The sequence below is a fragment of the Pomacea canaliculata genome, linkage group LG13, assembly GCF_003073045.1.
Source record: "Pomacea canaliculata isolate SZHN2017 linkage group LG13, ASM307304v1, whole genome shotgun sequence".
Taxonomy (NCBI): domain Eukaryota; kingdom Metazoa; phylum Mollusca; class Gastropoda; order Architaenioglossa; family Ampullariidae; genus Pomacea; species Pomacea canaliculata.
The window spans coordinates 15,444,659-15,566,254 of NC_037602.1; the positions used below are offsets into that span (position 1 = coordinate 15,444,659).

Sequence of the window (121,596 nt, forward strand, 5' to 3'; positions counted from 1 at the left end):
CCTGGAAATTCATCTCCCTGTGTGGCACAACAGTTGAATGACATGGTCGCTCATCCCGATCATCAATCTCTCAAACGTAGTTTGTAAAAGTGTTAGTCTGATTCAGAGAGAACACATAGTCTCTACTTGAGAAAACAACCCACTTCGTCAGCTTGAGTTCACAGTTCAAGAAATTTCTAATGCACTCACACTTATCCCAGACCAAATAAGCCTCACACCTTTTCTCTTAGATGGTGGACGAAAGATTTTTGCTAAGATTCAAGGCTTTGAGTTTATTTCTTGAACCTGGTAACCCAGGGGACATCAATCTTAAAGAAAGTTGGGGCTTGGTAGAATGCCTTGTTCCCCGGTCGGCGCTTGTGGTGGACTGTCTGGCCATCATCTCGTGTCGCCGTCCTCTGCGCACCGTGTCCAGCCATCGAGACCGCGGAGACGTAGCACCGGCCGCAAATAGTCCCAATGTCGATCACACCGAGGGTAGGAGATGCCGGTCGTCACACGGAAATGGCTTTCAAGACCCTCGTGAAGGTCCTCGGGTCTGCCAGGGCACATCCTGCACGCACAGTCTCTCCCTCACACACACACACTCGGAACGCTAATCGTGAAATATTGCGCGTGCAGACTGCACTGCACGTGACTCAGCACGTGACTTGCGACTTCGTCTTTGATGATGGGGGAGTAGGATTTACGGCAAAGGGGGAAATGGGAAGTACATGTCGTCAACCAGGCGAATGAAATCTTGGTCTGGATGTGTTTAACAAGACCACAATAAACATCCCAGGCGGACACGTCTATATCGATCTTAACGGCCCTACCGCGGCGTGCGCTGAACTCTCAGAATCTGTAGACATTCCACCTTTGCCATCGTTTTACTTGACCGCATTTTTATGTCTCGCGGCCCTGTTTGATTTGTCTTTACCGCTCGAAAGGTAAACTGATAGGCGATCCGGACTGGTATTCACGGAGATCGGCAATTTACCCGCGGATAAAAAGCTAATAAAAGCCTTGCGGTAGAAAATCAGCTTTGTACATAAAAACAGAACCGCTTGACCACCTACGGGTGGGTGTGGCCTGGCGAACCCCAGTTTGCAGGCTGCCCAGCAAGGAGCTGATTAATGGTCCCATCCACAAGATGAAAGAATCAAGAATCAAACACGGTGCCAGCGCCTAGTTGAGTGGCAAGGGAAGTAATAAGTCTATCGGGTTAATTTAGAGTCAGGAGTAGGAGTCGACCGAAAGGAAAGGAACCACCGAAATTTCAGTATTCATAGCCGTTAATTAACGACGGTCAGAGATCTCTCGGATGACTAAATTGAGCCCATGATACTGCTGTCTTGCGAACCAAACGGTTAGCACGTGGAACCACCATGAGTAAGGAACGCATCGTGTCCCCTTTAAACATGTTAAAGGCGGGGTCGGCGATTTTCTAGTAGCGAGAGAAAGAGGAGTGTTTTGAAACGGGAGGTCAGAGGTACGGAGGAGACATCAAGCAATTATTGGGTTATTACTCTATTGATAAATACATGGCAAAGTTAAACCATGAATAGTTGGATATAGTCATGGACCTAGAACTGAACATATATATCGTACACAAGAAAAGTTGTCGTCATTTTAACATTTTCAATAAACTCATTTTCACTCAATCCACAAAAGAAATAACAAATTCCCAACACAATGGTTCAAGTAAACTGGAGTGAGAACTAAATATATTAGTCCACTAGTCACGTGTTGACTACACGGCTGTGCTGCGAGGCATCATGTTATCTGAAAGATTTCATCTCCTTTTTTAGTTTCAATGTCTTCGGCTTGATGAGTTCAGTTGGTGCTTTTAAATTTTTTACTTTGTGTTTGTTCAGTAAAACACAAGACTTCAAATATACTGGTCGCAAGGGTGAATCTTTACTTTCTGAATTCTTCCATTTCTTGAGGTTCTTCTTGGATGGCATTTCTGTTGCTTGTTCTTGTACCTGCTGAGGTTGTTTGTTCTTCTGCAGGAACCCGCCATCGCTCTGTTGCTCATCTGATTGGCTGGCATCTCTCATTCAGTTTGACTGTTGTGGCATCTGTGCTTCAACTGGAGGCTGCTCAGAGAGTGTGTGTGGAAGATGAAACTTCTGGACATCAACCAACTGATGTCTTCCGGAAAACACTTCAACAAAAATAACAGCTATGATGGCAAAGGTGGGTCTAGGAATTCTCAAAAAATATAAAAAAGAAAAAGTGAGAGAAAATGAAAGCAAGATGGTTTTTGTAATCGATAAAGTATTTCGAAAATGTAAAAGCCTGATAAAATAAAAGTAGCGAGAGCAGGTGTGATGCCAAAAAAAGGTGCCAACGGACTTCTGGAGTGTGGTCCAGCACATCCATCTTGTATTAAATGAACCTTTGGTCTGATGTGTTAGCTTTTGGTTATAACTCTTAGCAACAGTGTATCAGCCTACTCATAACAAACCCTTTGGAAATTTTATTATTTTACTGTGAATATACAGTGATTAATACAATCTCGACATTATTAGAAAGAGAAAAGGAAAGAGAAGAGAGAGAGAGAGAAACAAATGGGAATCTGAATTGACGGAAATAAAACAACAGGATGCAGCTAGTGAATGTTGCTAGATTATTCAACGGAAAATAAAACCTCGAATCACAGCAGCAGGACATTACGAGGACCTCTAAAGTTCCAGATTTGAAAGATGTGAAAAGCATGCGAGTGTAGAGATCCCGCCTGACGGTACGGCATACAAGCACTCTCTTCTGGTAGGGCTCTTCGGCCTAAAAAAGGAAGTGTAAAGGACATTGGCTGGAGGAAACCTGGAATTTATGGGCTGTCCTGGCGCCCTAGTGGATGCACCAAAGTTGATCATCACATGGAAAAAATAAAAGGCCAGATTTGTGTGACAACAAAGAAATAGAGATATCTGCCGCATAAAGAGAACCGAAAATATCTTCTGCCCACAGTAAAATGAGACCACTGGCGCTGGACAGTCCAAGAGAGGGTGTAAAAAGGTGTAAAGAGCTCTGAATGGAAAATCCTTGAAGCTGGCCATTAGTTAAAAAAAAATTCTAAATTAATGCTAATATTAATTAGCTAACAGCAGCAATTTCTCAGCATTGAGCGCAAACGTGAATGTTGTCAACAAATTATTGGAACTCTTGGTGGAGGATCACGGAGGATCCAAGAGTTTTTCTGTATCCCATAGCAACACTGTATGATACTTAAAACAAAGCCTCACGACTATTGAAGATGTGCTGCAACATACTAGATGGAATAGGGTTGGGCCTCTTATTGATAAATCTTTTTTCTACACCGACAAAAGCTGATAAAAAATATTTTAACTTGACACTACTGCCCACGTTTTTGCATGGTATAGTTATCATGACTACCATTGTCCATAATAATTGGCATATCATTCGGCTTTTAGTTCTATAATTCATTCAACATACAATAGACGAGACTAAATGTGTAAATTTATTTTGTCTGTGGTTCCCAACCATGAGAATATGTCAACACTGCTAACAATTTAAGAAGTCCAAAATTGTCATGCGAAATAGTAGCTCGGTATGGAAATGTTCCATGGAAACGTGTCGTGTGAAAATTGTATCAGTCTTCTCTTGTCTTAAATGTGTCAAGAGCGGCAATTTTCTAATGTCACGTGACACGGAAAACCATCTGTTAACATTTCATGTAAATATACTGTCACATGTGTCACAGATGTCACAGCTGTCCTAAGAAAGCTGCTCACCAAATAGGTCACAAGAAACAGGTCGCGAGAAAATATTCACCAAAGGTGTCCCGCGAGACAATCTTTTAATGCCCGGCGTCTCGGAAAAACAGGGTGTCCATGTTTTGCCACAGAGAAGTGTGTTTGATTTACTTGAAATGCTGTCTGTTGCTGTGTTGATTGGAGTGGTTCACAAACTCCACCATGTAAACACGATCGGTCACGTGCCTCATGAAAACATCCTCCAGCGGCCTTGAGGTTTGTTTGTGTCTCTCACCCCCACAACCTCCATCACGAGTATCCATGACGACACACTGAGCTGTAATTACAGATGTTTGCTTATTTTTCAAACGGCCGAAGAAGCTTTTTTTTTAATTTCATCGTAAAGAGAGTGACTAAGCAGCGCCAAACAGTCGGGACATATTATTATGAATAATAATAGTAAGAAGAAATTATCTGAATTATTGAATTGGTGCTGTAACTGAATTTCTAACTGAATTTCCCGAGCTCAAGCTTTGCACGAATGACTTCCGCTAACCTACAGTCAACCACACAACAAAGAAACATAAGCAGTAGAAGCGGATGACACCATGGCAAACATCAACAAAATATTGATGAAGATGAACGACTGAGAAAGCGGAAAAGCTCGCTTCATCATGAAAACAAATACTTCTTAAAGAGGTGGGTTTGGTGCAGGGACTTCAAAGCTTCGAAAGTAAACACAGTTTTGGAGAGGAAGGGGGAGAGTAGGAGAGTTCTCTCCCCTATCTCTGGATGAGAAATTATGCCCCTTTGGCCTGCAGGCGGTCAATCCTTTCAAATGACCTTTTACACTCATGGGGGAGCTAGAGGCGGGTTCGTGTGTTGATGACCTATGCTGGTCAACAGAAGGGCCTTCAAAGATTGTAATTGGACTAAAGCTTGCATGTTTGCTGTGAACTACTGCTCTGGAGATACAGTCTGGAGACTGCTCGTCTGCTTCCAGAAAAATGTCAATTACTAATTCTACAGACATAAACAATCGTGACATTCGTAGCTCCTACAAAGGAAAAAGGCGCGGTAACTAGTGATTTTATTTCTTTCAGTGTACAGAGCAACAGGAAATAACAACAAAAATATAATGCACTTTAGGGAGGGATTTTGAGCTGGATTGTCCTTCTTTGTTAGTGTCTAGAAGAAGAGCTGAAACAGCAGCTGACAACTAGAAAGAAAGACAATCTAGTTACAAATTTATGATCATAAAAACATTAGTATAGAGATGTGCTATCTTAACAGAACAAAAATAGTATATGTGAACACCTTTTCCCGGGCAAATAATAATAACAACAACAACAATAATAACAAAAACGCAATTGCAGCCTAGATAGTGAGCTCAATGTACTTAAAAGAGCATCAAAAGAAACAAATAGAGTAGCACAGTCACAAACCAGTAAAAAAAAAATAAAAGAGAGAGAGACGGACGTAGAGGCAGATAAAGATGGTTGGAGAAGGCGGATCACCAGCTACTGGTTGCATTTGCTTAGAAAGTCGGTCTCGATGCCAGGCTTGAAACTTTGAAGGCGGTCACTGTATAAAGCGATTTATTCATCCGGCAGAAATTAGTTAAGGGCAGCCGGGTTGATTAGTGATTGCGGGGTTGGATAGGATCCTTCTTTCCCTCCATGTTGCCTAGCACCAGCGTCCAGACTCCTGCCTCGAATGTAAATTCCTTTCCACGCACCTTTATCTTTTTAGACATCATTCGAAGCATCCTGACAAAAATGTCACTGCCGGAAGAACCGGAATTGTAGGACGGAGATTTTCTTTTTCCCAGTTAAATGTTTTTCTTAAGAAGTCCGTTGTTATTCATATCCAGGCCCCTGTCCCTCCAAAAAAAAAAATCATAATGCCTCATAGCCTGTGTAAACACAGACTCATCCATGAGCAGCCCACAATAAACTATTTTAATATGTATAGAGGTGACTAAGTGGATGGAACCCTCCTGAAAAAGGAATCCATTTCGCCTGAGCAGCCATTGGCTAAAACTAAATTCTCGGCTTCCTGATTCCACAGGGTAAAAGGATAGAAACCCTTTGGCCATAACTACACCCTTGACAACTTCTCCATTGCTAGAAACGAGTTTATTGTAGATATCTGGTCATATTCCTAATTTAATTCGTTTTTAAAATAATATGAGGAGTTATTAAGCTGCACAGTGAGTTATCTTTTGTTAGTAAAAGCTTCTGTCTGAAAACAGCATGTATAGGATTCACAGCACAGCCTGCGAATACGAACCAAATAAGAAAATGTGATGTGATGTATGCCACAGGCACCCCTTGAGAAAATTGAGAATGCCACATACTGACGTGGCTTTGGAATTGTAAATGTTTAAAAAGCTACCCCGGTCTACTTAGGCAGGAAATCATTTACATTTATACTTTGTAAGCGATTGGATTAATCTTTGTCGTCAACATCATCATTCGTCATCGTCGATATAATTAATGCCTCAATCAATCAGTTTTTTTTAATTATTATTATTATTATTATTATTATTATTAGTAGTAGTAGTATTATATTATTATTATTAACCAATCATCATACGTCCTCATCATTGTCTCCTAATTGTTGCTGCACATATAGCAGAACATTTTTACACCATTGCAAAACAAGTTTGAGTTTCTCTATTTTGCAATATTATTTTAGATGTCTCATTCAGTGCTGTTTGTGAATGATTTTAATTGAGTATTATGAGAAGGGGTCATGTACACACTTAGGTAGAATGCCGTTAGCCCATCGACTGTCCACCCATCCCTGGGGCTGGAAAGGAGACAATTTGTTTTCAAATCCTCAAATTTCGTCGTCAGTAAAAGCATGGCGACATCAAGGAACTTTGTTTTGCATCCTTGAGAGGTGCGAGACAAGTAGAGTAGGTGAAATAGATATTCAGTCTGGTGTCGTATTAGTGAACAACAAGTTCATCTATATCTCCGGGGTTGCAATACCTACAGGACCAGCCATAGCTGGGGACCTCCTACACCTCCTTTTCCAATAACAGGACCACGTGTAGCTATCTGTGAATAACCTTACATCTGCTTCGTAATTATCGCCCCTTGTAGTGCGCGGAAGATGTCGCCTTCATTTACACAAGAGCTCACTCGTCGTAAGCACGTCTGCTGAGACCTCTTGTGGACTGCTCCACATCGCTTGGGCCTTGACACGAGGAGACCCGGATAGACCGCCGTTAATGTGTGGGGCAAGAAGATGTAAATGAGGAAATCTGTAGGAGTTGTCATTGCAGGATTACGAAATGGAGGGTCTACGGTAGGCAGGAGGGACAGGATAGGAAGGAAAATATCTTCTCTAGATCCTTATTGACAAAACGATACACCTACATCCCATGACACACCATGGTTAACAAATGCCGACAGCAATGAAGTACCAACATCTCATGGCATCTTAACAACTTGTGATACACGGATGTCAACCTCAGAGATGGCCACCAAGGATGATTATCTCACTCACAAAAGTAATCCGAAACAAACTCTTTTATCCACTCAGTCTTGGAATATCACTCTTGTTCTCTCGTTGTTGTCAGTTCCAATGGAAGGTTTGTCTACTTCAGTACACAGTCCTCCACTACCGTACATTGTCCATTAAATAAACAAAGCAAGACCACTGGTCCTTGCAATAAAATCCAACGAAAGGACACCGCCACATATATAAAACTCCTCACTCGCCCCCTCACACCGGGCTTTCGCTGAATTAACTTTTCTTTTCGAAAGAGCTCTGTCACAAAACCATAAAACTTCACAAAGTAAGCTTTCGTTGAATTAACAAAATGTTCTCTTCTTCTCGACTTTCTTTAATGCTCTCTTCCATCGAAAAGCAGAACCACAATGTTATTCATTCGTTATTTACAGATGGTTTTCGAACGAGTCTTTTTTTTTTTACACCCTCACAAAGACATATTCGTCTGACTCTCCTCCAACCCCTCCCTCCTCGCCTACACACGTACATTCCAATACAATTACTGCTATAAATATTACTATTAATACAGGTAATATTAGTACAATAGGTAGTATCCAATGATACCCAACCGTCCCCAACAACTGATGAATCGTGATACACCCTATGCCTCATGTCATGAATCTCCAGCAGGTCTATAATGAACCAGGTAAGGTTTTAATAAACGATTGTAAGAAAGAAAGAGAGAACAAAAGATGAAAGGAGGTAGTGATATGTGATGGATTCATTTTAAAATTGGTAGAAAATAGTGTATTTTGTGATTTAGTTCCGCGAGCGGCAAAGATTGGTTAAAGGAGGAAACTAAAAAGAAGCCCTTGATATTATGCACACTTCCCTTTTCTATCTTTCCGTTTCTTTACATTTTCGATTGATCCTGTCTTTTACTTGATAATTGTCATCGATCGATCTTAGATGTGTAAAGGGGTGTTAAGAATTTTAAAATGCGGATTTTGAGACTGCGACGCCAACTTCTATTGTGGCAACGAAAGGAAAGAATGAAAATGAAAAACAGCCTCGTGACATTTGGTGTCAAATTGTTTTTCCCTGCTGCCTGCTGCGGGACATTGCATAATGCGGTGTAATTCTCTCCGGTCCACTCCAGCTCCACAAAGACTAAATCAGAGTTAAGTTGAATGGGAGGTAGGTGAGGTAGGGGGGGGGGATGTTTTATTCCGAGCCAGCAACTAAGGCAAAGCAGCTAGCCTTGTAAACACATGCCAATGTGAGGTCTTAAGTCCAGCTCCACGTTAAGACCAAACATTCCTGTTGACTGCTGTGCATGCATGATGTGGGAAAGTAGGTGGAAGTCACTGGTCTTGAGTGACAAATCTTCTGTTTATACCAATCTTACCAAAGTGGGCTTTCACCTAACACCGGCGATTTCAGACTTATTTGAAAGTTCAAGACCTCCCATGCAACCACTCCTGTCTCTGCTGTGTACTCAACTACTGTAGTGTCTTTGTTCATGGCGGTAGTATACCGAGGAAAATGCAGGATACATACAGTCAAAGGTTTGCCATTTGTTGGCTGCTTGCTCACATTTATCTTTGCTTTTCTTTTTGGCTTACAATCAAGGACAAGCAGATGCGGTAGGGCAGTGATGTAGCCAAAGACACAAAAGAGGTCACGAGGTCAGGAGTTTATTTCTTAGCAAGATATTTAAATTCATTTAATGCGACACAATTTAAGGACAGCCCGTCTGACATCCTCTGTGTACAACATGCGAAGCTCAGTAAAGTACAAAATAGAAGGCAGACTATCGTTTTAGAAGATAAAGGTAAACAATAAAACACAAGAATAGAAAGTCATAAAAAAGTAAATGGACAGATAAGGATCTTGGCTTCAGGAACCACACTGCGAAGACTGCGAGACGGTCGTTTAAAGAGTCCTTAAACTAAAATGTCTTGAGTCGTTTCCAATTCCGTCAGTCTTTTTTACTTTTAGCCTTCAACATTTTTCCGAAGTAGGTGAGTCTCCTAAAGTCACAAACAGTGGTGTAGAACAGTGGGTCACAAGATGTAGTTTAAAAAAAAACAACCTAAAAAATAGTTTCTTATGCTAGTTACTTTAACAGATTGAGTTCTCTGAGAACTGACTCCAATACTCTAGAAAAACTTACTGACCTATTTCCACTTTTATTTGGGGTGGGGTGGGTGGGTGGAGTTGTTTTGTTATGACGTGTTGTTTTTTTGGGTTTTTTTGATGGGTTTTTTGGTGGACGGTTTGGTTGTTTTTTGTTTGTTTGGTTTTTTTTCTTGTTTGGATTTTTCGCTTTTTAATACAATGTGATCAATGCCGATTACAAGAGTGGAATTATTTTTGACTGGACTGACCACAGTAATAACTAACCCTCTTTAGTTCTCAACATGCATGCATACACCCATACCCACAGAACTAAAATCAAAACATTTTTCTTCTAGAAGGAACAGAGATACGCAAAATTACAGCCAATGGGAAAGCTGAGTATGGTAATCAGACTTCTTTAAACATTTTTGACATCACAGCTTCGCTGTCTTACTACTGGTTAGTCACGCTGATATATATATATAATATAGATATAAAGTTGCATGTGTGTATCTAGAGAATACAAAGAAGGCTTAATAACTCAGATCGTGGGAAATAGCCTTAATTTCCTAGGTCTGTACTTCTCTCAGACGCTTCTGTATTGGAGAGGTAAGCTACAGCCTGACAGTATTGTTTTCATATTTTTGTCCGGTTCGCGGGAAGAGGTCAAGGCCTCCCGTTAAAAACGTGCGTGTTGATCTCCGAGGCATCTAAGTCTTCCGTTTTTCTTCTCGGGTGACACTAAGCCGTGAGTAAGCGTTCTGTTTACAAGGTATGTGTGTAAGTTAGGCCCGTTGGGGTTAGCCGAGGCTTGTAGAGTATTTACTGTGTAATACTAACGAGCATTCGTCTGCAGGACGTCTAATTCTACACATTCAGAAAGTGGTGAACCCCTGAGACTGTGTACTAAGGCCTCAAGCCCTAAGAATACCTGCTTAGCTATCGTCATTTTTATTTGAGGTGTATTGGGTAGTATAGTCCACGGATTTTAGCCATTGAATAATACTGTTATAGGGCGAGCTATGACCTATTGAGACAGAAATAACAGAAATGACATAATTTCTGACCGATGGGAACAGTTGCTTTCCTTTTCCAAACCAATTTTCTGTCTTGTCGAACATTCACGGAACTCGAGTTGCGAGTTACTGCTATCCGCAGGAGGTTCGACTTCCCAATCAGGCCTAGAAGGATATTTTTGCCCTCGTTAGACAGTCCTCTTAAAGGTCGCCACTGACAAACTTGTAGGTCACCATCACAGCTCACCTTCCACTCCTATCTTGGTATTAGCTGTGAGGAGGTCATCCTGTGTCCACGGTCAAGGCTTTGACCTGGTTACAACTCCATTGCTCCCCCCTGTGACGGCCAACGACGTGTGCGACACGGAGAATGGGAATGAGTGCGTGGTTGCATGAGTGGTTGGAAGTTTCTGGAAGAACGAATGAGCACTATATATATTCTGTAAGCGGGTGGCCAGTCGTTCACTTCCCGAAAAAACAAGTGTTTCGCAAATTTGCTCATTTATTGACAACGAAGACAGGACAGTTTCGAGGATCTGTGGATCACAACATTCCTCTTTCTAAAGACATGGCCACCATGCAGAAACCCTGTCCATTGCCTTTTGCTCCACAGCAGAGTTGTAAAGGGGGTAGATCGATGTTTAATAATGGAGAAACATGTACTCCTTGTGAAGAAGGGTGAATTGTCGAGCTTTACATCAAATAACTAGATATGATGCGAAAACTTTCCCTAATTCAGAGGATGTGTATGCTAAGTTCACTCTGATGGATCTCGCCATAGGGTAGTTGGCAAATCGCTGTTTAAAAAAAAAATACCAGGCGAAAACATCATTCCAAACCACACGTAGGTTATTCTAATGGACCAAAATGCCAGTTGGGTTTGTTACAGCCCCGGAGACCTTTGCCAGAACCACGAGACTTTTCGTCTGGAGCGATTTGCCACTCTTCAATCTTTGATGACCTGTTAATAGCTTCTAACAGCTGGGAGGAACACCTTGTTTATTTGGAGGGTGTTCTAGCCATCCTTGAGGAATTCTTGACATCCACATATGTGTGTGTGTGCAAGTGTGCGTGTGCTGACTGTACCACTACACGTAAGGTTTTGACCCTTCACTCTTTCTGCTTCATCACCACTATTTATTTCTACAAATATCACACCGAAAACGTCCTTTCTTTACCTTCTTTTTTTTCTGTCACCCTTCCTTTTTTAATTCTTTTTTGAGTACTGAACTATGAAGCTATACTCATAACTTAGGCACTTAAAATATTTTTGTTAAAATGTATGTTTGAAATCTCTACTTTATTATATATATCTGACCTTTGCCTTTCAACGATTCTTATAGCTCTCCCACTGACGTGTATAGGGTGGACTGCTGTCTGGGCGAGCCTAAACAATGAATGTGGACTAAACCGGAAGCTTTGTATACACCAGCCTCGTTTTAGTAGTTAATTGGGGAAAAAATCGTCTTCAAGCAGTCCAGTAATACAAGTTCGTGGCTCTCCTCTTCTCTCTCATTTGAGTATTGTTGATATCCCCCTCACCAAAGATGAGTCAGGTTCTCTCTCTTCAACCTGCTTTGAAACTAATCCCAGAGAAGTCAAACCTACACTATTCATATCCCTCCATGAAAGGAAAAAAGTCTAGCTGGGATAAGTTTCAGATGTGCGTAGATGAGCTGCAGATGAGAATTTCTTTTTTGTATACTTGCCTGTGGTTATTCTAATTAAGTGATAGTTTGTAAGTAAACTTACATACAGTTTTGAGTTTTGCCTATCGATAAAGACTGATTGCAGTGCAAAGGCCAAGGTGAATATTCCAAACCTCCATCATGTTTATTTGACAGCCTCTTGCCCACTGGCCTTGTCACAGACCTCGCCATTACTTTATGATGGCTTTCTTCGCTGCTCGCTGATCGTTACAGCAAAGTCAATCATGGCCAAGAGCCGCTCATAAACGCCCGAGATTCGCGGAATATTCAGTTGTCACGAAGTTTCTAGAACACGAGAACACACTTTTTTTTTCTTTTGAAGCCGCAGGCGAAGACAATGATGGCTCGTGCTGAAAGTCCTGCTTGGAAGGCCATTTCCCCAAACTTGCAATGTCTTTACGACCAGCTTCGTTTTACGATGAAATGTTTTCTTTCATAATCCGCTCGCTCCTCTATTCCTCATTTTCGAAATATTTGTTCGTGTTTGTCACGATATCGTTCGCTTTGCTGTTCCGTGTGTTTGTTCCTTGTACAGTTGACTGTCGGTGTTCGTGTAGTCCTTCGTGCTGAAGGTATTCACCCACTTCATTTTTTCGCATCCACATGGGATAAATTATTCATCATCATCATCATCATCATCGTCATCGTCATCACCATTATTATTTGTCGAGGTGATGTGATATTTGTGTCATGACCTGAACATAATTTAGTCGCTTCAGTTTCCCTCAGACAATTTTTCCTCCTTTTGTTAAGGATACAATTGATCCTCCCTCGCCGTCAGCATGCTGGGGATTACAAGACTATCTGTGTAATGGCGGCATTTCATGGTCAAGCTATTGTAAGTGAACCTTCATTCACTGCCCCACTCCCAGTGTGCATACTTCTTGAAGTCTGTTTTTTTTCTTTTTTTTGTTTGTTGTTGTTGTTTGTTTGTTTGTTTGTTTGTTTGTTTGTTTGTTTGCTTGGTTGGTTGGTTGGTTGGTTGGTTAGTAGTGAATAAGAGAAGTCGTGATTAAGAAGTAATATAATAATACATGCTGTCACAAATGAACGGTCACACCACGGGTGACTTCGCAAAGCAACCTTGTTAAACTCAGAATGTATGTCTGTGTGTTTGCTTTATAATTGCGTGCAGGGACTGATATAATAACGGAAAGGTTTCCCCACAATCATTTTCAACATTTAATTATTGTTGTTCTGGTGATTATGGCGCTCGGATTGGTTCTCCTCTGAAGTCTTACAATTATTGCCAAGAATGAGTTGTTTATCATATTTACCTTGATCAGATCTGCAAGTGAGCTTCCAATGATGTTATCTTGGTGGGAGCTTTTTTGCTTTTGTTTTGTTTGGTTTTTGTGTGTGTGTTTGTTTTGTTTTGTTTTGTTTTTTGTTTGTTTTTTTTTGTTTTTTTGTTTGTTTTTTTTTTTGTTTTTTTGGCTTTTTTTCTTGTCCCTGGTGCGGTTAATCATAAATCTCCTCTACGACACTCCCACAGGCTTCAGGAAGGAAGGGGAGGTCACTTAGCGAAAACATGGAAGACACCGCCGACGTGAGGCAGGAAATGGAATGAAATACTTGCCAGGAGGAGTGGGAGGGCGGAACTCTACGATCCGGAGATCGTTTTATGGTCAGTGTCTTAATCGTTTCATCGTGAACAGCAGCTAATGAGACTCAGCCATGCTCTTGTTATTTAAAAGCAATCATCGCTCACACACCGGAAATGGCATCAAACCCGATGGATTGGTGTCCCATGGAAATAAAACTATGACTATTAAATGACTACAGTATTGAATAGTGTGGAAATAAAAAAAAACTATCATTACTAAGTACTATAGCACCGAGTGACTACATTGCTAAAGCACTACTACAATATGAATTACTGATTAAAAATATACTTAATGCGTAAAGTACGGAATTATTCTCAATTATTGTACAATTACTGAACGGTACTGTAACATTAAACTACTTCAAGCAAGTTGAGGCAGCAATTGAGGTTAAGGTTTATTGAGACTGATGTTGGCATTTTATTGTTTGGGGGTTTTTTTCCTTGCTTTTTTTGTGTCCTGAAGGTCGGATAGTGTTTTTCGGTGTCCGGGTTCTTTTTAAAAGCTTATAACGGTTTTCAGACAGTTAAATGACGGAGCAGTTAAAGTAGATCGAGCTTCGCTAGCGTGCCAGAAATGTAGGAGGTTGTGTCTTTTTTTTTCCCTTCTTGTCAGAGTTGAATATTGTGGAAAGAGTAGACCGCATGCGTGAGATTTACAGCATGTTATAACATTTAATATGTAACAACGGTTAACAATGGACATTTCGTTTACACGTGTGTGTGTGTGTTCGACGCGCAAAGGTTTTTTTTGTTCATCCTCCAAGTGCCTTGAAGACCATTAGCGCAATGTGTTTATGTCCACACAGAAGCTTGTAACTTGAGCGACCGAGCGAGAAATAGAGAAGAAAGAGAAGGAAGAGCCTTGCAGAGAGTTTATTCTGAACACGAAGATAAAAATTTGTCCCAGTTCTTCCAGCAGAGTAAATGTGTCCAACTATAGATGTTATCCTCCAGGGCTGTAGTTATGAATGGAGAGTAAGTCCCAGGACAAAATAAGGAGCTCAAAGAAAAGCTTCTGCTTCGATCCTTCTTTTTTTTTTTTGTTTCCTGTTCCCTTTTCACATAAACTCTTAGAAAACAGGTTTTGTGACAGATGCTCAGATTGTATTAGTCTCAAATGAATAGATGATTAAAGTAGGATTGTTTTATTTTTTTGTTTGTAAGTTTGTCTCTGTGGCTACAATACGATACCTGGATCCCACTAACACTGCGCCATGTTTCCTTACCACCATCTTATAACTACGACTCCAGGGATAAAGCAACATCTGCGGGGTCTGGACACAATTTTATAACTTGGGAAACAAGATGCTTGTCGTTGAGCATCCGATGTTGCCCCCAGGTCAACGGACTTACCCTTACTTCGTAACTATGGCCTCTGGCATGAGCTCTTCTCTACATCCCATCGCTACACAACGTGTACTTCAAACACTTAATTGCATCTCACGGCCACAACAGCCTGAGGTAACAACTACAAACTGAGTTCTTCAATTCCAGCTCTTGGACTTCCGTGCAAATCTTCTTCTTCAAAAACAAACAAAAAACAAACAAAAAAAACATTTTCGACAACGTTACAAAAGGTAGTCAGAAGTGCAATCAGTTTTAAAGGCTAACCCGAGTAAAAAAAAATTAGTTTTAAAATACATTGCATGACAAGTTTCTACTGCCTACAATCTAACCGGAAGACTCTTTTTTTTTCTTTACTAAGATAAGAGCCTTTAAGCCTGCTAACACTATCTGGGTTTCTGGAAAAAGTTCCAGATCTTCTTTCTCATGACGCCGCTGAAGTAGGTTTGAGATACTTCAACCTCTCATTAGTATCTTTTTTTCAACCTCTCGCTTTTCATTAACCGTGGTCTCCCCTGACGTCAGCAGTTTGAAATTTAAACTTTTACTTGAATTTTACTAATTTCTTGTAAAAACACGGCAGTGTCAAGACAATGAAAAGGTAATGACAATATTATCTTGCAATCAACTTTGGGATGAATTTCACATGAGGATTGGTTGGCCTTTAAAGCCCTCGACCACAGCTGGCGAGGGCTTCAGAAAACAGCTTCGTGTCGGTGGTTGGCAACATTGTGCAGGCCAGCACAGCAGCAAGCAGATGCCAGCGGTGAGGGAACCACTTCTGCGTTCTTGGAGTGGAAGTAAACACACGAGCTTGTCAGATCTCCCTGCGATTAGACAGAAGCCAGAGGACGGACCCTCATCAAGACATCCCCAGTGACAGTGATGCGTGCATTGCCAGGCTGCCTGACCTCATTGTGGCCATCACAGCTCATTTGCACCTAGTGATTAGCTGATCGTCATCAGACAGCTGCAAGATTAATCGACAAACTTGTTCATGAACTGCAGGATCCCCAATCCATCTCTCTCTCTCACTCACACATACACACACGAACCCGCACCCGTCCATCGGTGTAAATGCAGCAGGCCGCTGACAACGGTTTGCCGTAGAGTCCTGAAGCAGTGAAAGGGTCAGTCCATTCTTTTTTGCTTGCCAGACCCTTTTTTATTTTTTATTTTATTTTTTTTATTTATTATTATTTTATTGACATCTCGAGTTCTATTCAATTTACCCTGAAAGACGGTCCTAAACAGTTTTGTGCACAACCCTAACCCCTAAGATGTGAAGCGCGAAGAGGTTGGCCGCGTAAAGGAACTTCTTCTGAGTTTAACTGGCTGGAGGGGATTGCACTCTGGGGTGTTGTTACTCATCCATGGATCTTTAGGTGTCCCCTACTGACTTATGATAGTTTTGTACCTGTTGCCTCTTTTCTAGATTGTTCTTCAGTTCTTGTGCAGCGTCATTTCTTCCAATATACATTTTCATCCTCTGCATCCTGTTCTTCATTTCGACATGTTGTTTTGTAATTTTGACATCGCGGGATTATTTTTTGACTGTAAGAGAACAAAATATAGCTCCTCGTAGTATTGTGTGTTTTATTTTTGTAATCTCTGTAAAACACATTGAGCCTACTCATAGGGAAACTGTTATAAGGTCTACTAATGTACACAAATATCGTTAGCTGATTGAAAAGTGTTTTAGAAATATCATCATCATCATCATCATCATCAACAACAACATCATCACCACAAAATAGCCAAGCTACTCACTCGTCTTCAGCTCCGCTCCTTCTTTTTCCTGTTTCCTGTTCCTTTTTTCACATAAACTCTTAGAAAACAGGTTTTGTGACAGATGCTCCGAGATTGTATTAGTTTCAAATGAATAGCTGATTAAATTAGGATTGTTTTATTTTTATTTTTTTTTTTGTAAGTTTGTCTCTATAGATGTTCATCTTGGCCATCATTCAGAAAGATAATGAGGTGACATAAATTGGCTTGTTTGTTTTTCTTCCTATAGGCTTTTTTTTTAATTTCACTTGTTTTGCTGTCTTCTCTCATACCAGATGTCTTTTGCTTGGCTTTGAAGCCTAGTATGGTGACAGGCAAGTTTCCTCATTTAATCTACTTTTGGTTGCATCTTTCTCATCGCCTTTTTTTTCTGCTTGCGTCTAAACTTCATGTGCTAACCAAACTGCACATTTCTTTTACAGGTGGTGGTTTCTTATTGCCAGAGAATTTTCTTGCTTTAATCAGGTTGTTTTTAAAATTTTGAAGAACATTCTAAGTAAGTTGTCTTCAACGATCTTCGACATTTTTACTTCTAAACAACGCGATTGAAGCTTACATTTTGTTTGGAGAAGCTTGGATCGCTCCCTCCCTCACGGCCAACCCAGATCACAGAACACACTGGAACTTTCTAACCTCGCTTTGTCGATTGATCAGTCCTCTTGAATTTCCTCTTTCATCTGTCAGGTAAATATACAAGATTCCTTCACTTCGAATCATCCTTTAAAGACGACTTGAATTCTATGTACCCATAGTCTTGAACTCATCTTTCTCCTGAGTTCTGCTGTGAGTCTCTGTCTTTACTGTACTCTTCCCATGCTAACCCTTCCTTTGCAAACAAAAGAAAATGAATGAAAACCTAGCCTTTAATATGGTTAAATTCCTGGGAAGGAAAATGCAACTACTGCTAGTCACGAACAAATCAAATTTAGTTTATGTTCATGCCGGATCTTCATCGGCGGTGCGGAGGAGAGAAGGCCACCCGGAGATGGACGAAAAGAATAACTACCTTCACACAGGAACAGATTAGCTGCGACCTGCATGCGCAAACTCTTTCCTATTTTCTTTCACACACACACACACACATGGAATGTATGCCAAGCTGCTTAGTGACCGTTCGATCTCTGAACCTAATCAGATTTATATATCATGAAGGTAGATGAAGACAGAATGTTTCCAGGTCTACAGTAAGTCAAAGTAGTTCGAAACATGTTACTTTCCCCTCTAACGGACAATGCCCCTGGAATTAATCAATGTCAATTAAGCAATCAATCTGCCGGTGTCAACAGCACCAGGCTGATTCCATGGTAGTTGTCTCCATCCCGTCCTGCGTCCTGTCAAAGACCGTTGGAAGACCAAGCAAGCCATCAGACTGCCGGGGTCCCTGTAGGTCATCTGCTGAAAACCAGGCTCTGCCCACGCAACGAGGCAGAAGACAAGATGGAATTTTTTTTAATGTGCTCCGGATTCTTGGGTTGCGATCGTTGAGGAGGAATACGATAGGTCACATTTCTCGGTTTCTGCATCTTTCTTCTCTCTTTCTCTCTCTCTCTCTTGTGTGTGCAAATGTCTCTCTTTTAATCTCCCTTACTCCCCGAGCCTCACCGCCAGGATTATGTATACTTTGTCTCCACTCATTTCTCTCTCTACATATTCCTATCGACAGAATCAAGCCCACGCCAATATTCTAAACTCTTGATCATGTTTTTTTGTGCTTCCTTAGAGGACACGGAAATGCTTTAAATGCAACTGTACGTAGCCCTTCAAAAGCTTCTTTATTTGAGAAAAATCAATCGCAACCTTCAAAAACTGCATCATGTCCCACAGCATCATCAGGTCACACTGTAACTGGTTTCATCAAGCTAACAACAACAGCTACAGATATGATCATGGAGGTCAAAGGTCACTTTGAAGTCTATGGTTTCCAGTGGCCCTTTCATGCCCTGTGCAAGCCTGCGTGAAGACTGAGATTAGATATATTACAATGTTTGTTTGTTTGTTTGTTTGTTTGTTTGTTTGTTTGTTTGTTTGTTTGTTTGTTTGTTTGTTTGTTTCTTACGCCGTACCAGCAACTAAGGCTATATCACGGCGAGTACAAAGATTACAATGTAATGTCACCCATGATCACGACTTTTGATTCCTGTTTGAGGAGTTTTATTTATTTCTTTTTACCAGTTCGTTGCTTTTCTGAAACAAAAATAACTAAATATCCCTCGGGACATTTACAGCATTCTCAGACATGATTATGACTCCTGAAATAAAAGTACTGTCTTGAGACAATATATCTGTGTTTGGTGAAGTGAACATTAAGCAGAGTCAGCAAAGAGTCTGACTGCTGTCTGAACAAAAATATATCACATTCCCCCTCGAGCCACAGGCTTTTCCGACGATCAACAAGCCCTCGTCAACTAACCAATGAAAAGAAAAAAAAAATGAAAGAGAGTACAGGCCCAGTACACTGAGGTCAATATGTCATGCAATAACGGTATAAATATACAAAAGAACAATAGAAGTATAGGTTATATGATGCTGTTGACAATTGGGAGAAAGGGGCGACATTTCCCCCAGAAAAGGGATTCGTGTCAACAGGCTTGCGATGTAAGTAAGAATACAAAACTCCCCTGAGAAAGAAGAAACAGCTGTCTATGTCTGGCTGATTTATACTGTTTTGGTGTCTGGGTGAGCGGCAACCATTGGCGTGGTCGCCATCCTCCCTCGAGCAAAATGCTGGATGTGACAGAAAATCTCCCCTTAAGAAATGCTTGCAGGAGTCAGCAAGAACAGGGGCAGGGAAATATATACTTATGAAGCCTATTCTAGGGCCTTGGTGAAATTTCTCAAATTAAATTATGCTCAAAGCTTAATGGGAATGTGAGATTGGTCATGGCGACGAGTTTCTGTAATTATGTCCCATGAGTTTTTTCTGAGGAAATTTAGACAAAGGTTCACTTTCACTTGCATATTCTAGTATTATTTTTTGCTTCTAGGTAAGTCCCTGAGACTTTCTTGAAGGATTTTGGTAAGTATAGCGCACACACACTCTTCTTCTCTCTCACACACACACAAAACAAAGAGAGAAAAAAAAAAAAAACGAAGGCAGTTTCCATCCAAATTTTAAATTAAAAGTCTAGTGGGGTAGGTTATGCAATATTCGACTATTTCAATACCGAGTTGGTGTGTGTGTAATATATTTTGTGTATAAAAGTACAACAGGATTTTGTCTTTTCATCCTTTCTCTGTATTTCAAGATATCGCCTTGGAAGTAAACGTGGTCTAATCGCTGCTGTCCAGATAAATAGGAAAAAAGGAAACTAATTTTACTCAACCCTTCCCCCCGTATCAGTCTTCAAGCATGCAATGGTCACGACAAACTGCATCAGGAAAAGCCTATTTCCCCTCTAAAGTGGACTGATAGCATCACCGCTTCCCTGGGAAACGAGGATGAAAGAAGAAGAAGGAGAGTCTGCTATCCACTCGTTACTTGCACACCCGACAGGTTTTGCTGGGTGGAGGCAAATTGACTTGCTCAATAAACGACGGTTTCTATTTGCCTGGCCTCCTCCAGATACCGAAGACCTCGGGCTGTATTGAGGTCCGCATCCTGCAAATCCTGGGCATCCCCCCAAGAGGTGGCCAGCTTAAAGGGCGGCAGTTCACCTCGAGGTGTTAATTCGCTGGAGGGCGAAAGAGAAGAAACTCACATTAACGCTGCTGAGCCGAGAACAAAGTGAGGTGAATGAGTCCTGTCGCCAAAATGTCACTCCTGCCCGAACAATGCAATTTGTCAGAAAGGACCCTGTTTTATCGGTGTTGAAGGGTAGACTTTTTTTTTTTTTATTCTTTTCTTTCGTTTCTTCCTGGTTTCACTTCGGAAGGTGAAACTACTCACCGTAGTGTTTACAGAGCAGAGCCTGACACCATGGGTGGGCCTCCACGAACCTGAGCAAGTCCAGAGTTTGAAAATGTGTGATGATGACGAGCTTTGTGTTTATTCCAATGTGTTCCTTTCGTAAAATGTTTTCGTTGCATTTTTTAACCTACACCAGACCCACCCAGGGGTGACTGTCAACCGAGGGAGGGCTGGGTAGCTCAAACCCACCCGTGGAGCCCTAGAGTTTCTTCCCTGGTCGGGCGTACGAGTACTCTAACATCCTGTCGATGTTTCGACTAATGTCCAGGCCAAAGAGCTTGGAAGTGTCTGCAGCATTGGCGATTCTAAAGAAATATGTGCTGTGGAGTATTAGTGTAATTGCTAGTGTGACAGCGCACCTGCCTAGCAGTGATTGGGTGGAGGAAAGCTGAGATTTGTGAGAGTATTTGTGTTCTTGTAACCTGACCAGAACCAGCTTAACAAAACAGAACAGAAGAAAACAAAAAAAGTAGACAGGGGGAGCTTTAGTAAAAGACGAGAAGCCCGAGGTCGTTGTTTTGTGTTGTTGAAAAAACGCGTGTGGACGTCGTGTGCGTGTTGTTATGGGAGAGTAGCGTCCATGACAATGTCTGGCACTCTTTCGAAAGAGAAAACAAACAAGATGACTCTATTGGTGACGTAGGAGGTACCATTTGACAAGAAAGGCATCTCTGTCATACCATCTTTTCCAGTCCCTCGCTGTAATCGGGTTAGAAACTGTATTGCATGATCTCCAGGTCCACACGTCAGCAATTTTAACATGTTTTCAACTTATCCACAAGGCGGCTTGGTCAACGAGGTGGGTGGTTGACAGGAAAAAGTAAATCACATAAATACGAGCGTATGTAAGCATGTATGAACAAAGATCCCACCCACACACATTCAGACACGCCCACGTTCACATGCACTCTCAAACATAAGCATGTGTAGGTTTTCACACCACCAGCAACCACCACCATAAACATAAAAATCTTACCCAGCATATATTTTTAGAAGTTCCTATTATCAACTGAAATCAGGTAAGGCAGTAAACAACTAGTGAGCTTCAAAGCTTTCTGCGAGGCATAGATACCTCACAAGTGCACAGCGTCCATCACCTGATAAGATCATCAGAGACTTATCTTACAAAAAATCCTGCATCGACTCTTCATTACTTCATCTGAAATGATCTACGAGCCATCTCCATCAACTCCACAAAACAAAAACTCTTTTTTCAAAAAAATAAAAAAATCAAGTCAAATTTGCATTGTCTGTCTCATCAAGACTTAGACAGCTAAGCTTGATAAGCTCAACATTCCAAAAAATAAGACATTGTTGTTTTTAAGCCCCGCACGTGGAAAACAAATTACTTCTGTGTCGGGTCACCTATAAACCTGGGTAATGGGTCCTGCTGCAAACTGAATAAGTTTTTCGGTGTCTGACGCAGAAGCAAGTCATCTTTGTCGAAGACAATACCCTGAAGATGGACTAGTCACTTCGAGTAAGACATGGCGGAGTATTGATGCCGAAGAGGAAAGAGCCTTGGCACTAATCTGAGGCCTGCTGGTAATCTTCGGCTATATTTATCCCTTTGTGACAGACCGCTGCTCAGCTTCTCGTGTAAACAGTTGTTTTCTGCGCTCTGCCTTGTTTTCTTTTATTTTCTCCGGCTGGAAAACATGCAGACTGCACAAACCAAACATGACAGCTAGTAATTCCTTGTTTAAAAAAATCGGTCGCATGTTAAATGTGGGAAGAGGAACAGAAAGGAGTGAAAAGGGAAAGTGCCGGTTTTTGTCCTTATGGGTTGGTGTCGGGGGTAGAAATGGATGGCTAGGAGGCAAGAGAAAAGAGGATCTTCTCAACCTTCTCTGGCCCACTTTACTGGCAATAACAGAAGAGCGAGCGCCCAGTCCCTAAGGGCGATGGGTCCAGAAACTGAGACAAACAAGATGAAGACCACGATGCTCCTAATTAAAAGATGACAGCACAAAACGACAGTATCGGGGGTTTTTTTTTTTTTTTTCGTCCCCTCTGCTGATTCCGGACTAAATGTAGATTGAAGTTAACTAAGATAGTCCCTGACTATATGTAGGAAAGTTAATCTTTTTTTTTTAGTAAGGGCGGTACACAGTCCATCTTCCTCTCTGCCTTAAGTTTCCTAGCTCTCCGCGCAGTCAGGCACCCACTGCACAGTCAACTAGTGATTAGAAACTTGGAAAGTACTCTTCGTCACATGGGTTTCGAACCGGCTAGCATGCGAGATTTGGATTCCATCTACTAGGTTATTCACTCCATTTTCCAGACAAAGCACGGCGCTGTTCTGATTGTCTCGGTGTCTTAACCAAAGCAGTCATCTTTGTCACAGACAGTATACCCAAGAGTTTACTGGTCGCTTTCAGTAAGACATGACTGGCTATCGAGGAGGAAAGAGCTGAAGTCTGCCTGTCGATCTGTTGGCATTCCTGTAAGGTCTGCCAGCATCAACTCCATGTCTGCCGAGCATGGCTTCCTCCGCCAACCAAACCCATGATGCCTTTCCTGCACCAGACTTTTAGTCTGATCTGTCTATTTGAATGTTTAATAATATAAGCAAAGGTGTACACTCACTCAGACATTTCTATTACAGTCTTTTTTTCAAAGGCTACATTCCACAATGTAAGGTAAATCTCTTGCTGAAAACAATTATCAAAGAAAAAAACCTGATCCCCTTATTATCTTTTTAGATCATCTCATTTTTTTTTATCTGGTCTGTGGGGCATTTCCTCTGTCACGCAAAAATTATTTTTTTAATGGATGTGATGAGGTGTTTTTTGAAGTGTTAGGAGTTCCTGGTTGTCATTTAAAATAAATATTACTTAAAAGGATTTACTTTTTAACATTTTATCATAGAGAAAGAAAACATTAAGTCAGTTCCTTCTTGACCATCAAAGCGACATAATTTATAATTTTACTTTTCAAACGGTCTCATTTTCTGACACTTTTTCATCTTCTGATCTTACACTGATTCCCCTTGTGCTTGAAAAAAAAATTAGTTTTAGTTTTGATCATTCAGTTCTGGACAGACGATCCATCGTGCACCCTCATGACCCGGAAGACAGAAACTTAATGTGTGTATTTCAACCATTTTTATAGACTTTTCTGAGAAGTAAAGCGAAATGTGATCTGCAGAAGAAAAATATCCTTCTAATGTATCTAATGTATTTTCTGTGAATATCTATTTTCGACCTTTTTTAAAAGTGAGACAAGAGAAGTGAAAATATCAAACTGCACTGGTCACAGCGACTCAACAACTCGGTCAGCACGTTCAGATTGAAAACATTTTGTTTACGAAGTGAAAATTAATCCCATGGTACGTGACAACAACATATTAAATAATAAAGTCCGAAAAAAGTTTATGACATGGACATTTTCAGAACTCATGAGGTTTAAATGCTTAAAGGAACTAACAAGCGCAAATGTAAAGAAGTCGATTTTGTTTTTTTGTTGGTTTTTTTTTTTTTGGGGGGTAGAAACGGAATTAATAATAAATAAAATGTGCTAATAACAAGCTCTGCGCTTCTAATTTTTTTTTTTTTTTTTTTTTTGATGATTCAGCCTTCACGAAAAAGGACAATCAGAGAGCAACAACTTCCTTCACAAAAGGGATAAAAGAAAAAAATTCTTGATGAATTTGCGATTATTGTTTTGACCTCTCTCTCTTACTTTCTTTTTTGTTTCGCTCTCATTTTAATTCTTCGCTATCTCCTCTTCTTTTCTTCCTCCCAGTCCTTATATTTGTGTGACCTTCACAGCACAGGTGATAAGAAAGTTGGGGAATCAATCGAGGGACACAAATGTTAATCGTCTAGAAACTAGTGAAAACTTTTGTTTGCATGCTGTGTGTACTACTCTATAGTAACGAAAGGCTGCATACTGTGCATACTACTATATCATAATGAAATGTTGCATACTGTACATACTACTAAATAGTAATGAAATGCTGCATACTGTGCATACTACTATATAGTAATGAAATGCTGCATACTGTGCATACTACTATATATAATGAAATGCTGCATACTATGCATACTACTATATATAATGAAATGCTGCATACTGTGCATACTACTATATAGTAATGAAATGCTGCATACTGTGCATACTACTATATATAATGAAATGCTGCATACTGTGCATACTACTATATAGTAATGAAATGCTGCATACTGTGCATACTACTATATATAATGAAATGCTGCATACTGTGCATACTACTATATAGTAATGAAATGCTGCATACTGGTGAAGTGTTGTGTGGCCATCTGGTTCAGAAAAGGACAAGGTGTAATCAGCAAAGCGTGGTATGGAACTCAGGCTGCCGGGCTGCCAAGCTGTCAGACTGTCAGACTGTCAGACTGTCAGACTGTCAGACTGTCAGACAGTAAGTGTCAGAATGTCAGAGCGTCAGACAGTCGACTTTCACATCGCTGCAGGTAGTAGATGCCGACTGTCGATATCCGACTGTTTTCTGTGGTGATGGTCACAAGTATGGAGGTGGAAGAAGGAGGGAGGAGGAGGGGCTTGAGGAAGTGAGCAGCAAGGGAACCCGGATGTATGTCAGGAGAGAGTGTCAGTCTGACGTCAGCAGCCTCGCTCGGCACGTGAAGAGTGTACGAGGTGTCGTGACATCCTCTCATTCCTTCAGGTTTGACAAAAGAGGAATAAATACAATCGCACGAGTGGGTAGCTGATAACGTTGATGAATTATTTTGTTTGTGTGTGTGCGTGCGCGAGTGCGCGCGTGCTCGTGATAGAAAGGGTAGATCCTTGATCCTTTTAAAGTTTCTGAAGTTATTTCCTATGTGTAGGAGGACAGAGAGAGAGAATAAATAATAAAAAACTATTCTTCTCACGTTCCAACTAATTAGATATCTAACACCAAACTTGAATCAGAGGCCAAGTAAGATGATAGAGGTCATACTGGTTTATTTGCCTCCGGGTTGGCAAGTTTGCGTCTGCGCACTTCGAGGCATAATCCAGTGTTGTAAAGCAGGAGATTCCTGTTTTCATCTACAGACAAAAATCCTTTTTTTTTATTTATTTATTTATTTTTTTGTGTGTTAGCTAATGAGGAGGAAAGTGAGAAAGCGAAGACAAAATAAAGAGCATCCCTGATGATGCTGCACGGGAAATTTGAGGAGTCGCTTTAAGAACATACAATCATCTAGTAACGCCGATCTGAAAAAAACTTATAAACAACCAAGAAAAAGTGTGCTTTGCTTTACGAAAGATTGCATTCATAAACATATCAACGATTTCAGCTCATTTCTAACGGTGGAACTTCAAACCTAAGGAAAAATGATAAAGGCAAATTTATTTTCAGGTATCAGAAATATTTATCACCATACAGATGGTTAACAATCTTTTGTTTCACCCGAGACTGCTCGATCCTCAGGTCAAAGTGAAAGTGAATAACTTGCGGCAAGTGGTAATTAGAACGTGACAGCTCGCCACGCGCTCGTGACGGAATAATCCTCTACACGAGGGTGCAAGTCTTCATTCTGTCTTCAGCACCTTTTTCATCTTGCAGCAGCATCTTGTGAGCTGCAAGTTTTGTTAATGTCCTCGCGGCAATTTCGTTGATCATCTGACACTCAGACTTTTATACCTGCACGCGCTACTGATAGGCATTTGTTTGGTAAGTGCAATCATAAACACATCTCGGAGCATCAATGACGTGAAATTTAAAGATTTCAAAAGACAAAAATTTTATTTTCAAATATAGTCAAGGAAAAATACAGCTTTAATTGATTGCCATTATAATATGTGTTAACATATGATGGCAACATTTCAGATAAAAGATAAAGTTTACAACACTGTAAAGCATTGGAGTGTAACGAGAGGTCGCTCCGCCAGGTACTAGAATTAGTCTCCAAGATATCCACCCTCAAAATATCTGGGAACCTTCGTATTGGGAGACGTGCCTCCGTTACAGACTAGAAGGAAAGAAAGAAAGAAAAATAGAAAGAATAAGGAAAGACAAGTGACTGGTCAACCTCCCCTTGCCGGACATAAGCCACGTGGCTTTCCTTCATAAGACAGAGAGCGGAAAGATAAGGGCGAGAAGGTAGCAGTGGATAAATAACACAAGAAAAAAATTTATAACTCGCCAATTCTTTTTCATTCTTCTTTCGACATCCATTGTTTGTTACAAACTTATAAATGTTAATTCAGAGTAAACAATATTAAGTCTGTGCTTATTGTTAAAAAGAATTTGTTTTTACTGCATAAATACGATTTAGTTTGGGTTTTGTTTTACAGACAGCAACTAGAATTTGGACAAGTAGAAGAGCAGGTGAAACGGAAGAAACCTTGAATGAGGAAGATGACTAAGAACAGCTCACTGCTTCGAATAAAGATCTTTCTTATGGGAATGAACTCATAAATTTGAAAAAGAAAAAAAAAGGATGCAGAAATAGTCTATGAGCGGTGAGGCAACAGCTGAGTAAGTGAAGAGATCTTTTTCTTTTTAATGAAGATATTGTTCTAATATACTATACAAAATAATGTGCTTGAAAAACCAATGAGTAATGAAGCAAAAGAAATATTAAGAAAGAGTTTTCTTTTTTTTTTTTAGAATGAACTAAAGAACTTAAAAGCACATCTGAAAAGATTAAAATTTTAAAACACCTTGTTTACCTTCCTGAAAATTACTGAGAAAGTTTCTATATAAGGAAATAATTACTGCGAGATATTTACTTCAACATCGAGATAAGAAAACAAAAATATATAAACTACTCCACTTTCATTATCTATTTATTTTTAAATTTTCAGATGGCTCAGCAGTATTTCTTCAAAGCCTGAGATGTCAAAGCAGATATTGAAGATGATTCAAAAAAATGCTTGGCATAGCTAAAGGATTTCTTGTGGGCCAAGTCCAGTTTTAGACTACTTTTTGACAAATAAACTACTCCAGGACCACTTGGAGATGTTCTTGTCGGCGGATGTATGGAACAACAATCTGTCTTCACTGCAGTGATGTCTTCACAGCACTACTGTAAAATGCTGGTGTTTCTGCAGCCTGCACACCAAGTGCTAATTGTGTTTAATTATTATTAAGAGAAGGGATTCTAGCATTTCGTTCGAAGTTCTAAATTTTGTACCTCCTCTCACGAACGATGCCCAGTAATAAATTAATCCTTGAGAAAACAATTATTATTCGAGAAAGGGGAGGCGAATGTAATCGCCACCAGACACGCAGAAGCTCCGAAAATTACGATCAAAATGAGTGAGAAGAAAGAGAAAAAGAAATAAAGAGAGAGAAAAAAAGGAAAGAAACCAAAGACTGACAAATTTATGGGAAACCCTTTTTTATTGGAAAATCGCTACACAAATCACCATCACGATTTGAAAGGAGGAGTTCATGGCCTACAGATGAACTATTACCTTGGAACATCGGGTTACATAAGATATACGACTATATTTATCTCAGGAGACAATTATTAGAAGATCTATAGGGAAGCAAGGATTATAATCACACAGCACAACAAAAACAACAACCAACAGGACCATAACACATTGATACCCGGTCCACCATACGGACCCTCATACAATCAAGATTCTTTGCACATGTCTATGGTCTATATTCTCACATAAGAACACAGAAGTCACACGGCCAAAACAGCGGACAACCTCAGTCTGTTGGTCCTGAAATGAAGTGCACAGAATCGGCGGCCCAAGAGAATTAACGGAACTCTCCCAACAGGACACGCCCATCATTAAAAAGAATTTTAGCCAATTATAAAAATGTCTGCCAGTTACAGAGAGTCTGAAGGACGGTCGCTGCTGTCACAATAACTTTGAAGCAGGAAGGAAGGGCGTTGGTGGATGGGGTAGGCGCTGGTCGGGATGGACCCCTGGGACCATATGCCGGTCCTCACCTTTTCTCTTCTTTCCTTAGTCGGAAGAAGTTCCGCATTTATGTATGAATGGCTGCAGCTGAGTTCGGGGACAATACTGAATTAATTTTGCTACACATTTCTTTTTGGTTAGGGTTTTATGTCGTTGAATATGACTCCTACCGACCTCATCTAGCAAAAAGCTTTGTTAAAATCAAACAGAAGCGAACACAGAATTTTAAGAGACCTTATAAATAAACATAAAAATATAATTTGTTCAAACTTGTTTAGTAAACACAGCCGAAAACCAGTCGCTCATGAATACGGGCCCCTGCCGGCACAGAAAACCTAACAGTCTTTTCAATTTTGTAGGCTTCGTGCGACTAAGATTGTGGTTTCCACTGCGAATGTAGTTGAGGCGCCATTGCTGACCTTGCCGACATCGAGATGAGAAGATATAATCTTGTCTGCTGGAATTGAACCCCGGAGCTGGATTTAAAAGAGATGATTCTGATTGTAACTGGCGTCTGTCTCCAAAGGACCAGTTTTCCGTCAATCAGACTACATCCACCTCATGGCGGCGATCCAGTTAACGGCAGACTTTGGTCGAAGAGAAAATTTTTAATGGCGTCTCCAGTAGACGATGATACCGGAATTTTGGTAGTTAGGAACATGGGGGTGAACGCTTATCAAAACCAGAAGGCAAAGAATGAGAGTGATTTTTGGAAACATGGACTTGTGTGCACCTGGCTACAGTTACAAACATTTACCACAGATACGGTGCTTGGAACTTTGCCACTTCCATTGTAATCTAGGGAAAAATGATTGTCGCAGGTACAGGTTTGTTTTTATGTCAAGAACTAAAAGACGATGTACTAATGGTTCAAAAAAAAAAAAGCAATAACGGCAAATGGCTTTCCGTAAATTTTGTTTTCGTTTGAAATTTTTATTTACATTTTTCCTATGCCGAATTTTCTTCTGAAAGATGTCTTAGATAAAAGACCGTAGACGAGTAGGAAATGTTTAAGTTAAATGAGAGATAGTGGGGGTCAACATTAACGCTTGTCATACATATATTATATATTAGTATATACATCCAAATGAAAGTACACATCCACGCAACACTCATCTGAAGTCTGTAGTTTCTCTTTGTCTGCACGTACGTTGCCAACTTCCTTCCTCTTGCTTTCATCCTTTTCTTTTCGTTCATTTAACATTTCATCTCATTTTTATTTCCCCTCGTCCCCCTTTCCCTTCTTTCTTCTTTTCCCTTTCACCTCCTGCGCGTCCCTTTCCCTCGTTTCCCCTTCCATTCCCTTCGTTCTTTTACATCTTTTTTTCTTCTTTCCCTAATTTTTTCTTCGTGCCTTTCTTTCTTTTTCATTTCTCTTCCTTTTTATTTTCAGCAAACCTGTTATCTTGATGAAATGTCTTTATAAAAACTCTGATTCTAATGCATGAAAAATACGTAATGTTGTTTCTGCTTGGACTATTTTTTCTGCTTCTTAATCGCATTCTCCAAACAAGTCTGAGGTTCGTTCCCGTTCTTAAGACATTTACAAAGAAGATAAAAAAAACCTCTGAGTTTTATACAGTAGCACTCCAAACCTAATTTTATATTTGAAATCAAAGAAGCAAAGGCTGGTCGTAAGAAAGGTAGATGCCTAGAAAAAAACACCCAGAACAATCGGGGGGAAGTCATTCGGGGCTCAATGTGATTTTTTTTTTTTTTTTTTTTTTTTTGTATGAAGAGTGCTGTCGGAAGAGAAAATGCAGATCTGTTCTCACTTGAGAAAGGCACCAAAAGCCCCGGCGTCGTCTCATGTAAACTTCTATCACTTGTGACAGACTAACCTATACATCTGTGTAGCGATTCCTAAAAAATTCTCGTGGTTGGCTTTTCTTCCCTACATTTCCTCTGTATAATTACACGCAACTGTACTGCTCCGTTCTACTGAGTCGCACTCAAATACAAACCTGCATCAGCGATGCCAAGGGCTGGATGGTAACAAACAAACTTAAACTCAATGATGATAAAACGGAAGCCCTCCTATGCTTGAGAAGAAGAAATCAACCTTCACTCGTTTGTCCACCAAGTCACATCAAAGTGGGCGAAGCCAACATCACCTGCGTCTTCGCTCAGGAATCTGGGATTGTCACTGCAGACATGATAAACAAGTTACAGCTGTCTGTCAGTCTGCCTGTTTAAACTACCTATGATCAGCTCAATCCGCCAAATTCTCTCTACACGCGCTGCCAATACTACTTTCTGTGCATTTGTGCTTTCTCAGCTTGATTACTGCAACTGTGCTGGCTGCCCTGCATACCTTCTTCACAAATGGCAGAAAGTGATGCATAATATGTTGCTAAATACAAACGCACAATATATATGATATACGTCACACCTCCTCCACATTATTTCAGGTCATGAGTCCGTGTGACACCTGCTCAAATCTGGCTTCCCTCGTTTTTTCGTTAAAAAAGGAGTTAATTTATATCCATTGCAAAAACAGCTAGGTCGTGCATTGTGGAATGAGTGGCTATCCCTATCCTGATGCATCGTTGATAGCAGATAATTTTTGATGACTTTTTACTTTCTAGTAACACGACACCTCCTCCCCAGCTAATGTTATGCCTTTTTACATTTCTGCTGTGCCTGAGGCGACTTGATATTGGCGAGAGGTAGGGAAGTGGAGCCAAGGGAAATGATTTCAGAGGTGGCGCTTGTAGTGATGAGGACATGTAGCTTCGTCTTCCGCTCGGTAGCAATCAAGGAAAAATCCAGATGCAACAGGAAGAGTTACTTTTTCTCGACAAAGTATTTTCTTTAGGCTGCATGTTTCAGTTGTTCCCCGATTCTCGACCAAAACTCATTGAATGTAATATGGTACGGTGACATGAAACATAGCTTGCATCATTACTGGCAATCTTGCAAGACGATTTAAGATTTGGATACAGGAACAGGGCCCAGTGAACACTAAAACACGACTTTTCAGCGAAAGAAGAAGTCAGATTCCATTCACTGACAGTTACAAGCTCACACCCTCGATCCCTTTCTGAGATAAGCTTAATTCGTCCAATTGATGATTTATCGCCTGAAATCGCTTGCAATCACACAGCAAAAAATCTGCTTACACCTAAAAGAAACTGGAAAATATTCCTCTTTTTCAACAATTTTTTTAAAAATTCGCAAAATCGCCTGCACTTCACGCCAATCTCAGAGGCACATAAATCAGGTTGTTAGGCAGCATTTCAAACAAATCACAGACGAAGTTTGTGACTAAATCAAGTAACAAATTAGACTTCATTGGCTTTAGACTCTAACTCACGTTGCCTTTTCTATCTTATTGTGTCCAATCAGTTCTGCTATTAACAATGGCAGGACTGCTACCTGTCAAAAAAAAAAAAAGGTGGATATTGCTGTCTGCTCTTTTTGTTTCAGGAATCTTTGAGTGACGGTGTAAGGGACAGTACTCTTAAGCTATATCGCATTGCTTCCCTTTGAAAGATGGCTCTTAAAACATCAAATTTTCTTGTTCCATTTCAAAGTATCGTAGTAATTTTGTGTGAATACGTATCGTAATTTTTATAAACCTTTTCTAGGTATAACAGATGCTTCAACTTCATCAGTTTTAAATATAAACCGGTGTCTTCCTCATTTCGTGCAAAGAGGGATGCGATACTACTGATTTATTATACTTGTTTCTCGATCGAGTTAGAAATTAGAGGAGAAATGAACAACATTCTGATTCAAATCCACTACATGTTCTTTCTGTGGTTGGACTCTGCATTTAGTGTCAAAGAAAAGTAAATAAGCTGATACGAAACATGAAATAAGTGAAAAGGTATGCACTTTCGAAGTCTTTCAAGTAATCCAGACCAATTCCAGTGAACTTAGAGAGTTATTTACAATAAAACTAATTGTTAAAGCAACAAGAATTATTGACAAAAATAATTTTGTGATATAAATAACCCTAATGCTCAAAATTACTACCTAGAAGTGTGTAATTAATCACCAACTTTAATTTAGCATTTTTTTTATGCCGTTATTTCTCGAAGATCATTCCGTTATAACAAGCAAGACTTCGCTACTGATTGACGTGCTAATGAAACACCTAACAGTTGTGCGTCTACGGGCACACAGTGCAAAACAAGAATGGCTGCGGAAATGTCTCTTGTTAGTGTGGTTCTGTTCATTGCAACAGGAGCCCTGGTGAGAACAAAGGATTTTTTCGCCGTTGTTTCATTTATACTTAAAACTACCTCTTTTTTTTTTTTTGGTTACCACTCATTTATTTCTTCTTATGACCCAGCATATTGTTCCTGTTACCTGGTCAGACTGAACTGTTCCCAAACTTTGACTTTGTAAAAATATCTTAATTATGGGTACTTCTTACTTGCTGTAGATTTTCTTGCTTGCATACTCTCATACATCGACTTTCACTTGTGCACACACTCACACACACATTTTGAATGGTTCAATATTGCCGTCTCTGAATATATGACTGCGAAACTACCTTGCATAGATCAAACAGTGCAGTTTCAAAACAAACATTTTTCATACCTTTTTATTCAGGTGTTTTTTCTGCTCTTCCTGTTTGCCAAACGACAGATAATGCGTTTTGCACTAAGATCAGCAAGAAAACCACATATCAATATTGGTGCTGATGCTCCTAGAGTAAGTTTTCTTGTCTTCAAACTGTTTCTATGGTTATTTTATTTTATTTAGAGTAAATTTTAAGCTTTTTGCTAGCTTCTAAGGGTAAATTGTGCAGACTGATAACATCTAATAATATTCTGTTACAAAAAGATATCATTTGCTAATATTCTTTATTACAAAAAAATGGTAAAATATTTTGCAAATGTTTTCCAATGAACAGTTGTCAGTTAAATGTTTTGTATTAAGGAAAAGCGAAAGCATGTCGTCATTGTCCTATTTACATGTATAATGATATATTTCATCTTACATGTGTAATGGCATATCTTGTCTTGCATATATAATGGCATACCTTGTCTTACATATATAATGGTATATCTTGTCTTACATGTATAATAATATTAATTTATTTTCTTTAGGAATTGAGAGAAGAAATACAACGCAGGCTTACTATTGTCCAGAGTGTTCGCTTTGAGCCAACTCTGTTGTCTGAACAGGTTCTGGAAGCTTCAAAATCAGGTCAGACTACATACTCAGGAAGCATTTATATTGAAACATATTGAGCAGATATTCCCGATTAAAAACTTCTGGCTAAATTAATCTTTAGGATATCAAGTAACAGGTGGGGGTTTTCTTACTATTAGATAGCATTTATAGATTAGGAATTCATGGTAAAAACAGATATATATGGTTTTAGAAACTTTGATAAGGGATTAATATACAAATTTAATTCCTGATTCGGGCATGCAACGTCTTTGTCAGATTCTTGCTCATGTGCAAGACCGTTTTGTCTCTGGTGTACAGAAATCATACAATGTGCATGCATGCAGACTTCCACATACACTCATTTTTCCACACTTTTGGTCAATCTCTCAATAAGTTACAAAGCAAAGAAATAGGAAAGGGGTTGAACAATGGTGCTGTTATGTGAAGTTTGTCTTCTTTATCTAATACTTATTGAGTGGATGGGGCAATTAAATATTATATGCACTTAGTCTCTTACCTATATCTTACCCGTTATATACAATTCATTGTAAAGTATATCTTACTGCATTCTAATAGTCTATTGCAGCCTGTGTAGCTACTGTACGTTTTCAATTGATAGTGCATTTCTTTTAGCAAAAGTAGATTAAATAGGCAAGATCATTACCAAAGACAAAATATACATTCAGTCTGTTGCATTCATTACACAGTAGCATTGTAAGTTCACTAATTTATAGAGAGGATAGGGAGGTAGAATTTTTTATTTTCTTAGTATTATTGATATTACATGCTGCTAGTGCATTTTGTAGTTATGAGATTTCTCACAATATCTATGCCAAAAAAGTTACTAACTGAAAGTCTTTCATGTCTTGTATGTTTTCATGTTTTTGTCATTGGCATTTTTCTTTACTCTTTCATAGTACCAAACCATTACTTGCACAGAATGAAGGCCCTGGATGCATTCACAAATGCAGGTTAGTATATAAACTACATGTACTGGGTTTTGTTAAAATGTTCTTTTTCTTTTGCATAGTTCATCGTGAGAGGTTTCTATTGAAGAAGGGTGAAATGAACCTGCACACTTACATAAATATTCCAGCATCTTGGATCTTGGATGTTTGTGAGCAGCATGTCAGGACAACACATTCCTGATACAGCTTACAAGAATGTTCAGGGGTTATCTCTTAAAGAGCTAATTCAGGCAAAACTCTAGTTTTCTTCAACTCTTGACAGTTCAATGAATGTAGTTGCTAAACTATGTTTGCTCTCTAGATAAGCAAGATACTTCAAGCTGTAAAGAGTTAATATAATTAGTTTAAGAAAGATTTTTATTTTCATCTGTCTTCTTGGTGTTAGTTGATTGTTTACGAAGCAAAGACACCACCATAGGACTTCGGGGAACAAAGCAAACCATGCAACTCTACTTGTTTACTTTGTGCCCATCAGCAGCTAACTCATCTCAAGCCCAGATTATCGACATGTTTTGCTCGTCTTACAACCATGCTCGTCACCATCCAGCTGTGAGTTCCAGTGCTTTGTTGTCTATTTCCTTACAAAAACGTTGGCAAACCGGGATGCAGTGTGCCAGTATCAGTGCACAGAGGCCTAATGATGTCATATTTTTTCCATATAATCAGTAGCAACCCATCAATTAAAAACAAAGCCACAGTAGTTTTATGCTTTGAAAAATAGAAAGCCTCAGCTTTTACAGATTCAATGAAACAATAATGGAAAAGTTTTAAAAAATACTTAAATTTATGCTGGGGTTATTATCATCTAAAGATGAGATTGTTAAAGACCAATCTGAATGGCTTGCATTTTTTACAGATATCAGTGGATATAGGCGATATAAACCTAACCTTATATTTCAGCTTCCAAAAACCTATCCGTTAATTATCCACTTGTAAAGCACGCAATTCGTACCTGCGATCAACAAGCACTGCTAACAATGTACTACATCCCATTGGTACACCATTCACGTTGCCAGCTATCAACAGGCTGTGAAGGAGCAGACTGGTCATCCTGTACAGGACCTGCTCACTATCACCTGAACAGGCGTGTGGTGGGCCTTGTCAGCTGCTATGATTATCCATGGGTTACCCCGTTCCCCCTCCTTCCCCAAACAACTGGTACCAGTCAAGGGATGAATGACTTGAATTTCATACTTCTGTTTCAGAATTTTGGGAACGCAGAGCTTACAAATTATATGGAACTGCTAGACAAAGTCATCCGCATGTGAGTGTGCATAACTCACTACATACGTTAAGAATATTGTGCAAGTATAATAACGATTTCTGAAGCTGGAGAACCTTGCAGACTTCAAAATAGAGATACTTATTAGCAGCAATCCATCCAGCAATCTTCCAGCAAATGAAAAAAAAAGCAAAACATTTGGTATTATCAGATTGATGAAGAAAAGAAAGCTAACAAATCTGTGTACTTTTCCAAACTTTACAATAGACTGCTGATCAATATTTAGTGAAAATTTTTCTGTTGTGAAGTAAATAATTTATGCCTGCCTTTCTGTGGACTCAGTTCTCATAAACTTTATGAAACACAAAAACTGACAGATGTTGAGATCCAGCTGTTCATATTCCATGACACAAGGAAACATTAGCATGTTAAACTACTTCAGTTCTTCATCCAAACTACATTGTTTTTTGGAGACAGCAATAGTCTCTATTGCATACAAGAAAGATTTTCCATGATATATTTGCTCTTTGAAATTTTATGCTGGCAGGATCAAAGACAACAAGAAACGGAGAGCTGCAGCCTTATATCCAGCAGTGGAGACAGAAGTGCGCTTGAGAAGGGATTGTGGCAAGAGGGAATCCGCAGAGACAGTTAGGCACACGGGGAAAAGTAACAATTTACGGTTACAAGCAAGGAGGAATCAGCCTGCAGCAAGCAGGCCGGAACATGTTGAACAGTTTAATATGGTGGACAAATCTAGTGGCTACAGCAGCACAGACCACTCCAGCAGTGGACGGGGAAGCGTGGAAAGACTTATCTCCCCCCAGCATTCTTTCAAGCCTGAGAGAGACGAGGCTGTGTGAGTGATGAGATGCTTCCCTTTCATTTTCATGGTTATGTGTAATAAGGGATGGAAGACTCACATTGTGGGAGGAAACGCACATCATGTACATCTGCTTCTCTGCCTTGGCATGGAAGCCGCCACCATCATGCAAACACGGACCACCCTTCTTGTGTGGATGGCATGAAACTGTGATAGCTATTGGCAGAGGTTCAGCCCATCATCTTATTAAATGACTCTGCCTTTTGGCAAATCCACTTTTATTTTTATTTTGTGGATCTTGTTGTCAGTCTTGGCTTGTGAGTGTTTATTTTTGTGTTCATTTGTTAACATTTTTTGTGTGGAACAATGATGACTTCAGACCTTATTTCTCCTAGATTTTTATCATGCAGTGCATAGTGATGTGCACTGTAGGTAGCGTAAGCTCCTTGGTTTGTTGTTTTCACCTCTTAAGTGTAAATTTTAGAGTTTATCAAGGTACTCCATTTCTCAGTTCGTGTCTTAACTTTGCTGTTTTTCACAATGGAGAAAGGGATGCTTGGTTCATCGTCTTAACTGCTTTCACTATTTCAGTGGCTTGTTTGAACTGGATAGTTTCTATCCTTTAATCTTTGATTGGCACTCTTCTGTGGTAAACATCAAATAGTAAAGATTAGTTAAATGAATTGTCATATCCAAAGGTAGCCATTAGTCCTATAAAGGATGTCATGTTTGTCACTTAATTATATCACTAAGCAGGCAAACAAATGTAATAACATATAGACAGTTCTTGATTGATGTAAATTTACATTACACAAATTCAACATTCATAGTAATTATAACGAACTTTTATATAGCGCATTTCCAATGATTTTCTCAAAGTGCTTTACAGAAATGGTATACAGAAGTAAATTAAATCACCAACAACCATGCACCCATATTCACTTATAACAGACATGCTCACTTTTACCACAAAAAATACCTGTTATTATGTGAAATACACACATTAGGCATGTTCATAATCAGGACAGGGTCGCAGTAAAGTCGCTGCTCTGAAAAAAAAATGTGTCTTAAGTTTAGACTTAAAGATATATGGAGAATTCAGAAAGAATGGACATTCCTAAACAATTAGGAAAATCCTTTACACACAAAGTATTCACTTCATGGTGCAGTGTTTAATAGTTATTTTTTAGTATATTTTATGACTTTCCCAAAAGTATTAGCTTATGTTTTTTGGGCTAGGTGAAGTGAGTGGGAAGAGTCGTTTTACATGGAGGTCTGTGGAACAGTCTGCTTAAAGTGAGAACTGTCTGCATGTAGTCAATATGCAGCTTTTAAATAGTGATGTAAATGAAAACGAAAGTGTTACACTAGAAGCAATGAGAAAAATCCTATACATGAATATAGAAGCATTGTAAAGAAAAGAAAACATGGCTTGCGTTTACAATGGCCTAGTAATTTTATTTGCAGAGTTGTGATGTAGAAATGTATATTAATGAGATTTAGGAGGGGGGTTTTTATCTATTGGATCATCAGGGGAAATTTTAAGAAATGACAAAACATTGATTTGGCATCCAGATTTGTTCAAAAAAGAAAATAATCATGCTCTTTGATACTATATCACATACAAAAATAATATTTTTTTTACCCATCAACTTTACAACATTACCACTTCAGTAGATATCAACGTGCAGTGTGTTGACAAAACATTCTAAACACACAAGTTGAAGTATTACTGATAGAATTTTCCATTTCCTTTTTATCAGTTTTTCAGTGTGCAGCAGTTTAGACTTAAATTTATTGTTTCTGCATGTTGACACATTTTTTTAAAAAAGATTTTCTTCCAGTTTCTGACCAACAGTGAGTAAATATAAAGGTTAAAAGTCTTATGGCCTGTTGCCTAGAAGCAGTGAACGTAAGTGGTTTATGGCATAGCATGTGGAATGCAGAACCCATCCCTCTTTTGGCTTTTCATTTCACATTTCTGTACCTTCATATTTGACAACTACAAATGATGTAGGTAGAGAAAAATCAAAGAACCATGTCTACATCAGTAAAAGATCTGTGATAAGAACAATCATCAGAGTAAAATCTGAAGATCCAATAGTCCGTTAACTGTATAATGATGAGGAGCAAGTGGCTGGTGTATGGAATGTTTCCTTCTGCCACCTGTTTTCTGTGACTTGTCAGGGAGCCATTCACTAGTGAGTTAACTGAGGGACGTTTACTATCTGCATCATTGTCCTCTAAAGTTGAATGCACTGACCTTGCAACTACAGAACTGCTTTTGTATACACAGATTCAGAGGTGGTTGGTTCATCTACAAATATGTAATAATAATAGAGCATTTTTATCGCATAGCATCACAACCAAGACATCAAATATTAAAGAATATTTAACTAATAAAATATTATGTAAAAACCAAATTCATTGATGCAAACAGTAATTTTCTTATTTTACATTTCTGAATCAGAAAGGCTCTGTTTAAAACTAATTTTTATAGGGTTTATTGCTGTGTAGGTTCATGTATATCTGAAAAGTAGCTGTACAGTTCTTGCAATTCTGCCTTTTTCAACGAAATAATGATGCTTCGCTTTTTGACAGCCAATGAATTCCTACTTTTCACTGGAAGGCTCAAACTTCAAAATGTAGATAAAAATAATATTATAAATTTTGGACTTAGAAGTAGTTAATTATTCAATTATTATAGAGATGGATTTAAATTTCAATACAATAACGGGTAAAATTGTGTAATCTACATAAAGTGATTGATCAATTTGTGATTTTTAAAACCTGCTGCTGTTTGTTGCTGTCATTGAAAAGCTGTAAACAATAAGCCACTGCAGATAAGGATAATCATAATAACTATATGAAAAATAACTGTCTAAATATACTATAGGGGTTCTTGTGGCTCTTATTTACAGGCATGAGGGTTCAAAATTCTTATTTAGTTGACTGGAAAATGCACTGGGTAAAGTGAGTGTATGTGTGTGAGAGATATAGTGTGCATACACATAAGCATGTGCAAGTGGGTGTTTGTGAGTGCGCACACACACACACAGTGTGGGTTAGAGAAAGGGAGAGAGGATAATATAGTACAAGTTGAGAATGAGCTGTTGTCAATGTGCAGTATTTATAGCTGTCATTGTACCAATCGTTTTTGCTCATGAAATTTAGATAGGGTATTAAACTGGTATTACAAATTTGATTGTTTTTATTTTTCAATTATTGTTTGATATGTGCTATTTGAATTTTTTCCCCTAATGCATTAGACATCAGTACTATTATTCTTCTATCCTTCTTCATATGTTCATGTCTCATTCTTGTCTCAAGTACTAAGAGCAAACTTTTTCAAGCATGAGTATATGCGATATAAATTATTATTATAATACACAACTGGACAGTTCACAACAAAATTTTCTTTATATGCCTTTGCAACTAACCAGGCAACCTCTGTTAGATTTAGAGGTGAATTGGTACATCTCTATCACCATGACTGCTCAAAGGTCTAGTGGGTTACAATTATTTTCTAATGATTAGTTAAGCTTAGTGCAAGGTGTTACTTTCCAAAGTCTGGGTGAATACCTCTTTCATTCTTGAGATGTGCGCCTGCAAATGTCACCATGTGCAGCAAGGGGTTAAACTCTTTGTGTTATCTTTGTCCATTGATGCACCCTGACTGTGCAAACCTTGCTTTGTTTAATCCTGATGTCTCTGTTGTGGGCTGCTTTCTGTTCATGGTGATGTTTGTAGGGTTGCATCTTGAGAATGGAAGAATTCACCAAGATTTTGTGAAGTATTATCTTGTTCTAAGGCAGGAGTGCCCAACCTACAACTGCAGGCCACATCAAGCCTGCTCATTTTAACCAGACACAACATAATTTCATTTTTAATATCATTATTCTGGCAAAACTCCGTAAAGCCATGTTTTGGCCCATGAGATTTTATACCATGTCCAGTGCAGCCCTCAGGTGAGAAAGGGTTGGGCACCACCTCTTTAAGGTGATTGGGGGGAAGTGGATAGCCGAATGATTGAAGCTCTAGCATCTAAAATGGATGTGGCGCAGAACACTTACCCCAGTCGACCCAGATGTCGGAAATCACCTGACTCCACAGAAGGTTGGGAAAGGTAAGAAAGTGAGTGAGAGGAGATGAGTACCACCTTCACGAAAAGCTGGTCGCAATAAAAGTGTGACCTCTAACACTTCACTTCCCAGTGACTGAAAAAGTTTTCTGCTGACCCTCACCAGACCCTCATTGGTGAGGTTCTTGAGTAGGTGGAAGGCCTAACAATTGTCGCACCAAGCCATGCCTTCATCAATCTTAAGGCATCTGTCCTTGATCCAGGTTTCCCTGGCTGCCTTTATCCCTTGTTACCATTGATTTGCAGGCCTCATTGGGTCACAAATAAGCAGTCTGTACCACAGGCTTTACAGCCCATTATCAATTCACACTAAATAAAAATGCAGAGACAAATTTTATAAGAAATATATTTGAATAATTATGTATGAAACATAGAAATTAGAAAGCAGGTGTAAAAATAAAGATGCTTTTAAAGGTCATTATATTCTTGGGGCGAGGGGCTTTACTGAGCACAAAGTATCACAGTTAAACAGGCCACCACTTTTGTCCTTAAAACTGTACCTCTCAGATGTATTTTACCTGTGCACAATAGCTTCCACAGGAGTCAAAAAAAGTGGCATCCTTTTGTCAACATATTCCATGCACAGATAAAGGGCTAAGCAATCCTAAAAAATGTATGCAAAACCACCTGCTCACTTATAAAATTATAACACTAGACATGCAAAATCCAAAAACTTAAAAGAAGACTATTCTAATATAACCTTTCTTTCAAACCAAATTTGCCAGCTAAAATTACTAAGATTACACTAGAAAATACTTAACTATTTGAAATTATACTAAATATTAAACTAAAAATAATGTTTCTACAATGTCTGCTCTCATGCAAAAAGACAGTTAACCATAGCTTATGGTTTTTCAAATGTATAATGCATGAAATGTACACTAATCAGATTTATCATGTCTTCAAATACTCTGCTAATGAGTACATTAACAAAGAAGTATTCTCATTGACAGCATGCATTATTAAAAATGGCGAGAGCTATCACCATTAGTTTGTAAATACTTCAACTTTTGTTGCAAGTTATATTTTCATTATCACACACTGGAGTCTATCTTTTCAGATGACAAATGACATCTGTTCGTCTCTAGAAACAAGTCTCAAGATTGTACAAAAAGAATTATATTAAAAATATTGTATATGGTTAAACAATACCGTGCTTTGTCATATACATAATGCTTTAAATGGTATAAAATCATAAAAATTATCACAGAACCAAAAATAGCTTATTTTAAACATCAGACACAAGTAATGGAAACGCGTATTGTGTACAGCGCAAGTTTCACATTTCATATGCTAGTGCTCTTGCAGCAACTTTAATAAAAACTGATATAAATAAAGAATAAAAAGGAAATAAGCAGTGAGGAAAATGGATGGTAAACAATATCAAAGTCAATCATGTCAGCATGAAAGATCTAAAAAAAAAAAAAAAAGAGGCAAGTCAGGCAACCAGAACAATACATTAAAATATGCAAATAAAATATAGAAATAATTAAGAAGTTATGCAATTAAGTATGACCACTGCATTAAATTGTTCTTCATTGTGATGAGACCAGTCATTCTATTGACACTGTGCTTAACTCTCTGCATAATATTTTTTACCTTTTCACTGTAAGCCATTTTAGGAACCATGCATCCAGAAAAGTTAGAATGGATCAGATCAAAATCATGCAAAATTAAAAGTATACAAGGTAAAATAATGTTCAAGTTCTTTGGCAGAAGTATTGCAACAGCTAGGTAAAGTATGACAAGACGTGCATATTTTCAATCTAGTATCCACAATAAACCTGTCTTTTTACTTACAGTCCATATTTATGGTCAAACAGCTCATTTGTGCTAATGGAAGCTTTCTATAGTTATACTTTATGTACCTTTAATGTGACTTCTCTGTGAAACACTCTAGAAGATAACAGTTGTAACTTAAAAACAAGTACAGCTGCCATCTTCAAATGTAACAATGTTACCTTTATATACAACTTACTTGGCATTGCTATTCACCATAACATCTCTGACAACATTTCTAAACAATATATAATATACAAGATTATAGGAGGTGCTGTGAAATAAATCCTGGTAAGTAAGTGATGTGCTCCAACTACATTTCAAGAACTTTGAGGTACCTGCACACAAATTATAAAACAGGTCATGTTACCCCTTTACGGCGAAGGCAGTATAGGAAGATTGGTCACATTTGATTAGGTAAGATGAAAAGGATAACCTATTTTTTCTTGGTTCTGCAACCCTGAGTAAATGATTATCTAAACTAAAATGACAGACAAAAATGTTCAATTGCTTTTCAAACTAGGTAATATTTCTGTGACATTTTCTTGCACAATATTTTCATCGTACCAAAATTTGTACCCTCTCCACTTTTTTAGTTTATTTTACACAAAAACCATGTTATGGTCTTCAACCCCCAAAAAGCAAAGTTGTTATGAAATCTACTTAAGTGCAAGATCTCAACAAGATACTGTATTACAGACCACACATTTTGAAGTCTAGCCTTGCTAACTACATTACTGCTACATCTGTTAAGCTAATAATCATGAACTTGGCATTCCTCTCAAAGGAATTTTTAATGTGTATTTGCAGGAGAACATTCAGCACAAAAGCTATCAAATGATCAAACAATGTATTACAAAGACAGTACGGATAAAGTCATAACAGTCATATAAAACAATTGAGTGGCACTCTTTATCCATGTACACAACTGTACATTTCACAGTAACAAGCACAAGATTACATTACTAGCAAAGGTGCAATACAAATACAATGATAGATTTTAAGATTTTTTTTTTGGTATGATATTAATGAAGACTTGGACCTGGACTTATCATTCAGATAAACTGACAATACACAGCAATAATTTATATTCACAGTAATACTTTAACGTATTTAACTGGTGCAGAAATCAGCACAATTATAAGTTTTTAACAGATTACACATAAGAAACTTTAAAAAGTGCATAATAAATCAACACACATTTTTGTATGTTACAATATCTTTATATCTTAGATATTAAAGCACCTGACAAGTATCCCAAAAGTAATAAGCAGGCTGCGCTCAAATTGTTGTCCTAGAACATTCAATGTGTATAGTGTATTATGCATTTGTCTATACTAATCACTGCTACTGAAAATTTATAAATGAAACCATCAGTTATAATGGCCACTATATGTATAAAATCTAAAACCTATGAGTATTATGTCTCCGCACAGAAGAGTAAGAAGATATCTGGTGGCATCGATCTAAATGCTGTAGTTTAAAAGCATTAGGAAAACAACTGTGGTGGCTGATTAATGTTTCCACCATGTAGATGATAAATTCAAAGTACATCATTATTCTAGGCATGGATATTAAATAAAATGTTGCTGTCCTTTAATACGATGAGGGTCCATGCTCAGTTTAAAACAAACATAGCTTTAACTATAAATGTACAAACTGACAGAGTGGAGCATGATGCATTCTAGCCAATATGCTGTTAGACTTACTGGCAACAGCTCAAATGGCACAGCACAGCAGAACATGGCAGCACACACCAGAACCAATCAAGACAACTTTTTGGTTCGAAGAAGGTCTGCAATTACCTTACTCGTGATTTTGGGGGGGTGCACGGAAAGCAGGGGTTTGGTAGCTGTGCTGACTGGCTGCCTGCAAGTGGAGAGAGAGAGGAGACACGACAAGCAGAGGTAGTTAGTCACGCTAGAACATCTGACCCTTGCCAAGCATACAAAGAAACAAAACCAAGGTGCCAACACCACAACCATTTCAAAAAGAGGTGCTTGAAAAATCATGAAGAGACAGTTACAAATTCAGTTCATCATTAACTTGTTGAACAGTTACGATGACTACTGTCTTGACTATGGCTGTGGTAGACTAGACATTTTGAATAATTACAATCTAACTACACCATCGATAATGCCTTAGGAAAATGTGTGGTTCGGAAACTTTTGGCCAAAAGGTGATTCTTTATGACTCCAGATCTCATAAATCTTCTAGCTAGATAGTTAAGACATGATAGATACATACTTCTCCTATAACTAATAAGTGTCTGAGTTAATTTGCAGTATTAAAAAAGTAACAAACTGTAACAGTTTTACCAATACATATAGAATATAGAACTGAAACTTTCTTTTGAAAAAGATTTGTTCAAAAACTTAAAATTTCATGTCTAAAAATTTTTAATAGTTTTCACTTAATATTAATAATGATAATAAAAGTGCAACAAGAGATTAGAAATCAATTTCAGTACAAGGTTTATAAAGTCAAGTCACATTTACTATTAAATAGATGTTAACTACATATATATTATCATCTAACTCATGAAATATAAAGAAAGAGAGAAACAGTACGTGTGGTTGTGTGTGTATGAATTCAAGTATGCATCAATCACTAATTATTTTTGCTAAGTTTCAAGAAAGCCTTGAGAGCATTAACAAAACAAAAGATGTCATTATTTTCTAGTAGTTTCCCCATGAGCATGAACATAACATGCTGCACAATTCATTGCAAAATTTTCTACATAGCATGATATAAGATTTTTAAATATTATGTCAAGAAATAAGTTCATAATTATCCCTTACTGATCACTGTAATGTGAAACAGCTTTTTAGCCTGAACTGAAGCAACTACAGTGTAAAGTTAACATCTGATATATCTACTTTCACTGTCCAAGAAAATTTATCCAACAAAGTTTGTCTCATGTCAGGATACTGATACAAATATTATAAAGGATAATATACAGCAATAAGCTCTCTTCTGCTGCATTATATGAAGTGTGTTAAAATTCTTGCTTCAAATGAAAGGTTTGTTTAAAAATAGATCTCACGTAGAATGTTTAATGTGGATTCACCGGTATCTATAATGAGTGGCTGAATTCAATATCAGCTAGTACATGATAGCCAAAGGATCACTCCAAGATGTTAAATAGTACAACAAACTGACTTAAAAAGTGTTGCAGTTTTTACACCAGATATGATGGAAAATGACATGGACCAAAATAGGAATACTGGTACTAGAAACAAAATCCTTCTTATCACATAGATCATGCTGTGAACAGAGTAAGATCCCACCACTTTCAATGACATGCATCTACTGAAAGCATTATATATGAAAGTAAAATATTGACAAACTACAAGCCCTATAAACAGTCCAGATATCAGCAACTTGTAGTCTGCAGAGAAGTAACAGCTCTTTGTATCGGTAAGGCAAGGAACGAGTAGCCACTATATAAACCCAAGATATAGTAATACTGTTATGCATGTATATATATGCAATATAAGTAAATGGATTTTCTAATCTCCACACATTTTGAATGGGTGAGCAATAACATGCTGGAACAAACTACTAAATATTGGGTGTTTCAGTGGCATATTGATCTAGCGCTTGTATGAATCATGGGCAAACAATTATCAGCTGTTTGAAAGCTTATCTCAGACTACCCCAGTTTCATCATCAACTACCAAAAAGAAAGTAAGTTTGTACATCTACCAGCTCTGTCATATCACCTGGATCTATCTCATTGTTCTGAGTATCATGCCCAGAAGACTGCAAGTTCAACTTCATAAGAACAAGCTTGAATAAACATTAACATAGTTGACAGGACAGAATGTCCTCCTTTTGCTGCAAATGAACCATAGGAGAAAACAGACTAGGTCCACCATCAGTTCTTGCTAGTGGATAGCATCTGTAGTTGTGAAAATCTGTCAAAAAGATATCGTCTCCTTGTTCACTGAGTTCTTACGACAAAAAAAAAAAAAAGCCAATTATGCCTGTCTCTTACTTTTGATTATCTAACAAAGTTGTGTCCAGAATGTTGATAGATAACAATGAAACCAAGGCATGTTTAGCATTTTAAGTGCTTCTTTCAGTACTCTATTCTCTGCTCTTGAACATTGACCCTAAAATCTATAAAGCTGTAAAAGCTAAAAACTGTAATAAAGATGAAAAATTCAGGATGCAAAACTAAAAGCACTAGAAAGCAGGATAAGGATGATTTACAGATACAGGGATGAACACTAATCCATTCCAATAAAGAGAAAGAATGTGATGAAATAAAGACAAATACTAAATTCATAACAAAACTATGCATGCATGCATCAACGCTAGAGAAGCGTCCAAACTTTACTAGAAGAAATCAATTTAAATCAAAGGAGAAGTAGAAGACTGTGCATTTAAGAAAAAATGCAAAGGGTTAATGAAAGAGAAAGAGTCTCACCGCTCATACACCAGAACCCAAACTGAGGGATTGCAGTCCCTTAGATCAAATCTGCTACCTCATCAAACCTTGCATGACACAAGAGCGTATGATCCCATGAGCCTTTCAAAATCCTTCATGATGTCAGAACTTCATTAGAAAACACTGTCACACATACTTTTTTGTCATCAAGAATCTAAATGAAAACAATGGTGCACACTGTCACCCTGTTTCATAATTAAACTAGATATTTTCTCATGAACACCACCCAGAATTCTCACATTGTACACATTTTTTATAGCCAGAAAAATACTGTTTCAAATCAAACTATCAATAATTAAATAAATATTTACGAACAAAGCACTAGGCATTATATATTCTAGCAAAAACATTTTGGTTGCATACAAGTGCATTTTCTATTTGTATTTTATGGCATATTAAAATACTACTCTAGCTCTAGCTAGCTAGCTCTTTGGTTATCATCTACTGAAGCTGAAGACTGGTACTCTGTGCCAAACTAAAGTCAGTACTACCAGATATCACCAAATACACTCAAAAACATTAGTCCTTCAGAAATGTATACTATAAATTTGATATATTTATGTCTACTATCAAACCAAAGCTAAACAAAAGATCATGTATAACGTGTGGAGAACTTAGGAATTAAAGAGCAAACATAACTAATGATATCTCAAAAACCATGAAAACATGTGTTTTCGTATGGAATATACTACTGCTACATGCACCAAAAAACCTTCAAATTTAATTTTTTTTTTACTATGACATTAAAAAATCCAAGTCATGACAAAACCCAGACCTTGTCCACTTAGTCCCCATGTGCTGTCCTGACTCTTTAATAATGGCACTTTGAAAATAAAAATAAACAAAGCTTAGCATATTGCTCCAAGCAAATCAATGTTGATTCACAGGGTGTGCAAGTAATTATTTATGTAACCACTACATATATATCTAACGAAAGATGATTTATGTTAGTATTCATTGTGAAAATAGTCCAGTGCCAGAAGAACATTGATAAGAATTAAGCTACAGAGAAAGCTGAGGTGTTAGAAAAAAGCCAGCAAGACTCTTGATGAGCACATGTTATTAATTAGCAGTAAAAAAAATGAATAATGAAATTTTAGCAGGCAGTAACCGGGAATTGTCTAATGGAAGCTGAGCAGTTAATGCAATCACTTAAAAATACCTTGTTGCAAGCAGGGTGTCACAAACGGCTTCTTAAAACACAAGACAGCACAGATTATCTACATCAAGCCATGACAAAGAAGCGATCTAATGTTCCCTCACTTTTGAATTAGAGCATTAATGTCATTCCGTTCCTGAGAGTCAAGCAAAGGGTTTGCTCTGTCTCCACTGGTTCCTACTTCTGCTGCCCAACTGGGAACCTCCCTGTAGAGAAGACTGCTTTCCAGGTTTGGGAGGAGGCGGTGGAGGAAATTTCCTGCCACCTCTGGGGATAAGCTCTTTTCTGGGCGCAATGGTGGTGCTTTAGGTGCCACAGCACTCCATCCTTGACCTTTGGCCATGCTGATATGGAGTGTGGGTGGGGCAGAACTTACTCTCTGCCTTGCTCCTCCTTCAGCACTGTCGCTAGTCTCCTCCCTGCCATCTGTGCTATGACTGCGATACTTGGAGATCAGAGATTGAAGGCGCCCTGTGCCTTCTGCCTCTGGCTTCTCTGGCTCTGTGCACGAATACAAGCAAAAGCATGCACACACACGTGCATACACACACATGCGCACACGCATGTGCACACGCACACACACAGAACATGTTCACTAAAAAGATAACACGTATGTGGTCCTTTAAACGCATCAGAAATTGCTGATTAAAAAAACTAAATATAATTCCCATCACTGATGATATAAAGGATTTAAATAATAAACATGACATCCTAAATGATTGTTTTTATGGTCAGGATTGCGAAGACGAGTCAGAAACTGTAACATTTTGACAAATGCAATGGATACTAGGGCTGCTTTCAATGTTTAGGATAGATATGGAGAACAAAGGACGACAATTTCAGGAAAACCATTCAATAAATCATTACTTGTAATATCCTATAAAAATAAAATATTTTACTAAATCTAACAAAAAATACGAGAAATATAAGCCATTATTGAGCTGGGAAAAGGCTAAACAACTGCCAAAGACTAAGATACAAATGCTGTAAACTGTTTTTCACTCCAATCTACTGATAACACTTACCACTGAAATTCAATTTTTAAAAAATTGTATATAAAAAATCTAATCTGTTGAAATGCAAAAATGAAAACTAGAAAAAAAAACTATAAATAAATAAAAGTTCTTCAAATTCCTAAAATGGCAAGCAAAGAAGACTGACATAAAAGTGGAAAATGTCAAAATTTAAAAATGCTCTCTCTCTCTCTCACACACACACACGCGCACACTCTATTATATATACATTCAGTCATTAAATTGACAAAATTACACTTCTTACAATGTTTTAAACATGTGCACACTATATATGTTATTAAAAGTGCTTGGTCTTCTAATTTTTCTAACTTAGAAAGTACAAAAAAAGCGGTTTTAAGAAAAGAAAAAAATCTAAGAAAACAATAACCAACAGAAAAATTTGGTTGGAAGTATCAAAGGATGCAGCGCAAAGTCCATACAGATATTTTAGGTCTGATGAAATCTTCAGACATTTTATAAAACAATTGCAAATACAGCAGTAAATGGACAAATTAAAAGAAATCCCTCCCTGAACTTTTACTGAAATATACATTTTATAAAATTTAAAACTATTAAATCAAAAACACAAATAAACAGCACATACATTCTACTACTCTGCTACTGTCAAATTTTCATTTAAGAAAAATTTACTCTGATGAGTCAAACAATATCAAGTGAGCTCTATAAAGTCAAATCTTGCTGCAGAACTTATAATTTGTATTTGGTTACCAGTTCAATCTATGATATTTAAATGACTGTTCAATCTCTATTGATACTTTAACAATTCATTTCTTCAGCTGAGTACATATCTATTTATCAGGAAATGTTATTCCTTCAAAACAATTTCATGAATGACTACACTGTTCAATGTTAAACCTACAGAATAAAATGTGTAAGTTAACTATACATTAAAAGCAAATAAAGTAACATCATAAAATGATGCAATTGAAACTCCATGTGGATAATCCTGGCTAAGCATCTGGCAAGGCAAAGTGTTGTCACAGCACCACGCTAGTAGCAAAACTGACCATGTGACGACCAAGCTTTGGCAGGAATCATCGAGGTCAGTACTCACTGTGGAAGAACATAGCTCCATAACGCCCTCGGTGTGTGGCTTTACCTTCTTGTCCACTAACCCCAGATGCTGGATGGCTGCTCACTGTCGATACTGGCTGGCTCAGAGACCGGCTCATGAATGGGCTCATACCTGGCTTCAGCTTCAATGATTGTCCTTCCTACAATAGTAGCATGCAATAAACTTTAGGACCGTCACTGAGCCACACTGGTAAGTCTCAACCAATTTTAAATGTACTTGCATGCAGCCCAAGCAACAAAGATCCTATGTCCTCAAAGTGAAGTCACCAAATGTGTTTAACCTTTACTTATTAATATATTGCTTAATGAACTGACATAATCTGACTTCAATGTACTGATAAGATGAAGCTCCCATAAAAAATAGTTTCTATATTAGCAAGAAAGGTAGCATCCCTTTGCACTCTCTCTTCTATAATCTGAGCAATATTCAGTTCTAATATCTGAACAATGGCAATATTGTTACAATAATAGATCTTTGTCTTGGATTAAGCATGTTATACATTTTGTGCTATTAGAAAAGGAATTCGACAACATTAAAGACTTTAGAGGACCAAATAATAATTATCAAATTATCATTACCATTAACAGTACAATGTACTGAAATTGCAAACATTAATTAATGAGTCTTCTAGAAGTTCAAGTGTTATCCAAGAGGAGTGAGCTTCCTTTAGAACAATTAGTTACCATATCTGAGCAACAGCAGTAAATAATGGTAATAGCAGCAATGAAATAAAATACATTATGTCTCAAACAAGATAGAATTGTGTAAGCTGCACTACAGAGGCTTGAACACAGGATAAAAATACCATAATCATTACAATTATACATGCGCAACACAAAAGTATGCATGGCATAACACTATTAGTAATGTTTAGATAATAATCCAGTGTCAGTGCATGGTGAGTGTTCAGCATATAAATTGTACATTGACAACATGTTAGCGTAAAATTAAAATGCATGCTCTCAACTTGATAACTTTGAACACAGAAATGCAGTTCAACAGTTGGCTGACATCTGCAAATGTTTAGTTCATGTTAGTGGCCTACTGGTATGACTAAAAATAATCTTGTCGTGAAATATGAACAAAAACAAATGCAGAAAGCATTTCCAGCAACCAGTGGCTACAAACCCACACCAAGTGTGTGATTTTATACATTAGTAGCGCTTTACCCTACATACAAATTATGCAGGATTACACCAATCTGACCAGTTTTTTCTGAATGGAAGGAGGTAAAAAAACCAGCACAAGCTTGCAGGTTACATAAGTCCAGCTGTGCAGGGAGAGAACCCGCAGCATACCTTGCCATCCTTATGACTTTCTGTAAGAAAATCAGGTGACTGGTCTATATCTGACCTGGCATCAGACTCAGCCATCTCTTATCGAGTGTCCATCCTTTGACAGCACATCAACATCTGCTTTGAAGTCTGCATATGGATGCCTATCTTGCGATGCAGGATCTGTCACCAGGTGACTCCATGTAACAGTTTTGTGATGTTCAGTAAACCTTTGAGGTGATTTCTGTTTGTCTACCTTGAGACCATGTTTACGTGCAGTCACTTCAGAAGAAGTTTTCTTTTTTCGGTCATAAAAAATACTGCTCCTGCTCACAGATGATTGCCTGTTCTCAAGTAAATGACTCAAATGTTCCAAAAACTCCCTCCTGCTGTCATTATTACCCTTGTTCTCTGCACTACCTTGCCCATGTTCTGATCCAAAGCTGTCTGTGCCTCTTGCACTCTGTAGTCCTTTAACGGTAGCTGTATCATGGGACCTAGGAATATGGTTTTTCCTTTAAAATCTACATTAATTTTGGGGTCATCCTCATCTCTTGCTGATGATGCAGATGAAGATTTCTGCATGGAAACACTTTGATGCTTTAATTCACTTTGGGAACTTCCTGCATCACCACTCAGTGAAATGTTTTCATTACTGGGGGGCACATCCATGGAAGATAAGCTCTGATAACTTGGATTTGAAAGTGTGTCAAAACAGAGGGTATGTGATGTACTGAATTCACCTGGTTGAGCTGATATATTCATTTCATTAGGAAAAGCAGGTTGTAAATACAAATTTTTGTCTTGCAGTGATTCAGAACTGAAAATGCTCACGATCTCTTCCTGCCTGCATGAATTATCAGCCAAAGTATTGTCATGAGCTTTGCTGGTAGAATGGTCTGCATCCTGTGAGAGCTCTTTAACTAGCATTTCATTTTCTGCTTCAAATGCAGCTAATGTTATTGTTCTGTTTAACTCATCTGACCCACAGGATGTTTTACCTTGGCTTTGCACTATGACAATTTTTTTGTGGATGATAAGTTCTTTCTTCCTGTGGTATGACTGGTAACTGTCTGCCTCTGCAACCGTCTGTTACTTGTTCTGAATGCTCAGATCCGGCCAGATCCAACTCATAACCATCGCTTACATCCGTCCTATTGCCCTCTGCTCTAGAAGTAGATTCCCATTGTTCTACTCCACAACTCTCTCCTTCCTTAGAGATCTTGTGTTTAGCAGAAAGAAGGATGAGAGGTGGCATGTCTTGAAGTGAAGAGGCCAGGATGAGAGGCAGCCTACGAGGTTTACCTTTACTGGGACATGGTGGTTTGGCAAACCTCAACTGTGTTTTGGTCTCTTGCGTGTAAGATAAAAGTTCAGGAGGCTTCTGCGATTGAGAACCTTCTCCAGTTATATCATCATCAGTTGATATTTCTTTGCTAGCAAAAGTATTCCTCTGCACACATTCATCTACAAAATCTGTCTCATTGCTAAAGATATCAGCACTGTTAGCTGCACCAATGAAAGCAGAATCCACATGTTTGGAGATTTCAGGATGAAAATTTACCTAAATGAAAAGCAACAGACACATCAAAATGAATGGACCAAATAGTGCACTACATCTTCACAAACTCTGTCAGGAGAACTACCATTTTCATTTCCCATGTTTTCTCTGCTGACTGCAGAAATATTTAAAAAAATTACCTGCTTTGTAAAAAGTAGAAAACAACCATCAGCTCGAAATCTTCTACAAAAAACAATTCCAGACCAAGATCAAAGAAATATCTAACTCAAGTTTTGCAGGTATAAAATAGCTAGAGACATGAATGTAACCTCCCAAACTTTTACACATGCATGCTGACATGCACCTAGCTACTGAAGGATTTCTGAAAATAAAAGTTAACTTATAAAAATTATCATAAGCTCAAATGCAAATCTGATAAATTTATCTGTTTTCAATTAATACAGACATGCCACAATGCTCTGTATGTGTGTGTTCCAGTATGAAGATACCCCTAAAAATTAAGTGTGATGTCCTCATATCTTTTATATAAAACCATTTGATAATACTGTATCTAATAACTAGTAACATAATTCTCCTAATAAAACATTTACGTTTTTATTCCTCATATTATTTTGTTTTAATTCTAGTTGATAGTATGCTGTAACTACCATTATTTAACAATAATTTGTATTATAAATGTACCACACATAACTGTGATGTGCTGTTTACAGTGTTTTAGAAAACTTTATCTTTCCGTTACATATATTTGAAGTCTAATTTTAATATATCACACTGAAAATGTTACGTGTTTAGACCAAGATCAATCCATGCACACAAGCCACAGCATAAAGTCCAAAACTTTTTCAAAGATGTAAGGTTAAAAGAAGAAATACATTTCTCAAACCACAGCAAGACTGAGACCTTTGAAATATCATGTAAAGTCCTATTAAAAAAAATATTACATGACTTTGCTTAGTTTAATAATTTTTCTCTTTGTGTAAGAATTAATAATTGTTCTAAACGTTTCTTTAAAAAAAACTCAATGCTTTATGTCAAGAAGCAGTAAATAATTAGCTCTCAGAACCCATTTTGACATTAACTTTTAATACGTTTTAGAGATCATGGACTTATTATGTGTTACATTTTCTGCCCTTCATTTCTCACATATCAAAGAAAAAAAAGAAAGACATTTAAAAGAATAAATATGATAGACAATTAAAAAAAAATATTCATCAAGAAGCAGGTAATGTGCATTTTGTCATTTCATTATTTAAACTTCTTGAAGTTAGCATTCTATTTGCAGCTGCACTGAAACCAGTTTTTAAATTGCAGAATGCTTCATGAGAATTCTCTATCTGGAATATATTTTTATATTTGAAAATAATTGTTTATCAAAATAGGCATCAACTCTCAGTCAAAATATTTTTCAGTAATTTGGGTTCAATGCGAACATGTTTCCACTCAGGACATGAACATATTTTATCACCTAACCTCAAATCCTCCATCATTTTATGCCCGCAACACCACAACAAATAAATATGTGGCTGTATAATGACCTTGATTTATTGGACTCTTTGGCCAGACATTTGGTGCTGCAATTTTCTGTCAGTTATAAACCATGTTCTATTATATATCTTACAAATGTTTAAATTGAATTCAGCCTACCTGCTTGATTCTAACAGCTTCTTCCAGCTCCTCCTTCAGGGACTCTGCACATGTCCATAACATTTACAAATGTGAAGTCCATCAACGGATGATTTTTTTCTGTCACATATAGTGTTTATGACTAGAATTTATTGATTTCTGAAGTGATTTGTTGTACATCTATTGCCATAATATGGTTGGTTTGTTTAATATAAAACATTTCTATTATGCCATGCCATGCCATATACCTGTGGCATCTGTTTACAGGGCTGGCTGCCTTGCCATGATGTAGCCTTAGTTGCTGGCTCAGCATAAAACACCAATTCCCTCGCCTCATGCCATAATGGTTGGTTTGTTTAATATGAAATAATTTTTCCCTTGTGTGGTGATTTGATAGTGATGATGATGATGATGATGATGTCGATTTGTAAAGTGCAGGTATCCATTCCGAAGAATGCTTATTGCGCAGAAAAAAGAAATGAATAACAAATAAAGGTAGTTTAAGAATAGTATGGAATGATACTGAAATTAGAGGAAACTGGAGCACCCCAAGAATCCAACACCTCCAACATATAGGTGTAATCCAGAGAGAACTAGATGGGCCTCAAGACAAGACCTGAACCCAAGACCTTGCAATCCTCCTTCAGGGGCGATAAGTGAGTGTTTTGCTTCAGGTCTTCCCTGGTTGCTCTTTTTTCCAGCAAAGCAAATAAAGCAATACACCTTTCCTTTTGCTGTCATGCAAATATGGGGGATAATTGTTTTGCATTCCAACTTGTTTACTTTTCCTCAACTTAACAAATGCACACAAAAACAAGCAATGAAAGCAGTTTCACTGTACTCAGATGTTTTGAAAGTGCTGCAGACTAATATTCTTCTTGAACTTTGGAGTGAAATATTGTAAACTAGAATTCCAACTGTTTAAGTGAAAATACACAACAGCAGCTCTTTGACACATAAGAAAAACACTTGTTTTGATTGATGCATCATGAATCATAAGATAACATATACTGGCTTTAGCCATCATCTCAGGATAGAACTATCTGGATGCGATACCTGCCGGCATGGTCACAAGGGTGGTCACTGAAGGTCTTCTCCCCCGTGATTTTTCTCCTCTTTCAAAGTCCTAGTATTTTACTACTATACATACATATCTACACTAGCTCTCTTGTTATACAAGCATTCAACCAATAAATTGAAAATGTATTCAAAATATGAAAAATATTATAGCACAAATACATTTTATACTTACTTTCCCCTGCTTTTGGACCACTGGAAAAGAAAAAAAAAAGGTAAATTTAATTAAACTCAACGTATTTTTTGTGCACATGAATCTGTGCATGTATGCATGCACTAATGCACAACAGAAACATAACAGCATGAAGAAGACAAGAGATAATCTTCTTAGACAGTTATTGAGCTTTGCAATTATCATGACAAAAAGGAATGAGTAATAAAGAAGGCTAAAATGCAAATTAATTTGAAAAATTGTGATGCTACAAAATTGTGAACCTGTATATTATTTTCATAGCTTTGTTGTATAGAACAGATTTAGAAAGTTTCTACATTTCTCCTTTGTACTGTACCAGATGACATATGACTACGTGGATATGAGGTAGCCAGAGGATGCTCTCCCCATTGTCTTGTTATCTGGTACTACTCAAAAAAAGAAATTTTAATTACCACTAAACACGTTTTTTTTTCTACCTTTTGGACAAAATCTTTCACTCTATAAACTACTTCATATTCCACTAAAAATCAATTAATCCCTTGTAAGGAAAATGTAAAATTTTGAGAGTAAATTCTCTTTCTTCCAGATTTACCAGATAGCATGACCATAGGAGATGAAGGGTCATGCTAATTCTTTAACCATCAAAAAAGTTCTCCCCTGAAAGCGAACTAGCACTTGCCTGGTGTGCAGAGCTCTCCACGAGTCAGGTGAGCAACTGCCCTCTAATAGCACAAAAGACCAAACGCCAAGACCAAGACACCACTTTTTTTTGGACTAACACTTCTACCTAAGGAGGTCGGGGGAGCATTGACGTCATGTCATTTGGTAAGTCTCAAAGAAAGAGAATTTATGCTCAAAACTGCATTTCTTCTTTGACTGTACCAGATGTCATGACTATATGAGAATAAAGGTCAAGCAGAGGGAATAAACAACCACCTCAGAAGGTAGGAAATGACCACATCAGTGCTAGAGAAGCAGTGTGTGTGTGGAAAAAAAGGGTCTCTCACAAAAGGAAAAAAACCAAAAAAACACATCAGCTGACTGCGGACAAAAGTCCCAAAAAGCAATGTTACAATGGAAGGCAAGACAGCAAAAGTGCCGCCATTTTCCACCTGGCTTGGGTACCAGAAAGAGACGAGCATAGAATCCCAGGGATTCTGGATGAGTTACTTCTTGAACCCCTCCTTTGGGCAATAGTGCTTTATCACCTTGAGTAGAGCCAGAGCTTCTGCAGGACATCTGGAGAAAGCATCCACATTAATGAGAAGGTCTGTGGTGGTTGTTGGAGAAAACACCAATAGAAATCCACTGCTGATGTAGTAAGTGAGCCCCTACCACGGGAAGAGCTGGTGCGGTGGTGGTCCAAAGTTCATAGTCTGTACATCTTCTGGTCTCTGATGGCATCGGATAAAATGCACTTTACAAACAGGTTGGTGGAATAGCCAAGAGAAACCCAAAGGCTTTCCATACAAGACAAGGATCCTCTGTATTTTCCTCAAGGAAAAGAAGCCTAGTGAGACATAAATTCCAACGAAAAATGCAGAATTCTCTGTAACATGAAAAACTATAGCACAGGTGACAAAGGTCTTGAGTCATTTGACACAGCACAAGTTATCAGCATAAAGTGAGCATTGCACGTGGTACAAGCAGAGGCTACTGAACACCACAGTAACCATAACAAATCTGGTATCTTCGTCGTTGTTTGGCCTTTTACGCTGTTAAAGGGCAGTTGCTCACCTGACTAGTGGAGTGCCCTGCACACCAGGCATGTGCTAGCTCACTGTGAGGGGATACAACTTTTCAATGGTTAAAGAGTTAGTGTAACTTTTCAATGGTTAAAGAATTAGTGTAACCCTTTATCTCCTATTGGTACAGTCAAAAAAGAAAGAACTTTCCCATCAAACATACTTACATGGTAAGTGAAAGAGGTGAAGAGGACTTAAAGGCCTGACTTCCTGAAGTGTACAATGAATTCTGCTGCTCCAGTTCAGAGACTAGTTTCTTGAGGTCATTGACTGCTTGCTCTCTGTTTTAAGGAATAGTATCATGGTAATTGCTTATTTTGCTGGATATTTTGCACTTTATTTAATCAAGTAGTCTCATGCAGTCTGCATATCTGTGAATAACATAAAATTAGCCAATACAAATAGGAGATACATTCTCTCTCACACATGATGCTCAGATAAACACCCACACACATGCATACACAAACACAGAGGGCATGGGACCCAATTCTCAGGCTACCCTCTCAATCCACTCTGGACCAAAAAAGTGCAGCTGACCAATCAGAGATACAGGCATGATAGAGCCTGCTTTCCCCATAATGATATAAACAGATACACTGACTTGGCTTCTGCTGTATTGCAAGCTGTGTATAATTGAGACTCCAGAGCCTCCAATTGACGCATCCTTCCTCGCAATCTCGCCTTTCAGTTTCCTTATTTCTCCTCTCATCTCTTGTAGCTCTGCTTCAGTGTCTTTCCATTGACTCCTGCATCAAAAAGAAGACATTGTAATTAAAGCTTAACTCAAATGGAAAATTTAAATATTTTTTATATCCAAGTATTAAACATGCCTATGTTTTTATACACACTATTAGTGTTACGAGTTTTATCCATGATGTCTACTCTTGGTCTCTGGGATCTTAAAGCTGGGCAGTGTTTTTAAGTGAAAAATGTTTCATTATTTTGTTCATTTTTTTCCTACCTTTCCTTCACTTTTTAGGGCAAGAACTAAATGTCAAAAAAATTCTACTTATTCTACAATACAATAAAATTTTAGTAATCTGCTAGGGCAATTACAGGTATGATTTATATATCACTATTTATTATTATTCCACTTATTAATCTATTTATAGGTAAGATTTATATATATGTGACCCTCCACAATGAAATGATCAGTCTTAAATTGGAAATCTGAGATTTGTCAAATTGCATATTTTCAAAAAGTACAGGTTCTGAACTTTCTTTTGATACAAAAGTTGTTGTTCTGGACCTAAAATTGAGTGAGTTATAAATGTTTGAAGTGTGAAAGTATAGTGGCGGGTTCAAAGATTATAGCGTCGAGATGGCCAACCAGATTTGTTTACTCCTAAACGTTTGTAGCCAAATCTTTTGATTGGTTAATATTTGAATCGTTCTTTAAAGAAGTTAAACATACAGACTCCGTGCCTTCCGGCAAGGTATAACACAATGGGGTTATGACTGGGAAACAGGATCGAAACAGCGTTTGAATTTTGTCTGAAATCGGTACCTCGATTAAAACGTATTTTAAGTCAATTTCTAATTTTATTTTAACACAACAGTGTATTTTCCTGATAGTTTAATAACCAAGGAATCCATTTTTAAAGAAAAGTCAAACTGCACAAAACTTACCCCTATCACCTTTTGGGGTCTCTAGCACAAAACTGTTCCACTCGACTTAAGACTCATTTCCTCGTGGGGGGTCACACACATATATATATATCCTTACACCCTAAAGGATTGTCATTGCCATTATGTTTCTTTCCTCTCGATTCTCTCACACACACACATCACTAAGAAGATCATAAAAACCTTCTTCATAGTGTGGATGAGTTTTTCCTGGTTTTCCTGCTTTGCCTTGGCCTGCTGCAGTTGTTCACTCAATATTTTGACTTGCCTAGACATACGCTGTGCCTCTGCACACCTACCAAAAACATTAACCTTCATTTAAAATATATCTGAGACACATTAACCTTCAACTGTTTACATAGACCTGAAATTCTTTATCTTGAATTACCTTCATAGTACTAGACAATATGTCTTCCAGCCATCTGCACCTGTCCTAACTGCAAGCCTATCTCTCAAATATCAGGATACACTAACATTTCATATTCTAGTTAATAAATTACATTTAGCATGCAATTACATAATACAAGATATATATATATGGCACATCAAAGTGAAAATAGTGCTGTGTATAAAACACACTGAGAGAGACAGTGCTTTAGTTAGCATAAACTTACATCACTATGAACATTTGTCAATCAAATATTGCATGACTCAGCATGCGCGCACACACACACACACACACTTATAACACAGACTATGCTATTTATCAAATGTTTGCATCAAAGATGGGTCACATTACAGACTGCTCATTCCAAGACCATTGCTGTTGATTTCTCTTACCTACTCTATTTGTGTACACAAACGTGTATCTCAGTTTATGTTTTGCTTTTTAGACCATATCCAATATCACTTCACCTGATATTGCCATGATAATTTCACTTCTTTTTGAACAACAATAGCATATTATTCAATTTTAAACCCATCCAGAGTTACAGTTAGATTCACAATTTCAAGCTTGAATAAATCCATAAATATGTGACAACATTCAGAGAAAACTTGAAACCTGTACCATCAAAATAAATCTATATAAATGTAATTTTCAGTCAAACCATCTCACTCATTTTGGCTGGCTTTCAGCTCAGCCTGTACTTTCTTCAACTCTTCCTGCATTCGCTGCTGTGCTTCCTCTGTCCTGCGTTTGCTGCCTTCAACCAGGTTTAGTTGTCCATTAATTAGCTGCACCTGTTTCTGCATGGCATCCCTTTCCCGCTGAAGTTTTTGAATCTTCTGTGAAGGACACAAGCTTGTCATCTGAATCAAGGGCAATATATGGAATGGACTGCTGAAAGATAAACTGTTTGCATTAACTCCTTGAAGAAGACTTTTGGGAAGGAGCTTTATGGTTGCACTGTCAATGTGAATAAGGAAGAGAAAGATAATGCAAACTCTCCTATAGATGAATACCCAAAAATCTCAAGCTTTGTGGTCTTCAGTGTTTTCAGTTTATTGACTCTGAGCTACAAGTGCAGTGGCTGACAATTTCTGTGAAAAAAAAGAGAAATAAACAATAAAGTAACTCTGCAACAAAATTATGGTAAGCATACTGTTGATATTAAGAATTATGGCGTTATTCTCTTCTTGCTATAGTTCCCGATGTTAACCCTTCAGCTTTTGACTTTGTGAGAGGCTATAAGCTTGGGTTTCACCAGACTTCCACTGAATAAGTACAGAAATTCAAAACTGTGGTGTTACATTAGAGTGAGAGTGTGTGGTGCTGGTTTATTTCCTACCTGTTGATTGTTTTGCATTGGCTTCTTCTATCAGCTTTTGCTTTTCCCATTTTAGGTTTGTCACTTCTCCTTTCAGTTGCCTGTTTTCTTCCTGCAAGCTGTTTTAATTAAAAAAAAATCACATATTCTGCAAGGGTTGTAACAACAGCTTACTTTCAATTACTGTATCAACAAACTATAGATTGCATCAGAATGCAGTGTATTCTTAATGCACTGACAGCATAAATAATATAAAATATAAAACATTCAGGACTGCTGGCAATTTAAAGAGATAATAAAGAATATGTCCAATGATGACAATGACAGGGAAAAGAATAAAGATGACAACAACAATGATACCTAATGCAGCCCACCCTCTGAACATCATCCAGTCCTACCTTTTTGGTCCCTCTTTGGTTGGGCCTTCACCTATGGCACGCTTAAGTCGGAGATTCTCCTGTTCAAAGAACATTAACGAAAGGCCATGAAATATTCCTCACAGCAATATTGCCAAAGTGATTATATATGTATTGAATAGTACAAAAGTATATTCAGCTTTTAAACTAAACCTTCAAAAGTAAATCATCAATTAATCTGTAGTACTTTGTGAATGATTTAGTCCTTTCTTTGCCGGAAAATTTATACTCACTTGTTCAAGGACCTGCAGTTTGTCTGACATATTCTCGTTGATGTCACGAAGCTGTCTATTGGCACTTCGAAGCTCCTCCATTTTCTTCTCAAATCCTCCATCTCGTGTGTCTTATAAATAAGTTCACTGCTGGCCTTAACATAAGAGGCATTACAGCCAGTATAATATACATACACAGCATATTCTTTGCTTCTTTACTTCTTGTTTTCTAACATTTTCCTTGGCTCCATTTCTTTTGTTTTCTGGATAAATATCAAGTCATCAGTGCAGGACTCAAATCAAATAAAACTTTTTCACATTATTGTAACTTCTTTTCATGGCATTCTAACATGAGCATTATTTTACTAATTATGTAAAGAACTCACCAGTAATTCCTCTTTTTGGGTGATCAGATTGTCTCGTACTTTTTCCAGTTCTGTTATTCTCTGCCTACATGTACCAAGTTGAAAGAATTAACAGTATTTGGAAAGAAACCTCTGAGTTACAAGACTATAAACAGTTCTAGCACTTCTAAAATCAACAACTGCTTATGCAATTTTGAATACCCCTTGTTACTGAACACTATAAGTTCAAACTTATGTAGCTATATCTTTCACTCATTCTTGTTTATATTTGAATTTTTAAATATTGAAATGTTTAAAAATAACATTTTAAAGTGAAAGAATGTACCTTGAAAGTTCATTTTCATTGCGCAGTTGGTCAACTATTCCACTCAGGTGTTCCACTTCCTGCATTTGATTCAGACTGGTCTCCGTCTATAGACACGTATGCAAACACACAAGCATCTAAGTAACACACGTACATTAGGCTTTTGTGTGTAGTGCAGCAGATAACTTTTCTCTTGTTAGCAGATACTTAGAAGCCATGCGTGATTAAGGGAAATATTGTGATTGACATATATAATGGGTTCACTGTCTGTGCAAAATCATATGGTCAATCACAGGGTAATATAATGGCTTCACTCCTTGTCTGTGCGGAATCATATCATCAATTATATGGCACACAATGGGTAAGAGGGGGAGCAAGGCCATCCATCCTAGGGATCTGTCCTAACCAGCCCCTTCCCCATCCACCTACGCCCCTCCCCAAGTCCTCCTCCACCCCCTTCTTCCCCGATGGTCACTGCAAATGCACCCTCAGATGATAGGCTTTCCTGTAACACACGAACTGAGAAACTCACGTGTGAAGTGAACCTGAAGTTGGAGAGGAGATTAGGTGCAGTCAATCCGTTGAAAGCACTCATTATACATGTGCACAAATGACAGCATTAGCCTTGTCTGCATGCATCTGCACGTGCACACACTAGCACATATATCAATGTGTGTGTGTGACCTCCATATGTGTATATTTTGTGCAGCAGTGAGCATCACAGGAAATGTTTACTTCAGTATGTGTGCATTTACAGAAAACCTATTTACATTTTTGGATAGAACATCTCGCTGTGTCTCCAGTAACTGTAGCATCTGCTCATTCTCTGCCTTCTCCTGCAACAAGCGGCGTTTCTCCTCTTTCAGCCTACCAGAAGAAGACACAAGACACACAAATAATACTAACATCTCAAGGAAGCACATATAATACTAACATCTTGAGATGGTGCATACTCTGCTAGACCTCTCAGCATGCTGATTCCTATAAACCCATGTCAAAATCACATGTAATTATACATTTATTTTAACTGAACAGAAAAACTAAGGTAAGAAAACCTTAAACCCTAAAAAGTGTAGCATTTAATGGTATCATAGCACTGCTGTTTTCTAAAAAGAAAACTATACTCACCTTTTGACTTCCTCTGTTGCGTCAGACACCATCTCACATTTTTCTCTTGATTGTCTCAGCTCTTCCTGTACTCTAGACAACTGATACACAATGGCCAAGGATCATCAGCTGTACATTCTATGTCTTACTAAGTATTACACCCACCAATTACAATAATATAAGTTCCTCTCTAATATACATGCTCTTTATCTTGCAAAGTCTTGCTTCTGCCCTGGATATTAAGCCTAAATAATCTTGCCAAGACACTAAAAATGTGTGTCTATATATACATATATATGTATTTTTTTTAATGACTGACATTCCAGAAAACTATAATGCTCTTTGACCAATAAAACTTTAGATGCTACAAGCAGACCTGTTCTTCAAGACCATGGCATCTGTCAGCCAGCATTTTAAGATCATTCTCTTTTCGAGAAACTGATGATGTCAGCCTATCGCATGTCATCTTCCACGATTCCAGTTCTTCCTGCCAGTGGTCTAGGCCTCCACGTATGCCTTCATTAGCTTTCTGCAGTTTCTACAGGACATCACACAATCACAAAAAGACATTATTTTAGAAACTCTCCTGTTTATTTTACATGGAGATAAGCTTAAATACACAATTTATATTTCATATTGAATAACCCTGTACCTGATATGCTTTGATCACCATGCTGAACAGGGAACAAATGGAATAGCACCAAGAGTAATAATTTTGATATTTCTTGTCATTTGCTTTATAACCCTGTGACATACTAAAGGATCCTTAAAGTATACAACATATGAATGTGCATTAAGCAGAATGATATATTCACTGCTGGTGACAAGAAACTAGCTTCAGAGCACTTGTTTTAATTAAATGAGAATCATGCAACTATCCAAACTAACCACTGGTTGAGAGACAGACAGGTAATTAGCCAAATCAAAGGAAGGATGGGTGTATTTATTTTAAGCTCATAAAATAGGAAAGGAGAAGGGGGAGGGGGGAAATCGGTGTTTTATGCCAAGCCAGCAACTAAGGCTGTATCATGCCAAGGCAGCCAGCCTTGTAAACAGATGCCACATGCAGAGAAAGAAAAGCGTGCCTGAGATGAAAGTTGAACCCGTGACAGGCAACCCTCACTGTACTGGTGACAGGCGCTAACTGATGTGCCATCAGACCACCCTTGCATATGCAGGAATCAATTATTTTTACAGTAAAGGTACTCACTGTTTCCAGCTCATGTATTCTGTTGCTCAGTTGATCATTTTCATACCGTGCATCTTTGAGTTCACTCTGCAACATACAGTTATGCTTATAACTGTTACACTGTCATTATGACAGTTTTAAGACTCCATAAATGTGTCCTATAAAAGGGTGAGAAAGAGAAAAAAGCCCATGAAATCTAAACGATTTACAGCCCCCTGCCCTATCTTGTGAAGAAAGCTGACAAGAATCCACAGAAAACACCAGTCTAGATAGAGGGACAGACACCTTGTCTATTATGATGGTAACACAGGCATGAATAGTAATGTAAAGCCACTATAATGAATGACGGTAACCTCAAGCCAAAGAAGATACATGGTTAAATCAACACCAGGGTGGGAAGAGGACATCGTATATTTTTAAATCAGGAACTTCAATAAACAGTTAACCATCACATATTGTAGATTCTTACAGACATATTACACAGCACAATGCTTCAAGATTATGTTTATGAAAAATTCTTTTTTAGGGTGGCTATTGAAATCTGTCAGATCATAATCGGATTTGAGAAATTTGATAAAATATGCAAAATGCTATGAAATTTTAAAGAAAAAAATCAGTAACAGACTCTATGAAATATATAATGTATTCATGTTTTTTAGGTCAAGGAAGGAATCAAGAATGTGACCAAGCCTGTGAATGAAAAACAGCCTTTAAAAGAGGAAATAAATATTTTTCTCACAGACAGGGGGCACAACATGCTGCCGCCTTTAAATGAAATTTAGTTACTCTTGGCAAACCACTCACCCGCGTCTTTAAAAGTGTGTCTTCAAGATGCTGCCTTTCTTGCTGATCGACAGAGTGACGATCTCCCAGCATCTTTCACAAGCAAGAAAATAAACAAACATGCCTTAACAATTTATTAAGATCAGTAGTGTTGATGAAATTTTCCTATAGCAAGATGACATCAAGAAGATTAGTTTTTCCAAAAACGTTTCTACCATCTCTGCATAAAATTTACAAACTGTCTGAGTCGCTTACTTGTGAAAGTCTGTCAACTTCTTGTTGAAGTCGTCGTGCTTCCTGCTGAGCCAGGTCTAGATGTTGCTGCTGCAGCCTCTTGTTGTTCTCAGAAGTACTCAGTTGCTCCAGAGCACGTTCATAAAATGCCCTAACAGTTGCAAGTTCAGATGACAGATCCTCGCTTACCTGAAGTGTCAAAAAAGAAAACAGAAAAAGATCACCACATCTCCAAGTTTATACAAAAAGGACAAACAAAGCAAATGTTTCATGAGTGACTTGCCCTCTTTGTTTACAAACATGACTATTCATCACAACTATCCACCCCTTCCTCAACTTTTGTTTGAAAGCATATTTTCTCTTGAGACATCAAACAAAAAAACTACAACCATGCTGATCATATTTCAACATCAAATCTGATAATTGTTTTTAGCTGTAGATTGTATATTACAGTCTAAAAGAACCTTGTTGAAATGCTTATGTTAATGTTCTTTTTTTGATGCATGACAAGTTTCCTGATCAATATATGCCAACCTTTTTAACAGCAGAAAGTTCCTCTCCGACGTCTTTTTTTCAAACAGCCTTGGAATGAGCTTTGGCATGTATTTCTGCTCTGAGAGCTGTTCTTCCAGGCACATCTTGGTCTAAATACATGTCAGAAAGCATGACAGCCAGCATGAATCACACTATCAGATTCAAGAAAACCTCCTCATCAAAAAGATAATGAAATATAAATAGCTCAAAAACTGATGTCCATAATCAACACCTACATCTATATATGTTAGACAATAAAGTTTGACATTATCTGAGACCTCAAAGTAATCAAGCATTGCTGCCTAATTGATTTTGTTCTTCAGATATTTATAGTCACTTGGGAGACTGATCAATGCAAGAATCACAAAAAATTTCTGAAAAAGCCCTCACCTTCAGCAGTTGTTCCTTCTCTAACATCAACTGCTGTAGACGTCGGTTTAGATCCAAGCGATCATGAAACAGTCGATCTTTATCACTTGTTACTGCTGTCAGTCGTGACTTTAAGTCTGCAATAGTTTCCTGATAGTCCTCTGCTCTTCTTGAAACTCGATGTTTATCCTGAGCAAAAAGTGTCCACAAAACATGTGCAGATAACTTTATAGTTTGCTAGTTGGCTTTTTGTTTTTAGGGACCACAGTATGAAGTTAAAATGTATTACCTAAGTTAATGCTTTGTTCTCTTTTTGGCCAATTTAGCAAATATGGAAAGAATCTACTTTTTCATCCTGTTCATACCATAGTCCAATCTTCAACAGACATTAATTACTGTCTCAAAAATTCTGTGTCATATTATCTTATTTTAATCATCTATTTAACACTATAGCCTATGACATATCATTTGTCTGCTACCAAATGTAACTCATCTATTTTCAGGGACTGTCACAAGGATGTGAATCACTAATTATGTTAAACTGTAAATCCAACAAATATGATTGATACCAACAGATTGACTTAATTTTTTATCCTTTTAAGTGTCGGCACTAGCTGTTATTCCTTTTATCAGTGTACATATCTGTAAACTTGTACAACATTCTGGGGATCATAACTAACCTCACTAGCTAACTTCCAGGATGATGAGAGTTGCTCGTTGTCATCCTTTACAGCTTGCAGAAGGTTTCTCAGTTCAGTCATCTGTCCAGCCATTTCTTGAATTCGACCAGTGAGACTGACATTTTCCTTAACATTTTAAATGAGCTAAACATCAGGTAAAGAAAATGAACAGGAAATCCTGGCATAGTATATATGCATGCTATATGAAGTAGCAGTTTTCATTAATATAGTGAATTGTATCGAACAGTCTATCTCTTTGATTAACAACACATGTGGACACTTGATCAATGAGGATAAAAATGGGAAAATTACAGTGCTTCTTACTAAGTGTATCAATCTGGCTTCCAACTAGTCATACATAAAAATAAGAATGGTGCAACAAAGAGATAATAATTTTTAGCTTTTCCTGAATAACAATTTAAAGGCTCAAAAAAAAAATATCTTAGTTGACTTAGAATAAAAAGAAAATAGTGATTAACACATATCATGAAAAAAATCTGTCAGTCTTTTTTTTAACAGCACAGAGAAGGTCTCCAGACACAGACCTGGCGTAGTTTGTCAGCCTCCAAACGATATGACTTGCTCTCAGCCTCAAGTGCCTGGGCACGGTTCTTTGACAGCTCACATGCCTCACGCACTACTCTCAGTTCATCACGTAGCCTGTCACATTCCTATTTACAAGGGTATAATTATGTAGCCACGCAGGCAAAAGATTTATATTTGTGCACCTACACTAAAGACAAAATAAAGTGACCAAAGCACTTATGACCCTGCCCATTTCAGAACTTCCCCTGACAAAAAGAAACTTATGTTTGATTTTCTCCCATGTGCATCGCCAGTTTTTCAAGAGAAACTATCTTTTTTGTATTTTCACAGAGTTCTGTTTAAAAGATTGAGAAAAGTAGAGAAGTAAAGTTCAACTCACAGTATCCTACCTTCTGAAATTTTGTATTTTCCTGTTCAAGAAGTGACAAAGTCTGAGTGGTATGATCAAGAAGTGAGCCACGATGACTGTTCTCATGTTCCACATTGTGATGCTGTGACTTCAGGGAATTCAACTGCCAGTCCATTATATCAATTCTGTTCACAAAATGCTCCAAAGTTAAGAAAGAAAGTTAAACAAGAAAAAGAGCAGACAGACTGCTATAAAATATTATAATGTGAGAGTAAAAAAAAACTTATTCAATGCAGTCATAATAATTTAAATTCAATACAAAAACAGAGATATTAAAATACTCCATCTGGAGAAAATATCTGACAGTATAACAAAGCACAACTACAAAAGAAATTTTCACCTGGCTTGCATTTCCTGTCTGAGCCGCACATTTTCCTGCTGTAGTGCTTGCTTTTCCTCTTCCGCACGCTGCAGCTGTGTAATTTTAAGCCTGTACTCCTGCAACGAATGCAATGCACATATCCTCACATACATATACACAGGTTCATGAGTGCACACTTATACACATATATGTGCACAAATTGCAACTAAAAACAAGAAGAATGCAAATTACAAATTAGCTAAATTCTATAATGGTGTTAACCAGCAGTCTTTTCCGTCTGATGTTACACTGCATGGTAACAGAAATGAACAGTACAACTGAAATAATAATTTCAAGTGAGATCTTGATTACTACTTTTTCTATCCAGATAAGCAAAAACAAATGCTTTATGACAAATTTTTTTTAAAAGATGCAGTGCCTTATCAAATATACAGAATGCTTTAGTACTTTTATAAAGACAGAAAAGCATCAAAGGCCAAGGTACTGCTATTTCATACCCTCTCCTTAAATTTCAGATCTCCACCATAGCATTGTTATCACTGGCAGCATTTTCTATTTTAGTTAGCCTCTCATTCTGCAGCTGCAAGAAAGAAAGGCTATCAATGGATACCTTTATGTAAGAACCACAATCATACATAAATGACAATTTGCCAACCAATGCTTAGTGCCCTTCTCAAAGTGGTAAGCTTGAAGTTTTGGTGAGCCCTTTGAAAGCTGACACAACATTTAAGGACAATAGCAAGATTCTTCATGTCAACTTATTGTTTTATAGATACTTTTCTAGTTTTTTGTATAGTTTATTTATTTGATATTTATAAAGGCAGCAAAAGTCATCAACTTCCACTTTCCCCTGGTCAAGAAGCCAAAACACAAAATACCACAAAAATTTGAGATTTTTCACAGCCATCAACAGGAAACCTTGCACTGTCTGCACTTCCTATTTGTGTTGATAGTGATACCAGAAGGTGAGTTAGGATCAGCTTTACAAAGCCTTGTTCTAGCAGTTCCCACTAATGATTTTTGTACCATCAATCTACTTGTATATATATATATCCACTGGTCAGTATTAATGTCCTGCTTGTATACAACTGTGCCCCCTCCCACACACACATACTATTACATATAGCTTGCACAACCAATACTTCTCAAACGATTCTTTCATGGTCACTTACTATCCTCCAAGCAAAATATACTCAAGGAAAACTACCCATTACCATAAAAGGCACAGAGCATGATTCAAGATCAATAAAAGATGCAACAGACCATGAAATAATGTAGATTCTATTATGGCAGAACATACCTGAAGAGTGGCCTGAGCCTCCTTCAGTTTATCCATGAGAACATTTCTCCTAGTTTCACTGTCTTCAAGAGCATTCTGGAGGCTGTGAACTGTCCTATCATGGTTTTCAGACATGAAAAATGTATTTTCTGATGTGTCATGGGCATACCTACTGTTCAATCGTGTTAGTGAGTTTGAGCGGGTTAATCGTGATGGTGGTGGAGAAAAGTCTTCTGATGTAAGAAGGCAGCTTTTAGCTTTGTATGAGCTGCAACCAACCAAAAGATATGTTTAAGAAAAGCATTCTCTTCCTTAAGTGGTCCTATAAAATTTACAGATGAACATTTAAACCCATATGAAAGTGCTTAACGGGAAGGAAAATACTTCAAGTCCTCAATTCATGTGACTCCAATTAAATTTCAGATCATCCAAATTGACCTCAAATTACTAAATTGGTTTAAAGGGGCTTATTCAAATATAAGTGTTTGATTACTTATTACCTAAATATTCACATTTTTTTATCCCTAAAATATTGCTGTAGTGTCATAAGCCTTTGAAATCTATGAACTTTTACTACTCTGTGAATGAAACTCACCCAAATCCGCTGTCATTGTCAGGAAACATGGTCACCAGATCATGAGACGCTCTAAGAGGTCCACACAAGCTACTTTCAGCAAGGGAGCCGTTGTCTGGATCATACAAGTCTGCATACATAGTCACAGATTCATTTCTCATGGGCAGTAAATCAGCAGTTGCTTTCTCCTTTTACCTGCAAAATGAATGAGCAACATATGTATATACGAGTTAAACAGTATATGTTGTGCTATACAATATTGTAAATAATGCTTGAATTACTTTAGTTTCCTCCACTTTTATCACACTTTTATGAAATCCCTGCTAATGGAACCACTTTAAATAATCCTATCACATCAAGTCAATCATTTCTAATCATTTCAATCTACTCCCAAATCTATGGCTAGATAACATTTTCCGTTCATACCAAGCATCAAATATTGCTACAAGATCATTTAGTGGAATGGAAGGCAAATGACGACACTCATTCATAAAAATATTTTTTAGTCTAGGTAAGTTTTTGGTTCATCTATTACTGAACAGAGATGTCGGAAAATGGTCGTGGTGCATATCCCCCACTAAACAAATAAAAGGTGATCCGAAGCAGTGATCAAATTATCTTATGCTGCCCGCCATAAACACGCGCGCACAGCGTCCGCCTAAGAGAAAAATAAGACAACCCACGACTGCCGTAAGTTGAGTGAAAGCTGCTTCTTGATTCTGCAACTTGATCAGCTCTGCAAATTGCGCCATATACTGTCATCGTTCACGCTTTATCAAACTGGTAATAAAAATTATAGAGGGTTCAATGCATTTAACTGTCATGCCAACAACTGCATGAGCGGATAACTCAATCGCTTCAAATAGATGATGGCTCGAGAATATCGTACATTCATATTTTTAATCGCTGGATAGAGTTTACAAGCTAAATCGTATCTATAGCGCTGGCAGACAATAATGAATATTATTGTGCACACGCGTGCGCGTGCTACAGACATGCTTAGTGTTCAACCATGGAACAATCAAGATGCGCTGCGATGTGGGTTTGAGGTAAGGGTGGTCAGACATGTTTGCACACTATACAGTTATGAGTAGCACACTAAGTTCATCTTACCCATCGCAGTACCACCAGTCCCACTTCCCCACAATAAACAAAAACTTTGAAAGTACTATTTTGCGTACCGTGACATGTCTTGCGAGAATGTGTGACAAGAGTGACAATTCCAGTAACCAAGAAAAAAAAACCGTGTCCTTTCCTCACTTTTAAGGCGGGCTCCAAAAGCGCTTTACATAAAACACCACATACATAATAATAACTGCTAGGGGTACAAGGCCGTTAATTCTGAACCCGAGAAATATTATTAATCATCAAGAATAAGTTGGGGGAAAAATCAGTAGAGAAAGAGGAAAATAAGCACACCTCCGAACGTACGTGCGGTGGACATCGTGTCTACGCAAGTCAGCATATATCACATAAAGTCAAAAATGTAGCAACGATCGAGGCACAAGACAAAGAAATGCGAAAATCACATTGGTCTGTAGATCAGAACTATAAAAAAAGATTTAATTACAGAGAAATAGAGACAACTAATACCATACCCTCAGACAAGAAGGCTGAGTTCAACAATATACAGTGGAACCTCGGTTAACGAACTTAATCCGTTCTGGAAAGCTGTTCGTTAACCGAAATGTTCGTTATCCGAAACAATTTTTTCCATAAGAAATAAAGGAAATAGATTTAATTGGTTCCCAGCCCTGTTGACTCGCTATTTGAAAGTTACAGGCTATATATATATAGGTATTTGTTTTAATGAGACAGTTATAATGCAATATAAATGGAGTTAAATAAACATAAAAACATTAACGAAAGCATTTAAACAGAAAACTGCCGTTTTGACGGCGTGGTTGAACAGCTGCTTTGAATCCCCTCTCCATGAGCACACGTGACATATAAAATCGGGGAGACTTCCCTTTTCTGTAGTTTGAGGTTGAAGAAAAAAACTTGTCCATCTGCTTCTTCTGCCTTTTTTGTAAAACTCTCGGTAAGACGACATCACATATCCGACAGACGCATGCCACCTTCATACTTTGAAATCATTCCTTTTTCAATTCATTTGTTGGCCGCGTCTTGTCATTACCTCACTACTATTAATTGCTCTTAATCTTCTTTGGAGCCATGATGAGGATTATCTTATTAAAATAAAGCACAACAATCACTAAATAAGAAGGATGCGCACAGGTAAGGAACGACTGATCGTAACTGTCTCGAGCGCGAATGATTACATGCTGGTCGGTCACGTGTGGTTCACGTGGCTGTTCGTTATCAGAAATTTTGTTCGCTATCGGAGACAAATTTTTAACGAAATTTTTGTTCGTTATCCGAAATTTTGTTCGCTATCCGAGACAAATTTTTAGCGAAATTTTTGTTCGTTAACCGAAAAATTCGCTATCCGAGGCGTTCGCTAACCGAGGTTCCACTGTATAATGAATAGGCTGAAGAGACCATTAGTGGTAAAACTGGTCTACTGTTGGAAACGACATCGCGCAGTTAAAAAAAAAAAAACAACAGAAAACAGACAATTAAGGCGTAAAAAAGCAGGAGACACTAACGGCGAAACAGACCCAAAGACGAGAACCACAAAACAAACAAACAAAAACAAGTGAAAGAGCAGATAAAGACGGCAATAATCAACTATTGTATACTCGGGTACTTTGTGGGTGTCGACCGGCTACAATTATGTGAAAACAGCTAGGTGACAGCCAAAATGCACAGCAACTACATAGACCCTCCCCAAAACAGGTCAACACAAGATTTCAGTCATTGAAGACAGAGTACAATGGCCAGTACCTTCTCAGAGAAGACAGTGCCGGACTAAGTCCCTCGTAAATCCAAGAGGTGGACTCTGCTTGCGAATTCGGGAAGAACATAAGCATTCGAGAACAAGTGTCTGAGGAGGTTGCTCCGGATCTCGTACAGGGAACCTATAGTAATACCGTACATTCATTTAGTTTGGCTTATATTGATTTTTACCAAGTTAGAATAATTAACATACTCTCTGAACTCTCCCACTGTTTTCCCTTTTTTTCCTCTGTCTCTTTTGCTGTTATAGTCTCCGAAGACTATTTACAAAGTGAACAATGGTTTTAAACATTTGTCAGATGCTGCAAATCGTTTGCATGCATCTATATATATAATTATCAAAAGGTCGATCATTATCTCACCACTGATGCAACTAAATTTATAATCTGTCTTTGTGCTTGAGGATGAACTATTGTAATTCTCTTTTGGCTGGCATTCCCAATTATCTTCTTGACAGACTTCCAAGGATCCAGAATAATGAAGCTAAAGCGACCATCTTGATGTGAATATATCTCACCCATCATTCGCTCTCTTCACTGTTTGTCAATGGCTTACTCCGCCGTTTTTGACACTGGTCCTCGGTACCTCTCCGAACTCAATCCCATCTACACGCCCGCGCACGACTTCTTCGCCCATCTGTTGACACCAAGCTTCTTTGAGTCCCACTAGCTAAGACAAAGACGTATGGACAGAGGTCTTTCTCCTACCAAACCCCATCAACTTGCATCAGGTTACCCGTCATCCTTCGTCACTGATTCTCTTACCACCTTTAAATCCAAACTTAAGACATCTTTTTAGAACAGTGACTTCACTGTGACCCTGTCCTGACCATGAGCGTGCATAACCTGTGTCTGTAATTTATAAGCGGGTATCTGTTGTAGAACTGAGAGTGATATATGCGAGTATGATACATGGTTGTGGGTGATTCAGCCTGTTTATAATTTCTGTAAAGCGCTCTGAGCAAATCATTGGAAAAGCGCTATATAAATCGTCATTATTATTATTAACCAAAATATTTTTGTTGAAGAAAATTCAGTGGTGGTATTTATTATTACAAAGATGTGAACGTAATATACTGCAGTATCTTAAATTATATTTCTATCACAAGTTTACACAGATCCTCGTCACTAAATCCGATGTTGGAGGTTTTTTTTATGTTTTCATATGACGTTACCTTCTGACTGATGCGACCTTGTGACCGGGAAGACCCCTGGCGCTGACCTTACTTTAACCTTAACTTAATCATTTTACATGAACAATAATTTCGACATCTGATAGTACTACCCCCTACGAACAATTTTTGAAGGAAAATATTAGAAGTTCAGTACGTATATCTTTCACGTTAGCACACGAACCAGAACACCCTCTGCCACCAGCGTGTGCCCTGTCATTTGTAAGCAGCCACCTGCAGTCCATTATAATATAATCCTAATAACACGCCTCAACTATTCCACGCTCTGCTCCCTTGTCTGGAAGAAAGCTTTCCCAGTATAAAAATTAGTCATGTTAAAAGCATGACCACAGTATCACAAACTGTACTCACGGAGAAGCCACAGACTTGCAAATAACATATCCCCATCAGTAGTGTGCTTATGAACAAATCTTCCAATAATAATTACATAATTCTTGGTAACCCTTGCTTTAAAGGTTGATTCTAAGATTTATTCCTAACATACAATAAGTCATCGCCACATTCGGACTGCTTTCGCAAACGATGTCTGCTTCATTGTTTATAAAGTCTGGGACCTAATTTTCGGTTGCAGTCATATCCAAATTTCAACGCTCATAACCTTCCCTAAAAGCAAAAGGTGCAAAACTAACTCCATTTCAACAAATCTTGGAAAGCTGGTTTAGCTGCTATGGGCAAGCGAATTCCACTAATAACATGGGAACCTTCACGACGCTTGGTTTTAAGGCTATAGCAAACGGGTAGGTGAACGCATTGTTTTTGACGACCATATAACCTAATCCTCACATCTGGAGATATCTGAAATTGGTTCTGCTGGTAGTGAAATCATTGCTTGAATATGCATATGCCAACGACATTAACTGGAAATGGGAAAAGGATATTACAATGTTTTAGAATACTCAACTCTAAATTTTCCTTATATTCTGCCGGAAAATGAAAAGATCAGTGTAAAACAATATCAAAGTCTGCTCCTTTCGGTGAAATAGAAAGTGGAGAGGAGAAGAAGAAAAGAAATGACACTCTCACCTGAGACAGCAGGCAGTTCGGTGCAAAGTCTGCAAGACCATCGAAATGAACAGCGGGTGTTCCGCCCTGGTAAACACTGAGAAAAGGACAATGCAGCAGGCGAGTTAATACCCGATCCTGCCGCCTGTTTCAGACTGTGAAAAGTGAGATGGCATGGTCACATACTGTCACTGACAGAGTTCATTAATGTGTCAAAAAACATCATTATCGGATGCAAATGTCCAAACATGTACAGTGTGACGTATCCTCCCCCATTACAAGGCGATCCACAAATTGGTTGTGCTGGTAGTGAAAACACGGGGATAAGTGACTTTTCGAAAGTAAGAGAGCGGCCAGGTGCGGAGTGCACCCCGAGACCCAGAAGTAGACAGAAATAGGTCAGCCCCTATAAAGGCGCCTTACACGTCCCTAACCTGTGCCACCCGACTAATCACCACCAGCCAGGCCCAGCGTGACCTGGCTTGTCGAAGACTGGCGGGATCAGTGTTAATTGTGTTGGGTGCGTTGTACTCTGCGCTCGCTGGGAATCCAGTTAGCACATGTAATTGTGGCTGACAGCTTCTGTGCTAACCATCTAATAGACGGACTGCTGCTATGATGTTGCTTATGTGAGATATGCATTATAGTCAATGCATGTTGCAAGTCGTGACGGCACACCGTGACTAAAAGCAGCGTCTGTGATCAGTTGCCGCAGTTGATCAGTTGATTAATACAAAGGAATTGATACCTGACGGTTTACAATGATACTGTGGTAATTTGCTACGGCATAGAATTGAAGCATGTTTGTCTCATATAATCATCCACGTAGGTACACATGTTTACAAATGCACACACACGATACAACTATACATATACGCATGCACGCGTATACCCACCCAGCCACACACACTGACACAATCTCAAGCCCAAGATCATCGAATACCCTTCTTCTCTTTTTCCACCGTTGCAGCGCCCTTATTTAGTCCATGAAGGGTTCAAACATGCGCTTGATTGGAATGACCTCGGAGAACCCGCACTTCATGATGACGTGTGCTCACTGCCTCCCCTCAAGGTCGCCCGAAGCTGGATGGGTGCAGTGATTCCTGCGTTGAAAGGATTGGATTTTAAAAAAATTTCCACTCGTCTTCCCGATAGGCATATACACTTCCCACCCAACTGCCCCCCAATTGGTTTGACCTGCCCATTTCGCGATATTGTAAAGTAAAAGAAAAAAAATTCTTATCACAACAGAAAGCGCTATTTTGGTTGATGATAAGCGTCCGCCAAAACATCTAAGCTATTTTTAAGAGCCAGTCCATAGGTAGTCAAATTATCAGGATCTGTGTGGATTTCTGTAAAACATTTTACATATCTTGGACAGTCGGCTCACATGCTGAAATTTCACACACACCCAACACCAGCAAAATGACACAATTCTTTGTTCTGCATTTTTTGCAGGTACAAATGGTTCAAAGTTGTTGATTTATGTCTCGGACAAGGAAATCTTTTATATTATACAATTTTTAACATCAAAATTGAATGCCTTCAACTGCCTGCGTCTTTTGTGTTCCTTTGACATTTAATTTATAAACGGTATATATTTATTGTTCAAGAGGTCTTCTGAAGAATTTTCTGCTATAATTTTCCATGTTCGGTGTGCAATGCCTCAGATTTGTTTGTATATTTCATGTAATGTCTAGAGTAATATGACATACAACTATTAAAATATGGCACAGGTTTTGGTATTGTTTTCCTTTTTACTTCTCAGCATTTAGGTGTGATAATATTCTTGTGTAAATCCCCCTTAAAACAGAATTGTAACCTTTTCATACACTTTCATTTATTTTATGAAGGCTATATGCTTGTCTTGTGTTTTAGGTTACAATTAATGAAGATGCGAATTTTGTAGCTAAACAAAACTACACCTAAATCTTTTTAAAACAAACTTACTTTTTCAAGAAAATCTGAGTGTTTAAACCTCTGTCTAAAACATGTAATGATATGGTGATGGTTCAATAACATGATAATTCTATCTCATTTCCAAACAGTATTAAAAATGTTTACCATACTAAACATGTACCAGGTGTAGACTAGCCCCCAGAACGGACATGTCTTGCTGAACAAAATATATTTCATGATTAGCTGTAAACCAGAATCTTAGTAAAGATTGGAGATGTAGCTATCTCAAATCTTTATGTTGGACTGTAATGACATTATGTAATAGGGACATCAGTGATTTATAGTATGACTTAGGCCTAAAAATAATAGAGATTATATGTACCTGAACCAGAGGAAAACTGCTGAGGAACAATTTCTTAAAGTGTTACTTATTATTCTTGGGATTAAACCTTTGTGGCTTTACTTGCTTAATATCTGATTGGTTGAACAATGAATCTATAAGCAGTGTTGAAGCACTAATTATAAATGTAAAATTTAATTTTCAATAATTCATAATGTAAAAATATTTTTAAAGATTATACAAATGGATGATCCTTTATCCTTACCATATTGAATAAATGAAAAAGGTTAGTTTGATAATTAAAGGAATGATCAAAGAAGATAGATATAAAAGTCAAAATGGTCAGTGTCCACATGCTATATCCACGTACGTAAAGTAAATGAACAGCTATATACCTGTGCATTAACTACAAAAATGGTTTAGATACTGAACTTATAAAGTGAAAGTCTGTGAACACGATCATCATGTATTTTAAAGATAGTTGATTGTGTGTGTTTGGGAAGGGTGGTGAGAAGAGATGGGCTGGGGGAACGATGGATCAGTGGCGATCACCTCGTGAATCTCATGCATAGTAGCAAGGGGCTGAGCAGTTTCAATCCAACATTTCAGTTAGGCAACAAAGCTAGATGCATTACTTTAAAAAAAAGATAAATCCAACAGCGTCTGTGTATCTTCATTAAAAGCTTCGATCGAGATTTATTTATATATTTTAATATCGTCGTGTGCTAATTAAGAGTTTTACAGGGTTGGATTCCAGGTCAAACAAATATGAGGAAATATGAAAGTAAAGTTTCACACTACCTACTAAGTATCAATGTCATGTAACACTTATAATGACTCGATTCTTTGATACTGTTATTGATGCAGAAGACAGCAGACGACAAATCACAACATGTCTAATCGCGTCCCTCGCGACGATCTGCTTGGCCAGAGATCAGCAAGGCAAACTACCATTTTGAATACTCCAGCAAGATATGTTTCTTCCACTGTCATCACAAATTGATATAACATGATTTTATGACGTGCAGTTCTTCAGATTATTATCTACTTTAAGCAAAACAAAGCATACTCACCAGGAATATGCGGGAGCGAAAATAGTCCATCAGACGGCCCAAATTATCTCCCTTAGCTTTACATTCAAACAGTGAAAGATTATTTCCCTTGAGGGCAGGACAGCCTATAGCCTCTTTAGTTCACAAATGAATGCCACTAGATGCTTATTGTTCGGCGCTGAAATATATTGCTTCCATTACTTCGTCGTCGCTGTCAAATATGTCCATCAACAAAATACTATTCTCTACTTCGTTAGCAGCCGCCATTTTAAAAGGCGCCAACGGTGAGCGAAGGGTTTCACTGAGTCTCACAGGCGAGAGTGAGCGCCCTTTGTGTGCGCCCTCGTTGCTGAACGCAGGGCGGGGTTCTCAATCGGTGGTATGCGTACCCCTAGGGGTACAGCAAGGGTTATGCGGGGTACGCAGCGTCATAAGTATTCATTGTTTCAATATGAAAAAAAGTATTTTTATGCGAGAACTTAATTACGCTTTCGGGTACAGTCGCGAAAAAGGTTGAGAATCTCTGGCCTACAGCACAACCGTACCTCCATCACTTCATGCTTATATACTTTTCTCTGGATTGACAGAGACCTGCGGCTCTTCCGGTTCCCCCCCCCCCCGAATTTCCCTGATATAAAATTGCCAGAAGTTGATCATTTTCTTATCAAAAAAAAAGCCAACCACCCAATGCTTGGCTTATGTAGGCTCTTTGAATTTTTTTTTTCTATGAAAGCTACATCCCATCATTATACAATCCCAGTTTATGCTTTAACAAGCAGTGACCCAGCTCCACTCTCCCAATGTATGTGCCTTCAACAATATAATACCACGAAGAGCTATTGCTGTCTTTCATATAACCAAGTGTTTCTGCCTTCATTAGTTTTAAGAACCTGAATAGGAAAGCAAGACTCTTTGCTCTCCAGTTCAATGATAGAGCTAAAGATTAAAAAAAAAACTTTACACTTATAAATGTTGATGGTCTCTCGATCTTCTCTCTCTTTCACATGCACATACAAGCACTCTCAAACACAAATATGATGCACAACAGATCTAAGCTACATAAGAACTTAAGACTGAGTACTTGCTATGCATAGTTTTCACAAAAAATATTACCATCTGAAAGACATCAACTATCACTTTCACTCATACACACCTAAGCATCACATGCAAACACACAGATACACACAACAACGCATGCAAGAACCCAATAAAGTCATCCATAAAACTGTATTGTTTTACCATGATTTAAAAATGACATAAGATCATTACCTTATTTGCTCTATGTAAATTCTACACTCTTCAATTCTTCCCCAAACCTTTTTTTCAGTCTCTCCCTTTCTCTCTCAGTCATCACAACATTAGGTGGGCAAGCAAAAAAATAACTTGCTCATCAAACCACTGTTTAATGTTAAAAAGCATACTAGGAAACCCAAACATAGCTACAACAAACCACATTTGTTGATCGTGTCATGTAAAGATACCAAAAATGAAAATATTTTTTCACAGATTAGCTCACAAATAACAGAAAAAATCTATTTATAATACTATTAAAAGTAGCACCACTATGCTTATGTGCATCAGGTTTTTTTAACATATAATACACACTGCAAAACAGGCATCTTAAATAAGAATCTCATACAACAGATCTGTACATAGCTACAACAACTGATCATCGAATCGTGCAAGATATCTGTCACTCTTTAAAAGAGCACGTTCTGTATGTATTCTTAAACTTTGGTCTTTTAAGAGCAACCACACCGACATAATCTGATTAAAAACAGAACAGAAACCTTGTCAGAATATGCTGACCAGCAGGATAAGGTTTTTTTTTTTTTATCACAGCTTGACTTAACAAGTATCTGTTTGCAGTAAAATTTGTGGTCTTCTCCAGTACATCAAAGGCACACAACACATGATATGGAAAAAGAAAAACAAAAATAAATTGGCATGTCCACTCCAATGATATGAAAACAACTCCATTTCCACTGAACCACTTCTTCAGCCGAAATCTGTGTTGTCATGGAAACAAATGTAACCAGTGGAAAGATTGCACAAGGACTTGGTCTCCAAGCGAGGTGAACTGTCCATGTCATTCTCAAAGACCATTCTCACCGTCTCCTTCATACCAACAGATATATAAATGTCAATTATTTTAAACTGATTTTTAATGGGTGAGATCCATGCTAAAAATGACTGCATTTTCGTCTACAGAAAATTATGGATGGCATAAATGCGCTTATGGACAAATGCCCTTGTGTACACAACTATAAAGATGCATGCACACATACACAGTTCTTGCATCTACACACATGAAGAAATGAAGGCCACAATCGACTTGAAGTCAAGAAATCAACCAGTATGTATTATACTCTCTTACATCATTACCACACCATAATGCATACCTTCAGTGCAGAAGGCTACAGATTGCATGGTGCACACATGATATAAAATCTCATTTCACACAGAATGAACAAGAACCTGATGACCTTTGACAGATCAGACAGATGAAGATCTCTCCCTCTGAAACACTGCTATTTCTGCAGGTAAGGGCTGTGATCAAACTGATTCATACTCTCTTTGCCACCTGCTGTATTTATCCTTTAGAAGTCTGGCTGAAGGTTAGTCGATCTATTGCTACCAACACATCTTCTGTACGAATTGTCTCCAGTTTTACATGTAGATCTCCCCTTCAGAATGGTTCTCCAGTGCAGCAAAAATCTTACGAACTGGTCTCATGGCAGCTTCCTTGCACACAAGTTTTATATCTGAGCCTGAGTAGCCTTCTGTTTTCTGTACAAGCAAATGTATTTTAAAAATTTAGTATAGTGCACAATAATATTGCAGTGAAGTCTCAAATTCTGCACAATGCTTCATCACATAAGGTGACCAGACGTTTCGGGGCGAAAGCGGGACACGTGCCGATGATGGTGTCGTCACCGTCAAAGAACGCCAAAAAAAAGTGATTTTTAAAGACAATCCGGGACATTTGATGGACTTGCCAGAAAGCCAGAAAGCGGGACATTGGCATCCCGCCCAATGAGCAGCAGGACACGAGGTCAAAAGCGGGACTGTCCCGCCTAAACGGGACGTACTGGTCACCTTTACATCACATGATTTTGAAAAGACAAGCAAATTTATGTCAAAGGACAGCTGAAGAACAGCATTATGGCACTGAGAATGTAGAAATCACTAAGCTGAGACTGCAGCAACTCAATGACATGCATATACAAGCACAAATACATAAACACCCCAAGCATTTACATCAATACATTTTAGTCTAACTCAGCTAGCAGTTCAAGCATTTACATACCATAGCCAACACGTCATAGTCTAACTCAGCTAGCAGTTCAAGTCCTCCATCTCGTGGCATACAACTGGAGGAAGGTGATGACGAAACATGGCTCTCCTTGCCCATTAGTGGCAGATCTACTAAGATCCTTTTTTCTAAGCGGCGCAGCATGGCATGGTCTAGCTCCTTTTGGAACATGCGATGCAAAAAATAACAATGTGTTTAGCATTAACTTAATGAAAGTTACAAAGAGAAACATGTATTTTTATTTTAACAGTTTCCATCTGGAGTTTCAATCTGTATTAAATTAAAAGATGATATTCTTTAATTTTAACACTTTCAATGTTTTGAAAGAGTTATATCAGGTTAATTTATAAACAGAACTACTGGTACACCAGACATAGTTTAACACAAGTAGTTTATTTCAGCTTCATGTAAGCAAGATTTTGTTTCTGTATATTGATTCTGCACATAAAAGCAACATATTTTCTAAGTGAAGAAGAAAAGTACAGGTTGGTAATGAAGAACAAAGAAAGCTAATGAAGAACAAACCATGGGAGATTTGAAGCCGCTAAGAGGAAAACAAGATCGTCTGTCTTGGCCAACCCATCCATTTGAACCAGCAGTTCTGTCTTCATGCGCCTGCTGCCTTCATGTTCACTATGGGGTAAAAAACAAAAGCACACATCTCCAAAATCTGTTCTAATAGTAATTAAAATGCAACTACCAATTAGTTAAAAATCAAGTTAAATTAAACAAATTTTTTTATGGAAATAGTGTAGCTGAACTGATCCTCTTTCTCGCTCAGTCTAACACTGCGGCCTTAGAGTCAATCAGTCTGTTCCTGTTCCAGGGAAGAGGACAGAAGTTTCCAAAGAGAATTTTCTGCTAAAATTTTAGCTCTCGTTGTCAGTTGCAATTATCTAATCTACCTCGTGCTGTGTCCTTTTTCTTCCAAATCTACTATGCAACCCGACTTAGCCAAACTAGGAATCTACAAAGAACCTGCTTTTTCCAGCAAAAGTGTGTTTTCTCTGGTACATTGTTTAACTCCAGGGATCTTCATGTGTGCTCTGCTATGTCACCTTTACAGACAACACAAATCTTTTTAGCTCTAATGATACATATTCACCTCATTCACATGACAAGGCACACAAACACGCTAGCATTGTGTGGACCGACTTCTCACACAGGTAAATAAGTTACAAAAGACAGACTTATATACACATATAACTATTACTTATACTCTAACCCACTACCTAGCCTACTAAAACCTAGCACCTAATTCCCTGGTGTGTGGGAAGAGGGGGTTTTGAATGATGTGAGCCCTTTCCAGTGGGACCAAACACCTTGCGGCAAAATGGTACTCTTTACGTACTCAGGGTGGTCAGGACTGAGAGAGAAGGTTGAGTGACATAAGCCACTTTCCAGTGGGACCAAAGCACCTTGCTGCAAAAATGTACTTCTCTCATACTAAGAACTACAGATTTACTACTCCTCCAAGCAGGACCAGTCACCTTTCAGAAATGGGTGCAAGCACTGAATTTTGTCTGCTATTTATACTGGAAAGTTTGGGTGCTTTGCTACCAGCTGTGTCATCTGTCTCATGCTGCACAACTCCTAAGACCAAGTATGGGGGTGGAAGAGGTGCAAGGTGGAAAGGAACAAATGAATTGTCATCACTACAGCTGTCCTAGCATGTGCTCCTGCTACAATAGTATACATATAGCTGTTAACAGAAGGTTTTGAATTTACACTATTCAAATCTTTTAAAAGCTGAAACAAAACTGAAAAACACTTACTTTCCCCCTCCTTGAGATCCACCGCTGACTCATCAGAGACTCCAATTCATCCAAGAAAATGGTGGATGGGGCATGGAATCGTGCAAGTTCAAAAAGTACCTGCTCAGAATGAGTGCAAATGGCTAAATGATGTATCATGAACAACCAGAATTTACTGATTCTTGAGAGCAGTCAAGTTCCTTATTTACATCAGCAACATCAATGTTTCTGATTCTAGTGATGCAACAATATAGTTGTTTTTCTGCAACTCCCTGTCATTACAAGAATTCTGAAAATGTAAAATGCTGTTCACTTTTTCTAAATTCTTCAGCTTTTAATTTTACCAACTTGCATCTGCCTATACCATTACCAATCACTACTTCAATGCGAGAACATATAGTATATCCACAGTCATAGATGGCTATGATTTACAAAGGCAGTTTTTTTGGTCATGGTGTTGTCCGTTTGCTGATGTTTATGTTTATTGGTTGATTGTTGGTTCATTTCTAATTTTTCATGGGCAGAACATTGAGTTTGTGTTCACACCGTGAAATGCATTTTGCCAAAAAGGACAAAAATGATTTTAGAGGTACACGCTTAAAACAGAAAAAATAGTAAGGTTGAAACAAGGAATACAAAACAAAGCAATCTAGATCAAAGAAAAAGAAAAAAAATTGGCAAAGTTAAAGGTAAACACACCCGAACAAGTTTCTCAGAATCTCCTCTCCATTTGCTGACAATTGATGAAGCAGAAATGTTGAAGAAGGTTGTGTTGCATTCAGTAGCAACAGCCTTAGCCAGTAATGTTTTACCTGTTCCTGCAACATATTAAACTTATGAAGAATATAGTTGATACCCCCTCATCACTCCTTGCTCTTCTGTCCACCAACAGAAGCATATTTCTGTTACCAACTTCTGACACAAGTAATAAATGAAGACAAAACTGTCACTATTATTTTTATGTGATATGCAACTAGTATAAGAAATTTAACCTCAACATTAAAACCCAGCAACAGAAAGTGAATAACTGTTTGGATAGGATGCAGACAATAATAATAACTATGAACGTTCATTTTGAGAATTATTACCAACGGACCTGGAGGACCATATAGTAGTACGCCTTTCCAAGGAGACAAAATACCTTGGAACAGCTGAGGATACTAAATGAAAAGAAAAAAAAAATATCTGAGATGATGAGAAACATCAGCATTTAATTCTTTAACTACAGTCACTTCAACTTTAAAAGAAAATGCTTTGTGTTTTTTAAGTTTAAGTTCTGACAAACTGAAACAGCTTCTTTTGAGGGCTGGACTTGTTCATGCCATGCCTCAAACCTGGTGGATTAAATCCACTACCCCTATGGCCTTGGTTGTGGAGCCCTTACTTTTATCTCAACCAAATAATATTGTTCTAGTTTTTAAAAAAAAAAAAAAAGATATATTCAATAAAATTGCCTTAGGAAATAATGCTCTTTTAGCGAGCATATCAGGCTTAATTACAATTAAACAGCCTGACCTTTACAGGGTAAACAACTGACTCCTTCATGAGACGCTTTGCTTCATCCAGCCCAATAATATCATCCCACTTCACATTTGGATTTTGAAGATAGATATCCTAAGAATAAAAACAAGCATTTCCTGTTGCAGTTATAGGCATTTGCAGAATCACAATTGCCTCTTTCACAGTGCTACACATCTTCCCTAAGCAATGCACACATTTGGTCTTGACCTCATTTTAAGCCAATGTCAATAGGTTAGATCCACATATACGAAATATTATAGAAAATATCCACCATTTGCTCTGTTCACAAAAGGCAAATGACACCACTTATTTCAACTCACACGACTTATTGTTTGAGCTAACTCCCGCCACTCACTGTTGTATCCAACATAGCCTCCAAGTGGTTTCAGGATACGATCCTGTCCAAAACACAGTTTCCATTTAAAATCTGTGGCAATATAAAAACTGAATCTTTTGTACAAGTACCTTATCCTTGAAGTTTTTTTTTTTCATCTCAAAATTCTCAACATCACTTAATCCAAAGCTGTTTAATTGTGCACACCACATATTTGTCCTTTCTTTACCAATCTGCTTCTGAATGTACCATTACCAGCCATTACTTAAATAGGAAAACATACAACAAATAAAGACCAGCCAAATGGCTATAGTTTTTAATTAAAATACAAAATAAGAAACAAACATTATCTCATGATATCAAGGCAGTGAAACAGATTGTCAGAATCCTACATCAGGCAGTCAGTATTGTAATATCATAGCTTTCATAACTCTGATATGAGCAAGTACAGTCTGAATTTAAAATGGCCAAAGTTACTGATGTCTGCTCAACCCCCTGTGAGATGCTCTGTCAATGCTGCTTTAATGTTGAATCTCTGACTGTTAAAAGAAGCTTGCTGTATCTGATTATGCCTTGACAGTACACAAGTGCTGTCTCGCAGTCTCCCAGCAATATACTTTGTCAGCCACTCTTTTATATTTTCATGTCTTTGCATCCAGTTTGTCACAAACAGACGATACGGCTCTTACATAAGAGATGCTTTTCAGATATGAATCATACAGCCTTATAATACTAAACTAAACACTACTCTATAGGCCAGTAACTACCCAGGAGAGCAGAGAGTGGATAACAGGCTAGATCAGGGATGGGCAAAGTACGGCCCCACTGACGTCAGGCTGAATGTGGCCTGCAGAGGTCTTTGGACAGGCCTGTCTGCCAAAATGTGAAGTGTACTTGTTTTTCATTTTTTCCCAACCCCAGAGCTACGTGCATTAATTTTATGAGAGAGAAGTGGATAACCCCATGGTTAAAACAAGAGGGTCCAAACCAGAAGATGTACCCTCTTGCCAGTTCAATACCTATGCAAAGTATTAGAGGGTTGAGTCATTAGAGGGTTGAGGAAGGTAAGACTGTAAGGGAAAGAAGATGGGTACCAAGAACAGCCTAAATGGCACAGACATCTATACAAGCCCACATATGTCTTATATCTGAGCTCAAAGACATTGTCCAGCAGCTATAACTTACATCAGAACCTAGACCTTCTTCAGCTGCCATGCGAGTTGCTTCATTCAGCATGGCTCGTACATCAATAATCTGACCAATCTGCAACAAATCATGTATTCTGACAGTATTTATTACTCAAAAAGAATGAGTTTTCATCAATCTTGTAAAGTATCATTATAACAAAACAGCCCATGGTAAAATACCTCTCCATATGCTTAGCAACACAACTTTTTGTTTCTGAAAACATGGACTCTGACAAGATACTCATTCTCAGCAAGTTTTCTTCATCTACCTCCATATCAGAGCATTGTTTTGATAATGGTGACAATGGTTAAAGAATGCAGTAAATCTTGGAAAATCAGATATGCTGCTCATCAAAATAACTATTTATATTCATTGCAAACAACTACTCATATTCATTGTACAATAAATCTTTAGTTATGCTGATGATCTCTAAAACTACAGCAAGAAGGCTACAGAAGATTTCTGCATTTTTGTTTTATCCAAAAATGGTGAACATGAGAAGACTTACTCGGCGAGATTTCTGCATTTGTGGCTCTGCTGGGTTTTCTTGCATATTGGCAATGCCAGTTGCTCCATGGACTGTCATTCCTTGTAATGCCAAACCATCGCCATGACCATTCGCTGATAAGAGTGGTTCTTTGGTCTAATGTAGTTGCATGTGCAAACACATACATGCAAATGCACACATTTCTTAAAAGACTCAACAAGTTTTAGAATTTTTTAGTTGGTTTTCATTTAGTAGTTAGTATAGTAACCGGCAGTTTTTTTCCTTAAGGTCTTTTCTACTATTCTGTAAATTAATTTTGAATCATTCCAAATTTTATGGATATTTTAACAATAAACTAAAACAAACAAACAAAAAAAAACACTCTGGAACAGCAAACTGATTACATCAGCATGTCAACATAATATCAATGGCATTTTCAGTAAGCTTAAAATAGAATTGCAAATTTTATATGCATCTATTTTATGACCTTTATATAAATATTACACTTTAAATACTAACTTAACACCATATTTTTTTTATTTCTGATCAACACATTGTGTACTCACTAATGGTCCATTGACAGCAACAGCTGCTGAAGGCTTGCGCGTTGAAGAGGTGATGTTACGTCGTCCACGCCCAGAGACTGGTCGCTGTGGCAGTATTCCTAGAGGCGGGCTGGTTGGCCTGGAGGTTTGCGGTATTCTGGGAAGGGATGGACTATTTGATTTTACACTGCAAGCGAGAGGAAAAGAGAACAAGAAGACACTAACAGGAAGCAAGCTTGCACTCCACAGCCAACAATATGCGCAATGCCTAAAAGCTGCCTCAGTATATTTTTTCTCTCCCTTTATTTCTGAGTCTTTGTACTAAATAATTCTCCAGTCCTCTAGGCAGGTGAGTATTCCTGCTGTGAACATCTGCTTTCAAGTACATAAACACAAGTGCTCTCTTTCCCAAACACAAACGATTCAAATCTAAGGTATTATTTCCTTCAGCAAGGCACTAAGAGCTCAAGGACATAATATAAGGATTAAAAAACAAATGAGGTTTGACCAGCTTTCATTGTAAAAAGCAACAAAAAACAAATATTAAAACACAAAAAAATCAACAGCAAAAAAACACAGTTTATAAGCAGTTTCAGCATTAATGCTCCTTGAAGGGTGCAAAGATTATGCCAGCATTGTAAAAACAAACACTGACCTCACAATCAAAAACTGTTGTTTGCTTTGGACAACATTTACAAGAGTATTCCTGTCTATACCATGCATTTAAGTTGCCAAGATATTATTTTAAATTTTAAATTAATCAAAATACATTTTGGTGTTGATGAGGTAATGAGCATTTGCCAATGAATGAGGAGATGATCATTTTTCTGTTCTTTCTGCCTATCACTTCTACTGGGCATCACTCAATGATTGTGATCTCTAACAGAGTCATCTTGCAGATCACCTAACATGAAGCTTGAAAATTATCCAATTTTTATTAGTAGTTTCCCGACCTAAAGGTCTTTCAGACACTTAGATATTCTAGTTGCAGGAGCCTGCATTCTACAGATCTTGAAGTAAACGCAACTATCGGTATATAAATAAAAATAGTGCTGGTAAGTATATGGTTGTCTTGCACAACTTTTTTTTTAAACATAAAATTGCTCTAAAACACTTTATTCTTCAGAGTTAATTGTAGACATTTTATGCCAAGAATGCAAATAAGGCCACATAACAGCAGTCTAGTTCATCCCTGTAAACAGGTGCAGAAATAATGTGTTGAAAGTAAGAGCTAAACCCACAGTGTAAAGTGCTTTACCACTTGCACCAACAGATTCCTCTTCCCTGCTCCTACCCATAGTGCGAACTGGGAAGAATAAGAACAGTTTCAGGACTGACAATAAATATCACTACTCTTTACAGTTCAAAGTTTCTTGTTAGGACATTGAGTATGTATAAGACTGAGCTGTTAAGAGTTAAAATTGAGGGTCAAACTTCCACTCAGGGATTTAGGTCTTTGGGCTAGAAAATTTATGTTCTCTTTAGCATCTCCACTGAATAGAATGTTGAGGAAAGCACTGCAGTAAACAAAAACAAAAGAGATGCACTACACATTAGTCAACATAAAGACGAAACAAATATTATACTGGCCTATGCACTTTTCAAACAAAGTTACAGAATCGCATAAATGGATTCTGATTAGCACACTGTCTGCACTTTGTCCCCATGTTAAATATAGCTACCGAGACAAGTCCAAAAGAAAGAACAGGAAAGTTTCCTTGTGTTAAGAATATTTTTTAATGAGCCAATGTATCAAATTTTCTAAGAAAAAGAAATTGGATTTCAGAGAAAGCAAACTTAACAATGCCTTTTCCCCATAAAGCTGGAAGCAATAAGCTGTTAAAAAAGACAGGCCGAGTTTGCATAGATAAACACTTACACACACCTGTTTAATCGAGCATTTTTCACTTGTCTTTTCTCTCCAGCTGAAACAAAAGTTGAATGAAAGCAACATCATTCTTTAACTTCACTGTAATTATAGCTCTCTCACACACACAATAATATACCCAGATTTTCTAGCACTATATAACTCTCAATGGTTTTCAAGTAGTTTTGAATGTATACCCTTGCATTAACATCTTTACCAAAAAAACCACACATATAAGAGATTTTCTGACTACTGAAAGTACCTTAAAGCTCACATTTTCAAAAAATACTTTCCAGCTTAATCATGTCCTGATAGATACACCTACAGTACTATAGTATAGTGTCAATGGTGCTTTCTGCTCTTTGAAAAATTGCTTGGAATTTTTTTTCTGTTAAAGTTGGTGTATTATTGATGGTATTTTTTGTCTGTTAAAATTTATTACTTCTAAGTGTAGCTGTTTCGTCAAACTTATGTTGTGGATTTTCTGTTATTGTCCTGTGTAAACATGTTGGATTGTCAGTGCTGAGAACAAATATTTTCCTTCAATTATGCAATATATTTTATATATATATATAAGTATTATTCATATAAATATCAATAACTGACTTTTTTTAGGACAAAAAATATTACAATATTAACAACTCTTAAATTAAAAATACTAGATAAAACACATAAATTATTATTACTTAATATCTAGTCGATACTTTGAAGTAAGCCTGATACTATGTCAAAATTGTCATTCAAACAGAAAAAAGACAAAATATAGGGTTGAGCAACAAAAATGCTGAAAAAAATTCTTTACAGAGACAGTTTTTAAAAAACTGCCATTATCTTAATACACTCCTTCAATAAACCAATGAAGACATAAAAATGGGTTCCCAGTCACTTAATCCCCAGACACTTCATCCCCAGACACTTAATCCCCAGACACTTCATCCCCAACGCTTCATCCTTAAAATGAAATTTTAACTATAAAAATTATGAAGCCGGCGAAAAATTTAACTGAAATTCAAATAATTATCTTCATATAAACATCACAATAAGTTTTACAATTAAAATAAATATTGAAATACATTAATAATATTCAAATCATGCTATTAACTTCAACGTCATTTGAACCTCTACAACATTAGTTAAAGTATTTTAATTGTAAAACTTATTGTGATGTTTATATGAAGATAATTATTTGAATTTCAATTAAATTTTTCGCTGGCTTCATAATTTTTATAGTTAAAATTTCATTTGAAGGATGAAGCGTTGGGGATGAAGTGTCTGGGGATGAAGTGTCTGGGGATTAAGTGTCTGGACACCATAAAAATGGCATACAACAAATTAAAAAGAGTGCCTTTTAAAAATGACAGAAGTGTAGCTGCATGACATCAGTGTACTTTGAGTATTAAAAATTTGTTTTAGACATTTATTACATCTGCTAAGGGATATCATAACTGTTATCAACATCTAGTTCTAGCTGTTGGCTGGCACTACAAATCTGATATCATATGTCTCTCGTGTCTCCTTGCTAAAACCATGTGGCAGATTCATTAACCTTCTTAGTATTCTCCCCCTCCTCAACCACCACTTCATGACAAATGTGCAAAACACACTGCCACTAAATGGCAGTAGAAGACTGGTCTGAGGCTTAATGCTGCATCTGGGGTTAAATCACATTATAGTATTTCTATCTAACTATTACAGCATATTACTTGGGCTTCTTTTTTTTAAATATACAATTCCAAGCCTAAGTAATGCTAGGGGTTAACAGCAAGGAGGTTAAAACAAACCTGGAAAAACAAAAGACATCTTTTAAATATATCACAAATCAGTAGACCTATAAAATAATGCTGCTTAATATAATGCAAGCACAAGAACAGGAAGAATGTAGTGGTGCATTTGAGTGTGTGTGTGTGCGCGCGCTCACATGTGCTCATATTTGAGTGTGTATGCATTTGATGTCATATGGTTTAAGTCATCAGGTTCATGTCTCTTTAGACTAGAATATTTTCTTAAGTCCAAAGTAAAAGGCCACCTGATAGTTTACCTTTCTATCTAATGCATTAATGTCAGTGGCTAGACTATAGGAAATGCCTTATTCTCTGGCTGTTTAATAAAAAGGTAGAAAAAGGATTGTCATGTGTTTTGAAATGTAAAGGTAAAAAATATGTTTTTATTGGAAGAACCTGTTTTAAATAGCTAAATGCTTAAACTTTAAACTGACGCATAACAGTTAATGGTATAAGTCTGCAAGCTTATTTTGAGCCCAAGCATAACCAGTTATAACCCATGCATTATCACAGAAAATATCTACACTGCCAGTTAGTCCCACACAAGTATCTCAGCAAAGCACGGCACCCTATAAATATTCACACACCTTCCCCCCCCCTTTTACAGGCACTCAAACCTCTAAATCACACAAAATTATGTCTGTACACCATGGTGATAATCCAAAGATTACACTTTTTGCCCTGCCTGAAGCTGTGCCTGTTTTAAAACATCACAAATGCCAGTTATTATTGGTGGCATGGTGAAGACACTCTAGAATAACACTATCAATGAAGGTGCTAGCATGCTTACTGTCCTGAAAGATACAAAATCTAAGGTGTACATCTGAAATCAGTAGATTTTCATTTAAGCATTTTTGTTTGTATAGCTTTATTGCCTTTTTTAAGAATTCGTCTTTCTGAAAAATTTACTGACACAAAAACAGTAAAAGTGGATTTAAAAAAGAACACACACTTTCCATTATACTTTTATCAATAAAATATTGTATCCAAAAAAAAGTCATCTGGCTGTTTAGTTGCATCACATTAAATAGTCGATAACAAGCCTATCCGTCTTTCTTTCCCTCCATTTCTGACCCCAAAATCTGAATCAGTAAAGTGAAACCACGTACAAAAACTTTTTATTACAAGAGAAAAAAGTGAGAAAATTACAGAAAGGGCAGTATACAGTAAACAAGCAAGTTAACTTTCAAAAGGACATGTGAAAATCTTGAAAATAGTGTCATTTTTGGATAAATAATTATCTGGCCAAAACAGAATGTTCAGCACAGTATCACAACTCTATGATTCTGTATTACTTGATCAAGTTACTGGTAGGTAGTTTTTCTGTTCCTCTTTTTCTTGAAAAATTTTATAATAGAAAAGATTTAATATTTGAGTAGGTGCAAAGAAATTTTTTTTGTTATAAATTTTTTTACTTTGCTATTTCTTGAGTAAGAAACCTAATGTCTCACTTTCCACCTAATAAAGCACACATAATTCAATGAATAGGGTCCAAATAAGCTGTTTAGTATAGATGTAAGCAAGGAGAGGCCCTGACACAGAATTAATTCATCTCAACATTAAAGAAATAGTCATCACCCTAGATACCAAACACAAAGAAACAGTAAAAAAATATATACCTGGAAAGCCTGCAGACAGAGAGAATACAAGATGTTAGCAATAGGAACAACAAAAGAGATGTGTATAACATTTAAAGAGTAAATAAAATAATAATAAAATAATGCAGCCATCACCCAGAAGATGATCTTCTACTAGGTAGAGAATAAATAAACAAGATAGAAATTTTTCAAAACTATTTTTTCTTATTATGCAACACTGAAAGATGCACTATTGTTACAGAAAAAAACTATATATTACAAAATTCTCACCGCTCTGTGTTGCCTTCTTGGTAAGCTTCGGGTATTTTGCGAACTTCACATAATAGTAGGATTCATATTCCATGAGAATAGTCTCCAGGTCTACGTTGTCACAGACTTCATAACGGTTTATATCAATGTTGGTCTCCTTTGCAAGACTCTGTGATGACTCCAAATAACTGGGAAAAAACCCCACAAAATATCATTAGTACCTTAAATTAGTTTTCACTTTGATATCTTAAATTGGGTATAACTACAATAAAAATGTTAGGCAGTAGTACAAATAAAGAAGTCTGCAAAAAGTTAAAGTACACGGCTCTGAAACATATAATTAAAAATATGAAAAACCTTTTATTTATAATGACAGAAAACATACCCTTCTTCAGTGAGGTAGTTCAGAACAAGAATAAGTAGATTTTTCTTTCTAGAATCTGTTCTCAACCCATCCTGTAAGAAAAGGTGTACACATTACGTGATGTAGTGGCATTAGTAAATAAAACCCAACTTTCTATAGAATGCATGGCAGCTGAAAGAGCTGCCCAAAATCAGTTATGTAAGGCAGCAAGTCTAATAGTTTTATACTAATAGTGTTTACTCGATTTATTGTTGGTAAGAAATTTTCTTTTTGTAATTTCGAAACTGAAATTATTACAGTTCTATTAGAGAAATATAGAAATTGCTGTGCCATATTTGTGACTAATTTGTTGTAGTATACTGCTAAATGGGCCAAAAACAAAGAATTTCCCTTGCATCAGGACTGGCATGCCAACATTGTTCTCAAGCCGTCAAAGTGTGTTCTGCTTCTATATACCACGGCAGATTGTATGAATTTTATTTTATTAACAGATAGTTTACTTGCCGCTTCTCTGGCTTGATTTGCTGTTCTTATTGACTGATAACTTAGTTCCGCCATTGTACATGCCAACAGGTCAGACAAATACTGAACGAGACATGTTGCGGATTGACAACCTGATGTTTGCGGTCGCGAAGCTATACAAACATGGCGGAAGGTCTCGTAGAATAACGCATCTAATGACCAAATCTATTTAATAAATACGTACAAACTGCTAAGATAATAAAATATTATTTAAAATCATATAGTTTTATTTTAGGATTGTATGGCTTCCCTTATCCTTTTCTTTTTTAGAACTTGCTGAGCGAAGACGAAAAGTGTTGTCCTTTTGCCCCTCTGTCAATACGAGAGTTGTCGTCGTCTGTTGTGACTTTGCAGTACATTCCAAACTCCAAAGTAAACTACCCTCTTTCAAGAAACATTATTCCATCATTACAAATATTTTTTGCTTTTGATACTCTTGTATCTGAAATGATTATTAATGTATTCTTTATAATAATTCCGTCTTCCTTCAGATTTCTAATTGTCAGTCATAATCACATATTCAGTTTTATCCTCCTCAAGTCATTCCGCATTGACTTTATATTTCATTTTATACTAGAAATAATCAGTTATCGCAACTCTGGTTTACCAGTATTATTGTTAAAAGAATGGGCAGAAGAGTGCCTTTGCATGGATGTCTCTCATTCATCCCTTGAGTGGTACGTGTCACATGTCATTGTGAGGAGCACATGGATAGATACGGCAGCTGATATGGCCTGCCACATGCCCGTTTAATGAGCAGGATGAACAGCCCATAGTCTTTGACATTCATAAGTCAAATCTTCCTGGGCCACCGTTTTGTACCCTCCGGGTACCTTGAAGGACAGTCTTCAGCAAGGTGTCATGTCCGCTGGGTCATATGGCCAAACCAGCTTTAACTGTAGCCAGTCGGTTTTTTGGGTGTGCTATAAGTGTGGCAGTCATTGGTTTTATGTTCCTTGTAGATCTAGAGCAGCCTCCTCAGGCACAAGGCATTTGAGAGGAAGTATGGGTGTGCTCATAAAGAAAGTACAGCTTTATTGCTGATATTACGAAAACAAGGCAAAAGATCTAAGAAATTAAAAAAAAAATAATGTCAGTATTTTGTTGCTTTCAAATAAATCCAAATTCATCTTCAAAGGCACAAGCACCTTTATTACGAATTCATCATGACAGTCAAGAAATGTCTTCAACCCATAAATTATTGGGTAGAGTTTGACATTTTCTAACAGTACCAATCTCCTGCCTGATGTGGTAACACTGTTAGAAATATAAGATTATAGGGCACACTTTGCATAAAAATATACAAAAATTAAACAAAATATTGACTGAAACTTGTAAGATCTTTAACAAGCATTCTATAAGACTGATTTAATATTATTGCACAGTTGTCAGGAAAGCTTATCCTGTTTTTTTAAAAAAAGTTGTCAGGCAAGTACAATAGCCAAGGCTAAGTCCTCCAGCCTAGGGAACATCAGTGGCAGATGGACAACACGGGAGCACAAATGCACACATGCTGCTGTGCAGCAGAGCCCCAGAAGAGGAAGGTCACTACCCTGAACCTGAGCCCGGAACACTATTGGAAAACCATACACAAAGATAGGGCGATGGCACTGCTGACAATGGGCTGTAGGTGTAGTCAGATGAGAGAGTAACTGGAGTGGAATCTCATCTTTGAGACTCTGACCTTTTTCTGCAAACATCACAAATGCAATCAGTGAGTTAGAAGATGGTAAAACTAAATATTTGAAAATTGTCAGAATACTTATCAAATTCTTATTCTAAATAGAAATTTGGAATTTGCAGGCCCCAGTGTTTGGAATGGCCTGTCTCCATCTCTCCACACAGTGGAGTTGGTAAATGCCTTCCGATCTGGACTTAAAATACGTCTTTCGGAAATACCTACTATAACTATAGTCCATCCAGCTGTCCTTTCTCCCTCACACTCTCATCTGCTTTCCTTTATGTTCTTGTATTGCTAGCCAGTGCATGTTTCTTTATGTTGTGATTGTACTCAATTGTTATATCTATATCACATGGCCTCTTACCCCACTGTTCCAGGATGAAGCACATCAGAAAATGGGCTATACAAATCCCATTAAAAAACCAACTATCATGAAATCTTTGACAATCCACAGCAGACATCTGATTACCTGCTTTGGAACTCACCTGCTTGACATAATGCTGTGTGTGCTGCTGCTAGACTCAGTTCTAGCAGCAGAGGAACACGGTCACTGCTCATGTTCCCCACCGCTCGAAGTTCTGCAGGCAGAGCAATTGTTACCTCATTTTCCAAGCTGTGAATGGTGACCGACAGTAGTTTCTTCAGCATCTTCTCAGGAACTCCTTCTCTTCCAGATCTGTCACATGCAACACATCTTCAGAGTCAGTATCTATGTACTTCAGCATCTGAAGAAGAGAAAATACTTACCTAGCCATGCAAACTTGAGCAAGACTCTTAACGTTTACATTTACAACCAACTGCTTAAGTATCATAATCAGTCTCAGAACTGTGGCCAAATTAATATGAGGCAAGGTCCCATCTAGTCCTAGAGTCTCAAAGAAGCCCAGGAAAAACAAACAGAAGCACTGAAATATGAGTCATGTAACAAGGAGATAAGAGTGAAAACTTGACTAGTTACAATGGGACAAACTGTATACAGTTATTACCTGAAAAACCCAATGTTCTTATGCAGAGTGCTGGCAGGCATGGCTGTGAGATGTGGATTGTTATCTACATAAATACCCTGTAGTTCTGAAAGTTGTCCCAGATCTGGAAAATAAATGTCTGAAAGTGATTAAACTTACTTTCCAAATATGCATCATTCTATCCTAAAGTGAAACAATTTACACTATATCTGAAAAAAGATGGCAGCGAGGAGCACATGGTGCCAGCTACCCTAGAGTCTATTTTTTCTCTAACTGCTGTCATGTGACTTGATAAGTCCCTTACCTCCCTCTACCAGAACAAATCCACTCTTTCCTGTTGGACCATAAAGTTAAGTCACTAACTATTGAATCTTGAATCTTTTAACCAAAGTTTAATGATCTCATCTCTGCATGGGAAAATGTGCTCTATAAATTCAATTACTACAACAACAATAAATGCATGTCTTTATGTGTGTATGTTTTGGCATATGCAAGTAAAAATGACTGAAAATACTATATGCTTTGAAAAACCAGTATCTGAAAGAGCTGGAGACCATAACTGCTTCTCATGTATAAAGGGAAAAATTATGTTTGCTTCTTTGCAGAAAGATGACTAAAACATTCTGGCCAGAAAGTTGTGGCTGAGACTAACAGCGGAGAACTTTGCAAGAGGCTAAGCATTGGTCTTGGCAGACAGACAGCAATCCACCTATACACGTCCATGGTAAAACAAAAAGCAAATTTCTGAACATTACAAAATCATGTTACATGATCCAGACAAATACCTAAAGGTAGCCACACAAGGGCATTATCACTGGCAGAGATTTCTGTCAACTGCTGAAGATGACAAAACTCCCTGGGAAGAGACTGCAGTATATTGTGGTCAAGAGAGAGCTGCTGAAGTCTGGTACAGCTGGCCAGCTGAGAGGGGAGCCATTCTAGTCGATTGTTACTGACCTCCAAGTGTTGCAAATGGTTTAGTTGACCAATCTCTAAATCAGAGCATAAAAAAACTAATATAAATTTTCAGTACATGTAATGTAAAGAAAATGAGGGTGCTGATCATAAACCAGTTCTGATAAATTCATTACTTCATTGTTTTAAATAAAGTGTATGATATATTTTGGAAAAGTGAAAACAATAAAGACAGGTAAATCTGAAAAAGAAACGTTCTGGAAAAACTTACCTAATGGCAGAGATGAAAGTTGATTATGAGACAATTGTAACCTCTTCAGATTTGCCAGATTCCCTACATGTGATGGCAGGCAAGTCAACTGGTTGACGCTGACTGAGAGTACTTCCAGAGATATAAGCTCAAACAGTTCTGTCATTTGAAGAACATAAAAGTTTTTAAACTCTGCTGACATGCATAATAAATTAACGTTACAAAAAGTCTATAACAAAATTTATGAAAAAACTGACAAGGTGAGAATGATTGCATTAAAAGTTCTTTCACCACAAAGTGCATATATTACTAAAATCAGGCTTCATCCGTCATAAAATAAAAATGAAACATAGATAAGCTCTTAGGAAAATAAGTTAATACTACTCTCCTAATCAATACTACAATCTTATTTTTATAGTCTTTTAATGTTGTTGAGGCTAATGATGCTGAATAATCATTAGATAATCAGATAAACACAATGTTATTTATAAAAAAAAGCAAGAAGTTTAATTAACCTCTTGCAATTTACCTGATGGCAATGTCTGTAGACTGTTATTATTCAAATATCTGTATTAAATGAGGTAGAAAGAGGTGGTTATCATAAAGTAGTAATGAATAGTTGCAGAAATATATTTAATGCTGCTAAAAATTTATAGTTCACAATCTACCCCATTAGCTAACATTCATAATTTATTCATATTGCTATTTTAAGAGTCTTAGAAATTCAGAAAATAATTGCAATATTCATTCATTTCCTTATTTTATACTGATTGCTTCAGGAAGGAATAGGGATTGACTGGATGTAGAAGCTGACAAAACTTAGCATAGAGGCTTTTCTCAAGTAAAATGCTAAGTTAATAATAAAGAAAAATTATGTGATGTTTATTGCAAAATAAAATAATGAAACTGAAGAAATTATTCAAAACGACCAGTTTTGATGATATGCATTTTAAATATTTGACAGCCTCACTAGATCAGCAACCTAATTTTACAGTGTCCAAGATATGTTGTCAGAAGTGACAGGAAGACTTAGTTATTCAGTGTGCAATTGGAACTCCAACTTAAAATTTCCTGGCAACAGTTTTGAATCCTTGAAGTAGCTAAAAAATGAGAGACTTGTAGGGTGAAATATGACATTACAGTTATATTTTTCAAAAGTGTTCATGCTGATGGCCACTTTCACATTTTAATGCAGATGCTCGTGGAAATTTAAATGAAACACCATAATAACCACTCACATTTCAGTAAGATGATGGAGTGTCTTAATCTGAGGTGTCTGTCGCAGAAACAATATATTTATTAATGCAGAATACTATCTCATTATTACTTTTAGAATATTGCATTAATTTAAATCATCCACAATTTATTTAAAACATGATCAAATTTATGATGTCTATCAAAAAGTTTTTTTAACAACGGGGACAGAAATTATGTGATCTCTAATATTTTTCTGTACACACCCTTACCAAAGTATGCAGAAGGTTGTGTTTCAGATATATTCGACGAACTGCAACACTTGTGTCAGGTTCAAAAAGTTGAACAGGCAGATCTTGAAGCCTGCGATAGTTCAGATAAACTCCATCTCCATTGAGCAGTACCAATGGCTGCTTCAATCTGGCATCATCTTGGACAGGAATGGCTAGCATGGTTTGTTTATGAGCCATAGCTGCTGTTGTTTCCTCCACACAATGATCTTTATCATTTTTATTTGTGTAATCACTCATTATGACATCAAGATGTGTTACTAAAATGACATGGACTTTTTGAAAAGCAGTTTGTTAATACGCAATCCAATCCAGCTCTTGCTATGGAGCACAATAATAGTTGAATATTTTTCTTTTCTGATCACACATTTAAATGAATGCCATGTGAGCTATCTACTGACCTATCAACTCCATGTCTGATCGTTGCAGGTCTTTCTCTTCCGTCACTAAGATTTTACAGCTGACATTCAAGACCTGGATTAGGTATTTCATTGTTTCATTGAATATCTTCGTTGGACTGCACCCTACATCCAATTTGGGCTTTAGATTCGTTCTTACATGGCAGTTGTTCTTTAATCCTATGACCAAAAAAAAGTTGAATTTGACTATTTTTCTTTAAGCATACAACACATATCTTGCACAAGAGGTGTTTAGTACATTACGACCCTTTTTAAAAATCTCGTAGTTTACATTAACGAACGACGCAAAAGTTTTGTTTTTATGAGGGCGGGGGAAATCATCACGTCGGGTACATATACGTTTTATCTTCCTTGAGCAATAGTGCGTAATTTGTCGGAGAAACTAAAGATCAAAGATCGATGTAAAATGTAATCTCATTATTTTGCTGGAATTATTTTTAAAAACACTTAAAAGTCCCACACGACAGCTTAACCCCCGACTGGCATCAACAACTTCGTATCAGTGACAGTAGATGAGGTTCACTCTATATAGTACTGTCACTGGGCATTGAAGAGTGCTTTTTCTGTTAAATTTAACGTCTGGTTAAGATCAACCTTACTTTCTTCCCATTTTATCAAAACGGGAGCCACGATGGTTGTAAATGACTCCGGGGGAAAGTGACGGAAGATCTCTGCACGAGATAGCCGATAACAACCGTCGTCGTCAAACGTCGTCCCGCCCTCACACTTGTTGCGAGTTATCTCCCCTTAATAACAGCTTTTTCTAAAAAAACAAAACAAAACAAGAAACCATGTCTCGGACATAATGAACTGCGCAGGTCGGTCGTTTTTGTCTTGTTTATTTTTCTTCTCATCTTATTTACAGTTTATTTTTGGCAGTTTATCTCTCAAATGACACTATTTTTTATTTTTTATTTTTTAAGAATTACGTACGTTGCGTTGGATTCGGAGAAGAGTGTACATTAATAGACTTTTCAACATTATGGTTGATACAGCCGCAGGCCGTATACCCGTTAATGTAAGATTTCTTTTTATTTTGGTGTCTAGTTGGAATCAGATCTTGTAAGTTTTTGCACAGACATTTTTTCCACAAACAGTTTTTGCGGACAGGATTACAACGGCGTATAGAAAAGAACACGAACATATGCGTCCACCTTCAGTTCTTCGAATTCTTAAGACTTTATTAAATTCATTATACAGGTATTTTCTTCTTCCTAATGGCATTGAGAACATAGAGGTGTAATAAAGTCCTCCTTTTTTTAAAAGCATCACTCCCGACGCGTGCACACATACATACAAAAGAAGGGTATTAAGCGACCACGGTCAATCATCCAATATTTCCTTTAGAGTATATGCATGTGCCCTCTAAATGCGCAACAAGTAGACTCATTGTAACAGACATACAATGTTAGGTCAATCATCTTTTTAACAAGTACAATACTGATTAAAAACATGTATTTCATTGGCAAAGTACTCCTGTACTAAACGGGAAAGAATGGAGCGCCCACAACCAGAGGAACAGATATTATGAAGGGAGTAAGGGCAGGGAGTTCAACGAGATGACATCACTGCAGGCCATTATTAACCGGACAAATATGAGCGACGTTCGACAAAGTCCGGCAAAGGTCTAAAACTACGCTTCTATAAAAACTTCGTCAAACATTCGTCCATATCTGTTTGCTTAAGAATGACCTTAGTGTTGTAACAGTAGCGTTTGGATGCCAGTAAGGAGGGAAGAAATTATATGTAAATCAACTGAATGGTGCCAACAAAATACTAAAAAATATATTTAAAAGCTATGAAAAATTTATCCACCATGAGAGAAAAAGTCGGCGAGACCAAGACTTAAAAAAAAATTTAATTCTGCTGATGACTATTGTCGAGGACAACGGTTGCAGGCTGTGACGAACGTTCAGAGGTCAGATGTCAGACGGTTGACCACCAGGTGCCAGACCCCCACCGCCAGTAACCAAAAGACGACGACCCTCATGGTCGGGAAACCGGTCAACGGATCCGGTGTGAGAATGGGCACCTGCGTTGTAGCCGAGGAAACCAGACTTTGGAACTGCTTCAAATTGAGGGAGGCCAGATATGCACCTTCAGCTAAGGGGAAATTGTAGATGTTGAAGTCGCATAGCGCATCCATGAAGACATCGGCGTCAACCGTGTTCAGTGCATAGCCTCCCACATCCTGCATCTTCAGCCACATAACTTTGTCCTGAATTCGATTGAGGCTGTCGTAGGAGATCCACACTCGCCCGTCGAAGAAGGAAGGGGTGGTGCGGGGTATAAAGTTCCTCTGTTGGTACCCACTCTGCGATACCCCCGGCTTGTGCATCTTGTTACACACCTCGTAGTAGGCCCAGATGCCCTTCCTCCCCGTCATCGGTCCCTTTGGTCCGATAAACGAGGGGGCTCCCGCCGAGTGTTGACTTTTGTTTTGTATGTAGAAGACATAACCGTAAAGGGATATGCTTGTGATAAGTTTGTCCTTCGGGACTCCCTTGCTAATGTAATCATTGACGATCTTTTGGAAATCCTCTATCAGAAAGATGTGGTGGAGTGAGCTCCAGTTGCTCTCTGGGGTGGTGAAAACGGTGATAAAGTCCACCATGTTGGTTAAGTTCTTGTAGTCGACATTTTGTAAGGGATAGGAATTTAACGTGAGGGACATGGTAAGGTTTTTCCACCAGTTCAGAGAATCCAGGACATTCCTCACGTTCTTTAGCAGTTCATCAGCTTTTGAACATCCTGCGAGCGCAGCTCAGGAAGGAAAAAGTCCACTCCGTCGGCCTGTTGCGAGCGCAGCACGATCGGCAGAGACCGGAGAAAGCTGGTCATCATGGGAGGTTTGCTGCAGCAGAAAATGGCGCCCGGGTAAGAGGGATCGAGCACACCATATGTCGAACCCTGTAGGAGCAAGAGCATTATTGGGATCCACCCTAACCCCACGGAGCAGGGGCAACCTTAGGTATGTGCACTTGCATATTGCCGCCCAATCCCAGTGGCCGCCACACCAATATATAATATTGAGAGAAGAGAAAATAAGGACACAGCTGATGACAATGAGGCCGAAAAACATTGTGTTTCTTGTTAATTAGTCCGCTGTATTTACTTACATTGCTAGAGTCGGAGCAGTAAACTATATGTAGTATTATAAAGTTTGGCCGTAATGAGAATATCATGGTCCGCCACTTGGTTTTATAGACATTGGCGGACGAAAGGCCCACCCATTCGTTCTCTGCCCGGGGCTGCCACGGCCTACAGCCGACCCTGACCAGAGAATAGTGGACGGATTATGTGTTTTATGTCCTACCCTTCAGTAGTAGTGTTTTTTGTGTGCATAATTTGGAAACGTATATCCAAAGCTCTTTAAATTCCAGATCTGCTCAAAATTGTTTGCAAGGATCTTTCCTATATATTTATTTGAACAAATTAATTGCATCATGTGAATATCAGTTTTTGGTTCTATCGAAACTCCAGATTCATCTATAAGGGAATGCGTTTAAAAATTCTTTAAATAATAAAAAGGATATACATGCTTAACATTTTATCTATTACACAATTACTATAACTTTCTGGCATTTACACATGTAGACCCTTTCGATTGCTTACTCAGTTAGCTCAAGGAGCGTGTTGCTGGAGTTGGATATGGAAAACATAAAGAAGGCTGTCCCGTTCTTATCCTTCAGCAGTTTCATGGCACGGAAGGCGTTGAGGACGGGCACTGTCAGCGAATTGATTGAGCCTGCCTGGTCAAGGGTCAGGGACAGCAGGATGAGATGTGTGCATATCCCAGGCGGGATGTAGGCCACGTCGAAGGTAGCGGGTTTGTCCCGCGTCAGCGACGTCGTGTCGATGTAGCAAAGCCGCCTGAACTTCGTTTTGGCCAAGTCGTTTATAGGCGCGCTTCGTACATGCTTCAGCCTGGTGGCCTCTGACCCCACGACGCTGCACTCAGCCCTCACTGCCGTCAGCAGTGGGAAGGGGCTTGGACTGCAGAAACCCCCGGCGAAGTCGTCGGCGTCGACTGAAAATAGAGACACCCCACCAAGATTGTACAACTTGGAGAAGCGGACCTTTTGGCGTACGCTTTTCTCATTCTCGAAGCCAATCCACTGGTCCTCGTGGACCAGGAAGGGCACAAGCTGGTCCTGTAGGAAGTGTTCCTCGCCGCCCTGACTGCGCAGCTGACACACCTCGTAGTAAGTCATCGTGCCGAAGGTCTTGGTGTATTCGCCCTTTAGACCCGCCTCCGACGAGTCGTCGCCGACATTCCAGAACTTCCGGTCCACAAGTGTGAAGGAGTGACCATACAACCCGATGCCTAGCACCAGCTTCTCGCTGGGTGCGCCAAGGTTTAGCCAGTGGTTGATGGCGAAAGCCACGTTCTCCTCCCGCGATTTCATGTCGCGCCAACCGTCTGGCGGAAAGATAGGGCTGTAGTGAAGGGTGTTAGTGTACCACGTGTACCATGAATAAGTGTCCACCAGCAGGAAGTCGACGGCGTCCACCACCCTGGGGACGTCGTACATAATGTCGATCATCTTACGGTTGCCTGACACGCGAGCCGTTAGGAGGAGTTTGAATGAGCCTGTCTTTTCAGACTCGTTGATAAAGGTAGCAGCGAATGTCTCCATCAAGGACGTATACAGCGTCTTATCGTTGCTCAGCATGTGCTTTGGATTCTCGTACATCCATACGATCTCCACGCCGTCAAACTTGTGCGTGCGCAAATACACAGCGCAGTTTTCGGCTAGCTCCCGCAGTCTGTCGGGAGACTGGGCGATGCTGCGGAAATTGTGTTCTGTAGTTAGGTAGGAACCGTGGAGAGACAGCAAGATCTTCAATGCTGGGTTGGCCGTTTTGAGTCCGATGACCTTCTGATACAGTCCTTCGTCGCCCAGGTCGCTGGCCAGTTCCACGACGATCGAAGTGCTGGACAGGATCGCTGAGTTGAAAATGAAGTGAGTGCACTTGTTTGGGTCAACGTCGCTTGGCAGCGCCTTGCCCTTGCCATGCCGCTGCGTGGCCTTGTGTTCGTAATAGCAGACCAGCAGCTCGCAACCACGGGAGGGCACCGCGGCCAGATTACGGTTCTTGAATCGCTTGGGTGAGTTGCGCAGGTCTGGCTTGTTTACTTCTGTGCACTCATGGCCGATGGCAGTCAGCAAAGGGAAGGCGCCTCTCTTGCAATACTTGCCACTAAAATCGTCGGCGACCAGGTTCTTGATAAAGCCCCCTCCTAGTTTGTATTGCCGCAGCAGCTTGATCTTCATCCGTAATGAAGTTTCGTCATCGAAGCTGATCAGCGTGTCATTATTCAGGCCGGTAAGCAGGAACTGGCCAGTGCGCTTCGGGAGAAAGAGCTCGCCCCTATCTTCCTTTCCCATCCGCAGTTTGCAGACTTCCGGGTACACGGCCTTGCCTGTTAAGTTGGACTCCGGCATTGCCAGTTGTCTGATCACCTCCAGTGTGTCTCCGTCCGGTCCTGAAGAAATCTTTCTGACCTGCTCAGCAAACGAATGTTCAGAGACCAGATTGTGATTCACTCGAGGTCGTACGGGTTAAATGCGTGGACTTGCTGCCTCGACTGATGATGTATCAGACACACAGACAAGATTACAGATGGCTTTCGTTCTTCTATCATTGTCGTTTGACAAGTTTGCTACTCTGTAAGCGTTTAAACAAATTCGCTAAGCTAAGCTAGATTAGCATCATCATCATCATCATCATCATCATCATCAAAAACTTCCCGTGACATTTAAGCTTATCTGGCTGTCATCCCATCTCACTCATCCTCAAACTTTAATCATCCAGCCGTTAGCGAGTGCCTCCATACCTTCATGACCTTGGCGAACAACGGAAGCGCTATAACAACCTTTCGGGGGTCAACATTCTCTCGAAGCAGCAGCTGGATGGCGGGGTCAATGTCGATCAACGTGTTGTTCTGCTGCTCGGAGACCTTCTTAAGCTGGTAGTGAAAGACCAGGTCACTGGTATCAAAGCGCAAGATGTCCACGGCTTTGCTGACACGCTCCAGTTGATCTTGATAGTAATCTAGGGCGAAGGAGTACACGCTAGCGGACAGCTTAGGGCGCGGACGTCCAGTGGTTTTCGCGTATGTATCGAAGGCGTCCCGAAATACCTCCAGCATGACAGGGAACCTGGACGACAGCACGCGACAGTCTACTAAGGTCATTGCAAAGAAAGTGTAACGGCGAAGAGTTCCACGCACTTGCCACGGGTCATCCGGTTCGAAATAGATAAAACATGCACGTTAACGGATCATTGCTGTGCGTGTTTTCATAAAGATGAAAATAACAATGTGACAATCATCAAAGCTTTACTCTACCTTTCTATGCTGTTGTCTAAGGGAAAGGTCCAGTCTAGGTCTATGCCATCTAGCTTGTGCTGCTGGACGATGTTGATGGCGTCCCACGCTACTTTCCTGATGACCGATACATTCTCGGCCATGCGCGTGAAGTGAACGGCGTCCCACGTGGGGTCCCAAATGCTGAGCATCACCTTTAGGTCTGGGAACTGTTCCCGGAAGCTGACCAGATCATTCACGTCCTGACATCACAGCAGCATCAACGAAATATCAGTGTAATGGATTTCTTTCAAACCAAAAGGAGGGAATGGATAGCCGAATACTTATAGTGGTTTTCAAACCTGGAAGCGCGCCGGTTCGAAACCCGTATGGCAAGACAAAGTTTCCCTCAGTCGACTTCATTGTCGGAAATAGCTACCTGACTTCATAAAGAGTAGGGAAGGTATGGTACCTAGGAAGAGATGGGCACACCCCTCACGTAAACCTGTCCCCGAAAAAGTGAGATCTCTAACACATCACCTAGCGACCATAGACAGTCAGAAGACGACCTTTACATTTTTATGTAAATATAGAGAGAATATGCATGCTTTCTTCGATAGTACTTTGCTACCTTCGACCGACTGAGAGGTAGATACAATATGATTACAAATATTTCTTTGCTCCCCTTGTAACGAATAAAGACGGACTGACGAAGACGCAGAAGTAGGTATCATCGTCATCTTCATCATCACCACTAAGAAGAAAACCAGTAGGGTAAAGGTAATTTAAAAAGTTAAAACAAAGGAACAAAACGTAGTTGGGTTTTGGCGGACGGATGAAAGAACAGATGGAAAGATCAAGTATCAAAATCCACAATCTAAAATGTCTTTTGACTGATTTTGACGGCGAGAAAGGAATTTGACAGGACAAATTATTTTTCACAACGGTGCTGACATAGGCGAGGAACAAAGTTGATTCAAGATGGAAATGAACACAAGATAGACACAACATCAAGATAAACACAAACACGACCTCATTGAGTTGGTTCCTAGTTATGAAGCGAAGGTGTGTCGTTGCCCTGGGAAACATGGGAAAATCAAGGACCAGGGACTAGTCTCCTGAATTACAAAGCAGCGCTGTACTTATCATCCAGAACTCGCGGATTTTGCTTTTTCCTGCGACTGCAGTTATAATGCAGTAGCAAAGATGTCCTTTTGCATAACATCGACGATGTCCACGGGGGCTGGACATCATTTCCGTAGATACCGAGACATGAAGCTGGCCCTTGGTTTCGCCCAAGATGCCCAGGAGCAACAACTTACCGTCGTTTCATAAGGCCCCCAGGAGGGCCTGGCTGACCTGCCACGCTTTGTCGTCAGACGGCTTGATGACTAGCGCCTCGCCGTCGTCTGTGTCGTTGGTGAGGAGGAAACTGCGGTAGCCCAGATGCGTGCAGTACGTGGGGTCGATATCTTTCACGTCCAGCTTCGTCATCTGGGACGTCTTGCCGAATTCGTTGCTGTAGAAGCAGAACAGCACGTTGCAGCCTTCGTGGCTTCGATGCATCGACTGGTGGGTGGATCTGAGACGGCGGCTCAGTCCGGAGAAGAGGAGCATGGTGCCGGTGGGAACACCACCTGTGCTCTCTCCGCACGTTCCAATCACGGTTTTCAGCAGGGGATTCTGTCCTAACCCGCACATTTTGCCTGTTCATCATCATCATCATCAATCATCAATCAATCATCATCATCATCCAATCAATCAATCATCGTCATCATCATCGTCATCGTCGTCGTCGTCACTAATCTCAAATCATCATTATGATCTCCGAAACAAAAGTTGACTAGCATCAAGAGGCGATTAGATGGGAAAGTCTCCTTGATTACCAAAAAAGGCATCAAGGCCAGAGATTACGGAGAAAGTAAAGATAATTTAACATCTTTCACAGTAATATTCTGTTTCTACTGGCTTAGAAACCACCGATGATACGTGTCGCGCAGTCAGGCATAACGGTGGTGGTTCTTTCTTCCGGATATCCTTGTTCAGCACTTTCTCAGCATACACTCGTACACGCACGCACAGCCTTTAGAAGAGTCTCGTGAAGAATTCATGCACATTTAGTTATGTTCGGGTGTAAGGATAAGCTTTTGAGAGATCACACTATATATATATGCAGATACATACGCAATATTTATGAGTCTCATGTTATAGAATAAGAATAAGCATTTGAGAGCGCAAACACACACGCAAACTTTCTCTCATACACACACTACCTGAAAAATCATCGTCGCTTAGACCTGCCAAGAGGATACCACCCAAGTCTTGCGCGGCCACCAGGCGCACCTTGTCTTTAAGGCTTATGTTGTCCTCCACGACGATGACATTGGCCTTCTGTCCCAGATCCTGTATGGGCCAGCGAGTAGCCAGGACCGTAGGTACCGTCCACAGCCCGGGCAGAGCTCTTTTTGCAGCTTTCGGATGGATCCAGAATTTCTGGTAGTGTATTGATGCTAGCATCGAGTGTATATCTGGAAAGAGCCAAACAGCGATGTTCAAACATCTCGCGTGCTAAGAGAGACAATGTAGTCAATCTTCGTATCAGCTTTGGTCATATGCTGTAATGAAAATGCTGCTGTTTATCTTGGTTCTAATAAACCGTTAGTTCTATTTCCAATTATATGTTGCATTGAAAAAGCTACTGCTTACCATTTAGCTTTATATGTGTTGTATTGAAAACGTTACTGCTAACAATTTGCGCTGGTTATACACTTGTCTTAAAAACGCTGTTGTTTGCTAGCTCCATTAGGTACTTTTCGACCTTTTCAAGTAAAGCATTTCTCTAATAACTGTTATTTCTTGAATGTGGAAGCATGAGAATATTTTAGAATGCCCACTTCGGGGAGTCACGCATGCGCCCACGCAAACAAAAGAAAATGGATGACAAAGAAACACAGAGAGTGAGAAATAGAATCACCTCGTATATCAATTTCATCTCCTTGATCGCCTTATTACAATTAAACACTTTATTAAAATTCACCGATAGGGCTACAATATAAAGTTGTATTCCAACAGAAAGTTGTCGTTCCCCCCACCCCCCCCCCAAAAAAAAACAAAAAACAATGTATGAGTTCACAATGTACACGCATCCATGTACAATCCTGACGTCGGAGTTGTTGCAGTCCCCACTACTCCTGTAAAAACTCGACGAGTGACCGTTGTAGACACATGCATTCACCTCGATTTGGAGAAACAGTATCAGTACATGATATTGAAATATCCCCAATCATCCGAAGACATCATGCACCCAACCACAAATCCTTTAAAATAAAATCTTCGTAATACGAGAAAATGAGAGAACTATATGAGACGTACCTCATAGGACGCAAGTTGACGCCCAAGATCAGCTTTTCTTTCGGGAGTTCGCGAGAGACCCAGTGGTTGATGGCCGAATGTATTGTCCATTCGTTATTCGGGATGCGCTGAACATGGGTGCGGTTTTCCCTCTTCCAGCTGCCGTACAGGTCATAACCAAGGAGGAAAGCAAAATCTATGTACTTGCTGATGGTAAACCCGTAGATATCTATCTCCTCTTTGTTTGGAGGTATGGAAGTGGCCAGTATCAGGCGAACCATCTGGGACTTAACGGCTTCTTTGACGAAGACGTCCCGAAACGCGTTTAGCCACTTGATAGCTCTCCTGAGCACAAATGAGGTATGAGATGGCATGTGAACAGTGCATGACAATCTGTCTTGATTTTGAATCATACATAAGCACTGTAAGATTTCCCAAGAAGCTGGTCAGAAAATAAATAGCTAACTAAAACTCCATTTTAAAAAAAAATCACTTTAAATACACAAAAATCAGTTTGAAAAGTAACAAAATCACTCTCCAAAGTCGTCTTTAAAAAATCTTGTTTGTGCAGAAGAGTTTCGTATGTTTAGACGAAAAGTAAACACCCACTAAAAATAAAGGGATTTCCAGAAAATTAACTCACCGGTTTAGTAATAATCTCTCTAATGTCTGCTTCAAATGCACTTAAGGCTTATGACAATGTCTGACTTTGTTCGTCTCTAGAAAGATCACTACACTTTTTCTTAATCCTGTTATGTTCACAAAGCTTGATGGTTCAGTTTACCTTAATCAGCTACCGGAGCAACTGATAATCTTGCCATTCAAATTATAATTTCAAGACGGCAAAGGTGTATCTCCAACAACTGGATGAAATTGTTAAAGCTTAAGATCCACGGCGTTTTCAAACTAATGTATCACTATTAAAAGGTTTTAAAAAGAAGGGCGATATGCAAATTTTGTTTATAAAGGGAAATTGACAGTTTTGAAACAGCAGATGGGCGCACACACATACGTTCAAAAACAGAAAGGAAACATATTAGTTATCCGTTTCTGCTGCAACATGACTAACTCTGCATACGTTCTGAAACATATATGTGTGCATATATTGTATGTCTTCTATATATATGTGGATAAATTTATCTCAAACGGTCATAAAATTAGGTCAGCAGTCCTTCCAGGATTTTCTCACTCCCACCCCACTCCTAACCTTGGTCTTCACCCCAGTCCTCACCCAGCCTCCCCTAGAGTGAGCCTAATGCATGCAGGTAAGCGCCTAATTCGTCATACGGGCGATCCTGAATGTTCTGGTAGGTCCAATGCATGTGCAGGCCGTCAAAGTTGTGGCGCCGTAAGAATGTGGTCAAGCTGTTAGCGAACTTTTCCAATTCTCTGATCTTCGGCCCCGTTTTTTTGGTGTCGGCAATCGTGTCTAGGTGCCCCAGCGACGCCATGACCTTAAGGTCCTTGTATACCTAAAAACAATAAAACGGTTTCAATGTATTTACTTGGGAGTAAGAGAGATGCTCTCTCTCTCTCTCACACACACACACACGTTTAAATGTTGTTGGTAATAAAACTCGTGTATTTGGTCAGTGTATTTCTACACAGTGAATGCAAAGCACACTATCACACACTATATATATATAAGCCTCTTTGCTTTAGACATGTGTTAAGATGTGTTTTATGGTGACTAAACTCTTCTTTGCACGACCAGCATTCATGGAGCGAGGGCAAGTCAATGTTCCAGATAAATTGAGGGCAAGCGTCTCGTCTTTTAGAAAGCGATAACCGGGTTTCACAGATGTTGCCCTACCTCTGGGACCGTGGTTATACAGCAGTGGCAAAGATTCCCTAGGGTGAAAATAAGTATGCAGCAAAAACCGCAGAGACGAAGTTTCCATTGATTTCCCTCATTTTGCAATTGGGTAAAGACTTGCCTTCGTTTCATGAATATTTTTAGAATCTTGTGTATAGTCATTGATGTTAACAAGCAGAAGATTCGCTAAAAAAGCAAAAAGAATACGGACAAACATGTTTACTGTTGTATGAAATATCAAATGACCTCTTTTATCTTGTTGACAGACAGAAAGGCATTCTCAATATCTTGGATGGACTCCTGTGCAAAGCCGGCAGGCAATACCCCGGCGTTACCGTTCAGCTTGATATTGGTCACGAGCAAGTGCGTGCACACGCGCGGGTCGATGTCACTGGGTTGGAACGGCCGCGAGCCTGCAGCCTGGAGCTGTACAAAGCAGAAGATGTTGCGGCAGTTTTCCTTCGGGAAAGGTGGTCCCCAGAAACGACCGGTCTCGTGCTTTTCGGGAGCATCGGCCCCAAAATAATCGTAGCCACCCCGAGCTGTGCAGTTCACATTAGTGGGGAAGTCGCAATTCAGGTTCTGAAACGCAGCCAATGGACGTCATCAATGATGAAGAGACGTTTTCGTGACGACGTTTGTCGAGCTTTAAATGTGTAGTGGGGTACAATTTTTTGTTTAATGACCGAGAAAATTAACATTTCTTAATATCTAGGTTACGCCCTTTCTTCTCCCCCCCACCTCCTTTTTCTGTCCTCGAGACGAATTCTACAAATATCACCATGCACAGAAAGAGGTCAAGACGTTGGGACTGTACACGAATGTCAAAGATACAACGGTGTCAAAGATACAACCAATAGGAGCTGATACCATTTGCTAATAAGGCATATTTGTAGGTAAACGTGATATTTTGAGTTTGATCTCTTCGTGTGCTGGTGGTTTTCGTACACGTGCCTCTCAAAAACGAAAATAGGGAAAATACTGATTCATATCTGAAGAAATACTATCTTGTCCTGAGCTTTACCCAGTATTAAGATTTAAAAAATAATAATTTGGAATACTTCTGCCAAGTTTGTAATCACTTATGTAAATAGGATTTTTCTCAACTAACTTCATTACTGCGATGCCCAAATATGAAATATATATATAGCTTCTATGTAACAACAACCTCTAACTGAAAAAAAGCATGTGGTTTTCGCAAACGACCGTTTTGTCAGGCTCTCTAGTATGGACGGCAAATTTTCCTTTCAACACAGCTTTTAAGAGGCCTGCCCTTTACAAACAAACACATCCTACCCATTAGGCAATAAGCACTTTAAGCATCATAAATCGATTACTTTTGTCTCATGCACATGCGATGAGGTAAGCCATTCATGTACGGAATAGTTAATTTGGGTGTCAGTACATTCCATATTTAGTTATGATATATATATACACACACACACTCTCTCTCGTAAACGAAGACGTGCGTAAACTTATAAACAACAGCGCACACACGAGCTTATTAATTGTAAAACTGGCTGACAAGAAAGAGTTGATAATTTTAAACACTGTTGTTTATACATTGCATGGTACACTGGTTCTCTCATTCAGAGGTGTCAGTAAGTCCAGACTTCGAGAGTAATCATTAATTTATGCGTATATTTATCTGGTTTGTTTTCTATGGGGTGGGAGTACGTGGGGATTACTCTTCCTTATCAGAGGCACAGTAAGACATGCGGCCAGACCTGGTTGTTGAAATAGAGACCAGTTTCGCAGGAAAACAGGTGATGGTGGCGATTATTCCCACACCTATAGAACGTCGAACAGCTTTCGGGATGCTCTGCGAACGTTCCTTTGGAGCGTCCCATGCAAATCTTCTTTGTAGCGTCCTGCGCCAGAACGGCAGCAACCAGGCAACAGCAAACGAGGATCCATGACAATGACTCCATCTCCGCTAGCACGATACTTGCGAAAGGATGGTAAGGAATGGCAGCACACAGCTAGACCAGTAAGGGTTAAAAAACAAACAAACAGAGGTACTGCAGTCAACACGTAGATGTGGGGGGTCCCTATCGACACACCCGACGAAAGCACGGCACCTGCTTGCACTCCTGATCAAGGGTTCTTATATTCTTTGTTTGTTTGTTTTGTAGGAAGCTACGGTTGGAGAAAGCCGCAATCTGACAGCCTCCACCGCCACTTCTGCAAAACACCTTCTGTCAGTTGTCTATCAGATCCCCGCTGATGTGACGCCAGCACCGTGACGCTCTGACTTCACAGTTGGATTACAATCGTCGGCGCATCTCCTTGTAAACTTCCTGCATGTTTGCTGATGTTTGTACCTCCTCTTCTATGTTTATACACTCGACTAACACTTTGCGCTTGCTTAAACCACGCGAATTTAGGAAAACACGATTTCCAGCTGTATATCAAGGGAAGTGGGATGCGAAGAAAAACAATCTAAAACTTCTTTGCAGCGATGTCGTGAGCATCAGCTTCTGTTGATTACTGTGTTTCAACTACTTCGTTCTGTTTCCAGGCTGCGGTTTCTGTAGTTTTTTTTTTAATGACTGCTATAACTGTAAGCGATTTCCGGTGATCTACCAACATATAATGACAAGCTACTCTCACTTTCTACAGAGTACTAAACGAAATGTCATTATATGATGTTTGCCTTTGCAGCTGCACCCTGTCTTTTAAATCACTACACGAAGAAAGTTAATTGTAATCTCTTAACATTTGTATGTACACAAATAGAAAAAAAGGGAGGGGGAGGGGAGAGTGAGGCATTAGAGACCGCTCTTTTTTAGGGGTCAGCCTTTTTTTTTTTTTTTTTTGAAGGCGGAGCTAACCTTCCCCCCTCCTCCATCCCTCGCTGCCTTACCTTCCCCAACCCTATGTAAAAATATACCCATTCTCGACACCTGGGTGGGTTGGTGGTTAAAGGTTTTGGCTGCGCTACACGGGTATCAAAGCAGCGGGCCTGCAGGTTCTCTAACCACTCGACTATCCTCTTCTCCCACACGAAGAAAGACCAACAAATTAGAGAGTGGGTAGGAGAGACTAAAGAGGGCGGTCACCCATTCATTCGTATAACAGTCCACATTTGGAAAGAGAGGGAGAGCTCAAATGAAATTAAACATCCCCCTCTATTGGCCTCTAATAAATTTGCACAGCACAAAGCATTACCACAGTCATCGAGCAACAAGTTGCTCCAACAATGCAACCAAGGATGTGCTATGCTGAAGTTTTCTCCCTTTAATACAAGGCAAAACACACACACACACACAGAATTCTAGTCTGTGGCGAAACCAGAACTAGCGACTCACACCGACATTATAGGACTGGGAAGGAGAGGCATTCACAACTCGACTACGATTCTCAACTTTCAGGTACGATTCTCAACTTTCAGGTACTCAGTATCTTGCTAACTACTTACGAAAAAATTCCCTACCGTCCAGTGCTATCTTATTAAAACAAAATCATTGTGTAGTGATGCTAGTATATGCACATTTCTTTGGTTTGATGATCAAGAAAATCAACAATTTGTCCGGTTCAATCAAAATTTCTCTAAACTCTAAAGGAAGATCATAGCCCATTTTAAGTACTCTGCACCTAAGCAAAGACAATTTTTGGTATTAACGCCCCTCTCTTTGATATCTAATGCATGTGCTGTATTCCAGATAGTGTTTCTGTGCCGTGTTAAACGTTAAACTGGCGAAGAAACTTTTTTTAAAGAGATCTTTCTCTCTCTCTCCGTCACATTCACAAAGTAAAACATAATGTGTAATTTCTAATTTTTTTAATAATGTATAATTAACAGAATGATGAAAGGGCTACATTTTTAGTTATGCAAAACAATTTCCTTGAAATGTATCTTCAGTGAGACATTTTACTGACTGTGTGGCCTACTCAAATATAACCACTTAAAAAAATTAAAAATGTGTTAATAACAACATTAATACCAAGTTAAACAGCCAATTTCTTCCTGGATCTCAGCAGTGTCAACGTGGAAATCTTCAGCATGGAGGATTCAGATAAACACTCTTGGCAAGTCAAGCTGTTAAAATAAAACATTAGCTATGCTTAACCAACAAATAAATAATTACAAATGTATATGATAAATGTTGACTTGTTTGTGTTGCATTCATTCTCATCCAAATAATGAAAGACCAATTTTCAGTTAGGACTGTATCAGGAATAGCTTGGTATTATTGCTTACTTTTGTCTTTGGAAATTTCTGCATGTCTTTGCTGATGGGAGAGAAATGTCATGAATGGTTGTCAGACTCAGTCACTATCACATTCTAGATGCATTTGCATGTCGACTTCTGAGTCCCTGGCATAATTTAGTGGACGTTTTAACTTCTGTCGCTGAAGCGATGTAGACTGGCGAGTGGCTGGATTTTTACAGTCACATTTGTGCTTAAGACACTGTACTCCTACACTTTTCTGTGAAGGTTTAGCCAAAATTGCTGCAGCAAAAGCAATATTATGAAATTTTAAAAATGTTAATGTCAGGATAAATTTTGACAAACATCACTATAACAACAGTTCCACCAACAAAAACAAGGTCTACAGTTATTTGAAATATATAAAATTTACTGAACTTTTGATAACATGCAACACTTCCATTACAAAATAAAAGTACTCATTCTGAGTATTAAATGAACGTAAATAAATCTTAAAGTCAATACAAATTTGCCTTACCTACACTGCGCATTTGTGGTTTACTTGTTCCAACACCAATGTCTACAGTAAATTTCAGCTCAGGATCCAAGGCAGATGGCATTTCAAATTTAATTGATTTTGGACTCCACACAAATGGCATTTCAGTTTTAATAGATTCGGTAGTCAAGACAGTTGGCATTTCTGTTTGAATCAATTCAGGATTTAACATAGATGGCACTTCAGTTTTAACTGATTCAGGATTCAAGGTAGATGGCATTTCAGTTTTAATTGATTCACTTAACATGTTGGATTCTGCATTTACTGAACTATTCCTAACACAGGTTGTGGTACTACAGCTTGTTGCATAATTTTTCTTGTCTTCATTCTGTTTAAATTCTGTGTCCAGCCTGCTTCAGAACATTCATTTCCTGTAAAATAAAGTCTATTTTAAGACAGTTTATTAGTGTATGAAAAAAACTGAAAACTAAATAGTGCTGTTAGTTATAAACTCATATAATCAGTGGAAATAGCAATCTTACAATTGCAAACTTTTTTCAAAAATTTGATTACTATTTTATTGTATTATTACATGCTATATTATTGCATTAATGTACAAAAAATCTGCAAAATGTGTGTAGCCATAAGAGTAGTAAGTGTAACTTGCTCATTGTTTCTCTTGGCTGTACTACACAATTCATCCTTAACGCCTAAAAGTGAATATGAGAATGGCTGTTTCATTGGACAGAGCATTTAATGGTATGGGCAATGAACGCCCTAGCGTCTTGTGACTTTTAGAGACAATGTAAGCCTGTGGTGAGTGGTTCATCGTGAATAGGGCATGGCGTCTGGCGGACAACTCGATCTCGGTCCACCACCTTTTACCTTCACTGACAATCAAGTAACCACTTCTGCTGCACCACAGGCAAGGGCACTTACTGCAGCATTAAAGCATCATCTTTTAATCTCTATACTCATTGTTACATTTTTCAAATTTAAAAAAAAATTATACCTTTCCTTACCTTCATCAACTCTCTCTTTGTTCTCCCTTCTCTCAAAGAATAGGTGTTTGCTTGTTTGGCAACTGCTGTTTGTGCTGGAGAATGTTCAGACAATACAGTAATACATTCTTCTGTAAGAATAGTTGGGACCGCATCCACTTTTAACTTTCGACTGCACCGCAAGCCGGCTTGTTGCTTCAACAGGTGTGTATACTGATCTTCGAAACTGTCGTCTGTGAAGTGCAGTCCACAAATGCCTTCACACTTTGACGGTGATGAAAAGTTTTGTCGAGTCATTTTAACAAAATTTATCCATAATCGTCTATAAGGACTGTCTACAGAAGGAAAATCATACATGCTCACTCCAGATTTGTGAAAATTTAAGAAACCACAACCAAACACAACGCACACGCGACCCATTTGTTCAGTTTAGTAAGGGCAAGAAAGTGACTTCCGACACATACGTCATCAGACTGGGGAACCCCTTCACCGAAATCGAGGTTCCCGCGTTAACTCGTGTCGTCACTATGTCAATGTTTGACATTGTGTTTAAAAAAAAAAAAAAAAAAGCAACAAATGAAACAGGACTTTTGTCAGTTTGATTTTGAGTCTGTGAAAGAAACTTTTCTGTTAATACCTGTAAATATTTTGTATATCTTTGTTTTTATTGTTTAATAAACAAACATGGAAAAAAAAACTCGTATCGTCATGTTCAATGAAGCAGCTGAAAGCATGAACTTGAAAAAAAAAAACCGTAAAAACAATCCTACTGCTTAGTATTCTATTTATGATGGTCTGTCTTAATTGCTTTTGAGATTGTTTAACTACATACGATGAAGCGTGGGGTACACTGTCACGTGATGTCAGGGGTCGCCACTCCGCGGTCTACAAGCAGATGACAGGTGCTAAGTTTGTGGATAATGGAAACCAGTTGTTACAGTTAAGCGTGTTGGAGGGCTTTGTCCCAGTTCGGCGCTTTATCCATTCTGATATTACGGGTAATGTTAGTTAACTCTTTCGGTTTCAGTGTTTTCTTTTATTATGCAAGAATATTTAAACTTTGCTGTTGTGTAGTCCAAGGATTAAGGTTATAAATATGCTGCGTCAGTAGTTAGCACTAGCAGACAACTTTCTGCGGTTATAGTTCGTTACTTCATTTCTTTTGATACCTTATAAAGTGCTTCCCTGGAACAGTCAATTTGTTAAAATATTAAAAACTAACGTTATATTTTTTCAGAAGTTCAGCACATACTTTCGAATTGTTTTAATTTTATTAAAATAATTGTTACTATACTACCTATCGTTGGACCGTAATTTAATGACATGTCTTTTCGTCAATTCTTGATTAATCAATTTTGTCTTAGATAGGCTGATTATTTCTTAGGGACTTTTATTTTTATTCAGGTGCAGTAGTTATAAAAAAATTTAGAATCTTTCTTTTTTGGGGGGCTAACATCTGCTCAAGGACTGCGCAGATAGCCCCTCAAAAAAGTTGTTTGATCAGTGTCCAGTTCTTTAAGGGACATACTATAAGGATTGGAATGTAGACAGGATATTTTTCGAAGGAAAGCAGTATTTCTTGTCTGACAATGAAGTATGATTAAAGAAGTTTTGTGATTTTTTCCTGTACATTTGGTTAATTCACAAACTACAAAGAGTAGCTGCAAATATGCGGTAACTATTTGCAGATGACTTAATTGTTTCTTACAGATGTAAGTTACTTATTTTTTATTTGTTGTCTTCCCAAGTATTACTTTGTGTTCTAATTTCAACTTCATACACTGTCTGCATTGCTGGAAAAAAAAAATTTCCATTGTAGCATTTGTTCTAAGGGACAACTTTTAGGATAATTTTGTGATAATTGTACAAGTGGATGCATAATTATGTGGTTTTTGTTTTCATTCAACATTTGATTAAGAATTGCTTTCTTTTACAGCTGCTGTGCTTGCTTTATGATTATTCATTTTTCTTTTTAGGCTTTGAAGTTTGTAAGCAAACTTTTGAGCAGTGATGGCCACACTTCAGGACTTGGAAGTGATGCTTTGTGAAGCAATTGCTACAGGTAACTTCCCCTGTCTCAAACGTTTGGTAAACAGTGGAATAGGCTGCAATGCTGTTTTACATTCACCTCTGCACTGGGAAAGCACAACTGTCTTGAGCACTGCAGCTTATGCTGGAAACATACAAATGGTAAAATATCTGGTAGAGACTGGGGCATCTGTTAATCTCCAAGACCCAGGACTTCGCCGGAATGCTCTGCACTGGGCAAGCATGGGTCCCAGTACCACTATTGTGAAGTACCTCCTAAAGCAAGGTGCTGACATCAATGCTCTTGACCGTGATAATATGTCACCGCTGCTGCAGGCTGCTGTGCACCGACACCAAAGTGCTGTGCAGGCTTTAGTATTGGCTGGTGCAGACGTCCACCAAGTGGATCGTCTCAGATGCTCAGCACTCCATTATGCTGCGTTTCACGGGGACCCTATTGCTGTTGCTGCACTGGTACAAGCTGGCTGCATTCACAATAATTCTATTTTTGGGAAAGGTACCCCTCTCGCAAATCTGATTTCTCATGGGGACCTTCAGAATATCCAGCTTTTGTTGGCAGCAGGGTATCAGTTACTGACAACAGACCTGGAGATTGTAAGTGAGCTTAGTGAAGACTGTCCTATAAAGTACCTTGTCAAGAACCACTTCAGTCAAGCTGCAAGCCTCAAGCATCATTGTCGGGTCTTCATCCGAAGCTGTGTGAAAGGAGCTAATCTCCACAAATCATTAAAGGAACTGCCCCTTCCACCCTGTCTTATACGTTACCTTCTTTTAGAGCCGTTGATGGAAAATGAAAATAGCATTAAGGAAGAGGTGGGCATAACTTTAAATGGCTAAATTCACAGCTTCAGATGCCTTTCATAAAAAGCTACCTGTGAGACTTCACTATATTTTATATGAGTGTGTAAACTAAAGCCTTTATCCAAACTTTAGGTTTCAGGAAACACAAAGTGCCCTGCATAAGTTTGTGGATTTAAGCGAGAGTGCTGTAATTCAGGTTTGTGAAGCTTTTTGTTTTTGATGTTTGTAGCTTTCTTAGTTTTGTGCCTGTTGATTTCACCCTTCCACAGTACTGTTCACTCAGCTGTGAAAGTATTCCCCAGCAGAGTAGTAAAAAAAAAACCTGTTAATTGGACTGCCTGCATAGGTTGACGTAAAATTCTGAGAACATTTCAAAAGCTTTTTAAGGCATTATGGAGGCAGATACATGATCTTTCTTGGTGCTTTTGTTTGCATGCCATCATTTCAAGTTTATGTGTCTCGAATGAAATGTTAGCACTCATATGTTTGTATAAAGATCCTTACTTTAGCACTGTAGTCTTCCAGCTGTTGCATACTTTAAACACCTGTGACTATCACTATTAGCACTTTTAAAGTAGATTCACTCACAGTTGGGATCCCAGAAATAGTTCAAGTGCAATAAGTTGTCATATATGTGGTTGTCTAAGTTAAAAAACATTTATGATAGCAATTCACATCTGTGTACCACTAGAAACACCACTAATTTTTGAATAATGACATTACAATAAGTAATAAATATCAGTAATGATGTCTTGTAATAGCAGTCTTATGACTGTCCAGGATGTTTAAGATCATGTATTGTCACCAGAGTAGGTTCATCCTAATGTAAAATGACAAGATATACATGATATTTCTTGTAACATAATTAGAAATATTAGTGTTGATTGTTTTTAATAGTTAATTTTAGTACCTGTGGACACGGATGCAGCAAAAAAGTAAAAGACTCAAATCGTAAATGAAAACTAATGCTAGCACTACTTGACCATGTGGAACTACCATACATCATCTGTAAAACCATGAAACTGTTTCCAGCTGCAATCCAAATTCACAGCAAAAGCTACGTCTTTTAGACACATTATTTTTCATGTTGTTGATCTCATGTCACATCAACAGACTGTGGGAAAACAATACCAAAGAAAGTTTGTTTGAGTAGTGTATGCTTTCACAACTGACAGACAAATTTTGTCTGTAATCTTAGCTTCCTTTTTTTAAATTATAGTTCTATTTTATAAAAGTAAATTATCTGCAGGTTTTGCTGACATTTCCTATGTTAATTTTTATTCGTGAGCTGCTTTATTGAAATATTTTTGTGCTTGTAGAAGACTCCCAGATTAAACACAAGAGAGAATCAAATTTTCCAACTAAAGCAAACACATTTTAAGGCTCCCCAAAGGAGAGGGGAACAATGATCTACTGGTGTCATTTATTTCTTGGGAAAAATGATGTTTTTTTCAGCATCTGACATTTGCTTAGTCCAAATTGGAAGGCTTGTAAGACTTTCCTGTCTGTGGGTGACAGTTGCTACCTCACTGCATGTTATTGTTAAAGTATAAACCAAAATTGTTGCAATAGTTGAATTTGTTTGGGCTGACCTGTCATATATCATGTAAATAATTCCTGTGCATTTGGTACAGCAAGGCCATAATTTTTGCAAGGGATGCAT

General features: G+C 38.4%; 7 protein-coding genes across 11 annotated transcripts in view; 2 read left to right on the forward strand and 5 right to left on the reverse strand.

Moving 5' to 3' along the window:
• Positions 1-32,015: 32,015 nt before the first annotated feature.
• On the forward strand, positions 32,016-39,875 carry LOC112554260 (uncharacterized protein C1orf43 homolog). Its single transcript, XM_025221965.1, has 8 exons — positions 32,016-32,361; positions 32,576-32,729; positions 33,093-33,194; positions 33,593-33,692; positions 34,577-34,630; positions 35,013-35,176; positions 35,833-35,891; positions 36,397-39,875. Exons 2-8 carry the CDS (start codon positions 32,673-32,675, stop codon positions 36,710-36,712), a joined length of 852 nt encoding a protein of 283 aa, XP_025077750.1. The 5' UTR covers positions 32,016-32,361; positions 32,576-32,672; the 3' UTR covers positions 36,713-39,875.
• A 1,270-nt stretch (positions 39,876-41,145) lies between these two features.
• LOC112554023 lies at positions 41,146-52,587 on the reverse strand. Of its 2 annotated transcripts, none has more exons than XM_025221592.1 (5): positions 51,615-52,587; positions 50,341-50,455; positions 48,312-48,708; positions 44,302-44,461; positions 41,146-42,930 (listed from the first exon to the last, which is right to left on the reverse strand). In XM_025221592.1, exons 1-4 carry the CDS (start codon positions 51,687-51,689, stop codon positions 44,359-44,361), a joined length of 690 nt encoding a protein of 229 aa, XP_025077377.1. In that variant the 5' UTR covers positions 51,690-52,587; the 3' UTR covers positions 41,146-42,930; positions 44,302-44,358. The 2 variants fall into 2 exon arrangements, with proteins under 2 accessions (XP_025077377.1, XP_025077376.1); XM_025221591.1 differs by having other exon boundaries at positions 50,296-50,455.
• Positions 52,588-54,756: 2,169 nt separating this feature from the next.
• LOC112554479 (early endosome antigen 1-like) lies at positions 54,757-76,249 on the reverse strand. Its single transcript, XM_025222260.1, is given in 29 exon segments — positions 54,757-54,800; positions 55,988-56,007; positions 57,879-57,992; positions 58,313-58,457; positions 59,498-59,632; positions 60,395-60,563; positions 61,068-61,165; positions 61,445-61,503; positions 61,696-61,781; positions 61,784-61,829; positions 62,061-62,124; positions 62,365-62,450; positions 63,114-63,210; positions 63,472-63,551; positions 63,827-63,988; positions 64,661-64,726; positions 65,444-65,515; positions 65,678-65,845; positions 66,187-66,300; positions 66,581-66,748; positions 67,240-67,365; positions 67,785-67,910; positions 68,175-68,319; positions 68,535-68,632; positions 69,014-69,036; positions 69,039-69,096; positions 69,817-70,063; positions 70,391-70,564; positions 75,444-76,249. Coding segments are annotated over 26 exon segments (2,796 nt in total). The 5' UTR covers positions 70,531-70,564; positions 75,444-76,249; the 3' UTR covers positions 54,757-54,800; positions 55,988-56,007; positions 57,879-57,974.
• Positions 76,250-79,921: 3,672 nt separating this feature from the next.
• Positions 79,922-94,534, reverse strand: LOC112554216 (katanin p60 ATPase-containing subunit A-like 2). Its single transcript, XM_025221883.1, is given in 21 exon segments — positions 79,922-81,333; positions 81,335-81,395; positions 81,398-81,503; positions 82,024-82,082; positions 82,085-82,125; positions 82,127-82,188; positions 82,554-82,662; positions 83,805-83,824; positions 83,826-83,903; positions 84,483-84,601; positions 84,880-84,943; positions 85,299-85,397; positions 85,625-85,702; positions 86,824-86,901; positions 87,335-87,469; positions 87,880-88,045; positions 89,744-89,783; positions 93,126-93,134; positions 93,375-93,541; positions 93,739-93,809; positions 94,222-94,534. Coding segments are annotated over 21 exon segments (1,680 nt in total). The 5' UTR covers positions 94,276-94,534; the 3' UTR covers positions 79,922-81,269.
• Positions 94,535-95,370: 836 nt separating this feature from the next.
• LOC112553935 (leucine-rich repeat-containing protein 28-like) lies at positions 95,371-100,704 on the reverse strand. 4 transcript variants are annotated; one of them, XM_025221432.1, is made up of 10 exons: positions 100,553-100,704; positions 99,936-100,112; positions 99,517-99,729; positions 99,289-99,326; positions 98,580-98,617; positions 98,072-98,209; positions 97,671-97,877; positions 96,907-97,009; positions 96,406-96,596; positions 95,371-95,929 (listed from the first exon to the last, which is right to left on the reverse strand). In XM_025221432.1, exons 3-10 carry the CDS (start codon positions 99,712-99,714, stop codon positions 95,664-95,666), a joined length of 1,179 nt encoding a protein of 392 aa, XP_025077217.1. In that variant the 5' UTR covers positions 99,715-99,729; positions 99,936-100,112; positions 100,553-100,704; the 3' UTR covers positions 95,371-95,663. The 4 variants fall into 4 exon arrangements, with proteins under 4 accessions (XP_025077217.1, XP_025077216.1, XP_025077218.1 ...); XM_025221431.1 differs by having other exon boundaries at positions 99,517-100,112; XM_025221433.1 differs by lacking the exon at positions 99,936-100,112 and having other exon boundaries at positions 100,553-100,672.
• A 412-nt stretch (positions 100,705-101,116) lies between these two features.
• Positions 101,117-109,774, reverse strand: LOC112553934. The gene is made up of 7 exons (XM_025221430.1): positions 109,639-109,774; positions 108,540-108,794; positions 107,626-107,972; positions 106,309-106,529; positions 105,796-106,120; positions 103,569-105,463; positions 101,117-102,807 (listed from the first exon to the last, which is right to left on the reverse strand). Exons 2-7 carry the CDS (start codon positions 108,781-108,783, stop codon positions 102,678-102,680), a joined length of 3,162 nt encoding a protein of 1,053 aa, XP_025077215.1. The 5' UTR covers positions 108,784-108,794; positions 109,639-109,774; the 3' UTR covers positions 101,117-102,677.
• Positions 109,775-117,700: 7,926 nt separating this feature from the next.
• Positions 117,701-121,596, forward strand: part of LOC112553772 (ankyrin repeat domain-containing protein 29-like) — a 4,496-nt gene continuing 600 nt past the window's right edge. Inside the window, exons 1-2 of the mRNA XM_025221209.1 lie at positions 117,701-118,081; positions 119,060-121,596. The exon at positions 119,060-121,596 is cut by the window's right edge and continues 600 nt beyond it. Of these exons, the coding sequence (XP_025076994.1) occupies positions 119,094-119,969 (876 nt within the window). The 5' untranslated portion in view covers positions 117,701-118,081; positions 119,060-119,093 and the 3' untranslated portion in view covers positions 119,970-121,596. The remainder of the gene's footprint in view (positions 118,082-119,059) is intronic.

Excerpts from the sequence above, each read along its gene's own strand:
- LOC112553934 (XM_025221430.1), bottom strand. The coding sequence starts at position 108,783 with ATGCTAGCATCAATACACTACCAGAAATTCTGGATCCATCCGAAAGCT. Across the intron at positions 107,973-108,539 it reads AAGCGACGATGATTTTTCAG|GCAAAATGTGCGGGTTAGGA; the intron begins GTAGTGTGTGTA and ends GATGATGAACAG. Across the intron at positions 105,464-105,795 it reads TGTTCGCCAAGGTCATGAAG|GTCAGAAAGATTTCTTCAGG; the intron begins GTATGGAGGCAC and ends TTTGCTGAGCAG.
- LOC112554260 (XM_025221965.1), top strand. The coding sequence starts at position 32,673 with ATGGCTGCGGAAATGTCTCTTGTTAGTGTGGTTCTGTTCATTGCAACA. Across the intron at positions 32,730-33,092 it reads TCATTGCAACAGGAGCCCTG|GTGTTTTTTCTGCTCTTCCT; the intron begins GTGAGAACAAAG and ends CTTTTTATTCAG. Across the intron at positions 33,195-33,592 it reads TTGGTGCTGATGCTCCTAGA|GAATTGAGAGAAGAAATACA; the intron begins GTAAGTTTTCTT and ends TATTTTCTTTAG.
- LOC112553935 (XM_025221431.1), bottom strand. The coding sequence starts at position 99,774 with ATGAGTGATTACACAAATAAAAATGATAAAGATCATTGTGTGGAGGAA. Across the intron at positions 99,327-99,516 it reads ACAACCTTCTGCATACTTTG|ACACCTCAGATTAAGACACT; the intron begins GTAAGGGTGTGT and ends TTTCTGCGACAG. Across the intron at positions 97,010-97,670 it reads CCTTGTGTGGCTACCTTTAG|ATCTGGGACAACTTTCAGAA; the intron begins GTATTTGTCTGG and ends TTTATTTTCCAG.
- LOC112554023 (XM_025221591.1), bottom strand. The coding sequence starts at position 51,689 with ATGGCTGAGTCTGATGCCAGGTCAGATATAGACCAGTCACCTGATTTT. Across the intron at positions 50,456-51,614 it reads AAAGTCATAAGGATGGCAAG|GAAGGACAATCATTGAAGCT; the intron begins GTATGCTGCGGG and ends CTACTATTGTAG. Across the intron at positions 44,462-48,311 it reads ATTAATGCTCTAATTCAAAA|GCAGCCAGTCAGCACAGCTA; the intron begins GTGAGGGAACAT and ends CTCCACTTGCAG.